Raw genomic sequence first — 143,791 nt, 5'->3', positions numbered from 1 at the left:
GGCTTTCCACATAGGCTATAGTTTGTGTAGATAACTAATGGATATTCATAATTCCATTTTCCACTGTCTACGCTGCAACCCTGCTAATAATAATTCAACTGCAATTATGATAAAATGGCTTCATGTGCTTAAAAATGCCTTGTTGATATGCACAGTAATGAGCCTCTGCATTTATGGAGAAGAATTGATAATAGCTGTTTTTGGTCAGCGTCAGAGGCAAAGGTACGTGGAGATTTTCAGGGGCAGTGGAAGCATAATTCAAATCATAAACCTGATGCAAGGGCCAATTACCATACCCAACCATCAAATTACAAATAGCGTTAGCATCCTGTCTACTTCTCCTTTGTTATTCTGTTGCCATTGTGCAGTCTCCACAGTATACCTTGTAATTATTTATATTAAACTTTGTTGCAACTTGGCTCAGAAGGTACAAAAGACTGAATCGGGACCCCGAAGTAAGATTATGTGGTATTTGGATACCTCCTGTTTCGTAGAGATTGTCATCAAAGCAAATGAGCTCAGCATGTGGACTCATGTGTTAAAAGATACTTGACACTGGTGGTTTCTGGCTTTTTAACTATAAAAGGTCGTAAGTGTTTGAAGGAAAGTGCAGTTTTTTGCTCTTTGATTCTTTTGATCCTGCACGGTTGTTGGTTTTGCTTGCTATAACGCTAATATGTGGAAAGATTTCAGTCTATTTTAGTTCACTTAATAATTAAAGAAACTTTAAAAGAAACTCAATTACGAAGTGTTAAAGGGTTTTGAATCGTGGCCAAACTTTTTTCCAGGGTGCATACAGCTGTGAGAGATCGAAAAGGAAAACCATTCAGACTGAGGCTAAAGCTACTTAGATTATATTGCCCTTAAACTGAATAAAGTGGTCATTACAAAGATTCTATTACAGGATTTCTAGTGTCTCCCAACTTCCTGACTAACTACAATGGTCCCTAATGTGAATTTAACATTTGATTATCAAGATAAGGACAGGCTGTGGGCGAAAGCTGTAGGTTATGAAGTGAAAAAGAAGAGCGATTGAAAAAAGAGGTGGTGGATGCAGAGCAGTGAGCACTAACTGCAGTATTGTTTTACCGTTCAAACACCACCGGAGCATGATAAAAAGATTTCTTCTATTTTAGGATGGTGGTGTCCTCATGAAAGGAAGTATCTCCCAAGTTGGGGATTTATCTTTATCACACCAAAGGTTAACATCACAAAGTTAATTTCCTGAGGGCAAAGAAGTAGATTTGCTACAACAATGACATGAGTTTTATAAAGGTGTGTGCGTGTGTGTGTGTAATCACTGTAATGAAAATATTAAATGGGAATGACATAAGGTCTAAGACTGCAGGCTCTGATGCTTCTGACTCACCCATGCAGACCAGGGCTCTTACTCCCTGCAGCTATTTTGGTTTCTCAAAGTAGAAAGTTTAGGAATCAACCACTTTTTTCCTCTTTAGATTTTCATTTGTGCATTAAAGCTCAAACGTGGTCTTAAACTGTAGCTTTTTGCTGCAACTTGAAGAATAAAAGCAGAGCTGCAAGTTTAAAATTTAGAAAGTTTTCATTTATTTTTTTCTCTTAAATTATGCATAATATACTTGCTATATTTGGTTCCCTCTCACGCAGCAATTTACTCTAATTGCTACCCCCCGAACAACTGCAGAATCAAAAAGTAGTTAATAAGTGATAATAATGTCAAAAGAAATGGCATTTCAGTCGAGCAACAACCGATATACAACAGAACATGCGACCTCAGTATCCATGATGAGCAATAATATTGGGGAATAACAAGGGTGGTGATGTGGAGAAAATTGTTTTATCTCTGCTACACGGTGGCATTGTTTTTCCAGGTAATATTATAAGTTTCAGTATTAGCTCACCACTGTGGGATATTTAGTCAGGTGATAATTACTGCCGCAGTCACCAAGCGACACATGTGGGAATTAAAAGCAAGCCAGGACAAAAAAAAAAAAAAAAAATCATAAATTTGTAGTCTAGTTCTGCACTGATGTCAGGTGCTTTATTTGAGCACAGTGGAGCCATGAATTTAAATTTTATGAATATTAACTTCAAGAGACCTCACTGACAGCACGCTGATCAAAGTAAAGACATGAATATTAAGTCAAAGGAACACAAAATGGTTCTGGTGGTTCTGCGCCGTGATGGGGAAGCTTCTTGAGCCTTATGGAGAATTATTCATCACTTCTGGAAATCATCCACATTTTTCTGAGCAATCCAATCTATAACCATTAGTGGTTTGATTTGCGATGACGACAACCATTTCTACACATTTCTCACCCAGCAGATAGTAAGGCAATAAAGTGGTATGCAACATACTGCACGTACAGCAACTATAATCCTGGAAGTGGACTTAAAGGGAAGTCATAATTCTAGGTTTTACACTGAATTGAATTTGCAGAATCAATATCTAACTGAGATAAGGATTGACTTTGCACTGCAGGTGATGACCAGGCCATAAGTCATACCAGAAAGGAGCTAAACAAATATTGTGCTATTCTATATGTATTGTGCTCTATGTCGTAGCATGAAACCTAATCTTACAGTTTAGGCTTTGTGTGAGAGGCCTTGAGATTGCTGTGATTTCATCTTTTCCCTGCACAAAACAGTACAATGCGAATGCTGAGACAAGGATGAATGACCTAATCTCATTTTATTTTAAAAGGTTAGCCTTTTCTCCATCTCTTGGGCCCCTGGCCAGCTCTGGACCACCAGGTGTCCCAGCTCCCCTTTCAAAGACAGGCAATGTGGCCTATTTTGCAAGACATTTAGAAATGTCACAGTCATTAACAGCAGAAAACCCTAACCTAACCTATCTTCTTTGGGGTGGGGAAAGAGAGGCTGGCATGCATGAAGTGATATTATAGCTTTTATGGTACATTATTCAACAAATTCTTAATCTAGAATCCTGTAATTCATCTATAACAACCATTATAAGCCATCTTTACACAGCATAAGCCATCAAATCTAGCTTGGATAACACTATAATTTGGCACAAGCAAGATTTACTTAGTGTTTTGGCAGAGGGCCAGTCTCAACCTATTTTTTGCAGGAGAATTCAATTTGGAATTATGCCACTTGTGAACACTGCCTGTGATTTACTGTGTCCTTCCCTGAGGTGCATGTATGAACACGGTGATTTATACCTGCAAATGGTTTGCTGGTGACACATTTCTGACTGTGATTTTGTGCGATAATGCTTATGTCTCAGTTTGCTTTTGAAAGGTAAACAAAAATATTGGCCAACAACTACATTGTCTCTAGGTGGTAAAACTGCTATTTAGGTAGGGTGACAAAACCATCAAGCTTAACATGTGACAGTGTTTTACTTAAGGTAGTTAGGATATAATTTCATGCTTCAGGATGCAAGTATTATGTGTGGTGTGAGGCATGTATGCATTCAGGTCATAGCTACGACAAACGGACCGAAGTGACATATCCATTATGTCTGTCTGAGGCAGGGAAATGACCTTTGAAATCCATTCTGTTTCTGCACACGGATTAGAAGAGGGATCATAAACTCATCCTTTTATCACAAATGGCCCTTTTTTTGAGGTCTCAAAAACATAAGTAATTAGCAAAAAAAGCAAAATTTGCATTGCAATATGCCCATTATCATGCCTCAGATAACTACTTTTGCCAGTGACTGTTTTCCATTTCATAGATATGCATGGGTCTAAATCACATTCTATTCAGAGGAATGTGAGGGACAATTCAGACCTAATGTGCATGCCGGGAAGAATAAAACCGATCAAAGTGAAACAGTCAAATCTCTGCATGAGGCTGCAGCGTGCATATGCTAAATCAAATAAATGTAAGTGAAATGTTGTGTAGCCCTGAAAATAGTTGAACTTTTTCATTTGCAACCTCAAATTCACCATTTAACAGCCAGAGTTTCTTGATAAATTAGATCCCTGGTGAGGTTTAAATATGGAGCATATTAAAAGGGAATTTCAACAATAATATTTTGTATGTGAACTTGGCTTGAGGTTTCACCACCAATTAAGAGGGGAAAAAAAGAATAAGCCAATGCAGGGATTTGCTGCATTTAATCAGATGATTTGAAGAGCTGGTTGTTTTGAGTCACAGCAGCAAAGCAAAGAGGTAATTTGACTAGACACACATAGGGCATACTAATGACTGCCTGCGCTTCATTACACCAGCCAGGGACTACAGTGTTGAAAAGGGTATTACTGAACAGATCTTTCCATCATTCTACCTTTTGTGTGACTTGAGCTCCCTCCTGCATTGACTTTCTCTTAAGTTTGGTGTGTAATATTGCTTTCAAATACCTGAAGCCATGCAAATCTGATTCCTCAATTCTGAGAATGCCATTTCAATGTCATTACTACTGCCTTCCCATTTCATTTACCAAGCCCTGAGTCGACAGTGATACGCTGGAACGAGAGTCCCTGCCGCTGAAGAGATGGAGATAACAGGATGATTCATAGTCTTTCAAAAGAGGTCACAGCTTCCTGTGCTTTTACGACAGGAATTTGGGATTCCCTCTGTGCACACAGTGGAGGGCAGCAAGCCACACATCCCAGTTGGCATACTCAATTAGTTGTGGTGTGGATAAGAAGCAAACACCTCACAACTCATTTTGATGAACTCTTTTAAAGTGTTTATATATTTTTTAAATCTTTTAAATGCTCAGAGATCAATAACCTATAATATTAGATGTGTATTAATAGTGAGAACACCAAATATTAGTAAATGCTTTTAACACAAATCTTTCTTGTGTCTATATTAAGAAGGACCTGAAGCAGATAAAAGCAGTAAAAAAAGACATGAGTGTGAAGGCGTACTGCCCAAATAGAAGTGGAAATTCACTTCCTATGAAACAAGGAGATGTGAAGGTTAAATGCAAGCTCTTTCCTCCATCCTCCCTGTTTCTAATTACTGAGCAAGAGCGTGAGAGGGCCGCACTACTGATTGCAGCTGCCTGGTGACTGCAGCAGACACCAAATCTTCTCAGCTGTCTATTATAATGAAAGTGACCAGGCCCTCTGGCACTCAGTATTTCTGAAGGAAGAATAGGGCTTTGTGGTGGCTCTAAGTTTAGACTGAATTAAACACTGTCTTGATTCTTAGATCACAGCCGAAGCCATCCAGGTGTATTGTCATGTTGACAGTGTGTAAATGTGTAGGAGTTGGATGTGGCTGTGCTTATGCGCTTCATGACACTCGTGATAAAAAGACAGTGTTGTTAATTAAAGGTCTGCTTTAATGAGACCATCACTGCTTGCAGCCTACGCAGTCATGTACTAGATAAATAGCGTGATCTCTAAAGTCCTCACCAATGAAAGTTTCCAGCCATCCATCCATTTTCTTTAGCTTATCCAATTCAGGGTCATGGCTGGAGTTACATTAAAGAAAATGTGTTTTTATTGGTTTGTCACTGAAGAGCAGTGATACTTTACACCACACATGTCATACCTTGCTGTGCTGTAACAGAGGGCCACTGATGATACTGAGAAATGTAGTTTTTTTTTTTTTTTTTGATTGAGAGGAGAACTATACACTTTTGAAACTTCTTTAATATCTTTGTGATTAAACTCGCATTTTTAATCACACTATCAAAGCAAATCAACCCAACAGAGCCACTTCATATATTTCCCTGTCTTCAAATACACAAAACTATTCTTAAAGGAGGAATTTCAAAGGCAATTCCTGATAAAAGCTTGAAGATACAGATATCAATCTGATGTGTTAAAACTCAATCAGATAAACTGATGCACAAAGTTTTTCAATAGATGTAATCAGTCCCTAACTCTTCAAATTTTCACTACATTAAGTCTGCTTGGGATACTGTGACACCACACACAGTTTACTTCGAAGCACTGGGTATCTGTACGCCATGGGAAATGTGACTTTTTCTTTGAAGTGTTCCTTGAATTATGAAACGCGTGATTCATAATTCACCGTTTTCATGTTCACTCCTTGTTTTAAGCCTCTCATTTTTGTTTAATTTAACTATTTAATTGAAAAATATTAAAGGACTATTAAAGGATAACACCTTGCAACGTAGGTCATTGCCTTTCCTTTGAGCTTCAGGCACTCCTGGATTCATATCAGTGCTAAATAGGGTCTATCATATTAACAATCCTCCCTTCACTGCATTATTAGATCACTTTCAATAGTTCATTTGTGGCATCTGGACCTGGCACTTTGCAATAAGCTCAACTAGCATATATACTGCCTCCATCACCATATTAGACATTTTCACACAGTCCAACAAATGGTTTACTTTAGAGCAAGCTTTCTTGTGAATTAGACCAAGTATCTTTCTGTAGGGATGTTTTATTTCCAAGTCCCTCTTCAAACAGCATAGCACCACGTTGGCATGTGCACAAGTGGTTAGTTGTGGTTCTCGCCACGCAACAAATTTATCCACCTTCCGCCAACTCACAGATTTTGTCATCTTCCATGGAATCATTCAGTGCATTTGATGTGTAACGCGGAAATAATTCCAGCCATCTGGCAGCTAACTGTAACAGTTTTTTTTGTTTTTTTCTTGAGGTATAGACTTTGTATTGGTTGCAGCTGTATATTCAAATACTAAGACATGGATGACAAAAATCACAAGGCACACCTGGACCTTGCTGACAGCACATCATTAAGGAATTATTTCTTTGAATCATATAAGAACTCACTTCCTTTTGGTAAAAACTGTTATAATAATAAAAGCGGTACCACTTTACAATAAGTCTCCCCTTATAGATGGCTAATAAATAGTTTATAGCTATGTTATTAATTAATCTGTAAATGCTTTATAAACCATTGTTAATGGTTTATGATGCATTAGTTAAGGGTGAGAAAGAGAAAACCTGACCGGGTTTCTGCCAAATAGTGAGCCAAATGTGTTCACCTATATATTTCATCTAGAGTTGCTATATTAAACATTTCAGACTAAGTTACTATCTTGTAAGCACAATCAGCATTTGTAAACATATTTTTTAGTATATAATATTGTACTTCATAAATGCATTATAAATATCCACAACTATAAATCAGAGCTTTGTTGTAAAGTGTAAAGTATAAAACCACTTATTAATGACTAATAAACATTTATAAATGCCAGATGGGAGCCTTATTGTAAAGTGTAAAGCACAAACCCATTTATTAATGACTAATGAACATGTATAAATGCTAGATGGGAGCCTTATTGTAAAGTGTAAAGCATAACACCATTTATTAATGACTAATGAACATGTATAAATGCTAGATGGGAGCCTTATTGTAAAGTGTAAAGCGTAAACCCATTTATTAATGACTACTAAACATTTATAAAATGGTAAATGGCCTGTATTTATCGAACCGGCAACCTTCCGATTGCAAGGCGAACTCCCAACTCTTGAGCCACGATCGCCCGCACAAACAAATAAACACAAAAGAGAGCCTTGTTGTAAAGTTTAAAACATGTCAACATTTATTTATGACCAACAAACATTTGTAAGTATTACTGGGCCTTACTATAAAAAGCATAAAGCACCAACAGTTATTTAACATTGCTAAATTTATATACAAGCCTTTTAAAGATAGCTAAAACTATATTAAGGAAACAAATCCCATCCCTAAATTCACCACTGGCATAGGAAAATTATAATAATTATAATATAATAAATTAATATACCTTAACTGAAACTGCACAGCTGTATTATTTACTCTACACACATTTATACAAATCAAAACATAAAAAAAAACAATAAAATAAACTAACCTAACAGGTAAATCTCTTAGTTGTGTGGAAACTCAACACATACATGAACAGATCTTTGAAAAACGGTTGGTTTTGCACATCTTTTCTTCAGTTCAATATGCTCAAAACAAACAAAATCACTTAGAACAAATTAGGGTTTCAGACAGATTTCCCTCTTCGAATTGAAGCAAAGTACCAGCGGCCTTCATACTTTCTATTTTGTTTTTTACTTCATCACTGCCTTGAATTGCAGCCTCACATCGCTTAGCAAAAGCTAGTACCGTCTCTCCACTAGACCTGTTGGACAATAGCTCCTGGTAAACATTGGGGACCGCAATAGCAAGCTCTCCAACTGATGAAGTGGACACAACAGTGTTCCTGTCGAGCCCATGCTTCTGAGAAGCTTTGGTCATGGTCTTCGTCCTTGGAAATGTCTTGAGGGGGGATTTGTATCGCTGCACAATGTCATTTGGCGTTTGAACTAAAAATGAAAACAAAGCAAATAATTAGAAAAGCAAATGCTCAAAGCATAGACAGATAGATAGATATGTATATATGACGTAGCAAACACAGAGTAGTTTTTAGAAAAAATTAAAATCATAATACTATGTTTTATGTCACATTTATAGTATCCTCTTCTGTACAATCTTCTCTTCCAAAATCTTTTGCTCACCATGCTGCCGGAGCTTCTTCTGCTCCTTCTTGGGTTTCTTGGCTCTTGAATGCTTTTTCTTGTATTTCTGCTTTCGCTTCTTTGGGAATGAAGATGAGGATGACCACACAGACGATACAGATGAAAATGTGGAAGATGAATCTGAGTTTTCAGAAGCCTTCAAGGAAAATGGATCATTGAATGGTTGGTCTTTAGGTTGCTCTGCAGGATGCAAACAACAAAATGGCTGGTTTTAGAAACAAGATATTTGACACCACTCAGATTACACTGAGTGACAAAGATGTGCAGAGTAGCTGCTACTTCAAAGTCCCCCTGTTTTTCAATTACACAACTGATGATTTAGTCAGCTTGTGTGCTTAAAGAGAATGCGGATGCTGTTAAAGAAAATCGTCATGTGAATAGAGTATATCTCTCTCTCTCTCTCGCTCTCTCTCTATGTGTATATATATATATATATATATATATACACACACACACACACACACACATATATATATATATATATACATACATACATACATACATATACACACACACACACACACGCGTATAAAACGTATATTAATTCTGATTTTAAGGCTGTTACATTACTAGTTCAAGTTGGAGCTATGATCTTATGAACTATGAAAATGAATCAATCAAGTTAGACCTGGCTGAACTGAATTTGGAACTAGATCTCTTTAGAAATGAACTGGCTCAATACTTAAAGTTAACTGACTAAAATATTTTAATCAACACAATGACATTAAGGGAACTTCACTGGGATTTATAAATTATCTAATGTTTATCTGAAGACTTTAAAATAAAAATAATGCTTATGGAACAAGTCTAATTTCATACTTGTAAAGGATGAAAGCTGTCTTCGTAGGAAATCTCTCTCTCCTTCCAGTTCTTCAATTCTCATCTTTTGCCACTCCAGTTTCTCCTTAAGAAAAGTCACTTCCTCTTGCTCCTTGTTAAGAAGTGCAGTTGCAGTAGGGGCAAGATTAGAAGAAGAAGTATCTATAAAACAAACAATTATTAAATTACAATACTAAAATAATTTCTAATCTAAACTTGGGAAACTCAAATAAAATCTTGATTAAAAATGGTTACAACTTGAAATTATAAAAAGCCACTTTGTGAAAAAGTTTTGATATATCTACCTATGGTGATTTAGACATTTCTAAAGCAAGGCAAATAATCCTTATGTGTACTACCTTACTGGGGTGTTTAATATAAATCTATTGATGCACATAAACAAAATATTAAAAACTAAAAATATACAACAGAGTGATATCAAACGTTTGGAATAATCAATAGTATTAGAGCTATTCACGTGTTACCCGATGTTAATTAGCCACTGTAGCTAGCAGCCAAATGGCTCGGGAGCTAGCATTACAACGTTACTCACCGTCATGTTTAACTGCTGACGCCGTTAGCTTAGTGCAATCTAGCCCATCCAGTCTGTGCTCTTTGTATCTCTTCGAACGTGTGCTGACTGTGTAGGTTGCAGAGGCACACAAAGTTTTATCTTCTGCTCCATCCATGGCGCAGCAACTTCCACGAACGACTTCAGTGTGTCTGTTCGTGCCCCTTGACCTGGTGGCCGAGCTCTGATAGGAGGGACTTTCCTAACTGTGATTGGATGTTTATATGAGCTCCTCCGCGTTTAAATTACGTTTGTTTTTCCTCCCTTTGGAGCCAGAACATTTTTCTTTTACCATGAATCGAGCGGGTAGATCTTCATAACAGAGTCGGAGATACATTATAACAGGTGAGAAAATCCTCTTTTTTTGTGTGGGACTCTTTTTGGTTATAGGGCTTGTTTTATATGGCATATGAAGTTCTTTAACTCTGAACCGAGTTGCACTAGATTCCCGTAAACTATTTTACGGTGTTTCGAGGTGATAATGAAATAAATTACTCATTTTTTTCCACCAGAATGTCCTTGGGAATGAGTGCACACCCCAATAGAAGGAAAACAAATGAATTATAGGGCACTGCGGCTCATTAAATGGCTACAGAAGAAACACCTGCTAAAGAAGAAGCTTAGATGCCCTGTTTGTCACCATAAGATGAAAATGATTGCCGTGGTGAAGAAAGACCAATATATGTGGTATGTATAATGCATGATAATGTAGTGCATGTAGTAAATATAACAAAAATATTTCTATGTTATCAATGCAAGAGGGAGCATTAACCCCTTTTCATTATTATTGTCTTCATACTGAATTTTGTGATTATCTTATCAATTAATATGCATGTTTTAGGGTCCATTTCTTTACTTAACTCATTGGTATGTTCTCAGGTGCTGCAAAAGAGCAAGTCATAGGAACATTTCCAGAACAATCAGAACTTGCTCCCTCTTTGAAAAATCAAAATCATCTCTTTTCAGTTGGATCAAGTTAATTTGCAGGTATGTATAGATGTAGACATAAATAGCAATCCACCTTTCATAACTGAACACCAATACAAGACATTTGAAATACATTTAGAGCCTCAGTAAGTAATAATTGTCTCAATTTATGCCACAGATTTATTCTCAAGCGCTCAGGCTCAGACAAATAGATATGATCGATGATGAAGTGGCTGGCAGCTCCAGAACACTAAGTAGCATGGCAAGGCACATTTGACATGTTTGTATACGTGCAATTAAAAGCAAACAACTTTTTGAATGTTTCTTTCTATATATTCTGTGTAATTATATTCTTTTTGTTTTCAGTATGCACATGGATGCTTTGGAAATGCATGGAAAAGGAAGAAATGGGTATTTGGACTGATGGGAATTAAAGAGAAAAGGCGAAGGCTCATGTTAAAACTTGTTGAAAAACAATCAAGGCGCCACCTTGTTCTTCTGATCAGACAACATGTTAATTTAGGTAGTGCCATTACCAGTGATGAGTGGAGAGCCTACAAGAATGCCTACACTGTAAATCACAGCAGGTGGTTTGTAGATTGTCAATCTGGCAGTCATACACAACATATCGAAAGAGCTTGGATGACCATCAAAGGACATGTCCGTAGACTAAGAGGAAATCGTACTGAGAAGTTGCTGGAGGAACACCTCATGGTTCTTGAATGGTCATCTTGGCTTGGTTCACAACACCCTGATGGACAACTGGAACGTTTGTTCAAGGATGTACAAAAAATATTTCCAGTCTGAACCAGTCTGGCATGAACTTTTTTTGGAGGGGGTGACTGTTTGGTGTTTTAAATAACACATTTAATGTTACATGTGGTACTATTACAATACATTGCCATTTTTGACAGTAGTTAAATGTTATTTCAAGCTCTGATTGTAATTTAGGTCCAAGTGTAATAAATGGTGACGTGATACATTTAAGTCTCACTTTTGCCATTTATAAATGTTTATTACTCATTAATAAATGGTGTTATGCTTTACACTTTACAATAAGGCTCCCCTTTGGCATTTATACATGTTTATTATTCATTAATAAATGTTGTTATGCTTTACACTTTACAATAAGGCTCCCCTTTGGCATTTATACATGTTTATTATTCATTAATAAATGTTGTTATGCTTTACACTTTACAATAAGGCTCCCATTTGGTATTTATAAATGTTTATTATTCATTAATAAATGTTATGCTTTACACTTTACAATAAGGCTCCCCTTTGGCATTTATACATGTTTATTATTCATTAATAAATGTTGTTATGCTTTACACTTTACAATAAGGCTCCCCTTTGGCATTTATAAATGTTTATTATTCATTAATAAATGTTGTTATGCTTTACACTTTACAATAAGGCTCCCATCTGGCATTTATAAATGTTTATTATTCATTAATAAATGTTGTTATGCTTTACACTTTACAATAAGGCTCCCATCTAGCATTTATAAATGTTTATTATTCATTAATAAATGTTGTTATGCTTTACACTTTACAATAAGGCTCCCCTTTGGCATTTATAAATGTTTATTATTCATTAATAAATGGTGTTATGCTTTACACTTTACAATAAGGCTCCCATCTGGCATTTATAAATGTTTATTAGTCATTAATAAGTGGTTTTATGCTTTACACTTTACAACAAAGCTCCGATTTATAGTTGTGGATATTTATAATGCATTTATGAAGTACAATATTATATGCTAAAAAATATGTTTACAAATGCTGATTGTGCTTACAAGATAGTAACTTAGTCTGAAATGTTTAATATAGCAACTCTAGATGAAATATATAGGTGAACACATTTGGCTCACTATTTGGCAAGAAACCGGTCAAGTTTTTCTCTTTCTCACCCTTAACTAATGCATCATAAACCATTAATAATGGTTTATAAAGCATTTACAGATTAATTAATAACATAGCTATAAACTATTTATTAGCCATCTATAAGGGGAGACTTATTGTAAAGTGGTACCATAAAAGCTGTCTAGAGATCTGCGTACAACATGTATTCAAAACATTTTTAAACAGAAAAATGCATGAAATCTTTACAAAAGCCAATCAAATGTCCTTGAACATTCATTTTCCTTTCAGATAAGAATATATCCTTCTCATTAAATCCCCAATGAAACAATTGCAAGATGCAAAGAATCACTTATGAAGCTGCAACAAGCAAACATTCAAACATATATCTCTGTTGAGCACTTTTAAACCATTCAAACCACTGGATGACAGTGTTGGTGGGACACTACAACATGCAAATTCTGCACAAGAGGTCAAAGATAAGCAGCAAACATGCCTTGAGGCAGCTAAATATTGAGTCACACTGCCACTATCCCATTAAATGCTACCTTTTATCTGAAAACACCCTGTCCCCATAATTATCTGCAGTTTGGGGCCCAGAGACAACAGTATTAGGTGTTAGCAAACAAAACTCAATGGGACAGAGTCTGTTAGCATATTTGACTACTTAAATGATAAGCTACTGATGTTCTGAGAAATATTCCCAGCATATTATCTGCAACTTTTAGCCTATTTAAACGTTAAATGTGGGTAATTTTTTGTACAAACAATGATGATGATGATGATGATGATGATTATTATTATTATTATTATTATTATTAATTAGGAGAGCCGTGAACATGAACACAGTAACCTAACCAAAATGCTATATGTAGAGTTTGCTTTGTATTGCACAAAAATCTACTCAATCATTTATTAGGTACAAAAATGCATAAACGTCCACTGTATTTTATCTCCATATTACTACTAAAGAGGATGTTGTGTTTTATAAACCCTTCACTCTCTGTCCAAGTCAGCCTGATCATGAAGGAAAGCTGACTAAAGACAACCCACACAATTTGTCATTCTTGTCTTATGACAACTCGAGATGAAAGAGGGCTCTTGGTTTCCCCCATAATTCCACATGACTTGCTTAATTCAGCCAACAACTGATTTCGAGCTTTGATATACCAAGGTGAAAAAAAACGTTTCTTTTTCCGTCTCTCACCCACACAAAAGGTCAATAAACTGAAGAAGGTGTCCATCAGCTGAACTGTTTTTCTTGGAGCTGATGGAAAAGGCGAATGGGTAATGCGCCTGATATCAATTTCAGAATATTTTTGTTGTCACGTCACAATATAGTAAATGCATGAAAATATCACAGAAAATAAACAGTCCTCAAAAACAGTTTGACTGATGTTCAGTGCAATGAGCTGTTTTCCACAGTGATGAGTTACATTGGATAAAAGCTCCCCTCTTTCTCTCTTTCGCTCCTATTTCCTTTTTTTCTTTCAGACACATCTTGAAATCCAACTCATTTAAATTCAAAGGATACGAGCAGTTTCTGTCTATAGCCACACCACACTCACAGTACAACTTTATTTTTCTAACTTCACAAAAATCCTTTAAGGACTCGAGCCTTAAACCTGAATGACCCTCAAAGAGCAACTCCTCTGATTGCAAAAGTCTGATTGCTTGGAAGTCAATGAGAAAAAAGCCCCACTAGATTTATCACCTTAGAAAAAAATTTTACAAGTCAGTTTAGGGCCTCAATTGCTAGTCTTAGATCTTCTTTAATATAGCATTGTGACTGACAACTCTTTACCACCTGGGCATGCATTACACATTGGTTCCAAGTCAGATCCATCCATACTGCAGCAGTTAAAATGCACAAATTGATGACTTCATAGCAGCTGTCCAACAACCAATATGTCACAGTGGCTACAACATGTTTTATATGTACTCTAGTGTAAGAGCCTGAAGTGGGATTCGCATTGCGCAGGAGACTAGAGCGCCATCTTCCTCTGAGATCTGTAGCTTTCTTTTCCATCATCTACTGAGACGCAAGCGATGTGCATTGAGAAAAATCCAAACTGTTCTGTACATCAGCATGCAAAAAGCTCTTTCAGTGCTGTGGGAGTGCAGTGGTTGGAATCACCCATCTACAGATTCACCTTTACTGTCTAATAAAGCATTTCTGGTCTGGGTGTAGAGATTCCAAACAATGTCAAGATAGTTTATGAAACCATTTTTATTCATAGGGCACACAATATTTTCTACATAGTTCTGGAAGAATTTCAATACAATTCAATTCAATTTTATTCATATAGCGTCAAATCACAACAACAGTCGCCTCGAGGCGCTTTGTAAGGTAGACCCTACAATAATACATACATAGAAAAACCTACCAATCATGTGACCCCCTATGAGCAAGCACTTTGGCAACAGTGGGAAGGAAAAACTCCCTTTTAACAGGAAGAACCAGGCTCAGGGAGGGGCGGCCATCTGCCGCAACCATTGAGGGTGAGAGAAGGAAGACAGGATAAAAGACATGCTTCACATCTGGACAACTTTCACACTTCACACATTTGAAAACATCAGCGACAGCATTCCTCAGTTGATTGATGGTGGTCTGTCGGAGATTTTTAAAGTGACACCTTGACTTCAGATATCCCCCGATACCCTAAACTAGTCTACCAAGAGCTTGAGAAAAAGACAGTAAACTGGGAAGCATTGCCATCTGACTTTCTCAGTCCTGTTAACTCACTTGACAGTTTTTAGTTGTCAAAAATAAAATTTTGCTGTCATCTTCCTCCATGCTAGGGTAGCTTTTCCTGCTAGCAGCTGGTGGCAATATGTGAAGAAATAAACACAGAACTGAATATATTAAATTTGCTCCAAAGATCCAGCCACTGTCACAGATACCCAGCCAACCTTTATGAATTAAGACTGGATGTACAATCACACAATTCAAGTCATACAATTCCAACAAAATACAGCTTGTTAAAAAAAAAATCCAGTGAAAAAAGTCCCATTATTAGAACACAGAAATCCTTTGGAAAGATATACATGGAGGTCACCTGGAGGTCAGATACAAATTGCCCGGGGAATTTTGACTATATACTTATGCACTCATGCTTTCGTGATAAAATGTGTGCCTGCCTCACTAATTTGGTGAAATCAAAAGCAGCACAAAGTGTACGACCAGTAAGATAATATTCTCAAAAACACATTAAAAATATTTTGCAAATCAACTATTCCAAAAAGAAAAACCTAAAAATTCAAAAAGAAGAGATGTATAGATGTGATAGAAAAATACATGCATTGGTACCCCCATCCATCCACACAAATGTGGAACTATTTCAGCTTCCTAACTACAGGATATTCTAAAGATTTCCTGCTAGTTACCAGTGGCTTGCACAGTGTGCTGACTTTGCTTTAATTCTGCTCTTGAGGGCAGGATTTCCAACATATGTGCAGCAGAGTATCATTCAGTCTTTTATGATTGGGTCTTGCCATGGTTGAGTAGAGCATGCAAATGAATTTCTAGTCTTCTCAGCAGGTAAACCATTTCTCAGACCAATTTATATTTGAATATATTTCAATATGGATTTTCATAAGCAGACAATGGGCACATTTTCTCTCAGCATGCCACTGGGCAGGCAACACCTTGATCACTGTTCTCTCTCATGTCTCCATTTAATTTCAAAAAGAACTGTTGTAAAACTAACTTATAGTGAACTAATATTTATCACTTAAATAAATGGCCTAAATGCTGATACACTGCCCTACTTTTAGATACAACTGACTGCTGTGAGGAAAAATCCTTTGATGCAGTTGCTCTGCAATTGTTAGAAAGGCAATTCAATGTGCAAAAATAATGCTATAATGAACAAAAGATGAAGTCATGGACTGCATAAAGCTGCATGTTACATCTTATCTAATCAGCATGGGTATAACAGAAACATACACTACAAGTATACACACACCAGACACCTTATTAGGTATTCATTGCTATACTGCGTTGAACACTTTTTTGCCTTCACAACTGCTTTAATTCTTTATGGCACAGATTCAACAAGGTGCTGGAAACATTCCTCTGAGATTTTGGTCCATGTTAACATGATGCGACTCTCCTTTTCCACCACATCCCAAAGGTGCTTTTTTGGACTGAGATCTGGTGACTGTTGATGGCATTTGAGTACACTGAACTCACTGTCACGTTCAAGAAACCAGTGTGAGATCATTTAAGCTTTGTGACACGGCACATTATCCTGCTGGCAGCAGCCATACAAAGACAGGTACACTGTGGCCGTGACAGGATAGATGTGGTCAGCAGCTATTCTAAGGTAGGTTATGGCTTTTAAATGATGGTCAGTTGGTACAAAAAGAGTCCAGATTTTGCCAACAAAATATCCCCTACACCTGTTACAGCACCACCTGCCTGAACCATGGATGCAAGACAGGATGGATGGATCTATGGTGTTTATTCCAAAAATCTGAGCTTATCCTCTGAACACCACAGGAGAACTCGAGACTCATCAGACAAGGCAATACTTTTCTGATCTTCTATTGTCCAGTATTGTTTAGTCCATGCAAACTGTAACCTCAGTTTCCCGTTCTTGGCTGACAGAAGTTGCAGCATATGTGGTCTTCTAAAGTTCTACCCTATTTGCTTCAAGGTTCAATATGTTGTAAGTTCAGAAATCGACTTCTGCATACCTTGGTTTTAACAAGTAGTTATTTGAGTTACTGTTACCTGCTCAAAGCAGTGTGACCTATCTGATATCAAAAGTTATTTTCACCCACAGAACTGCCTTTCAATGGATATTTTCTCTTTTTCAGACTATTCTCTGTAAACCCCAGATGTGAACACTGGTTTTGTGGAAAAATCCCAGTAATCCCACCAGTTTCTGAGATACTCAGTCTATCTAGCACCAACAACCAGGCCACATTTAAAGTTACTTAAATCACCTTTCTTCCACCTTCTGATGCTCAATTTGAATTTATCGAGCATCAGGTTATCTTGACCACGTCTACATGATTGAATGTAAATGCCAAGTGAGTGCAGAGGATCATACCATGATTGTTCCCTCACTGACAAAAAAAGGAGCCTTAATCAAAACCTTACTCTTTAGCTGAATGCTGTCAAGTCAACTCAAGTTACAAGTGTCAGCTGAGGAATTTGTTTAAATAATTTAAAATGGTTCATAAAGTAATTACAGTCATTCAAATGTGTTTACCGAACATGAGGCATGAGTTCCTCAAACCTGGAATATTGCTGGGAGATAATAGGATCAGTTTTAAACAATGTCTACCACTTTTGGGAGATGAGTCCTTTTTGAACAGCAAAACCTCTTAATCTTGAATACCAGGCAACAGGGGGCTAAGTTATTAATGTGTAAAGCCAACTTCTTAAATCGGCAGACATACTGACCTATGTCTGACCCGACTTTTTAAATACAGGCTGTCAACTCCCAAGTCTGCCACCATCATCATTTTTTGGTAAGAAATCAAATTAAATAAAAACTAGACAGGCTCACATTTCTAATAGAGGATAAAATGCAGATTTCAACTTGTCACTTCATATTTACTGCTATCTTTTACGTGATCTTGCACAGTCTGGATGTGGTGTTTGTAAAAGCTGTAGGGTAAATTGCAGTTTCCTCCTGATACTCTGATATTAAAGTCAATGCCTTGAGATAGAGTTGATATTTTCTACATTCCTGAGACAGCCTCAGCTCAACAATAGCTTTTCCTAAAACATACAATCTCCAGCACATGCCAAACCTTCAGGCACATAGCCACATCTTGCCATATATAAGATATAGAAATGCAGTGGAAATTTAAGAAACTGCTTTTATTTCGGCTTGCTGTACAAGCCTGCTGATCCAAAATCCACGTTTAAACAGGTGATGATAACAAGGCAAGCTGTGACAGCGATTCTATACTACAATAGTAATGTTAACAAAAAATGCACAGTTTTCATCTTTGTGCACATAACTGTGCAAACATAATAAACGTTTTGTGCAAGGAAAATTTGTTCCCACTGGTTATGTCTGACCACAGAAGCATGCAGCCCCTTCCTCCACACACGGAACAAGAAAAGGCAGCTGGACTGGACACATGGCGTGCCAGATGTGCTATCATGCCAAGCAACAATGTGATCAGATCTGCCTTCCTTTGCTTACACACCTACTCCACATGAAACACTGCACCACCCATCTCCATCAGTCTTGGCAATTCGTAATAACAGTTGCCTATTTTAATTTTTAGTCCAAGTAATCATAAAATGTTGCAATCCTGGGCGTCACAAATAAATCAGCCGCTTTCTAATTCTTGCAAAGCAGACTGTAATCTAAAATGGAAAACTACTATTAAATAACAAAGGTACACAGCCTTGGATGCACTTAAGGAAAATGTGAGGGGAGCTATTATTTTCCATTGTACAGCCAGGAAAAAAGGAGCCACTTAAGGAACAACCTCATTTCGGAGTGGGTAAATGTATAGTCAGCAATTTTTTCCCCCTTAAAATACTCTGAGAGAAACTTTAGTAGAAATGATGAACAGACCTCTATGAACATTCACCTCAAACATGAACTCTAGAAAAAGCTTTTTTGTAAAGTCTAATTGTTCCATCAGTTGGTGGACTATGAGATCTTGTGAGCTTGAGATCATAGGAGCAATAATCTTCCCACAGAGAGAAAACACTCTTTGACCTTTGTTATGTATTTAAGTTTTATTTGATCAGGTATTAAAAATGTCCCCCTCATTCGCTTAATCGAAATCAAAATATCCTTACTCCTTAAATCACAAACAGTTAACGACCATAGGTCCATATGGCTGTCGAGGATAGCTTAAGCAACATGACCACATGGTTAAATAATGTAGCATATCCCTGCAAATACATCTTACTGAGGCTATTTCTTAACCTACATTTACACAGAGCTGGTTACACCAATTCAGAAATGTGCTGTTTCTATCACAACATAGGAAGGAGAACCTGCAACATGATCCAGTGAATTTCTGTGTCATGGATTTGGTCTTGGTGTTATCAGTAAGTAACTAACCGATATTACTAATAATAATGACCCTGGGATAAAGTAATGGCAGCCATTTATACAATGACATCCACATGTAGATTAACAAATTCATTTGACCACCTGTCAAAAACAAAGAAAGACAAATATTTTTTTTAATCTGTCTAAAACTCGTTTAAAACTAAAAATTAAATTGGTATTTATTAGACAAAAAAAATTAACAAACAACACAACAAAAACAACCTAATTTCCCATTTTTACATCCAGATATCAGAGAAGTAAGAAATTAATCAAGCATAACATTTAACCAGTAAAACTAATTTTTCCATTCGGGAATTCAAGTAAATGATATTTAGATGAATGAAATATGAATCTATTTGGCTTCTTAATCAAAAAATAATATTGTGCTTAACTATTTTTTCAGCTTTTTTTGTAAGAAATTACATTTGAAAATTCACAGAAAACAACAATAATTATATTTTAGCATAACAATCAGATTTTGATTAAAGAGCGTGGTAGATTAACCTTAACAGAAACATGAAAAACTAATTTAGCAATTACCAATATTGTTTATTTAGTGTTAATTTACGGTAGCTGTGGGATAAGACTTACATTGGCTGGTAAAATTGTTAAGCACTGCGTATATAGCAGCCTTTGATTTGTATCTAACATAATGTACTCACATGCTTTTTCCCATTTTACTGACCACTTAAAGATGGAAGATGATGAATTCATTTTCATATTCCTTTTCCAGATGTTAACTTGTCATACTTTAGTAATACGTGAACATCTGATATAGTTACATGTTTTCATATAATATATAACATCAGTTTGTTTTAAGTGTTTTTCTTCTGCGTTGTCTGGAATATAACGTGTTATGTTGATAATGCACAATGAAAGGTGCCGCACAGCTAAGTGGCATGATTCATTATTGAAAAATCTCATAAACAGTTTAAAGAAGTTTTCTTATCAGCTTTTGACATTTTCCATTAAACGGTTTTCAAATTTAACTTAACATTTGAATGTTTCTTAGTTTTAGACTAGTTGGTTAGTCTAGTTTTTTTTTTTTTTCCTCTCATTTGGTCGACTAAGAAATGAATTGCCAGGAACATCCTTACTGTGCAGATGTTTTAGGCAGTGCTAATAAGAATGGTTAATGTTACCAACACCAGTTTCGGCTGAGGGTTGTTTTTTTTTTAATCTGAGTGAAGGCTTGTCATTGAGAAACTGATACTGCCACCCCTAGGCAGAGGTGGGAAGTAACAAAGTACAAATACACCATTACAGTGCTTAAGTTGACTTTTCAGGTACCTGAGTAGTCATTTTTCTGACAACATTCTGAAAATGGGCTTGTTACTTTTGCTTTAAGACATTTGAGGGAAGTTATTATTACTTCGTCACTACGGGCCATTAAACATCAAACCAATTTGATCCTAAACAGTAACACAGGAAAGGCAGTCATGTTCGCCTATTAATCACCACCACGTGATTAATAGGCAGTGTGCGATGGTCAGGGGTTAAAGTGGACCGGTGTTTTTATTCATTTATTTATTGTGGAACGGCTGCAGGTCGTGGTTGCAGTACTTCAGCATCTAGCTAGCCCTACACAAGATGAGCGAGCATAAAGTGAGTAATATTTTTTAACTTATCGATTGTTTCTGCCTTTTGCTACAAAAGGACCTGCGCCCAGGTGTGAAAGCACCCAATTTAACTCCCACATTCCACACTGTGCTTTTGTTCAATATACTTTAAATCTGGGACATCACTCCTCACATCCATGGCCATGTCATCCTGGTGATAATTCACAGACATAAAGTGAGTAATATTTTTAACCTGTCTTTTTGACTGCAGAAGGAAGCCTGGATTCACATAGAGGTCATCGGTAGGCCCACCTGTCTTTGACAGAAGGCAATACATGTAAACTGTAAACATGGAAAGGCCACAGCCAGTGTTTGAACCGTTGCTATGATGCCACAGCATTATCCACTTCACCATCATGCCACACTTTATCCAGGATGATGTTTATTTGGAAACCAGAGGAATCCTTACCAGCCATATCTGCTTTTGGTTTGCATATCACTGCAATGATATGCAAGAAATTTAGAAAAAATCAATAGATCTGCCAGTTGGGTTTAATCTCCCTGACCTCCCCTTCGCTGTTCTACATCAACGTCCCCTTACTTAGAAGAAAATATATTGGAGACCATTTAAGAAAAAGTTCTAATGATCGAAAGCACTTGACAGTGTCAAGAAGAAGAATCCTCATGATCCTCTACTTGCCAATTTTAAGGATTGGTAGAAAAGACTTGATATCTATTAATCTAACTGCTGTATTCAAAGATGTTGCCTATAAATCCAGAGTAAGACACCAAAGGAAATTTTTCATTTTTTTTAATCTGGCAAGGGGAAAAAACAGATTGAGTATGAAAACCTTCCAGCTGCTCAGCTATGAACAGGTTTACTGCTGTCTAAAAGCAGAAGATGCACTTGAGTCATAGGGGTCTGTTCCCATTTGCCTAATGGGAAGCTCGCAGGCAGAAAGAAATCACACCTTAATTTGGTAAACAACTCAATACTTCATAACTGTCAAGGTCTTCCCACCTGGTAGTAACAGTGCTGTTTTGTGCTTGTAAATTCAAAATTTCTTTAAAAAGAAAAAAACTTATCAAACTTGGCATTCAATACATGCAGGACTTGGCTCTCCATGCATTTTAAACACATATTTTTTATTATTTTGGGGGGGGGGTATTTTTTCTGTAAAATGAATTTTTAAAAAGTCAGCGCAACTAAACTGAACCCAGCAGATCACATTTGTGTATGAGATGTAACGCGACAGCCAAATTTCCATTTAAAATGTGTTAATGCTTGGGAAATTCTTAATTTGTTAAAGCATCTGATGTAAAAACCAAGTCAAGTACTATAAGCTCCTGAACAAAATGGGTCTATCATAAACCTACTAAAAGAGAGTATAGGGAAACAGCTTTTTTCTTCCCAATGAAAAGACCTAGTGCTTTGTTAAAAGGAGATCATAAAAGCTCAAAGGCACCATGGAGAATTTTAAAAAGCTTTAAGGACTATTTCCTTATCACTACCAAGAATTTACAGAATTTAATACATTTGTTTTATTCTTACCTGAAATACAATAAACCCTGCACTTGCCCACCCGTGGTTAGTATTATAATTTTACCTCATGGAAAAAAAAAACTGACTGAATGAACTTTCTCTCTAAACAGAATTCAAAGAAGCCATTACAGCTGTGGTCACGCCTGCACTCAACCCCAGTGCTTTGAATTGAGTGAGGTAGAGAACACTAAAACCAAGTAGAGGCAGTAAAAAGCCTCTAAAGATTTGCTCTGTCAATAAACAAAGAGCTTATTTGGTCTTCTAAACACTGCACTGAAATCCACGCTCTAGAACTTTTTTATCAGCTGCAAATATTGAGTGATGCCTATCTAGAAAAATGTACGAAGAAACACATCCAGTTATTACAGCTTCACTGTCCTAAATTATGTGCTTGACCCTTTACTACACAATTCCAAACCTCATTTAGCTTTTATTACTACACTGGCTTGTGTCAGTGAATTATCAGTTTTTTTAGTTAAAACATGCCTAACAGAGTCTGACAAGAAATGATCATACTGAATAAATTAACTGAATTCTGTCAACTCAGAAGCAACAAAAGAATGAAAATGTTGCTGTAATGCTTAAGAAAAATGAAAACAACACAAAAAACACCTGGCAGAACATCTCACAGCTAATCAGGTTAATTAGCAACATGATTGGATGTAAAAAGACAAGAGACGGAGAGGGAAGTAAAGATAGGGAGCGGTTCATCGCTCTGTGAAAATGCAAATTGGGTTTTTCTTAATGAAAAATAGAATTTTTGAATTTCAACATCTACTGCATATCTTATCATTACTCATAATTATATAACAACTGACAAGTCCAGTGTGCCTTGAGTCTGCAATCCAGTCTGCTTTTACAAACATTTGTGGAAGAAGGGGTCTTATTAACCGGCGTTATTGCAAAGTGGAAGCATTTAGGAACCACAGCAATCAGTGTGAGACAACGTACAGTTACAGGGCGCAGTCACTTAGTGCTGAGGTGCATAGTTCATAAAGGTCACTGGCGCTCTGCTGACTCAGTAACTGCAGAGTTCCAAAACTCCTCTTACATTAACATCAGCACAGTAGCTGTGCACCAGGAGCTTCATGGCAGGAGTTTCCTGCAGTTCTTCTGTGTTGGTGGCCCAGTACTTATATTCTATTGTCCTTATATTGCATTTCACATCATGCTATGCCCACTGAAAAAAATAATAACTGAAAGTATTCTTAGCTACATGTGATATTCATGTCATTGTATTTGTGGAAAAACATCTGTTTTATTGTTCTTTTCCTACATGACGTTATGTTGCTGTGTTTTGGTAGGAAGTAAAAATAGCTGAGATGTTAAAATAAATGAAAACCCAGTATCAGTATTATGATAGGACCATCAGGTATCCATCTACAAGGTTTACTGAGCAAAGCAGTTCCTGTTCATCTGCAGTGTTTTTCACTGTAGTCAAACTGAAATTCACTGAGTTGGCAAATTCACCTCTCGAATCTGTTTACTCATCACATGGCATTTTGGACTGTGTTTTTTACAGGTCTGATTAAATGAGCTTGAGAATATATTAATTGGAACACAGTGGAACTCAGAGGTGTTAAAAACCTCCGAGTTGCATGTGATACAAAAAAAAATCAATCACCAAAATGAAAAACAACTCAAAATGTTATGTCAGCTGTTAGGATACAGTTTGGTCAAAAGTGAAGTAAATAACTTTTTTGTTAACTTTCCAGCTCCCCTACAGTTGGTCAAACTCATTTCCTTACAAGTGCCAATCATTTTGACGAGGCCTCCACTGGCACTGAAGAAGCAGATAGGCAATAGAAGCATAATTTAAAAGAGCTGCTATTTTTGTGATAGTCATGTCTGCTGTATGGCACCAGAGAAGCCATTAAAAGGGGTCTAATGACTTTATTATTCAGTGTTTTGTTTTGTTTTTTTTGCAAAAATTGCTTTATGGAGAAAAGGCATTTTTACATATTGGAATGAAAGTTGAGCTTTGTCTGTGATAAGAGCTTAATTTTACACATTTTTGGCAGGCGTACACAGCTCAGTACACGTATAAGGCAGGTATTTTATCAACTAAAACGGATCCCAAACAATAATCAGGCAAAGTGAACTCAAGCCGCTGTTCAGCAATCAATAACCACAACTACAATGCTGAGCAACAAACCAGAACAAGTGGCTGCAGATGCTGCAGACAGCACAGTAGGACGCTGCATAGTTATTAGAGGAGAACATCATACGGCCAAGCTAACTTTCACTCCAGCTCAGCAATGCAATATACATTATCGGAAAAAACATTACTTACTTTTGTCTGAGAATCCTGCACGCATATTACCAAAAGGACTCCAGGCTGATCTAAGTGGGCTCCTGTTCATCTGATTTCATACAACCCACCTTCTTTAGAGTATCATTATTTTAAATTGTCCATTATTGTCCATAATGCTTTTCAGCATCGTGAGCACTTGCTTGTGCTTATATTTTTTTTTCTTGAGAACTATAACTATATAGGTTTGACTCCTAAAGCCTGAAAATTGAATCCATTGGATGAGCAAACATGCAGGGACAAAGCTCGTGTGCCACATCTACCTGCTCCAAAGTTGGTTCTAATGCTCTTATCCTGCTTATAGCTTATTGCAACATGTGTTAGTTTTTTTCCTTCAATAAAAAAAGTTAAAAAAATAAAATAAAATAAAATGTTGTTGATGCCTCTGTGTTTTTTAGCAGCACTATTTATGCCTCTCGTAGCTTCTGCTTGAGATATTTCTGGCACTTAATGGCACAGAGCATTGAGCATCTGTTTTTCACAATGATAATTAGCAAGCTCCAATTCAAAATTTCAAAACCCCAGTAGGGGTTTGACAACAGTTAGGTTACCACTGCGTTGAACACATTTCCAGACATCTCAAAGGGTCCCCTGTGGACTTTGTACAAAAACTCCCCGTGATGCATCTTATTTCTAACCAAAGAAAGATGGCAGCCGGAAGTGCCATATCAAGGCTCAGTGACCACATGTCTTGATCTGTCATTTATCAAAATCTGTCTCATTTTCAGGCCCATTTAGCAGTTAATGTGTCAAGTTCTTGTTTGATTAGCTTATGTCTAATTATTGGTCACAAGTCATATTTGCTGCATGATTACGGCGAACAAATTCAAACTGTAAAGCCAGGCACAGTTCATCCTCTGCTCTTATAAAATGCAACAGACAGAAGTGATGCATGTGGGTGAAATGGAAATATTTTTGAAGCCCTTTTTTTTCTCTTTTATAATATGTGGCTGATATGTAGGCTAGATCCCTTGTGATAAATAAAACCATATTGCAGCTACAGGCAGAAGGTCAAACAGTACTCAATTAAGCAAGAAAGTAGATGAACTGAACGAATACATTAACAAAGAGTAATGATGCCTGAACTGTACATAGCTGCTTTTCTTATTCTAGTACTCTATGCAATGATATTAAGAGCAGAGCATGCCAGAACTCAAGTAAATTTGATTTAGTAATACTTTTATCAGAAAAATTTGTAATACTTTCAACAGATGTCTTTTCTAACATACAGTGTATTTAGAGTTATGCTGGACAGCAACCAAATGCAGGACAATTAAAGTCTTAATAGCCAATGAAGACGTACAACAGGGGACACACCCCACAGCATTTAAAGCAGTAAAAGTGGAAATATAAAAGTTATGGAATAGACAAAGGAGCACAGGGAACAGGACAGAGAAACAAGAGCCAAACGGACAAAGTCAAAAGCCGGGGGAGGGGGTTGCAACAAGTAAAACCAAAACTAGAGGAACCATGACAGAGATAGAACCAGCAAATCAAACAGGGACCAAAACAAAACAAATATAAAAGACACTGACAAATGACTCATTCCTACAATGCATAATTAACATAAACTTACTTAGACATATTATATAAAATGAAAAAAAGATTCTTTAATAACTTTAGCACAGCAGTGTGGTGTTTATTAGTTTGAATGATTAGCATAAAGGCCATATACTTTAGGTTTCTGTCCTCCACAAATGTATTTTCCTGCAAATTAATCTTGTCCATTCACTGACAGTACATTAACAGGCTGGATATCACTGGGTCCAAAAGGAGCCTGATGTGAGAAATGACTTTGAAAAAAATAAAATAACAACCAGCTACTGAGGTCTACACATTCCTTTTATCGCTTGAACTTGTTCTACTGGTCATTGCAGCCACTGTGCAACAGCATAATTAGTCACAGAGCAGGTGTTATGCAATGTAATGTATCATTTATGCAATTATAATTTTTTCTCTACGTTCTATCAATGATGCATGGGCCTTTTCACAGTGATTGTGAAGGCTTATTGTAATTAACCATCTTCTCAGAACAAACAATGCTTATCTATAATTATATTTGCCTTATCTCTGTGTCAATTACAGTTTGTACAAACACATTATGATACACATTACAACTATATTTTGATGCTAAATTAAATAATATGTTAATTTACGAGCTGTCGATTAAAACTTCGGAATGTCCTTAGAACGTGCCAGGGTGTTAGATATCAGCTCCACAGGTTGGGGGCTGGGATGTAGACTGTCATGTGTCACTTACCCTGCAATCTCATCAATCTGTGTAGTATCTCTCTGGGCTTAGTCGTAGAATGCCCTACACCCCTATTATTCCATCAACAATCTGACAGTGCAAAGGAGAGTAAAAACGGCAAGAGACTGAGCAGTAGGAACACAAACAGGTCTAAATTAGAATATTGATGTTTTTCTGCAGCAAAGGCCTCACAAGAGTTCCAATACACGCATGAGAGAAGCAGGAGTGCATTTGGATTTTAAATAAGTAGGAAAGAAAATAATGTGCTGTCAAAGGTTTGCTTCCAGGGAAACAAACATCAAATGTACGCATGTCACTGCGTGACAATGTACCTCCTGAGGGGGAATTGCAAGACTTTTAAGAACTGAAACTTTAATAACTCACGAATTACTTACTTGGTTTTGACAAGAAGCGCTATCTTTGAAAAGGTGGTGCGCTTCAAAATAGAAAGGAATGTACTGATTCATGTTCAAGGTTGAGATTCAGCTGGATTCGTTTACTGACCAAAAATAACTCTCGCAACCGCGGTGTTTCTCAGTCACAGAAATATATTCTTCCTCTCTGGGTGGATAAGGAGAATCATGTCTAGCTGTTTGCATCTTGCAAGAATTCCAAATCAGTTTGATACGCCCTCCCCTGAATTAATGGCGCAGATCACGCCGCATCTCATGGTAGTTGAGTTTTAAATCTATGGGTTTACATACTGCACGCTAAAACAAACACATCAAAAACAACCCCTGGAACCTAAGGTTGCTACAGATTTTTAGCTGAATAAGCCAAGTCTGTGCCATGTCAAGCTCTTTTTTGAGCTTTTGTTAGATTATGACCGGCAGATTATTTGGGAAAGTAATTGTCCCCAGGTGTTATGAACATCCCAAGCTTATTCTCCACCCTCGTGATTCTCAACTGTAGAGATTAGGCTCAGAGGAAAACGGGTCCAAACAGGCACAAACACACTAAGTATGTGTAGCCAATGAGCTTTCTGATTTGCTTGAGCATCCAATCCCTCTGGGCCTCATGATCCAGGGAAAGAAAAGTCCTCTTTTTACCCCAGGACCTGTAATACCTGCATGATGAGTGCCACCGTGCTGCCAGTTGAAAGAAAAAAAAAAAAAACCCGAACTCAATCCCTCCATCTCAATGCACCACACACAAATCACACGGTACTGAGAGGAGCCAGGGGGTAACACACTGAAGCTCTTTACAGCCACCTGCTGTGCTTGCAGTAATACAGCATTTTGAACTAACTGAAATTATCTTTGGTATTTTTTTTCTTTAATAGCAATTATAAAATAAAATGGAAACTCTTTATTTTGCAGGTCTGTAATTTCCTAATAATCCCTACATAGAATTATTGCATTTACTGGGTAAATAGAGAACTTGCTTAGCTGTATTTAAAGACAACTAAATGGTATCGCATTGATAACTTACAAATTCAAACAATGCATGCTGAATTGTATGCTTGCCTGTAAACAAATTTTAAAAGTTTAGCATCTTTAGCTGATCTGCTCTGCTGGAAACTCATTGTAAATGCTGACTGAAAGGGTGCCAGCATAAGTAATAATTAGCAAGCTGTTAAAAACTGCTTTCCAGGAATGCATATATGAATTTGGTTACAGTTCTTTATAGCTATGCAAATATATGGGAATATATTGCACAAAAAAACATCTTATTACTGGATTATTTCTCCCATGAATACCTGATTGCAGAGTCTTGCATACCGGTGGAAGATGCACAAACCTCGAGCTGTTCAGGGACTCAAATTGCTGGTGTAGCCCACACTTGTGTATGCATGACAGGTCAAATGTCTTCCATCACTCATTTTATTGTTGAGTTTTTATGGTGACTTAATTAAGTACACAAAGGTCAAAGGCTCTGACTTCGCATTTTGAATGCAGACTTTAATGGTGCATTGGAACTGCTGCTTAAATAATAGCAGCCTCATTATTGGATGAGTGCTTGTCATGGATGATTTACATTCTGCATGTCAAATGAGCCATCTCAAGGAGAAAACAACATCACAGTGGCTCAGAGGACAAACTAGGTCCCATCTCCATGGTTTCCCATTAACACTGGGATGGTTGGCTTTTGTGACTACCATTACTTAGTGCACACAACAATTAGCAGTGGGGGTGTCTCTTCTGTGTATTCATTAATACAAAATGCTGTTCACACATAGGAGTGAATGACTCCCCTGCAGGGGTAAAAATTTGGAATTGCTCTCAAAATAAGTCATAAATATGTCACTGACCACGTAAGTCTGACCTGCGTGAAATGCTTCAGTCTTTCTGTGTTGCTATGGTAATTGGAAGTTTAAACACGCAAATGTGTAAACACTTCATTTGCGAGATTTGCAGTGCTCATATGCAAACTCAGGACAGAATTATACATAAATGTGTTTATTTTAGTCAGGTAATATTAATAAAATAGATATTACGGATTGTGTATGTTCAACTCAACACACATAAAGCAAGATTTTACAGTCTAATGAGAAGACAGTACATTTTTTGGTGATGTATTATGTTTAAACTTCAGTGTTTCTGAGCATTCATCACAGACACATCACATAGCATTATATTTTATGTATTACACTATAGCTTTTACGACCCTACTCTTCCCAAACATGTAGATTTACACACTGTAAGCTGTTCCCTTTTTCAGCACCTTAAGGGTTTTAGTTTAGGACTGATTTTTCTTTGCAGAGCTTTTAGAGCGTACTGATTTTTGTCTTGGTAACTGACTTCACATCAGCCCAGAAAAAAGCTCAAATTCATTCCATCTCCCATCATTCTCCCTGTTAATTAAGATTCACCAGTGCTACTTCATTATGGTAATTTTGTCATTGAACTGCTGGAATGGAAGATTAGTGTGGAGACACCCTACCTCTTTCAAATATACCCAGCAGGAAGTATAGCAACAAGATCAATTTTCTCCTTTCACATCACAATTAGATGCATAGGGGAAAAATGTATAAAACAGATTAAACTTCTGGACTTATTGAAATGCACAAAAGTCAAGAGTTTGGGCAAAATAAGGTACATAAACCACAGGGCTTTATAATTACATTCTAATCACAATGCGGCTGACAGGTTCATGCAAGCCACATGTAATCCTGACTAAACTAATGAAGACTGCCGGCACTGGCTGCAGCAATTTAACTATACGGGAAACCAACAGTTTAGGATTGAAGCTGAAAGGTTTCGAATCTGAGCATAAGACTTGCACACTTTAATGAACGTGGAAAGAAAAAAAAATTTAAAAAAAAAAAATCACACTGTGCTAAAGAAAGGTGTAAAAGAGAATGGAGTGTTTTACTCCACTCCCTGGGAGAAGGACATTTTCAAATCAGTTTCACCTCCTACCGGGTCCAGTGTCTCCACTAGAAGCACCGGGAGCCACACCCACCAGCGATAACATACTTGTACATCACTGCAGCAAAGACAGGACTGATACCACGGGATGTTAGTTAGTCTTTAATTGCAGTTAAAAGTAAAAATTAAACTAAAAACTAATGTGAGCACATTATCAAATCCAGTGAGTGACAAGCCTTTGCATTTTTAATAGGACCACGTAGCATATGCACCTAACTGTCATCCCTTATGATCAGCCCTGGGCTATGTAGGAAATGATGATTAATACCACAGACATGCTGTACTTCAGCACCTCACTTACAAGAAAGAAACCTTGTCAGTGCGTGTTTCACCTTCTCAGCACGTGACTGATGAACAACTTGATTATAATCATCTCCTTTCACTCTAGGACTCTTCCCCCCCCACCGTTAGATAATTAAGCTGATTTAGTCACACTTGAAAACACAGATGATATGTGAGGATAGCTGTGAACAACACACATCTAAATAAGTCTGTTTAATTTGAGGATAAAGAACTGAGTGTGCAAGAACAGTGAGATTACATATTGCCTCATCAGTGTTGTTTAGTACAATTTGTTAAGACCTGTACAGCAGGAATATAATAAATAAGTACAGTGTGGTGTAGGTTAATACAGCCAAACGGAGTGAAGAATAAGACTCACTTCTCAGTTCAGTTTAGTGAGACTTGCATTAAAAATGTATTTGGAAGTTTCTCTAAGTCAGTGTTTTGTTGTTTTTCATTCCCACCAGGTATCCATTCTCCGTACACGTACTCTTTGTTTATAGTGGTATTCTTTCAGGTGCTTTTTTAAAGCATTTGGAATGGGAAGCATATTAATGCCATCATAGGTGGTGCAGCTGCTAATGACCGCTCGACAGATGTGCTGCAAGCTGAAGGGCTGTGTGCGGTGGATGGGGTTGGACAGGAGGGGCTCGAAGAACATGCAGGAGTTGGGATCCTTATAATGCTCCAGCAGTCCTGTAACTGTAGGCGCGTGGAAGACACTGGGGTCATGAACATCAAAGCTAAAGTTGTGATTCCACTGTTCAATACGTGCATGTAGTGAGCGGCCATAGCGGCGGAAGCTAACTGAAAAGAGGTAGTCTTCCTGGGCAGAGTCCCGCAGTAGAAAAGTGCCTTCAGGCTTTCCCTCCAACAATGTCTCTGCCTCGTAGCGGTCCATGACTCCCCAGTAACATGGGAGGTTTGTGATCTGCAGCAGGTCTGGAACTAAACAGTGAATGTAATCAATCTGAGTGTGAATGCGGTAGCTATCGTGAGATTTGTGATGCTCAGTCTGAGGAAGAATTGCTCTAGAGGTCATGCTGGTCGCAGTTATGTCTGGGTCAACCAAAGCGTCGGAGACGGCGTCGCAGGTGTGAACGGAGGCTGATGCAGAGGCTGAGGCTGCAACTTCATCCAGAGTGTCCAAACAGCTCTGTAAGAGGAGTTGGTGTTGCTGCTGTCTTTGGAGAAGAAGCTGCTGTTGCTGATGGATGGAGGATCTGTCAGTCTCAGCTAAGTCGTTCATACCATGAGCCAGCTTTGGGCCGTGCTTGTAGAGAGGGTTAATTTGGGCTGTAACCTCAAATGTGTGGATCTCTGCATTGGGAGGTGGCTCAACCCCTTGTTCAATGCTGATGCGCCTGCGCTCTCGTAATCGGTCATCCACATCCTCCACTGCAGCTGCCATGGTTGAAGTCGGGGCAGTGCACACTACTGTAGAATCTAGCAGGGGAGGCTGGGTAATGGGGGCCGTGTGTTGTTTAATGAGATACCACTTCTGAGCCAGCTCTGATCCTACAGGGAAAGGGCAGTCATCCAACATCAACTCACTGAGATGGATCTTGCGCCTTGAAGAGCCACAGGCACTTGATGATGAAAGAGCCTGCGGCGGTGGAGCTGGTGCCGCTGCAGTGTGTGTCTTTATTGGGAAACACTGCCCCATTGCATCTTGGATTTTTTGCCTGAGAGTGCGACTGCTGCTCGACCCTCTCCCCTCACCTTCACTAGATGTGGGTAACTCTGCAGCAGAGCCAGTCGCTCCCAGAGTTGGTTTTGCTGTTACTCGTTCCTGTCCTAGTAATGAGGCAGCTACTTCAAAGCCCTGCCACCTCCAACTATCCCTCAGAGGCGAAGGGGAAGATTGGTCCCTGGTCTCCAGTTCACTCAACAGCTCACCATACTCAAAGCCATCACTGACAGGTCGCTCAGCCGCAGCGTCGTGGGAGGAAAGGCCTTTTTTCTTCCCCTTTCCACCTTTCCTTCCACCGCCTGCATCTCGTCTCTCCTCTGACCGGCTCTGTCTCACCTTGGGACGAGCCCCCCTCTCTCGATCTTTTCCTCGGTTCCCTGAGTCCTTTGGTAATGACATGACGGAATATGTGGAGACAGCTAATTACAGTTATCTTTTAGCAAATGATTTCCATCCACATCCTGACATATCACTCTCACCATCCAAGTATAGTGGCCATACAGACTTTACAATGCCTGAAAAACAAAAAAGAAAACTGTTCAAAGCTCAGCTTCAACCTTATGGAATATTTATAGATAACATAATGTCAAAATTCTGGTGACGCACACTTTGTTGCCAGTTTATTTCAAATGCTCATATAAAACTGATGCAATCCAACACAATAGCACTTCTCAGAATTTCACTGCGTTGAAATCTAAGGTTTATTTTTGTTTAAATTGTTTTAGAAAGGTGTCGACTCTAGAGCCGAGACTGACATTTTCATTGTTGATTAATCTACAGTTCTTTTTTTCTTTTTTTTAACTCAGACTTGAATCTTAGGTACAGAAAAGAGGAGGAAAAACTATACAGGCCAAATTTTGGTTCATGGTATTGTTAGACTGCACAAGAGAGTCTTTTTAACATTAAGAAATCTTGAGTTTCTATGACATCAGATGAGTACACAGAGGTGTGTGTACCTTTACAGAACATAGTGGAGAAAGAGATGCCTGAAGGTAAGCTAGAAATTATTTTGTTATGCAGTTTGTACAGCAACACAAGGCAAAATCCACTGCATTGTTTCCAGTAACAGAGTTGAAGCAATTCTTAAGACTTTGAGTGGTCAACAAGGTGAAAAATATCACACAAACCTAAAGTTATTTAATTATTTATTTTGTTTGTTGCTAACAGCTTCGAGCAAAATTCAATGCGGGTAGCTTTTTTGCTATAAATCCAAAGGCAATAATAATATACTTCTTTTTTTTTCTTTTTTCTTTTTTTAATTACAGGGCTTGCGATATTAAGATTGTTTTGACATCTGAAGTGGGGCAGAAAAAGTTCAAGTTTGTTGGCCACGGTTAGCAATGCTTTCCAGGGTCTTTGTGAATGTGCTTCTGTGGCTGTCCAGCTATGTACAGCATAGACAAGATAAATTAAACAAAGGATAACAGATAATTCATTTTATTAATATTAGCGATTATTTCGGATTGTAATTCATGCTTTCATTTTTACACCCAAACATTTAGATATTACATTTTACATGAAGGTTGACTAATGGTAAAACCACCCACTTTCTCTTTCCTGCATTAGGCTTCCTTTTATTTGATTAGGTGTCTTGTAAAGCACTTCCTTGAAAAGCACTCTGTGACACAACTTCTGAAAATGTTTTATGAATAAAGCTTTATACCATTCTTAAACAGCAATAAACTTTTTTTTAACGTTAGTGTCTCAGCAACTTATAGAAATGTTAAAACTGTGTCAGTTTTAACAAACCTACCAGGGGCAGCAGTATTATCTGGGACTGAGCTCTGTCCTCACAAATCACACCACCCGCTATTATCGAGACACCGGGGACGATCGACTTAAAAGTAAAGATTTACGAACTTTTAACTCTACAGCTGAGCCGACCTCAATCGTCGTTAAAGATGTAAATTTACCAGCCAAATTAAGTACTTATTCATTTACACAGCGTGAAATTTACTAAGCAAGAACTAACAAGCTAACATCGTTAGCCGACAGCTGTTCAGTGTTGATACATGCTAAGATAGCACAGCTAGCCATCCGCTAACTCTACTTTTCTGCGGTAGGAAGGGCTTTGCCTTGCCTACAGATATTTACATCTGGCTTACAGGGCCACAACACACATGTTGAACATACCTAAGAAGTTGCAACCAAGTTCCTAGACCAAACAGACGTTGTTTCTTCTTATTTAAACTAAAGCCGTTACTAACAGCGAGATGACTAGCTCACATTAGCTTGATGAACTGCGAGAACCGCGCAACCCGGAAGTAAAAACTATCTCTGCGGCATCAATACGGCCACTCTTTCAACACAAGAGCATCTTAAAAGCGACTTACGAGTTTCCCGCAGCCTCATTTAGAAACAAAAAATAGACACAAACACAGACCACAAGTTAATTTGCAAAAGAACTGAACCTCTTTATTTGGACTGTCAATGATCCGATGGATGTTGCATTTCAGACCATTCACATATGAGTGACAGTAAAAAAGTAGAGTGTAAGCATGTGATGCAAAAAGGTTCATAAAACATTAGAAAAAGTTGGGGGAGAGTTTTAGAATTAAATATAACTGGTACAAGATAGATATATGCAGCTGGTGGGCTACATTAATTCAATAATAAAGCCATGCTGGGACACGAGCATGGTCTCAGGACCACTTGGTAGACGTCTCCATGCAACACAGGCTCTGTACCTCCTTAGTGGGTGCGTGGCATGTTAAAATACACCAGTCTGAAACTAATACATGCACTTCCCAACTAACATCACGGATCTTGGAATGTAAACATGGAGTAAACATATTCCTTGGCCAGTTATTAGTGTTCAGTTTACTCATAATCACATCATGATTATGTGGCTCAGAAAAGCATTGTCACCCCCCTGCTGCATCATCTTTATAAACACACACGCACACACACACGCACACACACTCTTGTAGAAATCTGCCGCACTGTACCTCTGTGTCTATTTGAAGTAACAAGTAGGCTGTCCAAAGCAACAGAGGCCATGAGAAGGATAATCTGAGCCATCTGCAACAACATAGTTGGTATACAGGATAGTGAAGAGTTAAAAATAAAAGACAGAAGTCTTAAAGCCAGCATTGCTAACTCACTGAAGTCCTTTGCGGGCATGAGTGTGATGCTTTTAACAAGTCAGATAATCCCAAGAGCCTGCTCTGAAGAAATCTATGACTAGAATGCTTCTCATGACCATTATTAAAACAAAAGCTGAGGATGCTGGAGCGAGAATTTCAGGCACCACATGAACAGTTTATGAGAACATGACAGCTAAACAGTTTAATCACAAGGTCTGAGAAACAATTCTTTCTCACCACCACATGACCAAAAACAAAAAAAGGAGCCGTTAAGTGCCTCATATAGTTATACCTTTGAAAACAAACAAAAAAACAAACAAACAAACAAACAAACAAAAAAAACACTACTGCAACTCATATGGAGTCCACGGATTAGGGGGGGTAGAAGACTCGCTTTTGGGATCTACCCAGCCTGCTCAGGTGTGAGAAGGCTTCAGTTCTTTAATGTGTTAGATTGTGAGACAATGGATTATGCATGACATCACATAACATGAATCTGGCATCATCCCAGAGAGATGTAAACAGTGACATTTAGGCGATATAAACATACAACATTAGTTGCAAGATTTCTGTTCTCCGGTGACACTGGGCACCATCAACCACCATGCCCTCTATCTACAACAGTGTGGTATTAGTGTGGCAAAACATGCGATTATAGAAAATAAGCATAAGTTATCAATATCAAGGGAGAGTAAAAAATACAATTGGAAAAAAAAAAGATATCTGTAAATAACCATCTTTACTAGACAGACCTATTTTTGATGAAATAATAATTTGAATGGTTATCCCTGCCTTATGTTGCAACCAAAAGTGATCCAAAAGTTAAGACCATATTACACGTACATGCACCTCCGGCTCTGCCACATTCACAGACAGAGGCTGTATAAGACAGTTTTTGATTCAACACTGATACCACATGATAATGTTAGGGTTCTGAGACTGAAACACACTGAGACACAAACAGAAAAAAAGATGAACATCGTCAAGCACCTTGAAAAGTATGATTCATCAAATCATCACATTGGCCATTTGAGGAAGAGGGCACTGCGAGGGTGAGGCGCTGTGCTCCATAGCATTTATTATGAGATCAAGCTTCATTTTCCAAAGCCAATCATAAGGGGGCCAGAGGGCTGAGATGGGTTTCATTTAGTTTTCTCGCCCGGCATTAGACTGTAAATTGAAAACACTCTGCGCTCCTTGCTTTTATCAATTCAATATCAAATCAGCTCTCACACAGTACAAACCTCACAGCCCTTACTCACCCCTCTGGGGATTCCTCGGCACAAAATGAGATTCATCATCATTTATGTAGTAGGGCATAAAATAACAGAGACAAATTGCAGCTGGCATAAATTCTTTAAACCGCTGTTCTTTTTTAAAAAATAGTATACCATTTCACTATAAATGTCTTTCTCAAATTGACAGTCACACAACCCTTCTCTTTGGCTTGGTAGAAGTTTAGAGGAGGAGAGTCACTTCTATTTTGACTACATGTTCAAGGGAAAAACAACCAAGACAAAGGATAAACCTGTGGTTCAATTACAAGCTGTTCTTCAAGCCTTTTGGTCATCTCTCTCCTTCCTTTGACACAAAAACATGCTCGTTAGAGACGACAAAAAGAACCAAGGAAAGCTGACCAAGTTTCAACCAACAAAAGCCCCAACTATCACAGGTTAAAGAACAATTACGGTGGCTAGAAAGCATACTGGTGTCTGTATATCAGCACCTGATTACAAGGGGAACCTCAGTAAGTGTGTAATTGAGCCAAATACCATTTAGTGCCTAATATCAAAGTTCATTTATTAAAAGTGCCTTAACTCTGGCTGGAAATCTTCAGAATCTACACATTATATGGTGCAGAGGCTGTTGCTGTCAGTGTGTTTTGGATAGAAAGCCTTGTTCCAAGGCAGAAGGAAAAGAAGAATAACTCATAGGGCGGAACCCTTTATGAAAGCACCAATCTACTGTTTTTCTCTCACAACGGCAAACTGAGCCTCTGCACATCATGCCACAGTCCTGCAGGTGACACGGAGCAGATTGCACAGTTAACCTTTTTTTTTTTCTCTGTCCTGCAATATAATAATCATCTGTATTCCATTTTTAATAAACTTAGTTGTATATAATAACGTACAAAAATATTAGAGAACATATACACAGTTTTTTTGTCATTTTGTAGTGACTGCTTTGCCTGGTTTTCTGAAGCATACGTTTATCTTTGTGCTGGGTGATGAGGAACTGAATAGGCCTCAAATGAAGTGTATTTTTCCTTTCTTCTTTTCATATTGTTGAAGTCCGGTCTGTTCCATCTGAGGGGGAGAACGGAGACACGTTAAGGTACATTACATTTATAATCACAATGTGATGAGCATGGCATCGCTGAAGGGGTATGTCACTGTCCTGCTGCTAAACTTACTGTTAGATACATATATTAGTCACATTAAGAAAATTAACAACACCAAATCCTATGAAATTTAAATTGGCTTCTGTCTTGCAGTGTCACTGATTTAACACATACTATCCAGTGCTGCTTCTGGCTCTCTACCTGTATGCATCCTTGTTTTAAGATATACAAAGACAAAACAGAACATAACTTTAGCCGCATCAGTTAAAGGAATGAAAATATTATAACATTTTCCAAAATTCATCCATCTCATAAATTATTTACAACCACAATACTGGACAATTATACAGAGATACTGATGTTGAAACACAGGTGCAACCTCCAGAGCTTAAAAATTAAGCCAACATAGAAGTGGCAGTGCAGTTCCTTTAATTGCTACTCGAGTTTCTCTTCCAAATAGAGCACTGCACAGACCCCCATGTTCAAATATCAAACAGAATTAATATCCATAAAACAATCTGACTTTGATCCCACTCTAAATGGGGTGAATTCTTTTGTAACTCATCCACTTGAATAACTGAGTCAGGGGTGTGGCCACTCTGACAGACAGGTGTCCTGGAACAGGCAGCTGGAGCTGATCAAGTCTGCTAGGCCTCATCCACTACTTTGACTCATTAAACTGTTCACTGTGTCTATGCTGTTGGAGCCTTTTCAATGGATTATCTGACTAATGTTATGGCTTCTTTTGTTTCAATTTTGGTGAGTGAAATTCTAGTATTTTATTAGTCTTACTTGGCACTAATTACCTCAAATGTGTGTCTGAGTTGCACCCATACAGTTTATAGATGCAGCATTCTAATCAAGCCTGCTAGCATTAGCTGATAAAGTAAAACTTGACCCTATCAAGCATGTAAGGTAGCTTGTGGCTGAAAAAAAAAATAGTAAAAACTTCTCTGGGTATATCCATTTTTTTTTACACTGTCTTTCGTTTAAACAGCTCTTTTTCTCCCATTTAACTAGTTCTTGGGTCAGCAACCTTCAATGTCAAAAGATCTATTTAAGCTCCTCCTGCCAAACAATGGAAGAAAAAAGCTGCACATTAAGAAGAATTACAGGATTACATCTTTTTTTGTTTTATTTTGTTTTTCAAAGCTTGCGGGAGTCACAGTTAAGGAGATCGTGGGCTGTCCACCCCTGCTCTAGCTGAAAACTGTGTACAAGTTTGCCAACCAGTGTCCCATTTAAAGTTGCTGACACTTACCCCCTAAGGCATGCTCTGTCATACTGAGGCACAGTGATTCCAGCGTAGGGTTGATCTCCAGGTCAGCACCTGGAACTTGGCATTCTGAGGAAATGAATGAAACTATTAGTCCACAGGAACATTAGGAAATGACATACTGTCACCACACCAAATTTAAAAACAAAAAAACACATTTATATATAAAATCTGCATTAATCTGCCTGATTCACTTTTAGATTACATTATTGAAACACAATGTGCTCCATGTGGCTACTGTGTGCAAAAGAATAATCATCACAATGTTGCTAATGCTCAGCTCACCTTGGTGTTGTAATCTAAAATTGAAGTGAGTAATACTAATAAAGGGAGTAGTTCTGTTTTCTAAACAAACAAGTCATATCTACAGATAGTCAGTCAGGTTCAACCAAATTAAACAGTATTACATTACGAAAACTGGAGGTAACTGGCACAAAAATTTGTATAAATGGTTTAAAAGTCTAAAGTTTAACATCATCTTACTGTATTTTTAAAAGTGTTTAATGAAATGTAATTTATACTTACAAACAGTTTGTTTTTTTAAATCAAGACTGAGATATAGGTCTGCCTTTGCAATCCTCTTTTCTTTCTTACACCAGTTAGCATTTCACTTACTTAAAAAAAGCAGACTGTGATCACACGTGGGTCACTCAAGAAAAGCTTTAGATGTATTCTGAGGTAAGGTGTAAATTTCAATCGGTTTCAAGAGAATAAAGACATGATCGATAGTACAATACTGGTCTGAGAAGAGAGAGTAAAACGGAGCTTGAAAGTTGAACTTCCACAAAGGCATTTAGGTGTTTGGCTGACAGTGATGTCTAGACAGCTTTATAAGGAATCCTCTGGGATACTCAAAGAAAATATTATGCTACAATAGTTTTGTTTTGCCTCTGTACTGAGGAACAAAACTTCCAAAAGAATAAAAAGGGTTATACCTGAGAGAAAAACAAGGTGTATGATGTATGGATGCAAGGCATGTTGTTACACTAAATGAAGTGTAGGAAGAGCGTGCAACAAAAACAACATGCAATAAGAGAAAAGTCAGAGGCAGATGACTGTAGATGCCACTATATTAAAAATACAGATTTAAGCATTGAATCGCAAACATAACAAGGTCAGCAGTTCAGGAACACTTCTGTTCATAAGCAGTAAGCTGCCTGAAGCGCAGTAAATTAGGAGACATGGTCTGTTGTGCAGGACCAAGCTTTAGTTTGCAATTAAATATTTCCAACATTTATTCAATCGATCATTTAAAAAATGCAACACAATTTTAAAGCCAGTATTCAGATTTGTACAGAGTCAATTAGAAATGCTGTATTTTTCAGGTTTTTGGTTCTTTGTGTTATTAAGAATACAAGAATATGAAACTGCCTGAGTGTAGACACTGAAACTACAACCATACTGAGTTCATGTCTGTGTAACTATACATTTCTGGCTTTCACATACTCCTTTATGGAAATATCCGAAGCTGACTCTGCTAAAACACGACAGATCCATTACAGGTAAATTTGCAATGCTCACGTCTGGCATCTGGCACACAAGACAAGGCAACCAAAAGGTTATGTATACTATACAAGGCGACAGATTGTTTTCTGCAACATGCTGCTAAGCAGTCTTGTTAGTTTGTCCTTGGCACAGAGGGAGAGACACTCTCCATTCTGGCATCTGACCAATTCATAGCTTTTTGTTTTTTTTAAATTTTACAGAGGTTGTGTAGCTTGTTCTACTTGCAAAACTCAGACTGAGACCCAGAGCTTTCAAATATTCCAATAGCCATTTTCAGTTAGGCATTTAAAAAAAATTATTTTCAGAACATATAGGTAAAGCTAGGTGTTATAAAGTGTAAACAGGAATCCCAAGATGTCAGGAAGGTTGTGCTTACATGTTGGCACAGAATGTGGTACATTAAACAAGCACTATGACAGTTTGTGGGTTAGTGCATATATATATATATATATACCTTGCTGCTGGAACATGAGCATGGTTTGTGGGGAAGTGTGGACAGGGAGCGAGTGGGTCCGCTGCACAGAGCTGCGACTCTGACTTGGCATGCTGTTACTGCCTCCAGGGTTGGCAAACCACAGGCTCTATATATTGGAAAACACAAGTTCTCCTTACACAAACATCACTTATCCAGGAAAACTGGCAAAGTTTCTTAAACCTACAGCTAGGTCCTCAAATAAAAACACTCAAATTATATAAAACTATGAAACCAGTTTTACTGTCAAATGTGTACTGATTAAACCTCTTTTTTGGGGGAGTTTTTTTGCTTTCAGAACAAAGCTGTATTATGACCGTTTTAACGTGCTTCATACTGGCCAATACCTTCACACAAAACTACTGAAGGAGACCAAAATAAAAGAACACTGCTGAAAATAATCTTGCTTTGAAATATACCTTTACATTTAATCATCCTAAAGGTCATATTTTAGCATGTAAAAAAGTCTAAGAACTACTAACTTTGAAGTATGAACAAATTCAAAATCCACAAAAGAAGAGTTGTAATCCCCAAAGAACTCCATAAGTTTTATCAATCAGTAACTACAAAACAAATTGTCCAAGTTCAATTTTAGCTTATGCTCAACAGTACTGGCAATTCTTGTATTTCCGTCTTTTATTCAAATTTACCCTACACAGGGTTCATATTAATTGAACTTTGTTCCATTAATTCTTTCTGGGTCATTTCTACCCCACTTACCTCACTATTTGTCACCAGTGGGGTTTACAGTTTGAGAACAACTGGTTTTAAGTCATTAAATCTTTTAATATTTGACTTTTTCGTAGGCCATCTAATCTGTATAGAAGTTAAAATTAGTAATGCATGTTACAACTTGATGTCATAATATAATTATAACATTTAAAATACTGACTTGTCTACCCTGTCCTGTCAGCGCAGGACTAGTGAGAGTGTGCCGTGGAGAAGCTCCCCCAATACCAGCAGGGAGACACATGCGTCCAGCTGGAAGTCCACGAGGGGTCATCTGGAACTGCCTTTGGCCGCGCCGCCCTACACCTCCACTTACAGAACCTGCTGTGGGGAGGGAGTTGGACCCATAGGTCCAGCTGGAGTAGCAAAACAAACACCAGAGAAACATGCCTTAGAAATTTTAAGGATTGTTGAACTAATACAGCCATTTCATAAGAAATGACAGCAGCAATTTCAATTAGGAAAAGGGGAAACTAATAAGAAGGGAAAGAAAATAAAGCTAACAGATAACAGAGACGAATGCAGAATTACAATAAACTGGTGTGACAGCTCTTCTGCTAAAGAGGAAGATCAAAGGTAAAAGAAGGACAGCACTCTCACCCTTTCTGACGGTACCCAGGCATGTCCAGCATAGCTTTCCGAGGGAACAGGCGGAGCAGTTTGAGGACCTGCTGCTTCCAGGAGACCAGCCTTTTCTTGTGAGTTTCTGTGAAAGCCTGTCAAAACAAGACAACAAAAAGGAGTGAAATAATGAACGAAGTATTAGCAGGATTTCTGGAAATACATTTAGAATCTTTTTTTTTTTTTTAAGAAAGAAAAATGCAAGTTCAAGAAAGAAAAAGGCAAGATTTTTTAAAAATATATTTTTAAAGGCATTATATTTGTGTTTCAAGGTTGTCACAAGTTCCATTTACAACTACATCCACACATATCTGAGCAAACAGAGAAAAAGCCTCATCTTCCGTTTCTTACCTCATGTGCCAGACACTTCTCAATTAGCTGAAGGTAACAGCTGATATTTTCTTCATCTGGCCTTGACACCAGCAACTGGGTGCAAACTGAAGGGGGAAAAAGGCACAGTACCCTTCAGTGTGAGTGACACCTGCTGATCTCTGTTAATAGGGGTTGGTGAAAATGGATTATTTTAAGTATTTTTGTTTTATACAATATCCTGACTTGGGTATGAAATCTAAATTCATAGCTTTTGTAAGAAAGTTGTAAGAGAGATTCCAATAAGAACTTGGCCACCAATCTACTTTCCAACCTTCATCTACTCAGTAAAACCTCTACTGTATTCTTACCTTTACCCATAACACGAGTGAACTGTCCAGCAATGTCACCATCTGAGATGGGTGCACCTGAGGAATCTCCATCACAGGGAGGTGGATTGTTGGATTGGAAGCCCTCTGGGGCCGGCTCTTTATCCGTTCCTGTTTTTGTAGAATCTGAAGGTGAGGTGGTGGTGTCTGAAGCAGGCTGTGCTGCAGTGGGTGGACTGTAGGCCTTAATAGGTGTGATGATGATCTGCTGCAGCTCCTGGAGGGCATTACGTAGGTTTCCCCCTTCCAAAATATCCTGACAAGAGATGACAACGTCACTGTCATATGATAGCTTAAGTTTTACGGGTGCTGTTGTGAGCGGAAAGATTGATTTCCAAGTCAGAAATCCAGATTTAGGCTGTAGCAAAGCAAACATTTGCTCCACTGAAATGTCTTACAGGAAGACACTGAATTCCTACCAGCCCTCCTCCATGTTTCTATGCCAACAAGCAGACTGGGAATTTCCCAATGGAGCTAAATCACATGATTGTCACCAAGTACATACTCAAGTGCAATTTTGATCAGTGCAATTGAAAATTCATCAAGACAAAGCACCACTGCTATTTTGTTTTTAGCTTGAGAAAAATATTATCCAATTTGAATTACCTTTTCTAAAGACTTGAGCACACTCTGCCTCTCTCGCAGTTTTTGGATACTCAAGGCAATCTTATGTCGTGCTCCTTTAGTGACGTTCTAAAAAGGAGAGAGAGAAAATAGCAAGATGGCATGAGAAGCAGGAAAGTCATTTCTTGAGGGAACACTGGGCAATTTATACAGTTACTAAATAACAGACCTAATCACCATCTGTTTCATTAAAGCCAAGGGGCAGAGGCAAAATCGCACCATTTGTATGTGCGACTGGGTCGATATAACTGTAGGGTGCGTTGTTTAATTTCATGCCTCATTGAGAGCTGATGTATCATCAGGTTTGAGGACAATAATGTTCACAATTGATAAGGAGTGTAGAATAATCAAAGCCTGGCGCCAGCGTATGCAAAAAGGAGGCTTAAAAACCTGTGACTCCAGGTGCTGCTCTGTGAGAATCATCATCTCCTCATAGGTCATCTGGGAGAAAAGTGATGCATATTTATGAAGGCGGAGACTCTTCAACCATGCAGGAACATCTAGAACAAAAAGGGGGGGGAAAAAAAGTTACAAAAAAAGTCGCATTATATTTTGGCTTAAAATCACCCAGGCTGTTGGCTGTGCATGGCTTTTACCAGAGCTGGGAGTGCTTTTGGCCTGGTTAGGTTAGGTAAAGAACTCTGACCTTTCATGCCACTACCATCCTCCTGGAAGGTGTTGCGAACAGAGCCTTGTTCTTCTGTCTGCTCACTGCCTGAAGAAGCTACGCTGCTCTGGGGTGAAAGGGGTGCGTGATCTGTCGGAATAAAGTTCTGCCGGCCCAATGCGTCGTCCTGGCTAACCCACTCAGACCCACAAGCCTGGGGACTGGAAGAAATAATGGACATGGACTTCTTCTGAGGGCTGGGCTGCATCTGCCCACCAAGGCCTGGCAAGGGAAACATTTCAGATATGAGCAACAACAACAACAAAAAAAAAACTGTTTGTAAAACATAGTCGATATGCTCATGACTGACATCTCGTGCTTTTACTAAACCACTTCTTTTTTATGTTTTCCCAAAAGATGAAAAATGAGAGTTGAACAACAAATATTACCTGTATTATTGCTGTTAATAGGTGAGGACATCCCGCCTGGGAATGACATGTGTCCGTTCTGGCCTGCTGAAGGTGTGCTGGATGAAGGAGACTTGTCGTGCCAAACAAGGCCGGGGTCCAGAGACTCTGCAGAACTGGGCCACTCATCTGAGCCTTGGCGTGGGTGGTAGGGGCTGGATGGAGCACGTGGTGTATACCCACTGGAAAGGTGCTCCTCCAGGTGGTTCAGCCACATGGCGAGAGATGTGCGGTCATCCAGTGTGGTGGCAGGGTGGATGAGGGCATAAGATAGCAGCTGCCTGCTTTCTTCCACAAACAGGCTACTCTCAATAGTGTGACTCAAAACCTTCTGCAGCAGCTTCATGTACTCACATTTGGCCTCACTATTACGTGGTTGCAGCAGAGGCAGATGGGACAACAGCAAGGAGACCACTTTCTCTTTTGGTTCCTGGTGCCATTGGCTGACAATTGCTAACGACAAAAAGATTGTTTTATTTTTTCATTTTAGAAAAACAATTAACATGGCTCTGTAATTATAAAGTAATTAATAATAAATGACACTTAAGCTCTCAGCTACCTGCATTGTTGGCCTCAGCTTCAAGGATGTGGATGTCAGTGCAGTCTGCCAGCCAGTGTTCAAGGCAGATGTGTAGAAAGCGAGCCTGGGTGCGGGATGCCCTCTTCAGGAGGGACAGCAGCGCCACTGTCTGTTCACACTCATTCCAGCCTTTGAACCAATCTGTGAGAATACCTACCTGGTCTCGGAACATCATGGCGCGTCTCCTTGGTAAGGAGAAAAAGAATGTGCCAACAGGGAGCGGGCTACCGGAAAGGCTGCTCTCTCAGACACAGATGGGTTGAGTCCAGCCCCGCACAGCGGGGTTGTATTTTCAACAGTCCTGGGATTCCCCTCAGACTGGACCGAGGGACCCTCACATGGTTCACATGCAGGAGAAACTTCAGCGAGGGATGTGGCGTGGATTTTTCACAGGATGTCTTTAGGCTGAAAGTGTCAACTGTAGTGGCTAATCACACAAACAGGAAAATATTTTTTTCATTCCGGCGTGTTCTGGATCATCTGTGCCCTATTACAAAACAAACACAGAAAGCAAACCACATTGCATACATAAACTAGACATTCGGTGCACTGTCACATTAATTCTAAAATCATATACAAGGAAAAACTTCTTAAATGTAACATCACTGCAAGGGAGCAGCCAGAAGTATCTTATGTTAAAATAAGGCAGTAGAGTAATCTATTGCCTCAACCTTCCAAACAATGTAACAGTAATGACTCTGTTAAATCATGCCAATGGATCATCAACCACAGGGAGAGGAAAAAATTAACTGACAATGAGGGTCTAATCTTATATCATGATCATTAATCAGAGATTATGGCACAAAGTGCAAATAAAACAGACTACTGCTATATCATATGCATTGTAAAGACCTCTCCCAGTTCTATGCTTCTTAAGTCATAGCATCATGATACAGACGAGCCAGTCATAAAAGGTGTGTCAACACCGTTATCAATAAGAGACTGGGTCAGTAAAACGTAGAGCAAAAGAAGTCTGCTATTCAAAGAACATAAGTGAACAATGCCTCTTTTTTTACAGAAACTAATACTGCTTTCTCTTACAGAGAAAATGAATCGCAGACATGTAATCACTAACGAGCAAGGGTAACTTCAGTTACATGTCAAAACTGCTAACTCCCAGCACTGCAAACGGTATCACCTGTAACAGTATGAGCTATAATGCTGGTTTTATGAACAAAGCTGGGTGCTCGGCTGAAAGCTCCGGTTCTCACATTGCTGCGAGGGTTTCTTAGACTAAAATAGACGAATATTACACCCAGCAGCTAAGCATTAGACAGCGGTTAGCTGGAGTTAGCTCGGTTGGCCTAGTCTGTGATGAGGGATCGAGATTTGTATTGTTTTTCGTTGACGCTGTTGCTGCCCCTTTTCTCCGCCTCGTACTTCAGTCTTAGCGGTAAAAACGACAATGTTAAAACGCTATTCTGATCGGCCAGAGGTTTTAGCCAGATAGCAAGATTAAGTTACTCAAGTGACGATTTAAACTGAAGAGACTCAAAAGATTTGTTGTTTACCTTTGTCAGTTGTCACTGGTTAGCGGGCTAGGCTAATAGTAATGCATAGCTAGCTCGACGGTAGCGTTAGCTTCTTAGCTAGCAAGTTTTGCTAAAAGATGCAGCAACGTTAGCTTAGCTGAGAAGCGTAGCTTTCGATCCCATGCGTGGTACTCCTTATGGAGGTTCCTGTACAGTGGTGAGCCTCTGTGGCTTTAAGCATACTATATTAAAGAATTTATGTACAAAAATGTTAGTTACAATACAGAAATAAGGAGTGTACGCCTGGAGAAATCTACTTCGATTTTAAGTTGACGTAAGACGTGGGCACAACGTCATACGTCTACACGACGCACGTAATATTAATGTCCGCCCACAATCTCATAAATATGAAGAAGACCCTGGCTGAGGTGGATTATCTATCTGATACATATATAAATTTTCTTACGTTTTCTCTGCGAGGGGAATGCTGCTTATCCCAGAACGTCCTGAACAGGTCTGTAGTCGATCACAGAGAAAGACAACCTCACACCACACTCGCCCACACAGCCCACTCCCCACATTTGTGTCAGTTATTAAAGACAGAAGAAAAGAAAAGGTACTTTTTAATGGCATAACTTATTAAACTTATTAATTCAACTTAGTTTTATTCTATATTTAGCTTCTGGTCGTTCAAATCCCACTTGCTGTGGCTCTATGTCCCATCAGTGGGGCCAGCACCAGAGTTTAAGAACCATTAAATTAACCTAACGTGCTTGTTCGATGAGCCTTTCTAAGCTCCTGTATTGCCCTAATGTGTGTGGCCGCTGTAATCAGTTTTGTCATCAACATAAATGTCAATACCAAATGTTTCCCAGCAGAACACTGAATATTAACAAAATGACTAATGATATTCTTTCACTCGCCACTGTTTCTAATGTCGTGGCTGAGTAGTGTATGCTATTCTGTCATCTTCTCTCACTGTAGTTATACAGATAAAGCCAAATTTTATTGTTATATCACCTGTATGCAAAGAGACAAAATTGTGAAGCTCAGGTTCCACAGTGTGCACATATACATAGTCCACACATTGTGCTTCGACATAGAGAACAGTGGAAATACAAAATACAAAAATGCCCCAAAGTAGGCAGTTTTCTGGCAAAATTAAACTAAGCTATAAATTTAATATTTAAAGAGAACATATGATCATGCTTGAATTGACCCACAATCCTGAGTGTATGGAACGAGTACTGTGTAAGATATAAATGGCAGGTGCTAGACAGTTAAACATGTGCAATAGACAAGAAACAGCAACTTAACCTGAATATAAAATACAGTAGATATAGACTCAATTTTCACATCTCTCCAGTGTCATTTCACTGATGCCTCACAACAATATAAAACTTTCTTTCATCTCTTTATCAGCATCATTTTCCATTCTATTTTTATATGTGCTGTCATCTAACCTTTTTTAAAGAAAGCAAACTTTCATCCTTCTGTTCTTACATATTTAAGACCAATTTCTAAAGTTCAATTTTTATCAAAGGTTTTTTTTTTAAGTTGTTTCCACTAACCTTTTAGCTTTTATTTTGCCTCCTCAGTGTAACCAGTCCACAGAGGAGACTTTGAAGTCTTCTAGACATGTTAGAGTTTCATGAGGTTCGACAGATCCTTAGATGATGATCCTTTAGATCATCTTAAAAAATGTTTTCAGTCCAATTAAGCTTTATTTATATAGTACCAAATTAGAATAACATAGGCCTTAGAACACCTTAAGATAAGATAAGATAACCTAAGGTAGAAAACCCCTTCACTATTCTGGGGAAAACCCAACAATCATACAAACCCCTATGAGCAAGCATTTTGCAAGGGAGGGAAAGAAATACTCCCTTTTAACAGGAAGAAACTAACAGAATCAGGCTCAGGGAGGGGCAGCTATCTGCCACAACTGGTTGGGAGGTGAGGGGAAAGAGAAAAGAAGAAAGAGAAGAGAAAAGCAAACCAGAGCATAAGGACATAGGACAGAACATAGACTAAGGTAGAGAGAAGACAAAAATTTAATGGCATGCTGCAGTGGTACATAAACACGTAATGAGTGAAAAGAGGTGGGTGAAGAGGAAGTGCTTAACCCACCACAGTGTATCACAGGAAGTCCTGCAGCAGTAACAGGCAAGGTTCAAGTTCACTTGTGCCAGTCCCAACTAATTTATAAACTTTATCGCGAAGGAAAGTTCTGAGTTTAATCTTAAAACTAGAGAGGGTGTATGTCTCCTAAATCCAAGTTGGTAGCTGATCCCACAATAGAGGGGCTTTCTAACTAAAGGCTCTGCACCACATTCTACTTTTAAATACCCTGTACACAAGAAAACCACAAGAAAGCCTACAGCCTGAAAAAAAAGTGAAGTGCTCTGTTATAATTGGAGTATAGTTGGTATTTAGGAGAAGATGGTTATGGGACATCCAGGCCTTTATGTCTTTAAGACATGCCTGTAGTTTAACTAATTGGGTCTTCTGTCTTCAAGGATAAATATAATGACCTATCATCTTCATATTAATGAAAATGTATGTGATCTTTTCTTTTCTGGCAATTCTTTGGCCGTATCTCTTATTTTTTTGTGTAACCCTTTGTTTCATGTATAGCATGTTTGTCAACTTTGTTGTTTTTAAATGTGCTTTATGAATAAATTTGGACTGCATTTGGAAGGAAAGGGTGTATAATGTAAAATTAAGGGTTTTATCGAGGATACTGCAGTTGATTGTTGCATTCTTGTCTTTTAGAAAGAAGTTTGTTGGTCACCATAGATACAGTGGCCCAGAGACCTAGTTAATGCTGTGATAGTGATGCTAAATATTAGAAGACGCCACATTTTCTTCCACTTTATAGATAAGAATAAAAATTGTTATTGTTCCATCCCACAAACGGCATGAATAGTGATTAGAGTTCTCTTGGCTCTTTTTTTACAAATATAAAGAGATACGGGAGTTTCAGCTTATTCAGCTTTGGGTTGTCCAGTTCTCCAGTCTTGCTTCCTTGAAATAAAAAGCAACCCCAGAATAAAACCAGTATCCTCATAGTCAGACGTGAAAGAAGTCCTCCACACATGCATACTAATAAGCCCCAACTACTGCAATTTATTCTCTTTGATATATATGAAAAGTCACTCTTCCACCTTCAGCTAGTTTAGAACATAGCAGAAAGCCTTTTTCAATGGTTTTAGTAGACTTTATCACATCACCATAATCATGGCATCTCTCCACTGGCTTCCTGTATATTTTAGAATTGATTTCAAACTAACCACAGTTAAATTAACGCTGGCTCTAGTTACATATCGGAAACATTGACCATATTGCTCAGTTCATACCCTTACATCCTAGGATGTGACCCTTCTGCCCTTTCAAAGTAGAGACTACATCTAAAGGTGGCTTTTGCCATCAAAGTCACTCAACTTTGAAGTGTGGAGAACATAAGGCTTGCAGACTCTGTAGCATCCTTTTAAAATTCACTTTTTAAAACACAAGACTAAAAGATTTTATCCACTAAATTAAACTGCATATGGTAGCTTTTACTGTCTGGGTATTGTCTTTCAGTTGTCTTGCTCATTGTTAATGTTCCTTTGCTGTTACGATTTCATTGGTATTTATTATTCATTACTTCCTTTCCATTATTTTATTAATACCAGTTTTGAATCATGAAGAACACAATTGGTACTAATCAGTACAGATTAAAAAAGGGAATTGCACCTAATTATTTTTATTTAAAACTAAATAGTCTAGGAAACAGCAAAGTGTGTCTGGCCAGAGGTGCAACATGCCTACAATTTCTACCAGTAGAGAGCAGCATGGCAATAAATTTCTTTCCTATCAGATACACAGTTAATTTGCACTTCTAATTTGACAATATTCCTGAGCACTGGGGTAGGTTGCCGTGTAAGTGTAATGTAATTTATTCATAAAGAAAGGAAACTGATTTCTTTCAGGCTGCAGATTCTTAAATGCATGGCAGTCGTGCAGAGTGTGAGATCTGACTTAAGCCTTTTAGTTTCAGGCGTGGTGGGAAAAGGCCCTATAAGGCGACACAGAGCATATGTAAGTCACATGACCAGTGCCTTACAAATTCCACTATTGACCAAAAAATCCAGTATCAACTCTAATATTACAATGTGCTTTCACTTGTGATTTATAGGTTGCCCTTCCATAATATAACCAGAATGTAAAACAGTAAGAATTTTTTAAAATAAAGTATTCTTCCCCCACTTTTGACTGCTTAAACATAATAGCTTTCTTATTTTTTTTTATTATTATGACTTAAACGGTATAAATAAAATACTTCAGCTCCTAAACAACATTCTGTTTTGCTATTGTTTAAATATATGAAGACGTTTTCTACATCTGCAAGTTTCACTTTGATATTCACATTCGCATTATAAAGGGAAGTGATACTAAGTGACAGTAAAAGACAACGCAAAATGATTAAACTGATCATCTTCAGGTTTAAATGGCCTAAAATTATTCAATTTCAAGTCCAGCTTCTTCTGCTACAGTAAAATGTGTGAGTTTAGTGTGTGATTGTTCTCCGTAATTTCTCCCCTATGCAATAAAAGACTGAGATACGTTGCTCCACTTCAACACTGCTGTCATGTTTTCCTGCTGAAAGGAGGAAGCATGCTGAGAGGCAATCTAGCATTGCGTCTGCCCTCCCCTGCTGTCTTCAACAGTTTGAAAGTAACTGTCAGTCTATCGCAAACAGTTTAAGCAAGGCGGTGTTACCCTCAGGACTTAAAAGCAGAAAAGGATCCTTTGAGAATGGTAGGTGAAACTGATGCAATTTCTTGAAAGACTTTTCAATTGAAGTTCACTGCATTCGATGAACCGTAATTCTATGTATTTGTGTGTGCGCATAAAGATATTTGTTCTACTTAACCATTGCGACCATCCCCCTTGCTCTATAAAACAGGAAACTACAATCTTGCATATTGCTGCAACACATTTCCTGCCCTCAAAATGTCAAAGAGTGTCATGAATGTTTAATGTACTCATGCAAGGTGGATAGAGCCCTTTACAGATCTAGTAGATGTCCTTCACCCCGTTTTTGTTTTGTTTCTATTTTTGGTCTGTAGACCAGCCCACTTAACTATTTATCACAGTTTTATCTGGAGATATTGAACATTTAATAGAGTGACACAAATTAACTAATGTTTTCATGGCCTGTTTTTACAGTCAAGCTCTTTAGTCGTGTGTGAAGTGGATGAAAGTCTGAAAGATAAACTGAAAAAGTTTAGATTTCGAAAAGAGACCAGCAATGCTGCCATACTAAGTAAGTAGCGTTTATCCGTTCCTTACACACGTACTTCACATTTGTAAAACCATTATCAAAAATGTTCATCGCATATAAATATCTGCAGACCAACTAATATAAAATAAAATCAAAGCACAAAAGATTTTTCTTTGAAATTTCTTAGTGAAAATAGACATGGAGAAACAGCTCGTTATTCTTGAGGAGGAATATGACGTAAGTCAATTTTTTCTTTCTCTCTCTATTTAATCTCTTGTTTGTTTTGATTTAAAAAGTCACTCACACTCTCTCTTGTCTTCTAGGACATCTCAATGGATGACTTAAGGAATGAACTTCCAGAGCGGCAGCCCAGATATCCTTACGTCATATCATGAATTGCAAAATTATTCATTAAAAAAATAGTCTTTTTGCAAAGTCAGGTGATCTTCTGTTGGCTGCTCCCCTTAGGGGTCACCAGAGTTCATCATCAGCCTCCATCTTATTCTAACCTATTATCCTCTTCTGTCACACCAACCCTCTGCATGCCCTTTTTCACAGCAGCCATGAATCTCCTCTGTGGTCCTCTTTTCCTCCTGCCTGATTGCGCCATATTCAAAGTCCTATGTCCAGTGTAGCCACTATGCCCCTTCTGCACACGTCCAAACAGTCTCAGGCTTGCCACTATAATTTTGTCTCAACCTGAGCTGTCCCTCTGTTGTCTTCATCTCTAATCCTGTCAATCCAATTAAAGAATATTAACATATTCAACTCTGCCACCTCCAGCTTTGCTTCCTGTTTTTTTGCCAGTGTCATGGTCTCCAAACCATACATCATAGGAGGTCTCATTGCTATCTTGTAAACCCTTTCACTCTAGCTGCTATCAGTCATAAATCATCCCTGATACTTTTTTCCACCCACTCTACCCTGGCTGCACTCTTGTGCACTGGATTGGTTGACCCCAGGTATTTAAACTCATCCACCTTTTCTGCCACTACTCTTCCAGCATTACCTTTACATCTGTCTCCTTCTTATTCACACGTATGTATTATGTCTTGCTTTTACTGACTTTCATTCCTCTTTTCTCCAATCCACACCTCCACCTCTTCAGACTCCTTTCTGCTTGCTCCCTGTTCAGATTCTACTGATATGGTTATATAAACAGAAAAGTTCCTTGACCAAAACGTACATTCATTGTCTACAGCTACAAATATGTCCATGATGATGGCAGAGTGTCTTACCCGCTGTGTTTCATATTCTCCAGTCCCGTGGGTAAGCAGTTACAGCAATCTAGATTCCTAAAGCATTGTAGCAACAATGGCAAAGTAAACTAATTTAAAATACACTTTTAAATGTTTTTATGGTGATGAAGGTTGAATTAGAATTCTAAAGATATGTTTGGGCGAGTATTAAATTTACCCCCCAAAATTCGTCACTTTCATTTTAATAGGGTGCAAGCCAGAGCAGCAGATGATGTATGCAGGAAGCAAGAATCGACTGGTCCAAACTGCAGAGCTCACAAAGGTAATTATCACAAAATTATGAGTTTATAATATACAGTGGTATGTTGAGTAGATATACTAGTATTTAATGTAACAAGGTATAATATTTCTTTTTATTCAGAGAAATTGAAAATCTGTAAATTTGTAGATTTTAATTGAAAGTCTCAGATTGACTTTTTTGTGAAATCTCAGTTGTTTTTAGTTATGTAGTTGACAGACATAAACTAGATCATTATTGAATCTAGACCAAAGCCCATTCATATTCATATTTTAATGTAATCCTTTCTTATAAACATGTTTTCTTACATGTTAACTCTCCTGTGTATGAGCTGTTGCTCACTTTATAATTTCTTTGCTTTACTCTCTAAGGTGTTTGAAACAAGAAACCCTGACGACTTGACAGAAGAATGGCTGAAGAGCCACCTGTCATTTTTTCGCTGAATGTACATCTTCTGCATCTCCAAAAGGTTCCTTTATGAAACAAGGCTGTCAGTTTAATGTCCATCTGGTGTGTATGGAATTGTTAATAAACATTTTAATCAAAACAGCTTTGTCAGTTCTGCATTTAAATCAGTCATTTTAGATATTTTTTTTCAGATAAACAAATCCAATACTATAAGATCAGCTGTACTAATTACAGCACATACAGGTTAAATTCATGAAAATACTCAAGAGGTTCCCAAATCAGAAAAAGACGCAGAAAAAGAACAAAGTCTGGTCAGAGTTTTTTTTTGTTTTTTTTTTATAGAAAATGTCATCTACAATGTATTACCTGCTTTGAGAGCCCACATGCTTTACACTATTCCCACTCCAAAGGCATTTCAAGAGTGGAAATCATTTAAGAGTGGAAAACGTTTTGGGGTTTTTTTGTTTTTTTTTTTTTAACATGATCCTGTAATGACCATCTGGCAAACAATATAGAGGAATGGCATACAAATAGCAACTAGAGTTAAATCTACAAATAAAAACTGGAGTAAACAGAGTTGTATCCAGGTGAAAGATTATCAGCATTTCATAAACAATTTGTAATCAGCAAGAAACTTCAACCCCACATCAGGCCAATATTATACTCAATGACAGTGTAAGAGCGCCAGCGTTTGCAGCTCAATATATAGATAAGACAGGTCACCGGCTCACTGGTCTTATTCACTGTCGCTGGCGTCGCTTGAATCTGAGCCCCTGTCACTTCCACTTCCACTCTGAGCCCGAGTCTCTGAATGGTCGCTGCTGCGGTCGCTGCCTGCAGGAGAGGCGCTGCGACTCCGGCTGCCTCTTCTGTTCCCTCCTTCATCCTCACTGTCGCTGCCCTCCTCCCCGCTGCTCCTGGCTGAATTCTTTGGCTCATTGTCGTCGCTGTCGTCATCACTGCCAAAGATCTCTTCCTCATCTCGCATTTCTCTGGTCCTCTCCTCGCCGCTCTCGCTACCACTGCCGCTTGCCTTCCTCCTCCTCTTCCCTCTGTCCTCATCCTCATCGTCATCTTCTCCCCTTTGTTCCTGGTCTTCATCGTCTCTCTCAGATTCACTGCCAGAGTTTTCTGCCTCGCTGCCGCTGCCCTTCTCTTTCTCATCACCTGGAGAAAATAAGTGCGTTGATTTAGCAGAGTTACTGACAATCGCTCAAACTCATTTTACATCGAGGGCACATACAGAAAAATGAAATAGCACTTTAAAGACATTTCACTACACATTTAATCCCCAAAATATTAATTAGATTTAGATAATAAAGCGCAATAAGTGCTCAGGTAGAGTAGAAAAGCACTATATAAGAACCTTTCCATTTCCCAGATATCTTAATATAAGCTAAAGAAGTGCAATTTCAACAGCACATGACAGTTTTTCTACATCATAAATGTGCAAAATTACAGAAAATGCTTTGGTAGCTGACTGCCCAGGCTATCACGTATTTCTAAAACAAAGTTTATGTTGATTAACTAAAAAAAAATATCAAAAAAAAAATAAAAAATCATCAGAGTCTTTCCCCAGCCAATTCTGGACAGAGGGTAGAAAAGTCAGTAAAAATTATATATCAACAACTGACCAGAATCTTGCATCTCTTTGTCCATGTCCATATCTTCTTCCTCATCTTCTGGCTCATGGTTCTCCAACTGAGCTTTACGTGCCTCCTGAAAAATCACAGTGAAGGCAGTCAGTTATAAATACAGAGTAACAGAGGAATGATAAAAATCAAACCATCATTGACCCTGTTAGTTTTTTTTTTGTTGTTGCTTAAAGCAATAAAAAGCCACCTCCCATACCAGCACTTCTTTTGTATAGCAACTACTTTGTTTATCAAATGTGTGGCAGCAGAACTACTTCTATTAGAGCAATCATACAGTTCTAAACTTCTAGTTTTCTTTAAATGTCTTTAAAGACATTGTATTAATCCCAATCTTCTTCCAAGAAAAACAAAAAAAAAATAAATAAATAAAAAAATCAGTAACAACAACGTATGTTTCTAACTTTATCAGCAAACTATAGGATGGAAAGCTAAACCCATGATTAAAAGCTCTGAAAAACAATAAAATACACTCACCTGAGCTTCAAGCTCCTTCTCATTCATGTCTCTGTGCTTACACACCAGCACAGCGTTTGTTGTAGACTGTGCTCCAGCCTTGGCTCTTCTCTTGCTCAAGCGCACCCTACAGGCCAGAATAACAGTTGTAAAAGGTCTTGGCCAGCCAGTTATTTGTCATGATGGTTTGTGCAACAACATCAATACCACCAACACCAAAACTTGTGCAACAAAACCAACATGTACAATGCTGAAGTACCGGTAGTTAAAAATATTTTCCACCAAAGTGTCAACATATACAAATAATTTCTAAGGTGTCACCTTGTCTCCAGCTCATTGTAGTAAACACCATCTCCATCTCTGAAGATAAAGAAGTAGTTCTCTTCATAGCCTTTGCTGGCTTTGTTCTTAACGTTCCAGTTGTACTCCCTCGCTATCTTGTAATCATAGCTGAAACATACCATACAAAATTCCATTATACTTGTATACAGTACACTTTCACCAAACACACTCACGAAAAAATAAATAAATAAATAAAAATTTAAAAAAATAACACCCAATTAATGTTTATTTAATGCAGTAAATTCCACAGATACATGTTTGTGATGCATTATTTTACTTACAGATCATCAGGCATGTAATCGATCCCCTCTTCAAAGTCTCTCTTGCGCTTTCGGAGCGTTTCCTCATTGGGCAGGAAGTAGGCCACAAACTGATTTCCTTCCTCATCCATCATACCTCTATATTTCACAAACAACAAGTGACATTTACAAAAAAAAAAAAAAAAAAAAAGCTGTTGAAGAAGAGAACAGACAAAACACATCTGATCATACCTGATCATGGCCTGAGACATCATTTCCACAGCTGCTGGTCCAGACATGTCTTTAGGTGCAGGATCAGAGTCAAATATGACTTGAGCACATGGATTGATCCACATCTGGGGCAAAGAGAAAGTGTATTTATTATTTTTAACTAAAAGCGCAACAAGAGTGGATTTCTTTTGTTGTTGTTGTATGCATAAGGTTCCATAGGTTAATACAAATAAATTCAGTTAAGGAATTAGCTCACCTTAAAGTCAGGGAACACAGGTAGTACCTCCACAGGAGTAACTCTGGGTTTGCTGTAATGCTGTGTAATCTGGAGATAAAGAACAACTCAATTTTAGCTAGTTTGTAGCTTACCAACACAAACAAACAAGAACATAAAAAAACATAAAAAAAAAAAAAAAAATAAATTGCCGGAACAGGAGTTGCACATCCAATACAAGGTTTAAATTGAACTCATTTCTTTTACATATTACATCATTTTGTTGGTGTAAGAAGAGAAGGATTTGAGCAGCATATTAATATGCTCACTCACAGATTTCTGTGCATCCTCAAACGTCTTCTCAATAGCAGAAATCTGACTGTCTCGGTCCTTGTAGATCTCTTCTTCTGTAAACTGTTGTTTGACAGACACTCCAATTCTAAACGCAAAAACAAAATCGTCTCGATTACGTGAACACCTAGAACATGCATCTGTACATGTGTGAAATGTAAAGGCGAGTCCACTGATCCAACTTACTTGACTTCCACTTTCTCATTGGAAACACCGTATCGGTTAAACTCTGTGGAAATGTATTCGGTTTTCCTCATCCATGGGACAACTTTGGCATGCTGCTGCGACCTTATAGGGAAGAGGAAAAATTGCTTAAAATAAAATATTGCTGAATACATAACACAAAGCAGCCCATTTAGCAGTCATACCTCTTTGAACTGGATGGAGCCTGGATGTCCTCCTCCAACAGTTTTTCATCAGCGGGATCCAACAGAACTGAAAATGTGAAAGATTAACTTAGTCTGTGCAGACATTTAAATAATTCACAAGGTAAATTAAGAACAGGATCGACCTTGATGGAGACTTACTGTTGGGGTCTATGCGGTACGTGTCTGGGTTGATAAGATCAATGGTGACCCCGAGGTCTGGTTCAGTCAGGAGTTCATGCTTGTGCTGCTTCTCAAGAGAAGTGGCTTTATACTGTACAAACCTGCCAATAAAGAAAACCACAGGTTATATATGTGTGTGTGTGTTTAAACATGTTTACTTGATGGGAAGTGAATACTTGTATTCACTCAATTCAGCGGAGTGAAAAATGAATACCTGTGCTGATCAAATGGATAAGTGATGAATTTAGGATCAAAGGGTATGTCAGGCAAGGTGTTGCAGTATTTCACTCTGCAGACAACTCCAGACCTGTCAAGAGCACCAAAGTAAAGAATACACCAACGGTAAGCCAGCAATCTTCACATACAGAAGCAGTTTCTGTACATGACAGAAACTATGTACATACAAATATGTTTTGAATCTACTGACCTCTCTGGGACGGTTCTGTGAGAGGATGGCCTGCTGGAAGAAAAAACAGCCACTGGTTAGTAGTAAAGAGTGCACAATGCACAATCCCTTTACTACAAAATTTAATTTTATATTAAGAATCCAAATGTCTTCAACTTGGAAAACAGAGAACCTCTCCTTTTGGGCAAAAATAGGGTATTCCTTATGTTGTCTATACATACTTTTCACTGTGGTCTGAAATGTACAGCTTAAACCAATTACAAGCTAACTCTCATTTTATTTGTTTTATTTTATTTTGCAGTATTACAAACAAAGGACAAAAAATTCAAAACAAATATTGGCAATGGCAACACTGGAAGGGGTGTTTGTGTGTTAACATGTTTAAAAGGAACATAAAAAGCTACCCTACACATATCGCAAACTTAAAACCACAATTTTTTAGTACTTAATAACTAATCTTTCAGGCGCCTTTTTTCCGCCACATTGTTGTTAGCATTCTTGTAGCCAACATAAAGTCAGCTTTTGATTTACCTCAACTTTACATTAGTGCTGCTAAAAAAAAAAAAGTAATAAATTGTTGACTGGCACAAACTACTGACACTAAGCTTATGGAAATCACTACGCTGATTTCTGTAAGATTATCGTAAATTAGCCGAACGTTAAGCTTGATTGTTTGTTTGCTACACAACACTTCCGACTAATGCTACACACATCAGAAAAGCACCCTGGGACCCGCTGATCACTTGTTACTGCATTACACTTAACTCTGTGTCGTAAACTGACACAAAACGTGCAGATACCACTCAGGTAAGCGAACTTGTTAAGGCACTGTTGAACGTACCTGTGGCCGTCTTCTCGTTGAGATTGCGTCTGAATCGTTGGAGCCATGTTTATGAAAAAACGCTTAAAAATTACAAACAAAACCGTTTGTTTGCACAAATAACCAGCACAAATACGCCCGATGTCAACAAAAAACATTAACTCCTATCGAGTTCATGGCCTGAGTGCGTTTTCATCTTTTATTAGCAGGATGGGATGATGACCCGGTAGTGTATCCACATCTCCGGTTCTTAAGTGGACTTTCTTTATTGTGAGCGCCTCCTAGTGTTCTGGAATTTGAAGTACTTGAACAACCCGTTGTCCTTTATTAAAATGTTTTTTTCACAGGAAAAGGGGACATGGGCGATTTTTGAAACCCAGTATTTGGTATGACCACCTTTATTCTTCAACACAACCTAAACTCTGTTAGGCAAGCTTTCCTATAAGTAGTTTTCAGAAATCGGCTTCAGGTTTCTAAGGACAAAGTTCTTTGAATGTTGACTGGCTTTTTTTATGTTCTTTGTTGAAATGATCCAGCACTGTTTGAATAGCATTAAGGTGTATGCTCTGGGGAGGCCAGTCCATGACTAATAATGTTCTGGGGTTTTTTTTTTAATGCTTTTTACTGTGATGTGTTTGGGATCATTGGCATGCTGAAAAATGAAGCCTCTGCCAGATGGCATTGCATGGTGGATCAAAATCTGATACTGTAATGATGTCGGTAAGTCACACTACTGACTTAGACTCCATGTTTTACAGCTGATGTAGACATTGACTGTTGTGCCTCTCCTGACCTCATCCATACATATTAGTGATGATTTGGATAAATTACTGTATAAGACTTGTTGCCACTGATATTTCATCCAGTTCTCCCGGAATTTGGCATACCTCAGCCTTTTCTCCCAGTTTACCTTGCTTAATAGATTCAAACAGGTGTAACAGAGACCCCTCCTATGACACCATTTCTGATGAGGCTGAAGTGAGCATCGACGGTAGATGGATCAACTGCAGCTCCCGTATCAGGTCTTTGCTGGATTCCAACTTCTTAAGCACATGGCTTTCACACACTGCTCATCTGCTGTAGGTCTACTACTTCTTGTCCTCACCTTGACCCAATATAAGCTTTCATTTAATAGATCTTTGGGAATCACCTTGTTGGTGCAAAAACAGAACAAAAAACCCAACACTAGTTTCTGTCAAACTGTTATCTTTGGCATTTTTCATCTATTTGACTAAAGAAATACATTTTCCAATAAAAATTGAAAGACCCTCAGAAAGCTCTTCAGAAAACTTGTAGAACTATTGTTTAAGACCAGTTTAAAAATGACAACCACATTTGGCTCACTGTGAGAAAAATGTATTGAAACGAAGAAAACCAAATATGCTGTTTGTTTCAGGGGAAACCATTTAATTAACAGACACCTAAAGATAACACAAAAATGTCTTGCAGACAAGTAATCTCACAGGCTAGCTGAGACTAATATGTTTGAAAAGTGGACTTTTCCTTTTATGCACTGGATATATCTATATATTTAAAAAAAAAAAAAAAGAAGTTGCTTTATACACTTGCTACCATTCCCCCGATACATTCCTTGATCCTCTTTTACAAATGAATACGTTTCCCTTGCCATCTTCTGACCTGGTATAAGATTTTATAAGAGTGGTAATACAGTTAATCAAAATCAGATAAAGGCTGAAATTTGTAATACTAGATACTTCCTTCAAGCTCAAATAATGCTTTATCTACTGTAGGTGAAACGTTTAGTGTTAAGTGTATAAAAATATTTGATCAAATTATTAATTACCTATTCTACACTCATCACATGTGTTTCATCAAATCCAACATTCAAAAGTAGCTCATTGTTAAAAGCTGTAGCATCAAACATACAAACCTCTGATAATTGATTGGAACAAATAATAAAAAGAAAAAGATAATAAAAAAAATAAATCTGGTAACAGATTTACAGTAATCAGCTTTCTGAAAGCATGAATATAGCTGTAAAAAGCAACAAATGTAGTTGCATAGAATCACATGATCAAAACACTATCTCAACATTTCAAAAAAAAAAAAAGTTTAAAATGAAATGGTAGAAAAAAAAAGAAAAAAAAAGCATAGTCTTTTCTGAATCAACAGTTCCTTTACATTCATTCTGTTTCACCAAAATTTGAAAGTAAAAATCATAAATGTTGCACACCCCCCTCTGCATCTCAACTTGGCCCTTCACTCATGCTGTACCTCTCTACCATCTATTATTGAAAGTGGACTGTGCACAAGGGTGCGCCAGGCAGGACAAAAAAGATAATTAAAAAAAAAAAAAAAAAAAAAAAAGGCTCCTGCCTTTTATCATATTCTTCAGTCACATTACTTCAGCTCTCCATTCAGAGTCTTTAGTGGACTTCTTGTTTTCTTTTGTTTTGTTTTCTCCATCTCAGGTTTGCGTCTCTGTCTGGGCATCAGCGCTGTGGAAAGGGACAAGAGATCAGATTTGCATACAGGTATAAACAAACACCTCATATTTTTAAAAACCAAACAAAAACCCACAACACACTGAATCAAGACATAATTCATACCGGCTTAACATGTAGATCATCTGTCCAGGATCATCTGCAAACATCCTACAATGACAAGCGAATGGCTTTAAAATATTTTTTCCATCTACTGGTTCAGAACAGGGCTTGAGGGCTAAGATCAAATAACAGCCATAGTTTAAATGGTGACATCTTTACTTTCAACCCTTGTGAGTCTACGGTCTCTTTTTTCCACAAACTTTGTCCAAGTTAGTTCAAAGACATTTCAGTGAGCAAAACATCATGAGTCATGTGAAGTCAAACTTGTTTATAATTATGGGTGTCAGTACAAATGCAGCAATCTGACTTAGTAACAACACACTGACACATGCTTAACTGCCCTTGAAAAACTCAAATTCAATTGCTGGAAATTTGAAAGAGCATTGAATTTGCTCAGCACAACTGTGCCATCTTGCACACATAACAGACCTAACTGTTCCCAGATAGGTCTGTTATCGATGTGTGTTGAATCAAAACATTATATGCAGCAGAAGAAACTGTAGCTGGGTTTTATTTGCATAGAAAACTGAGGAATTTCTGAACAAGTGTTTGTTCCAAAGCAATGCATTCAATGTAGTCCTGATAGGTTAGTTGCTCTTGACACGAAGCTCTCAATGACAGAGACACAACTTTAAATAAATAGCAGCAGTTGTCTATGGATCCTAGCTAATAAGGAGACAAGAGGATGGCCCAGCCTTAAACCAATTCAATGGGAAAAGCAGTAAAATAAATCAGGTACTTAGGTGAAGAATGACTACATTTAATTCAGATATTGTGAGAACATGTAGATACAACTTAATCACTCAAGAAATAAAAATATTTAAGACACCATAGAACAATCTCTTACCCATCCCCCCAGTGGTAAAATGCTCGATCTTGGAAGAACATGGACAGAAACAACCACAGGCTTATCAACTCCAGCCAGAAGATAACAAACAGGAGCCATAGCGATGTGAGCAGGATTTCACACAACATCCTGGAGCTCTGTGAGGATGACACACATGCATCATATATAAGTGATGATTTCAGTTTTATGAAGGTAGTGGGCACCATGTTGTTGCTAAATAACAATTAAATTATGTCTGTAGCACATACAACATACAGTCCAAAAGTCTTGAGCCTCTCCTCAAGGTATTAGATTTTGTACTCAGACTTTTTGGTAACTTTTTAAAAGTGGTCTTGAGCAATAGTTCCTCAGCCTTTCTGAAGGTCTTTCAGTGTTTTCGTTTGGACAGTGGCTGCTTTTTCACCAGTTTTTAAATTCGGTCATTGTACCTGACCATTTTCATAGGAATGTTTCTTTGTCTGTTAACCACTTCAGGCTGACCAAGAAATAATTCAAGCACCCAAGTTAAAGGATTATTAGTGTTTTATCGACACACAAGTGACACCTTGACAAAGAAGTGATTTTAAACTGTATCTTTAGGCACTTTGTTATTAGTAGCATGTCACTAAATACATAATTTGCTTCCATTTCTGCAGTCGATTCTATGGAAAATGCCCAACAATACAGTTTGAAGGTTTTTCAACTTTTTCCTCTGGAAACTGGTTGCTTTTCAACCAGTTTCTGTGAATGTATAGGATGGGGGGGGGACAAAACAAAAAACACAGACTCATGATTGGCCTTTCCAGAGCTCAGGCCTCAACATTACTGAAGCAGGGGCACCTGCACAATTTTTTCATAAGGGTGGCCAAATGTGGGCCACTAAAATATTTGGGGTGGCACACCAAAAACAGATAAGGTTGAGGAACATACAAAGTGAGACAATACGAATGACACACACACACACACACACACACACACACACACACACAAAGAGTAAAAAATGGATATGCAGGAATAAAGGACAAGTTAATTTTTCAACTGATTCTAGGGCGTCTTCCTCTCTCGTGCTCACCTTTATTATTTATTTATTACCAGCATAGGACAGTCTTGACAGGGGGAAGAGGGAGCCCACTGGGGGACCGGCAAATTTTGGGGTTTAGCCAAATATTGACCTTCAGGTTCATTAATATTGTATAGCCTGTGTGTTTTGCCCTATACATTTCATTTCCATGCATGTTTCACGTTTAATTAATTGGTTGTGGAATAGAATGTTTGACAGCCATTGACAACAAGAAGAAAAACGCATTAACTGATGTTAAATATCTGGTGCGGCTAATCTTTCATCTTTTAGAAAGCGTACGTTAAAAATAATCATTAATTATGAACAATGAAATCAAAGCTAGTTTTGCCAAACTCATCGACACTGACCGCACAAAACCTGCGCAGAGTCACATTTATTTAATGTCCACGATTATCGGTCAGCGTGACACAGACACAGATAGAGTAGCTAGCTAGCGTGGCATCTAATGTCAAGCTATAAACAGTCCCGCTAGCCATCTACCTAGACACTTTCAAGCATTTAGAGTGCATGGGTGCTTAAGCTAACCATTGCATTTGACTTTTACCTTAATGATAACGTTAGAGTAATGAGCTGTTTACGCGAGTTTCGGTGCAGAAATCGAGTTATGTTAGCTACAAGACAGGGGAAAACTAGAGCCACTGGCTTTTAGCTAACGTTTCATTTGCCACACACACCCATAGTGTTAACAGGAAAGCGTATCTATCTAAATAGGGGAATTCGTGTTTTAGGCCTCTTACCTTACTCAAGGAAAAGACTCTTGAGACAGCATTCCTTCTTTTCTAGGCTAGGGAAACATTTACCATACTTTTGTTTACAATGCTCGTCACATTACGCGTCAAGAGCAGTTCCGCTTTCAGAACCAATTACAACATCGGTTCATTAATATTGCGAAGCCGTGGTCCGCGGACGCTGATAGGTCCTGTCAGGCCTCCAAATTAAACTACATGCCGTATTTTTCTCATATTCTATTCTGGATAATGTAATTCAATTGTAAAATCATCAATACCACTAGCTTCTATATGAAGAGACAATGTTTTTTTAATTTGGGGGAAAAAACGACATATTCTGCTGTAGTGTCATTTTCGGTTTATATTTTTCATACATAAAACAGAATCATAAAATATTCCCGAAATTATTTTCTTCCACCAATTTAAAATGTACTTTAATTAACTTTAAAGGTTTTGCCAATTAATTTAACAATAGAATAAAAATAAAAACAAAAACAACAACTGACCAGCCACTTTATTAGTTACACCTGTTCAACTGCTCAAGGTAAATTTCTAATCAACCAATCACACAGCAACTACTCATACGTATTGACTTGGTCAAGCTTGCCTAAAGGTCAAATTGAGGATCAGAACGAGTAAGGAAGGTGATTTTGAACATTGTGAGGTGGCAGACAGGCTGGTCTGTTTCAAAAATTGATGGTCTCCTGGGATTTTGCTACACAACCATGTCTAGGGTTCACAAAGAACGGTCTGGAAAAGAGTTCATATTCAGTGAGGGACAAAATTTGGTACAAACAACATGACATTGGGGATCCACCCTGCCTTGTATCACATTGGTGCTGGTGGTGTAATGATGTCAGAAACGTTTTCTTGTCACACTTTGGGCCCTTTAATGGAACAATGAGTATTATTGGTGACCATCTCCATCTCTTTATGGCAAGTGAATCCATTTTCTAATAGCTTCTGCTAGCAAGATAATGTTCCATGTCAAAAATCTGGATCAATGACCATTACAAAGGGATTACTGTACTCATATGACCTCCAGCCAAACACAATCAGGGCACCTTTGCGATGTGACGGAACAGGAGACTTGCATCACGGATGTGTGTAGTCGACAAATCAGAGGCAACTTTGTGATGCTATCAAGACCAAAATCTCTGAGGAATGTTTCCAGCACCTTGTTGAATCTTTGGTTCAATTAATGCAGTCAACAGGGTTCCAACCTGGGTACTTTTAAACAGTTTCTGTTCATGGAATCAGCCTTATTCATTTCCACTTGATCATGGCTTTTTAAAAATAAATAAATAAATGTGTTTAATGTGATCATTGAAGCAAAATACATTAAAAAAAAGACACAACCACAAAGTAAGCCATACTAAAATTACTTTATTACAGCTGATTTCTGTTCAATATCCCTCTGCCCACACAATAGTAAATACAATACAAACAATATAGTAAATTTGATCTTATTTTTAATTCTGCTTATCAATATTTGTACACAATTTAAATCCACTTTTTGTACTTTACCATATCTTATGTAGTATCTTCATAATCTCTCTGACATTCAATAACAAGTTCCACCATCTATACATTTTATTATAGGTTATAAGTTGTAGTGGTAATGTGGCAAACAATACTGACATCTTCAAAGAAATGCAATATCTTTTTCAGAATTTGCCTGTCACCCCATCATCTTTTCAAGCCTTTTTACTTTGGCCACTAGACCAGAACCTTGTTGTTTTGTTTCATACATTACATGTGGTCAGCCCAATGATAGGTTACAACCATGGAGATGAAACAAATGCAGTGGTATCTGGGCTTGGCAACTAAGGTATGGCACAGTGTTGGACCATAAAAAGGATCGCTATTTTCTGTCGCTGATTCTCATTCAGTATCCTACATGCTTTCAGTCAGTAGGAGAAATATCTGAAAGTTAAAGTCAAACAAATAAAACAAAACAAAATCAAATCCAGGCTGGTGGAGAAGTCTTTCGACTGATAACAAAATCCAGGTTCCCTCACACAAAACTATCACACAAAAGTGAACAAAATGTGTCTGCATAAACAAAGTTGGCATCTATGTGAGGTCTGATTGACCTAACATTCAAACTCTTGGCTGTGGCCTATGAATATAGTAACAATCCAATAAAGATAAATACATTCTCATCTTCTTTACAACATGAATAACTCAAAAAAAAAAAAAAAAAAAAAAAAAAAAAAAAAAAAAGATGACTACAACCTGTTTTGTTACAGTAGCTGGAACTAATCAGTTGGCATAACAGAAAAAAAAAGTTTCAGGACCAAACCATATGTAACTTGATACAATGCATACTTTCTAGGCAGAATATATACATAATGAAAGTTAAAATCCCACCTAGAAAGAAAAATATCCCAGCATTTTTGTGTGTCCTCAAATATGATAGGAATAGAGCAACAAACAACATTCAGAAAGAGCCAGCATCTGAAAGGGTGGCTCTGAATCAGAGTGGAATGGAGACAAATGGTCAAATGTGTGCAGTGACAGAGAACTAACTCCGCAGTGGCAATACTCAGAGATGGTGACTAAACGAGTGGTATTTAAAGATGATAGTAAAGGCAATTTGTCAGTGTACACAAACCAAGCGTAACATTGAGATATGTCCACACAACTTAACACCTAAACTCTGAGCGTGAAAGGTTTACACATGTCACTGTAGTCTGTCAGTTTTTAGAAATTATTTTCTTAAAATGTGGCTTTACATTTAAAATTCCTGCAATTAAAAAAAAAAAAAACCATACACACGCATACACACACATAAATTCCAGCTTTGTGAGGAGGAGCAGTCACTTTTGCCAACTCCAGAGAATTATCTTTAAAGTGTTTTATATTCTCAGTGTCAAAATGCCAAGTCTCACTTGAATGGAGAGGCTGTTAAAAGGTAAAATGGGAACATACTTCTCCAGCGATACCTCATTAACTACGAACTGGAGAGAGAGAAAGAGAGGAAGAATGCAGACATGGACATAATTCAGAGGAGGAAAGGAAGTGTTTTTTGCCACATATATTTCGCACTTGGCTTGTGTTTTTTGTGCAACTGTGCACTGACCAAGTTTTACATGCTACAACGTCAAAATGCAAGCGTGTGCTCGATTCAGTCACCCAAGTTTTGGGGTTCAATGACTTGGTGTAACATTATTAACTTAGCACCTTTTAAATTATTAGTGTTGCTTACTTGGGCCCAGTGTTTTCATATTTAGTTGTGCCAAGCCTGCTGTTATGGTCATGACAATTAACCCTAACTTCCTGCCTGCCATAATAAACTCTCCAGTTTACTCACATCACTTCATAGAAACTCTAGTCAAAACATACGCACACACAACAAAAAAGCACCATCCTCACATATTCTATTCACTTGGAATTTAACATAAACACAACTGTGAGCAACAACAGCCATAGCTTCACTGACTGGCAATCTCCTTAGTTACAATTGTATTGGGTGTAGTTGTACTCTGTACTTGGGAAATTGCTCTAAAGAAAAAAAGAAAATGGATCACAGCACATCTAAGTCTGACTCCTAAACTTAACATGCGTACCAATGATCACTCACCAGGTGCTTTGTGAAAAGAAGTCAACTATTAAATTTCACACACATTTAGTTATATAAAGTGCTTTGAACAAGGCAGCAGTTTTAAAAGGCACTAATAAAAATAAACAGATGTATATTAGGATTCTTTATGAAGGCCAATAAGTCACAATTCCTTCTGAGAACATGTACAGTGACACTCTCTGTAACGCAGGGGTTTCCCCCTCAAGTACCATGTGAAGGCATGAAAACTGGTTGCAGATATGCACCAGTAATGTTCTGTTTCTCGACATACATAGGACTTAAACCAACTGTACTGAATCTGAGGAAAATGTCTGAAAACCTGCTAAAATAGGCTAAACAAAAGAAGCTAACACTGATAAGAAATGGATGAAGGAAACTTAAACTATAAAGATCTGAGACTAATTTCAGTTATCATAGGTTAAAAAGGCACTGTAGGATAGTTGTAGCATATGTGTGAAACAGTTAAGACTAGATTATTTGGCTCTGAATCTGTAATGTTTCATTTTGGTAGAGGAAATAAAACTAAGATAAGAGGAATCGAAGTCATCATGATGACCATTACAGCAGGCTGGCATCACAAGCATCTTCCACTCTGCTGCGTTTGTAACCACCATCAAACAATTGCCCAGTGTATATCTGAATACGAATGGGGAGAGTGAAGGGAGGTCCTGAATAAAATCAGTTCTGTGATTGTTTGATACATTTAAAAAAGGACAAAGTTAACACATGTCAAAGGCTTTTAACAGTGTTTCATGTGCAAAATGAGAGCAATGGCTGTGAGTAGCACAAACTTATGTTTTTTTTTGTTTGTTTATTTATTTATTTTTTTAAATCCTCCTTAGGAGAGAACTGTAACTAACACAAATGAAAGTAACATATTGACACTCAAACTGCTTATGTAACATAAATTTTAAGGATCTGTATGTGTGCCGATAAACTGCCGTGAGGGCGGGCTGTGCTTTTTCCAGCCCTTTTGACCTGAGCAACATTTATTTCATCACACATCCACATCTGTACATGGGAGAAATGGTAAATGGTGGGGTAGTGTCTGAGAGAGACAGAGCAGTAGAGCTCTGCCTTGATGTGTTTTTAGATTCCCCGCAATTGGATTCTTGACTCCATGGCTGATGAGGGATCTATGTGTAGGAGAGGTGGGACCCGTTAGATATTTGAGAGGTCACACTGGTGCTCCTGCTCATTCCCTGCTCACTGTGCCCTCCCGAGGGTGTCCTTCCCATCCCCTGGGGGCTGTTCTGAATACCACTAGTGCGTGCGCCCAGAACTCCAGCTGATGGGTGGCCCCATGGTGTCGAATCCCCTCCTCCCTGTATGCCCTGTCCCCAGCCATGCTGCATAGATGCCCCTCCTGGACTAGAGTGATATCGATGGTAACTGCCTTGGTGACTGAACCCTGCACCTGAGCTGCTGCTGCCCCAGTGTGCACCTTGAGAGCTTCCAGATGGGTGCTGCTGCTGATGTTGACACCAACTTACTTGAGCCCCGGGAAAGTTATTGCCCATGGCCTCTGGAGAGATGTTTGATAGCACCATGTTGCTAAAGCCCAGGCGCATACTCTCAGAGTCAAAAGCCTCAACTTCTCTGGCTTGGCGTTCCAGCACGCTCTGGATTCGCTCTGAGCATTCATTCTGCAAGGACTGCATCTCTTCCTCAATCTATAGAAGAAAAGGAGGAAAAAATGAAATTCATATTAAACTGGTCACAATATTGTTATGGCTTAAAAACATAACAACTAAAGTAATGTTCAGGACTCTTAAAATACCAGGACACTCTCTACTATACCATAGTTCCCCCCCTTTTTTAACCTGTTTAAAAGGTATATAGTAAACATGTACACAGTGGACATTATTGGTTTCCCTTTCTTTCATTTTAATCATGTTGCAGCTCGTATGGCTGGACAAATGAACTCTTTTATCATTATAATGACGAGAAGGCCACTGACCTCATGTAAATCCCATCACTACTTCACCCACATTGCATGTAAATCAAACTGGAATAACTGAAGGTAGGAGCATTTTGTCCCTTTACATCCAAACTCTGAGACTAAGTAGCTTAAGAAAATATAAATGTAAATCTTAACGTGAACATAATTTATGGTGGAGAACCTTTGTTTCCAGCAGGGCCCTTCGGAGTGACACCCTCTGCTCCAGATCTTTCTTTTCACGCTCATGTTGGGCATCTGTCTGCATCTTGATCTTGCTCTGGTAGGCGTTGAGAAGCTCCAGCTCTTGCTGTAGCTGCATTCGTAGGGCTTGGCACTGAGCCTCCTGAGTCTCGTCCAGACGAAGCTAACACCAGAGAGGAGATCACATTCAGGATCCAAGCAGTAAAACATATACTCAACTATTACTGATGTGGCCATATCCTCTACAGGTAAGAGACTAACAGTCTTACAGTTTTACCAGACTCACCGCCTGAGTAGAAAGCATTTCATTGATAGAGTGGTCATACTGCTCGGCCAAAATGGCAAGTTTGCGGTGCTGCTCTTGCTTCAGCCGTTTAAGGACAGCTTTGTGCTCTGACTTTGGTGTCGTCTCCAGCAGATGGTTCCTCAGTGCTTTGTACTGCCTAGTCTGGATCTTGCATGTGTCCTGGAACTGCTTCTTGATCTGTAGCTCTTTGGACTAGATTGTAGAGAAAGGAGTAAATACTTTATGCACTATACTTCACAACTAAAAAAACCCCATTAATATATACATTAAGTCTACAGATAACAGGTAGCATGCTTTAAAGTGAGGAAGTTCAACCTGAAAACAAAGCGCTACATTAAAGTAACTCTGGGTTACGGTCTATTCAGTTTGTTTTTTTTAAATTAAAAAGGTATATCAAGAAGTATAAGCTGGGCACTCCTGATTCTGAGGCTGACATTTTATTCCAGAATCTGTGCATCTGTTTTTCAGCTAGTCCTGACCCAAGCATGATGAAGTATAATTCAAATAGTGCCTAGACAAGCACTTTTACTAAAGTCAGTGTCTGAATATTTAATATACACCCATGCTCAGAAACTTTTCCTGACCTTGAGACTCTTGGGTTGCTGGCGAACCTCCATAGCATGTTTGCGTCTGAGTTCTCTCTCCCTTCGCTTGTTGTACTCCTGCTGATTGGTAAGCTCCGTCTGGTGCTGTAGTCGGATCAGCTCAGCCCTCGTCTTTTGGATATTGTTAAGCTGGCGGAACTCCAACTCTTGCATGGACTCATGGTGCCGGAGAAGCATAGCATGTTCCAAGTCCTTCTGGGTTTGACGCTTGCTTAGCTCCTAATGATGTCCAAATAGAGATAAACAACAGTGACAAGATAAAATTACTTCCAGAACAACAGACCAATTTTAGTTTGTGGATTACTTAATATTTGTAACATGCTGTTCAACAGTATAGTGGTAGAGAAAGGTACAGACCTCTCGCAATAGATCCTTTTCGATTCTGTGGCGAGTAGTCAAAATCCTCCTTTTGAACCTGCGGCATTCTAGTTCCAGATACTGCCTCTGTCTGCGCTGTAAATTGGCCTCTTCTTCTGCTTGATAGTTTTGGAAGTTCTCCTTCTGTTTTGACAACCACTCCTGCTTTTCTTTCTTGGGAGTTGACTGGTTTTCATTCAATTCCTAAAGTAATAATAGATTGAAGGTCACTACCAAAACTTAATTTATACTAATTAATGTTTACTAACTGCTAGTTTAAAAAGCAAAAAGAAATCTATATGTATTTGTGCGTCTGTAACATCAACGGCACCATAACAATAAAATGTAAATAAATCTGCCTGCCTCTTTAAGTTGCTCCTTGCGAAGTTTGTATTCCCGTTTCTGGTTTTCAAGAAAACTGTTGAGCTCTTTTTTCTGTTGACTCTGGATGTGTTGCTGAAACTTCTTTTCATCATTGCTAAAGGTTTTTGCCTGATAAAGAAACAAATATAATCAGTTTTCTCTATGCACAATAACAGTGAGTGAATGGTAACATTTAATGATCAATTAGAAGCTGAAAGCATACATCTTTCTCCATGGATGCCTGGTGTTTCTTTATCAGTTTCTCCATCTCTTGGGCGAAGCTATTCCTCTGATTCTCCAGCTCCTTGTCCAGACGGAGTCTGTTCTCATCCATTTCAGTCTTCAGCTTGTTTTCCAGAGCCATCAGCTGTTTTTGATGCTGTCGCCTCATGCGCTTGTAGCCTAATATCTGCTCCCTTAACTCAGAATCTTGCTCATGCTCCTTAATCTGGCGAGTGAGCTAGCAAACACAAGACAAAATACTTATCATTAGACATGAAGTTTATAAAGCACACAAGTATTGCGAATAGATTTAATTGCAAGCGTGTTCAAAACACTTCTGATGATTACATGAAAAAATATATTGCTAGCCTTAAGGTAAAAGTTTCTAATAATCACAAGGACACTGGGTGAAAATATTTTTGCCTTTTTACAATCACAGAAACACCCAGCAGGTATATGCATGGTTATCTGAGATATTAAACAGTTCTTTAACAATGATGTACAAATGAAATGACAGCATCATTACCACTGAAGCTGTGCGTATTGTGGCAAAGTGTTCACGGTTTCTTCTTGGCCGTGGCGTGTGTGGAGGAGGGGACTGCCGCTCAGTTGGCTGGTTGTGAGTCTGTAAATCTTGGTTACATGTCTCTTCTCCCTAAAAGGTGCACAACAACACAGACATTGCAGGCTATTTAGAACCAATCTAAACAATACCTCCAGTGAGAATAATACTAAAAACACTCAATAATGAAAAGTGAAAAAAAGATGTCTTACTTGTTTGACATGTATGACAGAGCTGTTGGACATTACTGTGTGGTCCCCTTCAATGTCTGCCTCACTTTTGTCATCACCTGCATCTGTTAAACTATTAACAGAGCTGCTCTGCGAACTGGCACTGATTGACATACTGGGGATGGATTGGTTGCTCCCCACACTGTTCACTGTACCCGTCCTACTCACACTTGGTTCTGGCTCCTAAAAGTAAAATAAAGTAGAAAGTAACAAGATTACAACACGTCTTGTGTCAGAGGACACAATAGTATGAAAGGCAGAGAGGCAAGCAAGGAGGGGTTAACACAATTTCAAACAGACCTCCTCTTCATCTTGTGTTGTTGGGCCATTGTGGACTTCCTGAAACAAGATCTTCTTCATCTTGCGATACTGCAGATTGTCTAGCTCCCGTACTGCATCCTTTGTCCGGTTTATCAAGTCTATTAAAACCGATTCAGGTCGTTCACGCTGGACAAATGCATGCTAGAAGAGCAACAGAAAAGCCATCTTGCATTAAATTCATGAATTTTAATGTGTCTATAAGGATTCATCACAACGAATAAACAATCGGTCACAATTGTTTTTGATTGATTACCTTTAGGAGCTCCTCAGAGTTTGGCCTATCCTGGGGTAATTTCTGAAGGCAAGAATCTACAAAGTTTCGGAAATAATCCGTCCTACAGTTGTGAGAAAGAACAAAGTTTAGAATATAGAAGAACAAAATAAATAATAAATAGACATTATTCAATTTGAAAAGCAAAATATGGATCCAATTCTAAACTCACCATTCACTAGACTGCAGTGTGGGGCTGTCATTCTGTGCTATATGGTATAAGGCACTCATTGCATTCATGTTAAAGAGTGGCGGCTTCCTCTCAGCTATGAACCAAGAAACAGGTTACATTAAGAAATGCATACAAGGAAAGTGAGGGTGAAAGAAGAAAAAGCCACATTAGTCAGTAATTGAATGAACCTAATGGTGTGAGAAAAACTGCTGCTGACTGTGAGCAGTTAATTAAAGTATAAAAACAGATGTGTGAATTCTAACAATGCAACAGCAAAGGAGCTAGGACATACCTAATTCAATGCAGGTTATACCCATAGACCAAATATCCACCTTTCCGTCATATTGACCTTCATCCATAGCTAAAATTACTTCTGGGGCCATCCTGAAAAAAAAGAAAAAAGAAAAAGAAAAGAAGGCATCACAGTCACAATGCTAACTTGTAAATGATGGTTTAATATACTATATAAAAAAAATATGCAGGTGGTTTGACAAACACATTTATCCTGTGGTAACACTGGCAGTAAAAAAAACAAAACAACAACAACAACAACGACAAAAACCCCCACTTGGCTACAGTTCATTTTCCAGTGGAAGGCAGTGATGGGAAGCTGCAAATGGGCACCTGACAGCCGTCGCTGTGTGAGGGATCTGAATCTCAACAAGTAAAAATTGAGTTGGCCTCAACTTTGTTCAGGTCGACGCAGCGACACTTTATCCAGGATGTGGTGACAATATCGCTGGCCATGATTGGCCACTGGTAACTTGGCTGGTCGCAGTGTGAAAGTAGCATTAACATTAGTCTGGCAGCATTTCTTTCCATATTTAGTGAAAACTTGAATAAAACCACAGATACAAATTTTCGGGAACTCCAAGTTACATATATGCATATTGAATGGGAGATGTGAAACAAATGCAAACTGAGAAAACAGCATTGCATTTGCAGAGGACTTTCGATAAATACGAAACTCAAAAGAATTGGGATTTAGTTTTTTTTCACATATAGATGTTAATTATGTTTAATATGTGACAATGTTCTTGTAAAGAGATTGGCCATCTATTAAGAAGGAGATAGGGTATATGCAGACATATATACATAAATGATTATAGTAAGATGTTTTGAAACTTACCAATATGGAGTCCCAACAAAGGAGTTTGCAGGACAGGCGATGGAAGCAGAGCCAAAATCTGCTAGTTTTACCTGCCCTGGCTCTGTCAGCAAGATGTTTCCTGCCTTGATATCTCTGTCAAACACATGAGAGGAAATGGTTATAGCAAGATGTAGAAGACACAGTGCTTGAGGGCAAAAGCAATCTGTGCACAGCATACTCCTAAAAAACTTGAAACACTCACCGGTGAATCATGTTTTGGGAGTGAAGATAAGCCAAACCTTGAAGAGCACCATGTGTAATTGCAGCTATTTCAACTTCCTGCAGAGGTTTCTTGTGAACTGAAGAAGATGTGTCATAGGTGATCAACAAAAAGGGTGATGGGGATAAAATGGCAAATACAGGAATGTAATTTTTTCCAAAGTTTTCAACTCACCTTCTAACAAATCGGAAGCAGAGCCAAGGCAATACTCCATTACCAGCTGTAAGGAAATCAGAAGTGCTTTGTGTGAATTTATATTTGGCCCTTAAATAATTAATAAATATTAGTCTTACATCAAGATCATCATCATTAACACAATGTTGTAGAACCTCACCCATGCAGTGTGCTCTCGTAGGTAGCATCCTTTGTACTCTATGGTGTTTGGGTGTTGTATTCGTTGCAGGAATTTCACTTCTTTGATTATGTCTTGCCATTTCTGGAACAACAGTAAAACCACAAAAGGACTGTTACAGCAAGAACAAGTAGCATTCATGAGTAAACAGTTTATTAACTTAATATAGAACAGTTGAGGTTATCATACCTCACTGGATTGCTTCCCACTATATGACATCTTCTTGATGGCCACCACATCATTTGTCTGCACGTCCCGTGCCTGAATAATAAACACATTACATAAAACTGATTGTCAAGATTTTTGTGATTTAAGCTACGATGACATAAATAAGGCAATATAATAAAGGTCCTACTTGAATATAGCTTTGTTAATTAACTTTGCATTATGAAACTGTAAAGATTAAATTATATCTTTGTGCTTTGAAAAATTAACATTAAAAAGCCCCATTGTGATATTATGATACCTGAGCCAATCTGTATTAAGTCACATGCGCAACAGCTACAAGCAGACATGTTGGGGCAACATGGGAACAACATTATGGTAATCCGTTCTCTCTAAGCTGACTAACATAAGCAAAGTTTAGGCGTAATATCTGTGCAATATATGCTGTATTAAAACCTTTAAATCCATTACACGCATCTAATTGACTTGTGGGTAGGTCTGTATGCATGTGTTGTTAAATACTCACAAAATATACAGCACCAAAGCTGCCATGTCCAATTTCATGAAGATCCGTAAAGAGCTTTTCCGGGTCCTCCTTGAAGAAGAGTTCAGCAATTTCGGGGTCCTTGAGGTTCCCCGCCCGACTGTTATTGGGCATAATTAGGGGTCGGGGGCAATGCCGCTGCCGCCAGGAACTATCTGGGTCTGCGACAGCGACGTGAAAGCCCCCACTGATGACTCATCTGCAGGACAGTGGTTTCATATGTGTTCAGAACTGAAAATACAAGAAAAAAACAAGAGTAAACACACTAGCAGAGATGTATACATGCATTGCTATTCTAAATTAGAAAGCTACAGCAACACTGTATGGACAGCAGTGAAGCACAGCACACTACAAGAAAAGGAAATGTGGATGTTGTGAAGTAAGATTCACATAAACGCTACATTACTAATAATACTGAATAACACTGATTATATCATATTAGAAGGCTATATAAGAAAGAAAGCTTTTAGTTGTTCAGATGAGCAACAGACACGCCTAATATAGTGGGCATGAGAAGGCTAAACAAAGCATGAACTTAACCATGATGTCAGAAATCCTGAGGTAGCAAGAGATAAGTCTCCTGTTTCCATAGTAACCACAGCAATGAAATCAGTGGGCCATGTCCCAACAAAACTGGCCTCACACCTTCAGTGACTGGTGTGTACACAAAAAGATGTGAGGAGGATACAAAGAAGTGCCTGAGAGCTGCCTATCTCCAGCCTGAAAGTGGAAGAGAAATTGAGCACTTTCACAGTGTTAATAACTGAAGGAAAACTCAGCATTCCAGTGACGGGACGACTGGTTAAACCTGCAGGTACTTGGAAAACACATCCTCAAATGCAGCAAACAGTGTACATGCATCTTCCTAAAAGTGATTAAAGGGTTTGTTCAGCAAAAAAAAAAGTTTATTCAAAGGTTATATTTATTAGTTTATTAAAAGTATTGTTTAAAACCACTTATTCAAAGTGGTGTCATACCACACTAATGGCTTGGTTTTCCTTTGCCCTGACTTTGGAATATCCACAACAGAAACATTCATTACAATTAAAATAAATTATTTGTTGTGATTCACACCATGTGGAAAAATGACATCTGAAAAGCAGTGTGCCTTTTCATAAGTGGTCTCTTACTGGAAGCAGTCAAGTGCACCGCCTTCTCGTGAATGTAAACAAATTAAACAAACAAATAAATAGATCAAAACAACCAAAAAATAATCACAGTAGGGTGTGTAGATTAACATAATATATCAAAAGCTCAGTATAATTTTACTGGGGTTATGAGGGTTAACATGTTTAGCTTTTCATGATGCCAGCAACCAATACCAATACCAAAACTATGAAAAAAAAAACCAAGTTATTTTGTCAGTTCGTTTTTTTTAGTACGTCACCATAATTGCTCCATCATGTAGTAACACATTCACCAAAAGATACCTGGTTTGAAACCGAGTGGAGACACTAAACTTAGTTTCAGGAGTCACAAGCTAGTATAAGCCAAGCAAAGATAAATGGAGAGGTTGTGTCAGGAAGGTAATTTGGTGTAAAATTTGTGCCAAAACAAACATACCGATCCGTCTACTGTGGCGACCCCTTAAGAAATAATGGAGCAGCCAAAAGTCGCTGGCAGAGTATGTAGCGACTCTTCTGGAAGTGATGGGGGCAACAAACACCTACAAGTGTTCCAGGCTATCTTTACATGATGAAGGAGGAGGAGGATGCCCATGAGCCCAGGAAAAACTACACATGGAAGATGGCTACAACTATAGCTGCCACAATAGCGCAGGCTCTACTCACTGATATAAAAGGCAGTATGAGTATCGTGTGGAACTACTTTGTGTTATTATCCTAAATTACATTAACTTCTTCTTTTTAGAGACACCTGGCACTGCCATTGTGAAATCACTCATGCACCAAAATGTTTGCAGTGGCTAACCATCAATAAAATGTTAAAATTTTAAATAATGTTTTCCACCACCATGACAGTGATTTAAAATGACTTTATGCTATTAAAAGGTATTTTATGTCCAAGTACATCAAATTGGGTATTGAGACTCATGCAGTTCTACTGGTATTGATATCAACTACTAAATTTCAGGTTATCATGATGTCTGTGCCTTTTAAAAATACAGAAATTAATAAAAGATTATACTAAGCTCACAATGCCACGGTCAAGACTTTACTTTTCATTATCACTTTGAAACAGCTTCACTACTGTAATACTAATGTAGACTGTAAAAGATCACCGAGAAAAGTTTACTGAGTCCACTCGGCTCAGATGATCAGTTGCAAACAGATGCAGGGCTGACGCTAGAGTCACAAGACTTCTTTCCCAGCCTGGGAGAAACAGCCCCCAGTTCCAAGCAGACATCTTTTGTCTCGTAACAACACTGAACAACTCACTATACTACACAGTTGTAGCCACAGCTCTGAAATAAAGCCCCATTACCATGTGGGACTGTGCCTCTTTATTGCCATTGTTCTTCACTACATTGTTTCTCATGAATGAGCTTTGTTGTCATATCTCATGATAGCATTTTCAACTTGTGAACATGTGAGCACAAAAATGAATGATGATAACTGATACTTTCATTTAAAAAAAAAAGAAAACAAACAAACACAAACAACAAGATCAACAACAATATAAATACCCTGGTGTTCCAACTTGCACAAATGCATGCACAAGAATGCAGCAGGACAGGACAACAGAGCTGGAGGGCTGGAATTCCCAATGTATGCCCTCACTGCGCTGCATTTCCTGTTCGTGCAGCTATAGGGAGGTAGGAATGGGCCCTGTTGAGCATTTTCACTAGAGCATTTTCACTAGTGATTATCATGTTTCTTCCATGTCCTAGAAGTATTGCAGAATATGGCACGCTTTGAAGAATCCATTAAACAAATTTAAAAGTAATGGAGGTCATTTACGGGTCTTTCTGTGTGGAGTTTGCAATTTAATGTTGCCGCAAGTAAAATTCAGGCCGGGGTCTGTGTTTTCTTTTCCATGTCCCTCCGAAGTAACTTCCTCCCACCGAAAAGACACAGCTTGAGGGGATAGGTTCAATCCCAATTGTCATTGTGACTTTGAAGAATCCATTAAACAAACCTGTCCAGGGTGTACCCCGCCTAAAAGCTGGGATATGGAAAGTCATTGGATGGATGGATGGAGGTCATTTAAAACACCTCCGTTTGGCACGCCAGTCTATGGCACAACATAACACAGGGTTTACGTCTGTTTCACCCAAAAACAAACAGAAACGGCACTGTAACATTGTAGCCAGTGTATCTTTATGCCTTCAAGTATATTAAGTTAGTTGGCAACTAGGCACCAGTTACCCAAGAGGAATCAGGGCGATAGATCTGAAAACCTTTAAAATATCAAACGTTTGCCCAAACCAAGATTGGCGAGGCAAACAGCAGCGCAGCATTACCTGCTGCGTTTTTACCTGTCTCCTCCTCCTAGAGTTTCAAAACAACCGGAATTTCACAGATTATTTGGTTGGGTTTCATTAAAAGTTACCACTTTCCCACAGCAGTTTTAAGCGTTATGTTAAAAAAAAAAAAAAAACACATCAAAAAGACGGAAATATAAAGAGACAGCAGCTTGGGAGTGATTCTGCCTTGGGAGTGTGATGTCAGCTACACACACCAAACTTAACGTTAGCCAAGTTACGTGTCATATGGCGAAACAGTCCAAGCATAATTGGCGTCGTGTTTACGACGTAAACAGCTGAACATAAACACGGATAATGTGGAATTAAGCGATCTGTAAGAACTCGCTTATCAGAAAAAGCTAAATTAGCAGGCTAACATTTGTTATGTTTGCTAAGTTAGCTTAGCCAGTTAGCTGAAACTCACCCTCTTTTGACAGGCCAGGCTTCAGCGCTGTGGAGAATGTCGCTAATTCAAAACAGTTTGGGATTTGAAAAGTATCCCCTCCGTTTCATCACCAGTGAGATAACTTCGTGCGCCAAATCCTTGTGGTTCTTCACGCTGTCAGTCGATTATAACGCGCACATTTGTGAATTGTTACAGGTTAAAATCCCCACCCTTCAAGTAACTGGGGTGCCAGAGCAGTCAGATCCCACTCCCAGACAGGTCCAAAGATGGCTGCCGAGCGATCCGCTGCCGCCTCCCTTCGTGGAAATGCGTCGGGGGAAATGTGAGGGAAGTTCAAACACCTCCAGAACAGCATTAAACAAGCCGCGATAATGTCCGCCTTATCGTTGGGAAAAAAAACCTCGGGATTTAACCTCTCACGCTGGCAGACTAACCGTAGCCGTTTAGACGTGTGTATGTGCCAGGCTGTCCGTGCTCCTCATTGCAAACAGCAGTTCCGCCCTGCCTGTTGAATTTGCTGTAAACTCTCCCTGACCCATGTACATCCAGAGGCGGAGACACTGGAACATCATTAACGAACACTGGACCTGCGATCACGTTCATATTTTTATCGAAGTTACTTTTAATAATTGCACTTTTGATATTTCTGGCGTAAGATGTGAGTAGGGGGGGACTTTATAAATTTAATATGTATTTTAAATGAAAGGACTTGGTTATCGATTATGAGGAAATACAAGAACATTATAGAACTGAGACAGACTGTTAGAGAGCCCAAAGGTGGACAGTAGCTGTATTTCACAGTAGTACTGTATATTCTTGGGGCAGTGTAACAGGTTTTCCTTATTACACATTTGCCTAACAAGGGAAAGCTGTTTCGATTCCGGGAGGAGACACAACTCTCTTGGGAATTGCGTCAGGAAGGGCATCCGGCGTTAAACTCCGGCAATTCAAATATGCAAAGCTACCCGCTGTGGCGACCCCTTGTGAGTAAGGAAAGCATTGTATGCAGTTTACTGTATATTAAATTTATCTATTTGTTCATCCATTCAGAAGTGGAATACTTCTTTCCTAATAGAGGCACCATTGTTAACTTTCTGTAAGCAACAATCCATTGCTCCACATCACTTTTTGTTGCTTTTGTTTTGTTTTCTTAAATAATAAGAAAATGAAAACTAACAGAAAAATACAATAAATGAATGGATACACAAAGCCACCCAGGGGGAATGTTAACACAGACATGTAAGATAGGTTGTAGCAGTTTATCTATCACAAACGCAAGTTAACAGACAACAAGTGATCTCAAGGTAATTTCAGTAGATTGTACAATGCAACAGAGGGTCTCTATCTAACAGCAATCACATAACCACACTGCAGCCATGAGCAGCCACATGACTACAGTGGGGAGGAAAAACTCCCTTTTAACAGGAAGAGACATTTGGCAGAACCAAGCTCAAGGAGGAGCAGCCACATGCTACACCTGGAGTTAATGACATGCATTTGTAAATGTATTGGGTGCGACAAGAAGGAAATAGAGAAGGAATGCTCATTGTATCATAGGAAATCCCCCACAAGCCTGAGGCTATAGCACAATAGCTAAGGGACATGATCCAGCCCAGCTTTCTTAAAAAGGAAAGATTCATATGCTCATTTCTAATCCTTGCCACTCCATCCTGCTCACTCTTGTTAAAAATCTTAATATCTCCAGCTCGGCCACTTCCAGCTTGGCCTCCTGTCTTTTTGTTAGTGCCACTCTCTCCAGACCATACATCATAGCAGATCTCAATACCATCTTGTAAACCTTCCCTCTCTTGCTGCTATCCTTCTGTCACAAATCACCCCTGACATTGCCTGCACTCACTTTTTCACCACTCTCTGTGGACCATCTGTTGCTTTTGGTGGTTGATCCCAGATATTTAAACTTATTCACCTTCATGACATCTATTTCTTGCACTTTCACTGTTACACCCGTCTCCCCCTCATTCCTCATTCCACATGTACTCTGTCTTGCTTCTACCTTTCATTCCACTTCTCTTCAGAGCATACCTCCACCTCTTAGGCTGTCTTTCTCCTCCTCACTACTCTCACAAGAGATCACAACATCATCTGTAAACACTGCAGCCCACAGAAACACCTGCCTGACCTCATTTATCAACCTGTCCATCACCACTGCAAACAAGAAGGTGCTCAGAGCCTGATGTAATCCCACGCTGCACTCATTTGTAGCTCTGCGGTGGTGAAGTGTGGTACTGCACCACTGGCTGAGTCTGATCTCGTGACAGTCATTGCGCTGGCCTTATACATGTCATGCATCAGCCTCACATATTTCTCTGTCACTCTGACTCCCTCATACAGTACCGCAGTTCCCCCTCTTGGAACCCTGTCATATGCTTTCTTCCATCCACCGAGGCATAGAGCAGCTCCTTTTGACACCTCTTCATCAACACTGTCAAAGCAAGTTCAAATATTGCTTATCCAAGCTTTTATTTTGAAGAAAAGCTTTCCGGAAGACACGTCCCTATCGTGACGTTGCTGCAAGTGCGGAAGTAAGTTAGCTGACCTACCCACATGGTAGAAATGGCTGCTGATGGGGAAAAACAACAGGGCCACAGACCCGGCATATACAAACAAAAAAATAAAGGACACAAACATGGCAAGCACCGGACGAAAGGAGAAATTGAAAGAGAAAACAAAGGCAAGTCGCGTCCAGCTGCACAGCGTTAAACCTGGGGTGTACATGTGTGTTGTTAGCATGTAGCGGTTGCTTCTGCAAGTACACGTGTTTGGCTTTAAGTGCTCAATCCTTTCAGTACAGTATCTTATATCGTAGGACCTTTCTTTATAAGGTATTTAGTGAAAGTCTGTATTCGCTTGCGAGCCTCGTTTGGTGTTTAACTGGAGTTTGCCAATGAGCTTCAGCCATTTAAACGTGGTCCGGGGGTCTTCCAGATACCCAGTTACTGGAAAATCAGAGCACTTAACAGTTAACACCGAGAAAGTTTATCATTAAAAACAGTTTTGTTCTATTTAAATTTAAGCTCATATTCCGACTTGTGGATGTTTTATACGTGATTTGAATGATCGTCAGATAGTAATACTACATGTCAAGCAGTACAGGAATGATAGTTCATGCTATAATTTAATGTTACTTTAATTTCATTCAGCGTAAAGCCGTACACACACACACACATTTTGACACCTTGTAGCTTAAAAAATATATTCAGGCAAAAGTCTTATATCTGTAAACAAAATTAATTTTGTCGGCACTTTACATTTATTCTGAAATACAAAGTAAAGTGGACACTTTAATAAAAATAATTTGAGCACACGTGATTAACATACAGCCAGATGACCCAATCGTGCCCCAAAGAGTACACACAATAACCCCCACTGATCAATAAAAGTCAGCGTTATAGTCAGGAATGTTGATTTAAATGATTGTAAAGTGTCTCCACTGTAGTTAAACTGGATTCCAACAGAGGGCGCTCCACTAATGTGTGAGAATAAATGTTTTTCTACGATAAGCTTAAAGACCTTATGTATTATGGCTGATGGATAATCATCCAGCCGGCTTGTGCTGTTATTCAACATCATATATGCAGTCAGACTTGGGCAGTGTTGTAAAGAGAGATGAATATTCAAAGTGTGTCATTCATCAATATATCATGTATAAATAAACCCCAGTCTCAGACTGAAAAAAAAAAAAAAAAAAAATTCACATATAAGGCAGTGCAGTAGTTAAAAACAACAAAGGAATGTTAGTCTCATTGTTGTTCATTGATGCTTGTATGTACTGCAGTGGTATCAGAGTTGGTTAGTAAAAATAGTTTAACATGAACAGAACAACATAATGGAAAATTATTTCAGTTAATTGATATTTATGATTATTATGAGTATGGATTTGTTCATAATTAGTGTCTTCTGTATATAATTATATTCATTCACTGATGCACACATTTATACTAATACTAAATGGTAAATGTCAGTTATTGTACAGTTCATCTTCAGTCTGTATTGTAATATGTTTTATCAGTTACATCTGCAGTAACGCATATTTGACAGATGGCAATTGGCTTTAAAAGCTAAACAAGAATTTAAGTGGACTGTTTAATGTAAGTAATCATTTTATTGGATTATCAGAGTATAGCACTACAGTCTTGTCTGCAGACTTTAGCCAGCGGGGACAACAGCAATTTTCTGGGGGCTCCTGGTAAAACCAGCATATCAGTTTCAACTACAAGTGGGATACAAATGAAAACCAGAAAACTCTTGGAACAAAAATGACTGTTTCTTGTCTATAGTCTGCTTTATCTCTTGTTATATAAAGTTTGACACATAGCTGTAAAAAAGAAAATGTTCTAACAAAGCATAGTGCCATTTCTACTGAATTCATTGACTATGAAACAAATCAGTACCATGCATATAAAATTTAGTTCAGTTGTCTAATGTGCGGTCTTTTGCTTACTTTATTTATATCAGCATGACCCTCTGGGGGCGGGGAAGCTTTGTCTGCTGCAACAGCTGCGCTGTTGTGTTGACTTGAACTTCATTCTGCAGGTGTTTTTGATTGGTTGCCTTGCCAGCATATGTTTTAAAGCAGCAAAGATATTGTAAAAATCAAACGGCCGATGTTCACACACTGTTCATGTATCTGCTGAGATTTACTGACATCTTAGACTTCAGCTGCTTTAACATTGTGCAGCAGAGTGGAGCATGATCCATATGTGTGTGTTAGAATAGAAGTTCTTTCTAAGCAGCAAGGTTGTGGGTTGTAGTAAGGCCTATATTAAAATAATACTATACACATTGTATAAATTAATAAATAACTTGTGGTACAATGTCTCACAGGCAGAGTGTCGGTGACAGTCCTTACCAAAAAACAGAGGAAGGAGCAAAAGAAGATGGACAGAAGGCACAAAGCCAACCAGCTGCGCAAGAATAAGAAAGACTTGGTAATTTAAAATATCACACGATGGATCGCTGTTCTTAAATTCTTAATGCAGCGAATCTGGAGTTAATTGAGTGTCTTTCTTTCTTCCCAGGTCCTGACAGAAAAGCGACGTCTTGGCAGCAGGGATGGTCCTCCTCATTTGGTTGTTGTGGTGTCCCTACATGCTCAAGCCGATTCTGGAGCCATCACTAAGCTGCTTCGTGGAGAAGGTGCTGGGGGCATTGTGCATCATGACCGGTGCATCAGTGGTGTCAGTGACAGTTTTGGGCTGATTCTGCCTCGCTTTAAACAGAGGTTCACCTTTCTAAGCCAGAGTACAGGTAAGCATTAGAAAAGAGATTTCCTTTGGGGAAAAAAAAAAGTGAGCCAGGTAGTTAAAGGTTATCAAGTGCACAAATAGTGTTGTTTCTGTGACATCTATTGATGTAATTGACATTACAATTTGAGAATTTTGTTCATAGAATAAGTAAACATCCCTGGTATTGATGTAATTGATGTAACAGATATTTTTTTAGAAGGATTTTTTTCATAGAATAAGTAATTCCACATCAGGCCCTGGTGTGTGGAGTTTGCATGTTCTCCCGTGTTTGCATGGGTTCCCTCCGACATACTGTAAAGAATACCATCTTGTGAAGAAGAAGTTAATTGATAATTCAAATTGCCACTAGGTGTGAATGTGCGAGTGAATGTGAGTGCGAATGGTTGTTGTCTGTCCCTGTGTTTCCTGCGTTGGCCATCTACCTGTCCAGGGTGTATTTGACAGCTGTTCCAGCGCCCCGCGAAAAAGGATTGATGTGGATGGATGGATTTTTTTTTAATCTATTTATATTTTGTTGTAAAATTGATGTTGTGTTCACTAAATGACATCCTAAAACAAACATTTTAAGGATGTATACTCTTTTTGTGTGTCTTTAACACTTCTGTAATCTCTTTTTATAGCTGACATGCACTCCCTGCTGGATGTGACAAAGATTGCAGATAGCCTTGTATTTGTGTTGGATTCTACTGAAGGCTGGGACACCTATGGAGACTATTGTCTCTCTTGCCTCTTTGCTCAGGGTCTCCCCAGCTATGGTAATTATAAATCTTTCTTTCTTTCTTTTTTTTAAATTTAATTGACTTCGTTTCTGATGTGCCTCTACTGAGCCCTTTTCTCTCTCCCATATTCAACCTACATAGCACTGGTGTGTCAGGGTGTGTCCGAGCTCCCTGTGAAGAAGAGGGTTGAGTCCAGAAGAGCTTTGTCAAAGATCACAGAGGCCCGTTTTCCTGATGCTCGTCTCTTCCCTCTGGACTCCGAACAAGATGCCACACTACTTCTCAGACACCTGGGGACTCAAAGACAGAGAAAGTTGGGTTTCCGCTCCAAACGGTCACATCTCCTTGCTCAACATGTCACTTTTACACCCAACAACCCTGTTGATAGTACAAGTGGACTCACTGGCCTGGGCACACTCTGTGTGTCCGGGTATGTCCGTGGCCGCCCTCTGCGGGTTGACAGTCTGGTACACATCAGTGGTCATGGAGATTTTCAGCTCAGCCAGATTGATGCCCCAGTAGACCCTCTTCCTCTGAACTTAACAGTGTCCAGACCACTGAAGCCTAGCAAAGGAGGAGATGTTGACATGCTGGTAGGTGTTGCTGCTTTTTTTTAGTACTTTAACTTGGCAAATGTACACGCAGACCTGATAGCGTATACTTTATTAAACAAATGATATAAATGACTTCATTTATTGCTCTACTGCATCATCATAATTTAAAAAATATTTTTGGAATTTTACCTAGCTTTGGACTTCTTTGATAAGTTGTATAGTGGATATTTGTTTCTCACTTGTGGACTCAGGCATGTATTTTCCACACTCTATACAAAGTATAGCTCCAAACTTGAAGCATGGAAACCTGTTTAAGTTAGGTAATCCATTACAACTGTCAGCATCTGTTTTTATCAATGTAATATTACCGTTGCATAAGAATTGGAATGCACCCCTGCTAAAAATATGTGCATTTTCTCATGCTGCTTTTAACCATTAAAACTAATTCGAAGTGAATATAATGAATGGTGGTCAGTAGGTTTAAATGCAAAGTGAGACTTTAACACCTTTAATTGTTTTGGAGTGTTAGTGCATCTAGTTTAGTTGATATGGGTCACATTTACCTGCTCATTTGCATTTCTCACAGGATGGAGGTGAAAATGAGGCCCCCGTGAGGGTGCTCATGAAAGCGGACCCATCCAACAGGGAGAGTCTGCAGGCAGAGGCTGAGGTGGATCCCATGGACGGAGAGCAGACATGGCCAACAGAATCAGAACTGCTGGAAGCTGAAGGTGAAGAAAGAGAATTTATAGATAATCCTCTCAGAAAATGAAGATGATGATTTAGTAGAAGATTGAGGCTTCACTTGTGTTAGATCAGTTACACTTGATTTGAAGTTACAACTATATCACTTTATACTTTCAAGTAGTGTGAAACTGTCTTACTGATGAAAATATATAAAACTTAATTTGCACAAATGGTTTGTGATGTGACAGTTTAATCGACACAACAAACTAGTTAAACAAAGACTTTGCTATAATGTTACTGATGCACAGTAAAAATTTGGATGGTTACACATAGCTGAAATAACTCAGTCATTTCTACTAAATAGAAATGAGTAATGTGTTTTTCTTGATTCAAGAGTTTATCCGGTTAGAAAAACACAGGACTCAAAGGTTTTTGATGTTTCTCTCTTTAGAGGCCAGGAAGAAAAAACGTGTAATGAAGGTCCCTAAAGGAACATCAGACTATCAGGCCACGTGGATTGTTGATGAAGGTGAGGAGGAGAATGGCGACATAGATGAAGAAAGTAGTGATGATGACGACAATGATGATGATGACATGATGGATGAAGCCATGGATAAAGAGGATGGGGAGACTGACTCTCAGGTACACATTTAAAGTAATTTTGACTTAAGTCTTTAATGACACAGTGAAACAGAAGATAAATAAAATGCAAGTATCAGTTTAAATTTTCCTTTTTTAAAACTTTACACAAAAAAGACAGGTATAAAGTTTATGATGATGCGACAGCCTAGCCTTGCAAAATGTGATACACTGAAAAATGGGAATTAATTTAAATGGACATTAATAGCATTTTTTTTCTTTTTTCTTTTTTTTAAATAAAGCTCAGGTCAGGATATAATCGAAGCAGAGATGCTTAGACATCTCTTTGTTTAGCCAGCTCGTCTGTCTAGCCAGATCTTGAGGTCTACTGCTTTGTTAACGAGGCGTTCCCAAGCCAGCCAAGATGTAGTCTGTCTACCTTGGTCTCTTCCTGGGTTGGACATTCAACTCACCTAGGAAGCATGCAGGAGATATCCTAGGCTCATGCCCTCACCATGTCAACTAGCTCTTTTCAATGGAGGGGAGAAGCAGCACGACTGTGAATGATTTTGCTTTTCACCCTATCTTTAAGGCTGAGACCCCCTTTGGAGGAAACTAATTTCCCGTGCCTGTATCCCTGAACTTACTGTTTCAGTAACTACAGCTTTGCCTTCCTGCTTAGCTCTCTTCGTAACAGCAGTCTGTTTCAGTGCAGATGCGGCACTAATCATCTTTCAACCATGCTCAAATCTTCCCTGACTTGTGAGCAAGATTTGAAGATAGTTGAACGGCTCTCATTGGGGCAGGTTCCTAACTTGGGGTGGACAAGCAATTCTTGAAGAAGTGCAATGTTTCAAGCCATGAGGCCTGAGTAGGCTCAGACTGGGAAAAAACCACATGAGCCTGCCTACCTGTGGGCGCACCTCCAAAAATTAAAGCTGGATAATTTACCACTGTGGTAATAATCAAGCATGCTTGCATGCTAAAATTGAATAATTCAGAGAAGCCCTAAGGCCATAGCATCATATTTTATAAAAATTTTAACAGCATTTTACTGCAAAACAAAGTACAGTAAGATACCAAGTACTTGGATAACAACGCTTTCCATGGAAAACACCAGAGACTCACTACAGGAAGGCAGATGACTTTCTTACGACAGGTTTTTCATTATAGTATGGATGATGTGGGGGATTCGTGTGTCAGTGATTGTACAAATATTGTTATATTTGGAATTTTTCTTTCATTTTTCATTTAGTAGTTTGACCAGAAGTTCAGCCAGAACATACCTTTTATGGTTATTTTGTTGCGTGGGGTCGTGTTGTCATAGCAACAGTGTAGCTGAGGTCAGGCGGTGCAGTCCTGTGGAGGATGATGAGGATGGTAATTTGTGAAGAAGCAATAAAGCGTTGGCGTGTCCGGGGCTGAAGCGGTGCATACGTGACCCACAGGCAGTGCACCTCACTGCTGAGAGGCACTGTTTATTTTCTCAGTGTCTGACTCTGGCGTGTAGTGCCAGGCTGCTCACCACAACAATAGTGTTTGGAGCAGGAATCCCAAGAGAAGCCTCCGGTCTTCCTGTCTTGTGAACAGAACTTCCTGTCTGGACGAAGGGAGGGGTTGGCCATTTATTTATTTCCCGCTCCGCTTGAAAAGAAGTCGGGGAAACTTTCTTTATGCAACGGGTTCATTACGATCTGTGATTGTTATTAGCATGCATTTGATGTCAAGGTTAGCACACAGGTATACGTATCTAGACGAAGGTAACAATAGTGGAAAGGGTACTTCAAATGATAATGATTATTATTACTATTGCAGCAAGGATGTTGGAAAGGTTGTGAATCAGCCGCATGCTGAGAGCTTTCCGCTCTTGCATCTGGCTTCTCCTGTAATTTGCCAGCCAAGGGAGCACAGCAAAGCTTGTCTTCTTTGATGATTCATTTCCTTATGCAAATATGTTGCCCTTGGATGCTCAGTTTCTAGATATTGTTTTAAGAGTGGATGTCTTGCACTGGAGAGTGTCGTTACGTAACTCACTGAATTCAAATGTATGCAAAGCAGGGATTCCCATAGTTTGAATTCGGGCAATTACTTATCCCATTGACACATACAAGGCCCCTCAGTGCTGTTTGTTTATTGTGCCAGAGTTGTTGGTTATGTTACATAAATATTTTCTATAATTAGGATCGTTTTGATGTTATTTATTTTCCTGCCATTTGTGTCTGGTTATTGTTAATACTGGCAGCAACTAACAAAGTAAGTGTTTTGTAATAGTAGGGTGCAACAACAATATTGTACATTACAGCAAGAGAACGTTATCCAGGAGTAAGGCTGGGCGATTTTTTTTGGCTGTATCATGATATATGATATATATCACGATATGTTTAACTAGCCTCCCAAAACAAATGTTATTTTCAATCATATCATGCCTAAGATTGGGCATTCATACGGTCACCGTCTGTGGTCAACACAGACCTTTTTTTTTTTTTTTTTTTTTTTTTTTTTTTGCAAACGAAGACGCCAGTGTAATCTGCTTCATGGCTGGTTTATTTAAAGTTTTCTGTGGTGTGTGGGGAGATGTTGACATGCGGACTTTAAAACATTCTTCATTATGCAATGGATGATTTTTCAGGTGGTGGAAAAAATTTGTGGTGCTGCGACCTTTTGTGGCAATGGTTTTATGCCATGTTTTACAAATTATGGCATTTTGTTTGACATGCTCCTTTTAAAAACCAAACCACTGCCAGTAAATGTTTCTCTTTGGAACTAGCTCGTCTGACTTGTCTTCAGTTACAGTCTCATTCCCTTCCTCGTGTGAAACTCCGGCTGTCACCATATTTTTCCCTATCAGGTAGAATATAAACACGCATGCTCATTGCAGTGTGCCAGGCAGAAAACTTTCTGCTTTGGAGGGAGGATTAGTGATGCATTCGCTCAAAAAAACTCTTAAAAGCTTAATATTGCCAAGGCAGTTTATACTCAATGGTTCTGATAGACCTATTTTAACCATCGTACGTGGAAAAACTTTTGATACATGAAGTATATTCAGTATATCGCCCATCCCTGCCAAGGGCACCTGTTTAACTCAGTATGTTTGGGTTAGAAGCTCAGGGTTTTAAAAAGAGGGAGCCAGACTCATAGCTGGTAAAAGGTTATTTAAAAATGTTTTCAGTGGTCTTGTAATTTGAAAATATAGTAATAAAATAAAATCTAATTTGGCCTTGGCACAGAAAATTCCATATAAAATTTTGTTTGGGTGGCAAAAATGTCAAGGCCAACCCAGCTAAAACTACTGTGAGGCTAGCCTTATTCCCCTTGTGGCCCATGACCTTCCTTCCTTCCTTGAATTAACCAATAGTGTTATCTCTCACTGCATTTGCTGTTAGTAAATGCCAAAACTTCAAAGCTTCTTCAGTGATCACTAAAAATGAGTACAATGATTGTTGTGTTTATGGTCAGAGAGCAGCTTGCATTCTTTGTTCAAACCTCTTGTACTAAATTTGTCCTGTGTCCTCTCTGCCCAGGACCCCGGTTCATGCTGTGATTCAGAAGAGGAGGAGGAGGAGGAAGAGGTGTGCTCCACAGAGCGAGCGGGCGCAGACCAGCGCTATGATGAACATATGGATGAAGCTGCTGAGGAAGAAGGCCTAAAACGCTACCGTGAGGCTCGAGCCAATGAAATGTTCCCCGATGAGGTGGACACGCCCCTCGACGCTCCAGCTAGAATCAGGTCGGTAGCGTTTCTTTTATGTTTTTTGTTTTTTTTACATTTCCTTTTGGGATGGAATATTTATTGTTTCCTGTTTGTTTGGGTTGCCGTCCTGTTATCGCAGGTTCCAGCGCTACAGGGGGTTAAAAAGTTTCCGCTCGTCACCCTGGGACCCCATGGAAAACTTGCCCCTCGACTATTCGCGTATATTCCAGTTCCAGAGCTTTGAGCGCACTCGCCGCCGCATATTGGCTGAGGCTGCAGCTGAGGAGGATGGAGCCATGGTAAAGTAGACAACAGTAGTTGTCTTCAGCTGTAAATGCTCTCATGTTTAACCATGATTTTTGGCTTCACTCACTCTGCTGTCCTCCTGGTTTCAGGATGGCTGGTATGTGACCCTGCACATCATTGATGTGCCTTTTTCTGTGATGGAGAGTGTCCAGTCAGGCAAACCTCTGGTTCTCGTGTCTCTCTTGCCCCACGAACAGAAGGTATTCACATCTGAAAATGTTTCCTTTTTGTAAGCAAAGCTGCACCAGCTACACAGAATAAATTTTGCTGACCTCATTTTTTTTTTTCTTCTGTGCATAGATGTCAGTCATGCATGTTTTGGTGCAGAGACACCCCAGCAACACAGAGCCGATCAAATCTAAAGAGGAGCTTGTGTTCCACTGTGGATTTCGGAGATTCCGAGCTTCTCCCATCTTCTCTCAGCACACATCAGGTAGAAAACCTACTAAATTCATCCAGTACATTTATCAGAACAAATGGCAGCAGTGATCCTGCATAAACAAACTTAAATCAAACGCATTGCCAGAGATGTATCAAGCCAAGGGCTTGTAACGTCCAACTTCCTGCATTCTCGACTGACCGGTAACTGACTGATCCGTCTAACTAACATATCGTTTAGCGCTTGGCTTTAGCTATCAAGAAGAGATAAAGCTTGCCAAAGTAAGTCACAAACCGCGATAATGTTTGTAACAACAAACCAAATCAAACAGTTAAATCGCCCTCACCGAGCTGAACATGGGCATTTTAAATAAGCTAACAAAGTAACGTGGTTAAAGCGAAAACTATCCAGAGTTTAGAGCTAGCCGCAAGCTAGCAGCCTCGGTATGAGCAAAAGATCCGACCAGTTATGACGAAAATTATTGAGATGAGAGAAAAGGATATCCTGTTATCTGGTGAGTTTATAAACACTTGAAAATTATACAAGAACCTGACATTTTCTTTGTTATATAAATCTGTTCTACTTGCTTCTGTTTGGCAAGGTAAAATATGTCAGATAAGGGTGGATGTACAGCAGCTCGTTTTGAGTCACTTACTTATATTTGCCTCTTTCCAAAAGCAGAGCACTTTATTTTCACTTGTTTCACTGAGAGAAGAACCTGTAACTTACTGCAGTTGAGGGCAAAAATCAGTAAAAAACATAAATAAATCAGATATCATAACCAGCCAAGATGCAGACTAAACACAGTGTTTTAACATCTGGTTCATATTACAAGTAAATCTTGTAATATTGAAACACACCTGGTGCTAATCTAGGATCTATTATTCCACGAATTTAGTGATGATGGGTCACCTGGAACTCGGTGGGTTCATTGTACCACTTGATTTTTTTTTTCTTTCTGATGTTGAGACGGTGTCCTTATACAGAACCACCTCTATGCATTTGCATTACAGCAGTGCTATTACTGTAATATTTGTTGTTATAATGCTAAGCGGTGTTCTTTTGGAAAAAAAATATAATAAGGTATGATCCAGTAAAAAACATAAACTTAACCTTTTTAAATTATTGACATTTTAATTAAGATGTCTCGATCTTAAGCTGAAAAAGTCAGAAACTGAAAAATGTCTTTCCACCATGTAAGGTCGACTTTCGGTTCTTTACAAAACAAGAACTGTTAATCAAGTTACTTTATTAGTATAATGATCTTAAAAGCTACTTCTGGAAACAAGATATCTGTTGGATATATTATTATTATTATTATTATTATTATTATTTTTTTTTTTTTTTCCCACCTTTTTTTTTTTTTTTTTTTAGCTGACAAGCATAAGATGGAGCGCTTCCTCAGACCAGATGCCCCCACTGTAGTGTCACTGTATGCCCCCATCACCTTCCCCCCTGCAGGAGTCCTGCTTTTTAAGCAAAGGAATGATGGTGAGATGGAAAGTCCTGTTTACTTCAACACAAGTAAATTTAATTAGTGGCCTGGCTGCCCCCAAGTTAAACTTTAGACCATTCATCCTGTTGGTGGTTTTGATTAATTATCCACTTAAGCAAATTCTGTACTGGGCTTTGAGCACGTGTTCTTCTTACTGTGTCTTTCTAGGCATCCAGGACCTTGTGGCTACAGGCACTCTGCTCAGTTGTGACCCTCAGCGTGTTGTGCTAAAGAGGATTGTTCTGAGTGGACACCCATTCAAAATTAACAGGCGCTCTGCTGTTGTTCGTTACATGTTCTTTAACAGGGGTGAGAGGACGTTCTCATACTATTATTACTGTAACTGCAGACATAATTCATAATTTTTCATTTATATTTTCTTGACTTTCTTTTACAGATGATATCATGTGGTTCAAGCCAGTGGAGCTGCGAACAAAATGGGGTCGGAGAGGTCACATCAAGGAGGCCTTGGGTGAGAAAATTTAAGAATAAAACCCTGTGTCTGTGTCTCTGTGCCTTTTTTGCTGTGGATTCTCACTGCAATTTCTTATTTTTCAGGAACACACGGTCACATGAAATGCGTGTTTGACAATCAGCTACGCTCTCAAGACACTGTGCTGATGAATTTGTACAAGAGAGTGTATCCTCGGTGGACGTATGACCCCTATGTGCCCGCGCCTTTAACTTGGGTGAAGAAAGAAGGCACTGTGGAAATGGAAGACTTGGATATGGAGTAGTGAAGGGACAAACTGACAAGACATGTAATAACAAAACATCCATGTGGTTTCAGGACACTTTCAAAAAGTGGAATGTGTATTAAATAAACCTATTTTGATCCAAAGTTAAGCTATCTTGTTCCATTTTGCATCCAAGCCTCAAACATGCTGCAGAGTTTGTTTTGACCACTAGATGGCAGGAATGGATAAGTATTAATAAAGCTTCCTCAGTGTTTGTAGAGCATCTCACTTTTTCTTTTTTCCTAAATGGGTAAAAAATATTTGAGTCACTGCCTCTAAACAAATAGTTGAGTGCACTGAGTGCTTTATGATTAAACAAATCTGAGAGCTGGTACCACGACGACTGGGTGAGTTCAGTAATTTAACATTAGGCATGTATCGAACTCATTACATGGGCAACACTTTGAAGTCATGCATGTGTGGCTTAATGCCTACGCACATTAAAATGTAGAAAGCTAGGACGAAATTATGTATCGATAATGGCCGAGATACGTGAGGAACTTTAATCATGGAAAGAGAACTCCCAAGTCGCACTTTTAAGGAAAAGTTCTTTTCTGTAATCGCTTAATGAAATGCTGTTTAAGATTTGGAAAAATCGCAGCTTCGAGCATTATTTATGTTATCTTTTATCATACACATGCCTCAGTATAGTTTACTTAAAAAATATAGGCTGAAGACCTAATAAATGACTTGAATTTTAGCACAGAATGAAACAACAATGGCGCAAAATAGAAGACGAAAACCATTTAAGCCATTTTGAAATGCATGGCATTGCCACTATTACATGAGTAAGAAGCCAAAAGGTTGAATACAAATTGATCTCGGCAAAATTCACTCTTGCTACACTTTCCTGTACATGATAATTCCCTGATGTAATTTACGAATCGAGTGCATGACATTGTATGAGCACTCAAAAATAAAAGCACTGATAAGACTTTGCCTCCTACCAGCAGCGTTTAGCCCCACACACACACACACACACACACACAGACTCTGGCAGTTTGGCTCTTCATGGTGGTCTTGCCCTGACCTGTAGCCTTCTTTTCAGTTCTAGTCAACACACACACTCAGATCATAACCCCCGTTAATTTGAAACTAAAGCTGAAATGCTCTACACTTTTGCGTCCTCCCCTGCGCCGTACTTTCTTTCTTCGGAGAACGCTGATTTATGAATTGCAATATTTATCGTAAAAACTGAGCCCATGCATGCCTGCAGCAACATGATTCATCTGCGGACTCTGTTGGGATTGCACCATAAAGGCATGCCAGTATGTCTGGGAAACCTGAAGGTGAAGTCTTTTGGATGAAGTGGAGAACATGATCCAAGAAAAGAAGACGGAGGGAGGCAAAAAGTTCACCCTGTGCATTTTTGTTTGAGAACAGTGGAAAAAAAATTACATAAATTGAAAAAAAAGACAATGCAAGAAAGACAAATGTCCCTGCTGTTTTTGGAGCCGGGGAAGGTGGGAGCACTGGACAGTTTTGAGGTAACACTTCATATATTTAGTACTTCGCTATGGATTCATACAGGGCCACAGCAACAGTGATGTGTTGAACACATCTTGTTCAGGCTGAGAGGCAGAGTATGCTCTGCCGCTAAAGGGGAGGGGGACTTCAATACCCCGATGATGGAGAATGCTCTTACACTAACACATACAAAAATGGAACTGTATTTAGATGCGTGCACTACATTTTTCCCTGACACTATCAATTTGAAACAGATAAACATTTAGCTGTTTGGGGACCAACTGCGACGTGGTAAGACTGAATCCAGCCCATAAGTGAAGTGTGTGTTTGGCAAAGGCCACCCTCTGAAGACTTGAATGCTGGTGACTTAGTGCTGTTTGGATCAGGAATGTCTTGTGGTTCCCAGTTCACTGCCACCACACTCAGTTGGCTCTCACAGAAGATATAATGGGTGAGAGATTTTTCCGTTGGATGTGGATAAAGAAACGGAAGGAGAGAAAAGGGGCAGCGAGGGAGTGAGAGATAAGGGAAGAACTAGTTGATGTTCTGCCTGAATAAAGCCAGAAGTGGTGGGAGGAAGCAGTCAAAGGAATGTAAAAAAAAAAAAAAAAGGGGATGCATAGAATTTGGAAATTAAAATAAAACATTAGTGGGTGAGAGAGAGAGAGAGAGAGAGAGTGAAATGGAGGAGTGTGAGAGTCTGAGGCGGTGTGGGCGAGGGAGTAAGGAGAGCGAGAGTGGCTGGCGTTTATGGATTGCAGATGTGGCGCTATGGGGTTTTGGCAGGGGCCATGCGCGCCTGAATCCTGCACCGGCTGGGTGGCACCGGGGTGAGAGCGAGGTCACTGCACCGCAGCACACAGCCCATAAAACACTGACTAGTGGGGGAAAGAGAGAAAGAGAAGATAGGCCTTAAACGCACACTAAGCCGGGACTGCATTGCAGAGTGGGCGAGCAGATTACATTTGGGGTGCAATCACACACAAGCGGACCCAAGCAAGAGTCAGGCTTGGGTCAAGTCATATGTTAATAAAGCTCAGAGCTGATGAGCTTATCTCAGCTACAAAAGATGAGTTTTCTGTAAACAAACTCTCCCTGCCCCGCCCATCAACTATGACAACTCACACCATCTCTTCTGTTGACAGAAAACTTTCCACTTCTGCACTTAATGCTAAATTTAGTTTATACAGTACAAAGGAGCAGCAAGCTAGCCAAGTGTAGACCAAAAGTGTTCAACTCGTGGTTTTTCTCATAGGCTCATCCTGTAAAGTTGGCCATTTCTCGTGCCATCCTCAGGCCAACCTCACTGGATCTGGTCCAAGCAAAAATGCTCATTAAAAAAATGCGAAACTGTACTTGTTTTATTTTATTTCTTTGCCAAACTCATTAGAGTTACAGTTCTGAGAATGAACAATATGACTGCAATAATTTGCCTCAAGTAGGCCTATTTAAGTTTTAATGGAGCAGAGAGTGTTGCTGACACACTCTGCGCACAGATATATTTGATTAGTAACCTTAGGTTTATCATACCTGTACAGTAATTGGCACGCATCTTTACATGACCTGTGTATACATATGGCACTATGTACACTCTGAACAGCACACAGTACATATGGTTTACTGCAAATTAAACTTTACTTGCAGCAAAATTCTAAAGGTGGGATATGAAGCAGTCATTAGCTGCCTTTGTGTGTTTACAGGAGAAAAATGTTCTGCAATCAAGTAGATATTGGCAAAAATTATTTTGGCACAAATTTCTAAGGCACTCCTTAGAAACAATGCTGCCTACGTGCTATGGACCTTGTTTGCTTGAGTAATAGTGAGATTTAGTATAAAGTTATCGTTATTATGTGTATTATCGCTCGCACATCTGAATATTTAAATTTGACTAATTATTTTATTTTTGCTTAAATATTTTCCATCCATCGATTTTTTCCTAACCCCTTGTCCAAATGCAGTTTGCAGGGAAGCTGAAGCATATCACAAGTGTTATAATTTTTATAAAGTATTAAGCACAAAAAATAAATAAATTGAAGCTCACTTACATGTGAAATGTAAATGAGTTTTCACGCATGCTTTTGCTGATCAAAAACACAATGCAGATGACTAAAAACGATTTAAAAAAATATTCCAGTAAAATGTTATTATGTTTTCAAAACACAAAAAAAGATTATCTGGCTTTTAAGTAATATTAATATTGTGTCAACTCAGAGCTGATTACGTTTTTGATGCATCGTAAAACCAAATGACAGCACCCGTATTAAATTAAAAAACAAACTTTATCAAGTGTTTTGGAAAAATTATGCTTTTTGTAACATTTTCATAAACGTTTGACGAACATCTCACGTGCTCCCCTGTTTTTGTAGGTGCTGCCTGACAATACTTGCATATTAGGTCAGCTCTGTTTTTCTCTTTCTTTTGTGTTACCCTTTCTTCCCTCTGTTGTTCCCCTTTTTCTCCCTCTTAGCCTGGTCCTGACTCCCTGGTTCCTGGGGCTTGGCCAAGGCTCGTGTCCCCAGAGGAGCCAGAGAGGAGATGGAGAGGGGGCAGCAAGGGGGTGCTGAGACCGACTCCAAAACCACAGCTGCAGCAGCAGCCCCTTCTTTCCTTTCCTTTCCTTTCCTTTCCTTTCCTTTCCTTTCCTTTCCTTTCCTTTCCTTTCCTTTCCTTTCCTTTCCTTTCCTTTCCTTTCCCATCCTCTCGCCTGGCACACTCCCCAGCTCTGCCATTAATCAGAGGGGAAAGGGTATTTTAGTGCATGTGTGTTTGTGTGTGAAAGACAAAGATGCTGACTGTGTGAGTGTCTAACTGAGTGTTTATGTGTATCTATGTGTGTGTGTTGATAGAGAGCTGGATGGGTCCGGAGTGATGGTATGGAGACCAGGATCTCACAACAAAGCCGGAGAGTTCACCCAGAGAACAAAAGGAGGAGGAAGGGGGTTGACAGACATAAAGCCTGGTGAGCAGATTGGGACTGCCAGCGACGAAAAGGAAGAGGTAGACAGATGATCTGCAGAAGTTTTAAGGATAACAGGATGAGTCCAAAGCATCTAAAGATGGTCCAAACCTAGTTTGTAACAATCTGAAATCCCTCTGATCCAGATTGTTTGGGGCATTTTTTAACAAAAGCGCTGCAGCAACACCTGCACACCAATCTATAATAGGCTCACAAGGCCAACAATCCATGACCTCAGATGTTAACAAATGTCATCAATATTCCCTTTAAGGTGCATGCTGCCTCTCTACTTTCCTTCCTTCACCCTCTGATTATCCAGGTGGGAGTGAAATCTTTAAAAAAAGAAAAGAATAAATTCCAACCTGCTCTGCTTTCACCCCCCAACGGGCCTCCAAGAGTGCTTTTCTGCTGATATCACTGCACAGAGACCTGGCAAGCCAATCTCTCCCCAGCTCTATCATTCCCTTCTCCCTGCTTCCTGCCCTGATGATGTCACACACCATATGGTTTTCGGCAGTATCAAGCCGGAAAAGAGATTTAGTCAGTGGAGGGGAGAAGGAGAAAAAAGGAGGAGGGCTGGAGCTGCGCACAGGTTGGACACAAAAAACAAAAGGTCTGCTCTTCCCCCTGTGTGCACTGTGAGTAGAAGGTAGAGAGAGAAAGCGAGAGAGGAGGGGTGGCGGAGTGGGAGGGAAGGGGAATGTTTGCATTGTGTGAGGCTAATGAGGAGAGACCAGGGAGCAGAGACCATGCATCGGACAGCCATGTGCTGCACAGGCGCCCGTTGGATTGGCCTACACACATGTGCGCACACATAGATACACAGATTTTAACATAGTTACTGATACCCACACTGCAGTTCAGGGGGAGGCCAGATATGTGTTGCACTACTTACTCAGTTTCAGTATCAGTCGAAAAAATATGTTCCCATTTCAATCTCCCCTTAACACCGGATCACATAACTGTCTGGCAGTCATACGCGGGCAGAAAATTACCACCTAAATGCAGTTAATCTGCTTTAAAGAGCATTTTAGCATCTTTCAGCTCATGATTTTGGATTTTTCTTTTCTGCCACAACTTTACTGTCCTGAAGGCAAATGTTCATTAAAAAAAAGAGAAAAAACCAACTGCATGCCTGCTCAGCCTCAAACTGTAGAAAAAGTTGGCAACTATCTGGTGATAATAGAGCATTTAACTGCTAAAGTGCTAGATACATATGCATCTCTGAGGAGGCGGTGGAAACCCAACCGCAGCTAAATGGAGAGTGAGCACTGGATGTATGCCATATCAGTGTCAGTATTATGTTTATTTCACATGATTTTTCTTGATTCTTCCAGTGTAAGAAAATGGAAATTTGAATTATAATTACATAAACAACAGGATAAACTCCCTCAGCTGAGGGAGAGTCACTGGGCTCAGCTTAAAGCTCAGAAGTAGACCTTAAATGAACATTTTGAAATTGTGCTTTTACCTCTATGGTAGCTCAAAGAATGTTTCCTTGCACCTTTAAAACACAATTTCACTGCAATATCTAATACAATCAAAAAAGATTTCACCATGTTAGCTGCCTTGCTTCCATTATAAAGGTTTAAATGAATTCTATTTACCATACAGAATTAATACTATTTATTTAAGGCTCTTATCTCAGTGATTGCAAGAATAGGTGAAAAATCCAGCTTCCTAAAATGCTAAATAAATATTGTTTATTATTATTATTTTTTAAGCGGCTCCAATATTTTTGTATATTTTAATTTAATTTATATTGATTGACTTGATACATTAACAAACTGTGAAGGTCAAATAGTCGAAAATGTTTAAAGAATAAAATATGCTATGGTGTGAGTATTCTCAACCCAGTAACTATCTTGCATTTATTCATCCCCCCACACCACTCTTGCCTTTCAAGTATTTCTTATCTGGCACTAATCATGGCAAGATAATTGTGCATCACCATCAGATGGGCAACCCAGAATAGAGGCCAAACGCACACAACAACTCTGCTTATTCAGATGACATGCCTTGCACGCCTATGCACTAAAGCTGTCGCGCAACTGCTCATTACAATGAATTAAGAGAGGTCTGTGTGTAAATGTTGAGCCTACCATTCAATTTTTGGTGGTGAAGGGAATCTGAAGCTGGAGGGGTGTGCGTCTGGTATGGTGAGGCGGCCACAGCCAGCATCTGGAGATATGTGTGGCCATGTCCACTGGAAGGAAGGAAGGAAAGAAAGTAAGAACGGACGGAGAGATGATTGATGAGAATGAAAGACAGAAAAGAGAGCGAGCAAAAGACCTGATGTTAGTAGTTGAGAAAAGTGTGGAAGATTACACTCAGATAGTCTGTTTCAAAGTGTTAAAATTACTTTGAGACTGTCCTGTCTATTGTCCAGACCTGCTTTGTCTCTGCTGGCAGACAGAAATGGAGCAATAATAAGGTGATTGCAATATTCGTCACTCAAATTCTTAATTGAAACAAGGTGGACTGGGCCTTAGAGACACGATGACCCTGCAACATATCTGATCACAGATGTCTGAAGAAGTTGGCTGCAGTCGTTCACACTATTCAACGCCTCACTGTGTTTCCATATCCACCAACCATCGGTGAGATATGTCACATGTACAACTTGCAATGCTCACACTTGGAGAAACTGTGGGAAAGGTGTGTGATTTAGAGAGTGACAGCAAAATGTTAAGGGATTTAACTGTTCAACCTGCCTTATCTCCAGCTCTGGTTCCTGACCAAGTGTTGGTCTTTGGGAAAGTAGTCAGGCACAGGCTTTGGGATGTGCTCCCTGGGCTGTGTCTGGGGTTTTGCGCTTGCAACTTTAATTGAATCATTGCTTACAACCAGCAATTTGGAGGCCTTTTCAGTTCATTAAAAGTTCAGCCATTCAGGTTTGCTGTGCTCCAGATTACGGCATGTTAAATTGTGTTTTGACAGGCTGGAGTTTAATGTCCAGCACAGGCCTCAGGAGGCTGATTGATTAAAGAGATAACGGCTGTCTGGGAAGACAATAGTTGTACCTAGAGACACACAAAACAACTGAAATTAAGAAACTTTTATGTAGTTTTATATTTGGGAAAAATGGTTTATTTGTGGCATATTTGCTTTTATTGGACAGTCAGCAACAAAGAGGCATAAAACACAGAGGGAAAGACAGGGGATGACAAGCAACACAAGTCCCTAGCTACATATGAAATCGTGACCGCGGAGTCATGTGATGACTCTTTCCTCAGAGCCTGAGCACATGCCACTGTTGTTCATATCAAAACCACTGTATTTGCCTTTAATCTCATCTGTCCAAGCTTTTCTGGTGCGCTCACTATTAGACAGCGTATCGATATGTTTGCAAGCAACAAACGCGATCATGCTTGGGTGGTACTCCTCCTTAAGTGTTGTTATAGCGCTCTCAGAAACATGTGATATAAAAAAAATGATATTAATTGGTTATGATGCATCAGTAAACTGGTCAAACCCTGGGCTTTGAAGACAGACTTCTAGTTTGGCTTGAATAAAACCAGTCTTCAAAGGCTGATTGAATGCATATTGTTGGAACTATTCAAGTTCTTGTATTATTTATTGGTTATGAAACTACATTACACATTTACTGCAAATTATAGTTACTCTTCCCACCCTCCCCTGTCCTTAAATGACTAGTTTTGAGTATTGCACATAGTGAATGATAGGCTGCTTAATGCTACTAAGATTAAAAGGTTGTGTCTCTTTTTATATCAATTTTGCAAAACAGATATAGTCGCAGTCTACTTGTGATTAGACCATTAAAAAAAAATAGTTTACATTTTAAGGCATCAATTAGATTGTTCTTTATTCATTGTTCTTTACAGATGTGTCATAACTCCTTAATAAAAAAATCATATAGCAACTGAAAATTTCTAGGCAAAAGTAAAGCCTACATATGTCTAATCTGTCATATTAAATGCTTTCTGCAAACAAATAATTGGAATTAATAAAAATCCGAGACAGCTATCGTGTAAATATTGAGACTATTAGGATTTAAGTGGGTAAAAATGCTGCCAGCCCTATACTCCTTTTTAAATCTGTGTTAATTAACGAGAAAGAAATCTACGTATAGCCTATCTGACAAAATGACATCACAACAATGTTTCCTTTGGTGGAAACTATTTTGGACTATGAATTGAAACACTGTCATATCCTTGATAGAAGATATTTATCTCCACCTACAGAAAACTGTCTCTCTCTGTCTGTGAGGTTATCATCAGTTCATCAAGGGAACATGGAAGTCAGAGACAATACCTTCCCCAACTTCACCAGGCACTAAGTTTTGAAGCAGAGCATTTCAGTGAAAGACCAGCACCTTGAGGTTGGATAATTTAAAGAGGAAGAGGCCCTGTGTGCTTTATGACATTGTCAGCTGCTGCTGCTGTGATCAAAACAAACATGAATCGGCCTCAGTTTGGTAAGTGTTTCACCGAATCACATTGGCTGTCTCTCTCAATATGATGGCAAAATAATCTGTTTCATCAATTTCAGTCTGCGGTCTTAAAAAAAAGCCTTTGGATGGTTATAGAAAGGCTTGAGGCCTGAATAACATAATCCATCCAAATGCAGTTAAAGGTGATGATTCCTGCTTGTTATAGTTTGCAGACAGAATCAAAATGTACTTTTTCAAAGGTACTGAAACTAATTAGGAGCCATAAACACACACAGCATTTTTGTGCACATGTTTTGTTTGATTTGTAATGACAGCTCAGAGTGCAACTGATACAAAGGGAGTCTAAGGCTTTTTATTAGTCTACAGCTAATGTTCACTAATGCTCAGCTCAACTACTCTGCGTGAAAAGATACTAAGGTACAGCGTTTACTTAAACGTTTACTGCTACTTTAACCTTCTCCCGAGAGACATACTGTACTTGTACTCAGCTACATTTGGCAACTGCAGTCGCTTCTTAAATTAAGAATTAGTACACCACACATATAAATACCCTGCTATGCAGCATATAAAGCACTTCAAATCGACTCAAATGCGACTCATTACATCATTAAAGACCTTTTAACGTGTTAATGACTCAACAAGATAATCATATAATGTAATATAGTTGTTAGAAGTAAAAGTACCTAAAGCTATTTGTTGTAATTTTTAAATGGAAGCTGCTGGGGGGGTGTTTGTACTTCTGAATGATTCTTACATAACTACGCATTTTATCGTGAAAATGAACGATGACTATGGCACTCTCTCTGTGCTTACCCTTAATATGCAGCCGTCTCTCGTTGACATTCTGGCGAACGACGTGGCTGACTATCTTATCTTATCAATATAACTGGTTTATAAGTTACTGTACGTTTGTCATATGGCGTTCACAAATTAGAGGCCAGCGCTTTCCGACCTTTTCATCCCCCAACATCACTGCAACCCGCGTCCCACTCTTGATAAGGCCTTTGGGACTCACTGCCATTGGGTGTCGCTGTGCGCGTAAAGTCTCAGCCGGCAGGTTTGGTCCGACCGGACCTCAACACAGTCTGAAGTGTCAGACAGTCTTGTTAACACGTGAGAAATTCAGTGTGTGGAAGAAGGTGAAAGAGGGGGAGACGGGAGAGAGGGGGCTGCAAATTTACGCGGAAGAGAAGTTTTCGACAGAGAGCTGGACACTGAGGGAACCGCGGAGATCTTATTGAGGGAATGCCGAAAAGGGGAGAAGACATACGGCCAGAGCACCAGACATGAGTCCGAGGTAAGATTGAGAAACGGGCAGAAAGGCGGGGATGGCATACAGGCAGACGTGTCAGAATGAGCAGTTTTATTGAATTACAGAGATGAGTTGATCCAATTACTGTATGTTTCCCCAGGTCTTTTCCTTTTGAACAGATTGATGTAACCCGTACTGACAGAGACGGTAACATCTGGATTATAGCACCACCGCTCATTTGATATACAATATTTCAGACTTAGGTTTTCTGTTGATATTTTGCAAACAACATGCAAGTTATTCAACTAAACTGGAAATGGTGTGAAAAAAACGTTGTGCTGGCACAGAATAGGAAACTGTAATATAACAGATATTAGATAAAGTTTCACGTAATTAATTTCAATACTTTATAGAGCAACTGCAAAGGACTTCTTCAGAAAAGGGAAATACCATTTCTGTTTATCTAAAAACCGTCTTCATGGCACTACAGGCGAGGGCGCACAGCTTTGACTTCATTACTTATCTTACAAAATATGACATCAGAGGAAGAGCTTGATTATTTTTAAGTAGCCAAGAAAAGGCCCTCGTGTCATCGAGTTGCTAGTTTCCCTTTGTATCCCAAAATCATACTGGTGTTTGGTTCAGTCTCCAATCCGGGTCATGATCGAGGGCTTTAACTGCGCAACAGGTGTTTTACCTGAGCTAGTGAGGGAGAGCGCGCGCGCGCGAGAGAGAATTTTAAGGTGCCCAAAGTTGATCTAACCTGCGTTAACTTTCCCTCTAACGCAGGCTAATTGTTTTCTTTAAGGCTCGTATTATGGCAGGTTTTTGTCAGGGGAGTTCTGGAGAAAAGGACACAGACACTTTTATTTTAACCGTTTTATTGATTTATTCAATGAAACGGCTTCAATTATAGAATATCAATACATGTATTCCCTCAATGATTTGTGATTGAACTTGATTGAATTTTGAGCTGAGTTTTGAAGAAAAATAAAATAAAATCAGCGTCGTTATGGAAGAAGTCTGACTGCTTTAAGCTCCTGACATGTTATTGATTCGCTGCAAGCTATTTCCGTCATTACGCTTCTGTCTAAAATTAAGGTGGGCTACCTAAGGATCATAGGTATAACACACACATATGTATACAATTGCTGCCTGTCTCTTTAAGACGATGTGTCGAGAAGTTCAAGTCGGGGTCACATGAAGTTCCTGCCCTCGATTTTACCTTTTAGTTTTATTATAGACTGACATCACACGGGGCGCTAAAACACTTAGGGCGCATAGAGGGTCCATTATCATCCCTGTGCGCGTTATTGCTCCGACTCCAAAATAGCTAAAGAAATTACTTGAAAAAAAGGGAGGAAAATGATGCTGTACTAAGCACGTATTTTTTTTATAGGAGGGGACGAGAAAGAGGGGAGAGGAGGGACAGAGAGACAGAGGGAGAGGGAGGAAAGTGGGTGGGAGGACGGACCTAAGGAGCGAAAAGAAATTCATATCAATTAATAATCATAAAAAAAAAAGAGCTGGCAGACGAGCTCGGAAAACTGGCATGGTTTTTTGGAGGCTGGCAGTTCAAAGCTGAAACGTCAGATATGACTCCCAGAGACTGCTGAGATGATCATTAAGGGAGACTTAGATCGGATGGCAGAAGACATCGGGCATGCAGGTAAGAGCTGATTTGTCGTACAGAGGCAAGAAGAGGGGAAGGATGACATTTCTATTTATAATGACTGAACTCTGTGCGTGCTTTCAGAAAGAAACTTCCTGGAGTCGATGAGATATTAGTGGAACTTGTTTTAAAGCATATGGCGTCTTTCTATGTTTTTTAAATCCTGTTTTAATTCGGACACGGAACATTGCACATGTTCTTTATAGCGCCTTTAATTCGCGTTGGTTGAAACATAAAATTGTTTAATTCCTTGTTCCTTACGTTAAAAAAAAATTGTCCCGTAAAGAGGAAGCTGTTAATTTGTATATTTGTTCAAGATCACGCCGATGTAACCGGCGGTTGGCAAATAAAAATAATCTGACATGCTTCGAGTACAAAACAAGAAAAAAAATCCCTCTGTAAAATCAGATTTTAACGTGTTTTATATTGACTGACATTAAAGTGTATTTTAAAAAACTTTAAAAAATATAAATAAATTTTTAAAAAGCTGTGTTTAGTAAAATAAATGTCTTATAAATTTGTCAGGGATGCTGCAACAACATCCTTGAAGTCCTCACTATGGATCTGTCTTTATGTGTAACAACGGCAGTGCGGAGCTTAGGTGAGGACAGAAGCGCAGGAGATCGTTATATGAATTTTTTTTTTTTTTTCGTGGGGGGTGATTTGCAGTGTATAAATTTCTGGTTTCCTCTGTACAAGTGGAGACTTTACACAGCTGCCTGGAAAGAGATGCTCTCTCAATGCTGCTGACAGGTCTGAAAAGGGAAAAAAGAGTTGCTATAAGAAACAGCTGTGTGATACACCTCGTAGCGCAATGAGGTGAAAACGGCCTGTTTCTGGAGATGATTTCATTTCTTTTTCTTCTTCTTCTTCTTTGGCGGAGATAAGGAGAAGCAGAGGGTAGATGAGGCGCTGCAGCGCAGAGGAGATGCATTCACTCGTGACTCGGTTTACTGCTCAGTGTGTGAAGGGCAAATTAAAACATTAGAAACCGAGAGGTCGGGTCCTCCCGGCGACTCACGAAGCCAGGACACGACTTTTTGCTTTGCGACATGTAGTTTTCCGATATATATATTTTTTAACAGTGAAATCAAACCCAACACCGAAGTTAAGAATTTACTACTTAATAATCGCACAGGGAAATAATAATAATAATAACTGTATCCAAGCAAGCTGCAGATATTATTATCATACATATTGTCTTTGATAATTGCTAAGGGAAAAAAAAAATCGAAATTAAAAAAGGAACGACTTGCTTTGAAAACTTTAGTATATCATTTTAAAAAAAAGCAAACAGGTACCTCCGTTATACTAGCATAGTAGTTTGGAATATTATAATGTCATGTTTAATATGACCATCTCGTTATCTCATTGTTAACTCAGTTACAATCTAGATGAAGAAGATGTCACTCTCATGTCTTTATCAGTAGTCTATTTCTAAATGTGTGATGACTTTTAGGATTATAGAAATATAGAAATCAAACAGGAAAATGATTAACTGTCCATCCTGTTTACTGATGTGACGAAAAAAACCAAAACTGTCAAATATAATCACTAATCATCACTGCAAACACCCAGTCTATTCATCTTTTTTCCAAACTTCAAACTCTAAAACAGTTCGCCTCCGTTGAGTCACAAAAATGACAAAATAAATTAGGTGGGCTGAAGTCGTAAAAAAGTACAGTAAAAGTCTTTGCGAAAAATTTACACTGACTTTGTATTTATTCTAAAATAAACAAGGCTATAGGAATATGGGTCCCAAATTGAAAAGAAAGAAAATAAAACATCAGCACAACGTTTTAAGCAGATGTGTGGCGTGTTTATATGACTGAGGCTGTATGCAGAGGTAGGAAGTTTAGTCTTGCTTCACCCTAAACCACAAAAGTGACAAAACAGACAAAACTTAGGAACAATGACTATTAATCTAATGCAAAAAGGTGAATGTCATTGCCATGAACTACATAACAATCATAAGAGATTTTCTAGCCTGTTGAGGGGTCTTTAAAAAGAAAGCTATCAATCTTCGAGGGAGCTGTAAGCTTCCCTCAGGAAACAGCACTGTATGTGCAGTCTTGAAGAATAACATTACAGCGCATGTTTAACATAACAAAATAAGCTGCTTTTGTGGCATATTATAGGCTTAAAATGTGTTTTCAAGCTCACGGCATGTAGCAGGTTCTCTTTAAGATGTGTTCTCTGACTAAATATTGCAATCATCGATAGCTTCCTAACAGGATGCAGTCAGCTTACACATGGCCTCAAGATCAAGCGTTTTATATTACATCTTTTACTGTAATGTTTCACTTTTTGTCAGGGGCTATAGTAAGTCGGGAGTTTAGGCTATTTAAAGGGCAAGTTGTAGCCTGTCAAACAACTCAAAGAGCAAAAGCAAAGAGATTTTTGTTGTCTTGATAGTAAACTTGCAAACACTTTGCCTGTTGTTATCACAAAACATTATTAAAAAAAAAATTGTTAGGCTGTATCCACAGGACATTGCAGGTGCACATAGATGTTGTACTATGTCAATTAAGAAAAAGATTTTTATGTACTGTGAAGAAGTATTTAATCGGAAGTCAGGATACAAAGAAGGCTTAGTTTTCTGCCAGGCTTTCTGATGCAATTTTTAAATATGCACTTCAAACCACATACAGGAGAGAATGTACACAGAGTCTGTTAACATACAGCTCAGAGTAACTAGTTATCAGCTCAGTGCGATGAAGACTCTGCAACAGCTCAGCAAGTTATGGAAATTACTTGGTCAATTCTTCATATTTACTTAGATCTTAAACACGTTTGATCTCATGTAAATTTCTAGTAAATTTTGTCCGCTGATTAATCAAAGCCGAAAAGAAGAGAAGCCAGCGGTGGATGCACTTCACATGACAGCTGGAAACAGGATGGAGTGTGAGCCCACGTACTACCCTTACTAGAACTGGCTTTTTAAAAGATATACTTCTGATCATACAGTAGTTCAGCTGTACGTGTGGAAATGACGACAGAACCTTTCAAAAAAATTCAAAATGAATAATTTTGAAAAAAAAATGGCATTTGTTGTTAAAAACAGATATTTCCTTTCATATTTATCGCATGATGCTTATCACATGATCACTAGCTGGACTTAACTGTGACTTGTCATTTGCCATTTTGTGAGTGATGACATTTCTGTCTGATTTCGCAGCTCTAATGCTGAACAATCAGCATTTAAAAAAATGCTCAGTTTTAGCAGTGGAAGATTTTTGGAGGAAAAAATCGACACATTTTGCTTGGGAATTGTCATAATTCCTCAGTAACTCATTTGTCAGGGTTTTTTTTTTTTAACTCATACTTCTCCATTCTTATGCTGAGTGTGTACACTTAATGAAATAAACAAGAAGTGAATGAGCTGGTGTCAGGAAGACAGTGATCAGATGGATGACACGATATTTATTTAGTTGCTTGTTTCCCATCAGTGAGACTGAGCCCTTAGGGACAGTTTGAGACGTTTAATCTTGTAAGTAAACTAGGCTCAGATGCCACTGTTTGAACAATACGTGGGATTTCATTCATGCAGCCAATGTAGTTTATTTTAAGCTTGGTGGAACAATTGCTGTCGGTATTTGAGCGTGTACCTGTGTGTGTTTGTGCGCCTGTGTGTAGGCGCACACTGGATCTTTGAAACCTACCTCAACGCAAAGTATTGAAACACCTAATGTTGATTTACATCCCGTGCGCTCAGTGTTCCTTATATGACTGGGCAAGAAGGGGAGCTGAAAGCCTGATCTTTTTTTGGATGTGTCCTTCCCCCACAGGTTTATACCTGCTTTTCGTCATATTAGCAAAACATTCGTCCCTAAGCTTTGTTTAAAACTGTGTGCAGCACTTCTGGAATACTTTATCAGGAAGCCAGCAATTACAAAATATATATTTGTGGTTCTCTGTCTTGAGCTCTTTCTCTTTTTTTTGCTTGCTTCAGAGAAAGTGAATGCAAGAACTTGAATTTCTTATAATGAGAAAACCACTGCAACTGCTCACCTTTTGCAAAAGTTCACTTCTACCGAGTGGCCTTTCGGTGCACTTTCCACACATAAGTTATGCACTTTACTGTCAAGGCTGGTCGATCTGCTTAAATAGCTGTTACGCAAATAATAAGTGAATCATAAAAGCGTAACTGTGAGCTTCCATTAAGACATATTAAAGTATTGTTTATGTTTTAAAAGAAAATCTGACAGCAGTTAATTCATCTTAATAAGTGCATCCATATGCAAGGTCTTTTTTTTAATGGTTTACATTATTAGCCCATTTGCTGTTAAAGCTTTTGGCGCTCAAACTTCTGAAAATATACTCTGATTTAATGTAATGTGTTTATTGTAACTTTTGATAGATTGTGATTATGAAATGCATCAATAATATTTTTAGTGGTGCAGAAAATTGCACATTAATTGGCTTATTCTGACTTGAAATGATGACTGCTGCATGACATTTTACAGATATCTGTTGTTGCAGGTGGTGGACTGAAGACAATGCTGGATGCCATGGAAGTTCCAAGTCATGCTAGGGATCTCCTCCTGCAGCTCAACAGCCAACGCACCAAGGGCTTCCTGTGTGATGTTATCATCGTGGTGCAGAACGCCCTCTTCAGAGCTCACAAGAACATTCTGGCTGCCAGCAGCCTCTACTTGAAGTCTTTGGTGGTCCATGACAATCTCATCAACCTCGACCACGAGATGGTGAGTCCAGGGGTCTTCAGGGTAATTCTGGACTACATCTACACAGGCCGCCTTAGTGAGGGAGACCCCACTTCTCCAAATGAACCAAATCTAGGGGCTGTCTTGGCAGCAGCCAGCTACCTTCAACTGCTTGACTTAGTGGCTTTGTGCAAAAAGAAGCTAAGAAGAAATGGCAAGTACCCTCCCCGCCCAGGTCCAGCATTTCTACCCTACTCAAAGATGGGGCCAAATAGCATGGGTTTAGGGAGTGGCGGCAGGTATAGGGTTTCTACTCCTGTCATTCAATCCTGTCCTCCAGGCGGAATTTTGAACAGCCATGGACCCCGGGCACTACCACCAGAGGAGCTAGTTCCACATCGACTAGCTGTTCATACTGGAGAGTTGTATGCTCCCACCTCCACCCCGGGCTCTCAGGTGTTCCCCTCTCTGCAGTCACCTCTGCCTTCCCAGCTTGGGCGCGCAGCCCTCCCCGACAGGAACTGCTCACCCAGCTTCGGCCTTGATCTCTCTAAGAAAAGCCCCACCTCTCAGTCTCAGCTCACACCTTCTCAGACCCATCTGGGGAACACTCATAATGACGAGGAGCGAGATGGGACTCTGAGTGACCGCACAAGTCCTATCCAGGGGACGAACGGCAGAGCTTTCCCCTCAGAAAAAATGGAATCAACTGACCAGGGAGGCTCTCCCACTCCGCCGCCTTTTCCACCTCTCAACCAACCGATAGCCCCGCACCTCCCCCACCTGCATCGCTCAGGTTCCCAGGGGACAGATCGCTACCCATGCCCTCCAAGTCCGGACACCCCTACGGAAGGCGGAGAGGCAGGCAGAGAAATGGGCAACATCTACCGCTGGGTAAAACACGAACCGCTCTCATACACAGCTGAAGATGAAGATGAGGATGAAGATGAAGAAGAAGGGGGTGAAAATGGAGACCAGCATCATAACCATCACAAGACTGGGGAGGAGAGTGAAGGAGCAGATGACAAGAGCGGGTCAGGCACAGAAGAGACAGGCAGCAGTGAGGGTCGCCCGTCCCCGACTGGACCAATGGGGAGGTTCCACATGCCGTACGAGCCGGAGAGCTTCGGGGACAATCTGTATGTGTGCATTCCCTGTGACAAAGGCTTCCCAAGCTCAGAGCAGCTCAATGCACATGTGGAGACACACACGGAAGAGGAGCTGTACGGCAACTCAGGTGGGGACATAGGAAATGGCAATAACAGCAGCAGCAAAAACATGAGCAGTAACACAAACGGTTATGGAAGCCTCACCAGTGGCAACACTCTGAATAGTTTGTCACACCTGGAGACCAAGTCGAGCCAGCTGAATCCAGCGAGCATTGGGGAGATGATTCGACCCTACCGCTGTTCCACCTGTGACAAGTCTTACAAAGATCCAGCCACTTTGCGCCAACATGAGAAGACCCACTGGCTGACACGGCCTTACCCCTGCAGTATTTGTGGCAAGAAATTTACACAGCGCGGTACCATGACGCGCCACATGCGTAGCCACCTGGGCCTCAAACCTTTTGCCTGTGACTCCTGTGGCATGCGCTTCACCCGGCAGTACCGCCTCACTGAGCACATGCGCATTCACTCCGGGGAGAAGCCCTATGAATGTCAGGTGTGTGGGGGAAAGTTTGCTCAGCAGCGCAATCTCATCAGCCACATGAAGATGCACAGCAGTGGAGGGACTGCAGGGAGCCTGACCACAGATGGGAAACTGAAGCTGGACTTTGCAGAGGGCATTTATCCTCTGAGTAAATACACAGCAGAGCATCTTGGACTGAAACAAGAGAAGGCTAGTGAGCTTCTCATCCAAGCGCAGCAGCAACTGGTGGCTGATGCAAAGGCCATGGAGAGCCTGTATCCACTCTCCAAACTGGCCTCTGAACATCTGGGCCTCACCCACGACAAGATGGACATCCTGGGCCAACCACTGCCCCCACAGGCCCTCTCCGAAGCCCGAACCATCGACCGCTACTCACCAAGTTAAGACATGTGATATCACCTATAAGTCTGTGTGCACACACAATTTGCAGTATCCTTATTCCATTCACCTCAACTCAATATCTCCTCTGCACCTCAGACTCAGGCCATAAACATTTGGTCTGCTAATGCACACCAAAATGTGTAGACTGTAAGTGCCTTTCTATGCATCTAATGTATCCTAAAGACCTCCTTCATAAAGGAGCTTTGTGCTATTACGTGACCAAGGGACACTCACTTAAAAAAAAGTACAGTATTTATGTACAGTGTATGCAAAGAAACTTTTTTTTCTATGATTACAGCCATTGAGCCAAAGCAAAAAATTGAAAACCAAAATGAAAATTGTTTTATTTATTTTTTATTATGGTGGAATCCAAAGGAAAAAAAAACTGTCCCTGACCCTAAACCTGTGTACTATTCAACTTTGTAAAAAAAAAAAAAAGAAAGAAAGAAAGAAAGAAAAAGCACATAAGGACAAATTTCAGGGTTTGTCCAGAACTGAGCAGAACTTTTATAATATGAATAAGCCACTCACCTGGACTTTAAAGGAATGGAAATACATTTCGTCTGTTTTTTTTCTATCATTTCATTTTTTTATTTCCTGTTTTTGGGGTACTGGACAATTTATGTATCTTGCTCTCCAGCTTCTCACCATCTTGGGAAATGACTGAATGATAAGAGCATTTTGATAGTCGCCAGGGCAATATATTCCCCACCCACCATTTATTTTAAAGTAACACCACTCACCACTCTACATATTTGTGTGGATAAAAGGCTTGTACTATATGACAGCAGTTGAATCCACCTTATGCCCAGCTTTCAACCACTTATGAGCCGAAACTTCCTGTGCAGTTCGACAACCACCCCTTTGCGCTCAGTTGTTATTGAGATGCAGCAAGCACAGCCCTGTGATCTCATAACTGGGACATGATTGCACATACCCAGCTGATGACACACTAATCCCTGTTCACGGCAAGTGTAGCTTCATCTTATGGTGTACATGAAGCGTGGGTGTTGCCGCTGACATTGTGTAATTATTACAATTATGGATACAGTTGAGCATAGAGGCAGGGGTAAGGACGGGCTTAATGACACAGAAATCTGTCATTTACTGTCATCAGCAGTTAAACCATTCATTGTGGTCTGATGATTAATCGTGGAGCGGCAGTAGTCAGAGGCTTTGTTGGATGCTTCTCTGTTCCACTGTCCGGCCTCTCATTTGACCTCCCTCCCCTGTAGTCTGTTGTCTGGGAGCCCCGCTACTGTTGACAGGCCAAAGTGAGTGCTCTACTCAGCCCTTTGCCTTAGAAGCACTCCAAACACCGGATGCATATATGCTCCCCCTTCACACACAGCAAGCTGCTAATCTGTCAGTGATATGAACATAAGAAGGGGTTTGTGGGTCTTCCCTGGAAGCCAGCGGGTGAGTAGCACTCCCAGCTGCTGTGCTTCAGTAATCCCTGTGAAATCTCACTTTCTCCTGGACAATTCACACTGCTCGCTGGCGTGATGTCCCATTTCATGCCTGCCATCGTACCCCTCTGATCCACTTATTAACATTAGATCCCAGCCTAGCAAATGTGTCCTGGCCTTGCCTCCCGGCCCTGCTGGTATTAAATGCGGAAACAATGAATGACTGATTTCTGTGTTGGCTGAGCAGCCTGAAAACAAAAGAGCACTTAAAGATTGTGGGTTGAAGGCACATTTTTGTCTGTAAATCTTTATTCCAAAAAAAAAAGAAGTTGCATTTTTTTTCTTCTTTTTTGGGGTCTTTGTCCACTTTTACTAGTCCTCAATTCAGATTAGAAATGTTTGACCACTATAGTGCCAATGCCAACCTCAGAGGGTGAATGTGAAGATTAAAGCCATAAATACACTGTGATAGACGTAGTGAATCATAAAGGCTAAAAAAAAAAAAAAAAAAAAAAAAAAAATCATACAGTGTGCCTTACTTACTTCTTTGGAATTTCCTTTTTCTTTTTAAATGTAACGATAATTTAAGGGCTTATTTTCTGTAGCATATGATCATATCAAACATGTTGTTTCTTGTCACTTTTCTTTTTTCTTCATTTTAATTTGAACTGAAAGCAGCGCACGTGAAATTGGTGCTTACCTCAGGACTGAACCCAGCGTGGGGATGCTAATCTTTTGTAAACTAGAGATCAACAGTATCAACACACATACATGCACACACTCACCCACACACACCTTAGTATTTTTTTTTTTTATTAACAGGACAGTTGTCCTGTGTTAAACCTGTGGTTAATTCTTTGTTTATCCATTTGTTGTTACAGTTTTGTTGTGGAGAGATAAGGTGGTATTAACATTTTTTTTTTATAGTATGTGGTATACATTTTTTCTATTTTGTCTTCTTCAATGACATTTATGTCTGACCAGTTCCATTGTTGTAACATAAGGCAAAGCCATTTTTGCTTGTACCTTAAGTGCTTGTCGATATCTGAACCACAGTTTAGTAAGTATGAAGGCATTGAGATCAATATATTACAGTAAAGTTGAGCTGACAAGCTTTGTGTTGTGAAATATCTCCCTCTCTCTCTATCTCTCTCCCTCTCTTGCTCTCTCTGTGAAAGACATGATGCATCATCTGTACTTCCTTAAACAGACACGCAGTGGCTTTGCTGGTTGACTATGAAAGCTAGCCTCGTATTGTTTGGCCCCTTTTCCTCAGAGGTTAGTGAACTTTTGACAAGAGTCAGACGGAGGTCGCTCATGCACACAAGCACACAGGAAGCCAGCTTGTTTTGTTTGGTGCTCTGAAAAAAGAAAAGAACATAGCAGAAAAAATAAAAATAAAACCAGTAGAGGCTTCATCTACAAACATGTGTGTATGTGTTAAAAACCTAAAAAACAGACAGAGGCAGTCGTGAGAATTTCCACGCTCCCCTTCACTAGTTAGAATAACATACCGCTTCCACTGTCACACCAAATCTGTGTAAGAGGGAAGACCAAGATAATACCCGAGCATTTCTGTAGGAAGCGCACTGTTTGAAATTTGCTTAATTGCATTTATGTGCGAATGTTAGTGGAGGGGAGCGTTTCACGTCTTTAGAAAGGGGAAGCAGTTGCTTGTCTGTTTGTGTGTCCCTGTGCTATTTAAGCCCATGAAGGCCTGGTAATGCATGTCCTGGGAATAGAGTTGGTGTGAAGGAGAAGAGCTGAGGAGCAGGAAGTGAACTTTTGGCTGGTGTGTTGTGCTGAGCAGGATGTGCCGTGTGTTTCTACTCAGAAGCAGATAGAAAGACGGAGAACGGGGAGGGAGAGGAGCAGGGAGAGCACAGCAGGGTGGATGCGAGCCATTGTCCTAATATGAAAGCCTGTCCACACTTCTGAAACTCTCCATTCAGAAAACAAGTAGACTGTATCTTCTCTTTTCCTTCCCCTTGTTGCTTTTTGGGAATAAATCTCTGCTCAGTATCACGGTGATGTTATGTTGAAGGCTTTCTAGGGCTGCATGGTGAGACATTTAGATGCTTTTTTTTTTTTTTTTTTTTTTAAATTTGAGGCAAGACTAAATAATAGGAAGACCCCAGTGAGTGTATTGTAGAGCCGAATTGAAAAACTTGGCAGTGTTTCCTTTGCTCTGTGGTTGTTTCACTTAGTCTAATTAGAAGAGCCTTGTTTCAATTTACTGATGTAGCCACCCACCCCATGGGGTTTTATGCCCTTTGCCTTTGTTAATGTTATTTATATGACAAGTAAGCCCAGCAAAACTCTTATTGCCACCACAGTGGTTTTTGATGAAGATGTTTTGAGCGTAACATAATTAGGCATCTAAAGAGTTTATTAGTTAAATGAATTTTCAGAATCAAATGAGTGAATGCAAATATAAATGAATGCACTAACAAAAGCCGCAAAAAATTAGGTGTGGGTTGTTTTTTTTAATTTTACTTGCCATGTCATTTCCCTTTTTTAATTTCTTTTTTTTTTTTGGCAACCATCCCAGTCCTGTAACTTTTTGTAACACTAACATTAGAGAAGTAGAAAGGGCTCTGGATGATCTGCAGTAGCATCTTGTGGACCAAAAAAGGATTTGGCTTTAACGTTAAAAAATGCAAAGTATGCCTTTAAGCTTTCTTCCAGTCGCAGGAGGCCAAGGTCACCTCTGTGACTCTGACAGGCGGCACAGTCTGAAATCATACCACTGTTTGACATTTATTATATTTTGCAAGGTGTGCCAAAAAAGACTGAAGCTTTCAATAGACATCACAGATGCACAAAACTAAACTCAGCAACAAACGTTGAGGTTCGCATCGGTGAGCTTAGCTTGTAACCATCTTTACCTTGTTAGGAAACTCATTATCAGTGTGGGTAATCATGAGAACGCGAGCACAAGCTACTATGATCCTGTGTATAGTACATATTTTTCTATTTATGAGCACTTATGTTTAAATATAAGCTAGAGTCAGATATTGATATTCAAGCCTAAGTTTGTCCTTTAAATGAGAAAACTGACTCTGAAGTCAGCCAGTTCAAACGTGCCTTCGGTATAAAAAGTATGAAGTTATCCTGCAATAAATTGTACGACCGTGAGCATGGGGAGGTTTCTGATGTGGCTACTTAATGCACCTGCCCATCTACATGTCTGAATGCCTTTCCCACAGTGTAGCAGGGTGAAGTACAAGGGAGATATCTGACACTTTCGAGGCTCTTTATTACAAGCAGCTGCTTTAGATTTATTTCTCTGAACTGCACTTTTCTGGAAAAATCATTGTATTGTGATTTTTTATTACTCTTATGATCCCCTAGAAGTCCCACAATTGCCTTTCCTCTGGCACTTTGCTTCCTTTTCTTCCTCCCTCCAGTGCAGAGCTCGGCCACACTCGTTCACCGCCCTCGTACCCTCAAAGCACAGCTTCCCTCTTCACCTCTCTCTGTGCCTTCTCTCTTCTTACACTTAACACAAACCGCTGACCCACAGCACCCGCTGCCTCCCCTCCTCTCCCATGATCCACTTACTTCCAGCTGTTTTTCATGCTGAAGAAGACAGTTGTCTAAATGTTTATGTGAAGAGCTACTTTCTTTTTCTTTAAGCCCTGATCAATTTCCAAAATGAACTTTGTGGCATGTGTTAAAATACAACAGATGACGGGCCCAAAAAAAAAGCAAAAAACCCCATATCTGACATCGTTATTGTATTGTGATCTTCAAGCCAAGAAATGGCTTACAAAGGAGAGATTAAAGACATCTTATTGTTGTAGAGGAAATGCAGAATAATGTGAGAGGAAATGTTCAGGGAAAATATGCTCAGAAAGATGCCAGTAAAGTAAACATGTATGAAATTGCACAATTGAGTCGGGCCTCAGCTGCACCAGCCAAGTCATGCGCTGAGATGGAGAGAACAAACAGAGAGAGGGTTGAGGGGAAAAGAAGCAGAAACAGAGAGAAAAATAGCTTGTGCTTGATAGTCTTAACCTTCAGTAAATAACAAAGGAAAGCTGGCTGCGTTGTGTGTGTCTGCTCACCACTCTTTTTCCACCCGCTTCCAATTTAATCTTATGAGGACATGTTTTTTTTCCTTTTTTTTGATTACTGCAGGTCATTTTCAGGTTTTTAATTTTAACGTTCATGTCGGTGTGCCATCTGAAATGACACCCTCTTTCCAGGCCTAGCAATTATCACCAAATCAGCACATGACCTACAGTAGGCTCTTTGTAGCGAAATAGTGAAGGGGCTTCTGTCTGTCCGTATCCTCCTGCATCTGTTTTGCTTGGATCTCTTTTTCTCTCTACCTTGAACACATACAAAGTCCACTGAGTGGACCTTGGCTTTAATTGTTTAGTTTACAGTGCACAACTTCTGCTCCAGAAGTTTAAATCTGAAGACAAACAGAGAGCTAGGACAAAACAAGCAGGAATTTGGTGCAGTGAAAGTCAGCCGGGAAGAATATTCGATTGTATATCTCTCTAACACACTCCTGCTCGCGCACACATAAACACACAGCTGGATGGCAGACTGCTGCTCCAGATTAGGTCAGATTTAATTAGCTTGCTCTGCTCCGTTTGGAGTGTCGCTTCTTGTAGAAAAACCCATTTTTAAAGAAAGGCGATTCCACTGACGGCTTTCACCCGTCACACGCTGAAACATGTGCCAAAATGTTACAGAGCCTCAGGGTCCTCACACACACTTACGTACACAAAGACACACGCACAAGCATCTATTTTGGTTTTGGAAAAACGGTCAGGAGAAGTGTAGAAATGATGGATTATGATCTAATGAAGACCACTTTGACATTTTGAGGTGGTTGTGCCCGACTGTGGTTCAGGGACAAATATGTTATGCAGGAACACAGGCCGCCACGTAGACAGTAGTAGTTGTGAATAGATGGAAAAATGCATGGCAGAATACATGCATCACAAATTTACAATGGAAATTAGATTTTTTTTTTTTTTAGTAGACGACAGGATCATATTTCAGCAGGCATGAACCAGGCGTGCCAGAAACATCAGCAGCGTTCTGTGTTTTTGTTACGCGGTTTTACCTTTTATACCAAAAAGACAATTAAAAGCAATACACTTAAACCAAAACAGTATTTTCTTTTTGTGCATTCTGCATATTTCTGTGTCAATATTGATCTTACTTTGCTTTAGTGAAATGAATGTATTTATTGCATGTCAAAATGTTTTATAGGTAATTTTTTTTTGTGTAAATTCCTATTGTGGGTTTTTATCATTTTATTTGATTATGGTGTCTCGATAAAATGTTGATAAGGCTTTTATTTTTTTTAAAAGCCAATGTGAAAAATGTCTTTTCTTGTTTGTTTGTTACTATACTCGAAATCAACTTGGCAATAAAATGAATTGCATAACGGATTTACACGGACGTTTGTCAAGTTATTTAATTAATTTGCACATCCAAATCAAATAGTCCAGTAAATGATCACATTTATATTTTCATTATTTAATTACCCTTGATTACTGCAGTGCAAAATCTCTCATAATAAAACTTGTATTAGTTTTAGACCACTGCAATGATTTGTGTTTTTGGAAAATTTATTTTGCATGAAATGAGTTTTACATTAAAAGAAAGAATGGGACATAAGACCACAGCGGAGACCATTTCACAGCAATGATGACCGCAAAAATGAACGACTTCTGTTCATTTTCCTACAATACGTTGGCCTTCAGGTCTATATTCTCCCACATGGAGACATGTGAGTGCCTCATTTAAGACAGAGAATTTCAAATGAATCTCATACATCACACACAGTCCACATGCAACAATGAACAGATCCATTACTCTGTCAGCAGGAGCAAAGCCAGCCAGGGAGGCAGGCAGGCAGGCACACACACACACACACACACACACACACACACACACACACACACACACACACACACACACACACACACACACACACATCCTTTTCCACTGTGTGAAAATCACCTTATTATCACCAGCACATAAGAAATCATAGTGCCTTCCAGATGTTTGATATAATTCAAGCAACTTGCCACAAATTACTTCTTGACATTAAACAAATTAGCATTTCTTCTCTCAGGTGCATTAAATCAACATTCATGAGCTGGAGGTGCTTCCTGAGAGATCATATTCACCAGGTGTAATGACAGACATCATCCGCTCTATGCTGCTTGAACAGTGGGTGAAAACAAAAGGAACAGCGTGACATTTATCACAAGTCTCACACAATTCTGCTACCCAAACGTGGAACAGGAACGTTTTTCCTCTGATGGTAATCCCCTCACATTACAATGCACGTATTATTTAATCAGTTATGGTCATTGTATCTATGTTTAGCAAAAATATTAACAGAATTTCTAACTTAACAGCTTGCCCCTCCCCAGACATTTCCCAACTATAAGCTGTTAATATGCACTGAAACTCCTCAGTGAATTATTTAGATGTGTCATCAAATGGCCCTGCTACATGTAGGTCGTATGAGGCACAAACTTTCAGAACAGAAGTCATAAAGACGAGAGTTTAACCAGATTATCTAAACCGCTTTATTCGAGTGTAATTGTGTAAATAGAACAAACCTGCATTAAAAAAAAAAAAAAAAAAAAAAAACTACACGGTGTGATGGCTCGTTGCCTTAGATACTAAGACATGAAATATTTTCCAGGAAGTTCAACCTGTGTGATAGATTAGGACTTTTCAAAAACCTATCTGTGGCCAAAAATTTATGCATAGCAGATTAAACCTTTATGCAGAATAATACCAAAACTTTTTTTAATGAATAGTATATATTTAGCAGTGTTTGCATGCATGTTGGCTAATGAAGCAGCTGTGGTAATGAGGAACGGCAGAATTTGAGCTTGGTTCAGTCTGGCCCTGTGTTGGTGTCCTTGATAAATAAGTGAGATAGCCTCATTCAAAGCAATGATAGAGTTTGTGCTTTCAGCCTAAAATTGAAACACGGTTATGTTGGCATAACATCTACGTGGACACATATAGACAGAAAGCTATATGTGTCCACGAGAAAGAAGATAGGTGCACTAGGTCTAAAGTTGAAGGGCAGTTGCTAGAAGCCTTGGTACCCACTGCTCACTCTGAAAAACCAGGGTATTCCTGGCAGGTGGCCTACAGCCACTCTGGTCTCTTGCAACTCTTCCATTCGGAGACACTGCATATTAAATGGCAAAGGTCTGTGGTGTCTGGTTTCTCTCAGTGGGTGACAGAAGCTGGGTGCCAGGCTCTGGAAACCCCACCATCGCTTTGAGCTTTCAGTGCCCTCTGTGTCAGAGAAACTACCAGAAGCTCAGGGGCTGTAAACTGTACGCTAGTCTGTCTAGAGTTCACACCTTCTCCTTAAGTTTGCTTTGGTTTACTCCCACAAAACATAGTCAATGAAATTTTCGCAGACGTTAATAAAAAATGTGAGAGATTGTCAGTCCGTCTGTGTCGTCTGAGTGACGGAAATGTTACGGATGTTTGCCCTCCTTGGGGGGAAATGTATGCTGGAAGAAGTGCTAGACCTTTTTCACCCTGACCAGGGATAATTGTGGAAAAACAAATAGATAAGGTGGATGATCAGTAGGTTTCCAGTGGAAGTTTGCGTAACCTTCTCACAAACATTCTTCAGTAGGTGAGACATGAGAAGGGCAAAGGTATTGACTGCTGAGTCATTTAAACTGTCAGGGACTGTCTGCTGTGGGCACACTAAGGGACTTAATCATAACCGTAGTTGTGCTCCAGAAAGTAAGTATCTATACCATTACAGAGAAATGACTTAAGTTTAAATTAGGTGCATACACTTCTGCAGCTTCTCTTAAATTCCAGGAATTTGCTTGGGGACTCCTGATACGGTTTCCAACATTATGACACATTTTTTCATCTAAAGTTTGCTCTGGAGCTGTCAAAAGGTCAACAAAAGTTTCACTCCCGCTTTTATAGCAATATGCAGTCACTCAGAAACCAAAAAACTGAAATGAGATAGGATTATTCCTTGCTTCACTGACATCTGCTTTATTCCTCCTTCAAATTAAATTTTCATTCAATAGCTCCTGTCCTTTGAGCCCACAATCAGACAGGCATTCTCTTTTGTCAGTCACACCTCAGTGGAGCCAGCAATCAAACCAAAGCAAGATAGTTCAGTTGGTTGTTGTCCATATAATAAGTAATGAGTTTAAGATTGACATCTTTCTCTGATTTTTGTGTGTGTGTTCAAATAAAGAATGTCCCAGCAATATGAAGTACCTATTAGCTGTGAAGTGAATCTCCCAAACTTGAAACAAACCAGAGAACTAGCAAATGGGTTTAAATATTTATTTATTATGCATATACTATGCCCTTTCTATAAATGTAGCACAGAATTTTTTAAAAGACCTATGATATTTGTTTTACTCAGAACAGGATAACCAGATACTGATTATGAAAGTCCTGCCAGTAACTCCCTGTGACCTCTATATGCAGAGAGCATCAAATACAAGTGAGAGAAAACAAGCGAGACATTTATGTGCATGAGTAGGATGGTATGAAAACAGCGCTTAATGTTTATCAGGAGCTTTTGTTTAGCATGTTCTTTGCATGTTTAGTTACTAAAGTTTGCACAATAGTTATGTCTGACTCTTACTTGACCTCAGAAATGTGTCCACAATTTTTGAATTCACTCTTAGGTTAAAAACGCCATTTAACTGCTTTGCATTTTATAATTTTATTGTGGTTAGTTGATGCTTTTCATTTATCACTCAGAATGCTGTGTTTGTGTTGGTAATTGTACTTTTGCGGTAACTTATAGCTTTTAAACTGCTGCTGGAGTGGCATTTATTATCACCATATATACACGTCTGACTTAGGAAGCTTTAGTCTGCTGTAATAACTAAAACAAATGCTCCCCCGATCTCCTTTTGTGCTACTGTCTTTCACATTATTACATGAAGTGGATGAAGGAATTGTAAAGCAGTGCATTGTTTTCCCATATTACATAAAAAAGAAAACCCTCGTTCGCTCAAGGGCTGAGAATTTCAAACTCAAGATCCGAACTCTGAAATATGCTCCAATTTGGTTTCTGAGAAACATCGGGAAAAAGCAAAAAAGGAGACAAACAGATCACTTAAATAGCCCTCATCATGACCTTGACATGAAGTGTCTCACGTCATATTTTATTGTCTCTCTCCTCCTCATCCTCTTTTTCACTTCTTTCTTTGTCCGTCTATCCCACCCTTGCTACATTTCACCGCTTAAGACTCCCACTGAATGGAAAACAGCTGGGTCGGGGACTGCCCAGAGCACATTATGCCCAATTCTTCAATGAATTCCCATCTACCTCTCCCCGCTCCCTCTCTGTCCAGTGCGCTCCCCTGCTCCCTGTCCTCATTTAAGGTGGGGCTGTGCAGCTGAAACAAAAGAAAAACAGCCTGCATGAGAACATGTTTCTCACCCACATATGGTACACTTTCTCCCTCTCCTCCTTTCTGTGAATTTGTTTCCCAACCCTACTCCCTGGTGATACTCTGCTGTTATGGCTGGTTCTGCTTTTGACAAGCTGAAAAGCACCAAGATATAATGCAGCTGAGCTGAATGGCCAAGTATGCATACAGAGTAATGTGTCAGAATTATTAGTTTGCCCCGATACCCATAGTTCACCTGCTGTGGTAGACGACGAATCGTGTGAAGACAAACACTCATAAAACTCTGCTATGATTTCCCAAGAACAATAATATGTTTTAGGTTACACCAAACCGCACTGTAGACTAGTCGGATGCTTGGATGAAATGCATGTTAGCGCGTGTTGTTTCAAAGTATCAAAGTTTGTTTTGAAAAAAGTAAACGTGGCCATTGGTCTTTTGAACCACCATCCCTAGAAACCAATTTAGCATCTCCGATGTTATCGGTGTTACTTGTAATACTTCCAGTACTCACACTATAACCAATAAACATCAGGGACAGAAAAGGCATATTGTTAGTGATAGCCAGCTGATAACTGTGTCTGTCTGCTGTCGACAAAACATAATTCAGGATGGCAATTCAGTCTCAGGACGCGGTAACACAAAAAGTAGATGGGAAGTTGTTAACGTGAGCTTGTTATGATAGTATGGATGGGTGACAAATTATAGGAAAAACTTTGACCACTACTGTTGTGACAAGGAAAAACAGTGCCAAGGACAACTCTTGACTGTGTTGGTCATCTGAGGGATTTGTTTAACTGCGGAGGGCATTTTGAACCCCACTGAGAGAAAAGTGTCAAAGTGCAAAAATATTCTAGTTGACCTCTTCATCCTATGATGAATAATCCTGAAGCAGTCTAACACAGGGCAAAGGGGTGGGGTGTCTGATTGTCTGATTGTGTGTTGGCGGGGGGTTAACTGATTTAGAGAGTACAACTGCACAAAAACGGTGTGAATCATATTCTGAGGCCTTCGCAATCCTGAAATCTTTCAACATGTGAACCATTGTGTTACAGCGATCTCCACCATCGTCATCAAAACACCAAATGAGGAAATGTGTTTTGGAAGAACAACGTTTGTTCCTGCAAAACGCTAAATTGCACTGAAGGTGTTCTGGTGACAGGATGTGACCCGATGCCTTAGTGAGACAGTCTATGTTCATTTTTCTTTTAATTTGTCACACAACTTGGTGTTATCTGCTTATACATTTAGTCGAGTCAAGTTTATTTATGTAGCACATTTAAAAAAACTGCTCTTGACCAAAGTGACGTAATCACAAAAGATAAAAACATAGCAGAAAACAACAAAATGAGAAAAGCTGAGTACAACAACGCTAATAAAAGTACTCAGAACTCATTCTAAGCCAAAGAATAAAAATTGGTTCGTAAGTATCAATATAAAAATTGGCCACTATAGTTCCTATTGCCTTTTTAGCCCTGATAGTAATATCTGGCTCTTCAGTTGCTAAATGCTCCATTAAGCTGACCAGCTAGTCAGTTACTAACCTTTTGCTCTTTATTGCTGTGTAGACAGTGAAGAGAATGTTTTTAAACTTTCTTTATTAAAAGTAAATAAATATTTGCCTTTATGATTCTGTATTTGTCTGTATTTGTCTGTCTCTGTCTGACGCAGGATAACCTTAGGAAATAAAGGGAAATTTGAAGTGTTGTCACTCTGTCCCTACTGTCACTTCTACGGTGGCAGTAGTTAAAAACTTTACATGGTCTCTCTCTAAGGTGTTTACATCACAAAGATGAAATCAATTTTCTAGAGAACTGAAGACAGTGTTCGAAGCAGTGCAAGGTCAAGAGAAGTACAAGAAGGAAGTATTGCTTCAGCTGCTGTGGGGACCTGGGTGACAAATTGGGTGTATATTGTGGGCAATGTGTGTGTTTGTGTGTCTATGCCAGTGCAATTTCCTGCCTGCAGATTGACTAACATGTGGGCACCTGCCTTGACAAATCCACCCATCCTGTTTCTTTCAGCTCACAATGCATTGCTCTTTGCTGCTGTACATACATGCAGCCAGCACAAAGTACGCAAAAAAAACGAAGAAAAAAAAGATGTTTAAACCATACATAAAATTTGTGCATCTGGACCTCATATCATCTATTAGCAGATCTTGAGAATGAGATCAGTGTTTCTGAAACTTTGTGTTTCATACCAGCCCACTGAAAATATAAACTGGTACAAGAGGCTCATGCATTAGTCATTCACAGATGCTGGAAGCTACAGCGAGAAGCACACACATTAAACTAAACAGGAACTTTACATCATAAATTTTGCACATCTAGCACAGAGCGGTCCAGCGGGTAGACAAGCCAGGACAAAGTTGCCTGGCCTTGGGGGAGAGAGGCTGACGGCCAGCCTGGCTGGGTGATACACATATACATGCATATAAATAAAGGCAACCCAAACACTGAAGGCAATAATGAGATCCTTATCTATTAGTGGAAAAGTTAGAAAGAGCCTTTATAATGCAGGCCTGAAGGGAAACAAATTTAACAAACTAATGAGCTGGCATGCAAACAACTGCAGTTCAAGGTGAACTAGAAAGCGTGAGTGTTGCTGTAAGAGGCACATATAGGCTCTACGTGTTTGCCTGTACAGGCTTTGACCTTTGATTTATGGAGAATTACTTCATGTGAAAGCGTTGGCAGTGAGATGTGCTCTGTGTATCACACAAAGTGTGAAGGTGAGACTACCGGATCTGTTGCTGGAACTATGACGCTATTGTGTATGGTGACACGCTCTGGGGCCCAGCATGTGTGTGTTTGTGTGTGTGTTTGGGTGTGTGAGTGTGTGTGTGTGAGTGTGTGAGTATTTCCTTGTGTCACAGAACAGAGAAATTCACTGACCTGTTAAGAACAGAGTGTCCATTACCTTCTCAGCATGGAGTTACACACTTAAAAGCAGTCCATTACTATTCCATTCAGTTTGACAAGGGTAATAAATTATCAAGTGCCTCATCACTTTCACTTTGTGTATGTGTGTGCACAGTGTGTGTGTGCGCGCGCTTGAGTAAATGGGCGTAGATGGCAGAAAGGTGAGAAGATAGCAGAAGTGTTATTTCAGTTTGGCTCTGTATCACTTGTTCTTCACTTTAGTGCCGGCCTCTGTGAATCTGCTCATTTATGTGTGAACATCTTATCTTCAAATGTCACACTGATTGCCAGTTAACAAAAAGGTCTAAGGGGAATACTGCAGCTCTTGCAGGAGCTCAGTTGGGCTTGCTATTAATTGCAACTTTGGTGGTTTAATCTTTTGCTCTTCCTGCCATATGTTGGTAATAGCCTCAAGAAAGACACAAACCCCAGATTGTTTTCTGTGTGGGTGAAAAATGTAAGTTACTCTGGAAAAAGCATCTGCCAAATGAATGGAATGTAAATAACTTATTTTTAAAAAAAAAAAGCAGACCAGAAAAACATATAACGTCTCCACGCTGGGGTCATTGCATCCAGTAAAATGTATAAAAAGTACATTAAGAGTGAGAGTATGTGTAAATGCACATGTGGCACGGAGGGGTTACTCATCTGTCTGAGAAATGCAGAGGATGACATGTGTGTGTCATCCAGCTGTAGATTAGAACCCCATTAGCCTCAGTGGCTGGTCTGCTGTTTAGACTGAGTATAAACACAGAGGGAGGGATGGCTCGACGTCTTGTTTCTCCATCCTCAATCTCCTGATAACACTTGCAAACACACAACAACATGTCTGGGCAACCAGACTTTCCTTATTCACATAGTGAGTGTGTGTGGACTAAGAGGTCTCCAGTGAGACTGCTCTGTGGACTGCTCTCATGCCCTCCACTGGCATCATCCTCCTCACTTCCTGTACCAGCTGCAGCTCGTCTCCCCGCCTCGTTCTCCCTGTTGCTCTCTTCAGGGCAATCTGACTCTTCTTTCATTCCCACGATCACATAAAAAGTGTTTGTCAGCTGAGTCATGAGCACAATGCTCCTATCAGTTGTTGGTGGTTTAAAGTAGAAAAAAAAGTCACTGAATAGAATTAAAAATAACTGCATTTCTTGTAAGACACCTAAATATAGCAGTTATAGTAAATACTCAAAACATGTTGTTGTTGTCCAGTGAGGCTCTATTGATTTAAATTAGTCATGCATTAAAACAAAACAAAACATAAAGTGATAAAGCAAGGTTGGCCCGTGAGCCAACAGAATATTTACAGACTCTAAGCCTCTGGAGCTCTACAGATGGGAATAAACACTTTTCTTCTAAACAATATTGCTTAATTTGGTGTGTTGTTGAGCTCCCATAGGATTTTAGTTGCTCTGAGATCTGGTCATCGCAATTCACAAAGTTTTCATTCTTATCAAACTACTGAGGGATGTCTTGTTCCATCTGTTAAATCATCTACATTTTTTAAAAACTTTTTTTTCACTCTTTCTCTTTCTTTCTTTTTTTTTTGAGAAAAATGCATATTTGCGCTCTTGCCGACAGTTAGATGAGGAAGTCATTTGTGGGTCTGTGCAGTATCTGAGGCTGTACAGCTGGCAGCTGGTTTGCTGAACTTAGAATAAAGAGACTGGAAACTGGGGGAAACACCCACCTCAACACATTTAAAAGTATAAAAAAAAAACTGTGCCCTCAATGATTAACAGGATATATTTTGTTGGCTTAATCCATACTGAAAACAACGTTTTACAAACTACAGGTTGCGGTTTCAAGCCGGATCTAGTGTGAGCTACTGATAATTCAATTTTTATATTTGAGCTTTGCATGCAAAACAAAACATGGTCAGTTGTAAACTTTCATATTCTAGTCTTATTCTAAGGTCAGCAAACCAGTTGCCAGATTTGAGGAGCTGCTAGTTTTTTTTGTCTTATCTTTGCAAATCTGCTAAAATACCCATGGCCAATCTAAAGTAATGAATGGGCATACGAGTAAATGAGTGCAAAGTCTCTTCAAGAAATGTTTACCTTTGCATCATCCATCTGTCCATGAAAAGGCAGAAGTGAAGGTGCCAAATATAATTTGGTGTTAACCACATATCTATGTCTGTGTTGAGGTGTCTGCATGTATTCACTATGTCTCGGTGCTCATGGACACCACACCAAGTGAGTGCACATCTTCAGCCAGTTCTGCCCTAGTTTACTGGCAGCGGCCCCACTGTCTGTGCTAAAAGTCACGTCGCGAGGAGAGAGAGAGAGCGGGGTAGGAAGGAGGAGGGGGTGTAGGGGGCACAAGGAGCAGGACACAGGAAGTGGGGAAAGATGAAGAGCCGGGAGACAATGTGATGCACAGGGGTGCTGAACTGGAGGGGAGGAGAAGGAGGAAAAGCAAGCAGAGCAGAAAGAGGAGGGAGAGCACAGGGTGTGTGCATCTGGCACTGGGAGGCAGGGGAAGATAGCGTGGGCCAGGCTGGCCGGACGTGTGTGTTTGTGTTTGATTGAAGAGGGATGTGAGACAGAGACCCCTCACTGGCTCACTTATACTGGAATGCTGCCATGGAGAGATGGACACTGACTCACATGCTTTAGACGCAAACACGCGCACACAGAGACACGCACACGCGCGCACACATTTGCACAGTGAGTGCAGAACAAGGATAAAGAGAAAGTTACTGGAGAGTATGGGATGAGGGAAAGCAAGGCCGAAGAGTTCTGAGGAGCATCTTTCTTAAAAAAACCCAAGCAGCTGGCACAGTCATTAGGAAGCTCATGCAATAAAAGCATACAAAAGTTTATTTTATTTGCTTTATTCTGGGAGATATACTTTCCATAGATATCAACTATTTCAGAATTTCAGAAAGAAATGCAAAATGATGTCTGCAATGCAACATAGTTCATGTGCATTGTGCACATTTTGCATTTAATCAAATTACATCTGATGCAATAGAAATACGCAGAGCTGGTACAAATAATAATAGAAGCATACGAAGCAGAAATGGCAGTGGGAGTTGGCATATGGTTGGCTTGGAAGTTATCATATTAATATTCTGAACAGCTGAGGACCAGTTGACCATGACCCCAGTACTTGTCATGTTACTGAACAGTTAATGCAGTACTTTTGTTAACCTCTTTGAATTGAAGCTGAATGTCAGCATTTCTTGATTCTCATCTTGACTGTTTGACTTGAAATCCACTGTAGTCTGCTTGCCTTTTAAGACATTCTGTCACTGCCATTTCCTGCATTTTCCTAGATTTTCTTATCATATTGAACTTTTTTAGACATTATTCGAAACAAAATTATAATTATTGCTACTATCATTACTGTTATTATTACTATTTTTCAGTATTATAATTTAAATTGAATACTGGGATAATTTTGTACAGTAGTGAAAATGAAGGACAAGGTGAGCAGGGCTGCGGGACAAGGACAGAGATCTAAGGATAACATTTGCAAAGCCATACAATGGTAAGGAAAGATCCTGCTTTTAAATTTGAGCTTTCCTTCTTTCCCTCTGCAACAAGTTTTTTGCCTAACTTGGTCACATTCATTTCAGACAAGAGATACGAGGTGTAGGTTTCCATGCACCACATAGATAGCTGATGAAGTAGCAGGGAAAAAGTTCAAAGGAAGTCCTTTAGCTATGTTTAGTAACAGTAGCTAGCCCCTGATATGATAAACATTACAATGAGATATTAATTAGGTAATGTTATCTTTACTGAAATAAGACAATCCTGCCAGGGACTGCATTGTCTTCATGTGCCCTGGGTCAAACTCCGGGGCTGCTTGTAAGTCTCAGTCTGTCCAGGGAAACAGCTGGCCTGGCTCTGTCCAAGACAGTTCAACAACAATGGTAACATGCTCCATTTACGAAAACAGAAAAAGGTTTCTTATTCATACTAAACTCTGAAAATGTCATCTTGTGTGGTCATTCCAATTTTTCTTAGCTCGAAGCAGCCTTTTAGGCATTCAGGGAAATTTCTGGAAAGATGGCTAACCCAAAAAGACCAAACTGTGTCTTTTCACTTTTTTTTTTTAAAAAATTAAGCAAACAATATCTATAAATTAATTAATGAACAAAGTTTAAGGAAATGTTAGGCAGATTTGATCATTTAGACAGGTCACTTTTCTCTGTGCAGTTTTTATTTTCCCTAATTTTTTATTGTGTGTGTTTCCTGTGAGGAAATTTGGTTTCAGCAGTCTACAGATGTGCATGCTAGGAATTCTAATTGGATAAATTAAACTGTGTATGGATAAAGTACATACTATATATAATGCATGGGCAAATGTGGCTTGTAGTCTAAGGTGCTTTGAGTGGTCAGTAAGAAAAGAAAAAATGGAGGAGGAGAGTGGAGAAGAGAGGGAAAGAGAAAGAACCAAAAGGGAGGATGAACTAATGAGCTGCCAGCAAGGCTTCCTTTAAAATGGTTGATGATAACAAATGTCTGTTTTTACCAAGATACTCCAGGAAAAAAAAAAAAAAACTCTCAAGGTTGCACTCACTCTCCAAAACAGGATGAACCTTAGATCACGCCACCAACTCCTGTTTGTAGGCTACTGTGGACAACTATGCCCTTACAGAGTGGCAGCAGGATAAGACACAGATAGGCACTCCAAGCTGAAACTCAATACCTTTTTCATTTTCAGAGCGGTGCTTACATAACCTGATGAGTTAATAGGTCAATCAGAGTTGGACGGGACTTATGTAAACGTGTCTGCTGACAGGCAGAGAAATCCAGTCCAAAAATTTCATACTCTTGGTTCCAGTGACATATTTTGTGCTTCCGTTAGAGCTTACTGTCTGAGAATTTCTTCGCCCCTTAGAGTCACTTCCTGTCCGCCAAGGCATAGTGTCCCTATCGCCACGGAAACAACACTGCAAAGTGACTACAGGAGTTGCTAAGCAGTGTGCTCTTCCTTATGGGACTCCAGAGGCCAGATGGACTCCAAGTGCACACAGACACACACCTAAGTTGGGAGAGGCAGCATGTCCAATAATGGCACGCAGTGTTTGTGTGTGTGTGCATGTGTGTGTGTGTGTTTGGCGAGGGGGAGGATGGAGGAGGGACATTAGGGGGTCCATTGTTTCAAACTCGAAGGCAGAAGTGTTGGGAGGGGAGAGGGAAAGTCAAGGAGAGGCTAAATTTAGAGCACCTCCGCTCAAGTATTCCAAATATTCTTACGTATATTTGGTTGCTCACGTATACAGGTTGTTACTTCATCTGTTTCCAAGAATTACATCATTATGCCAGACCGGCATTAGTGATTTTAAAACTTCTGCTTGATTTATTCAGACGTTACCCTGCTTTACACAGTACATATGAGCTTCTAGATACAAAAAGAGACGTTTACTCAAAAACTGAAATCTCTGGTAATAATTATTGTTTGGATAAGAACCTCAGATTAAGAAGACATTAAGTACATACAGGGTTAAGTCTTAATGTGCATGTTTTCAGTCATTTCCTGGCTAGCTGTATAGCCTTGACCTGCTGGTGTGGACTGGGCCACACACACACAGACCCAGACAAGCACACACATCCACGTCTAGCACTGACCAATACACTTCCTGTCAGGCAGGGACACCCCTTTTGAGAGAGAGCGTGATATGTCTCCACTACATCCCCCGCAGAATCCTCTTATGCAGTTTTGTCCACCTCATTGTTCTTTTCACACTTGAATATGGTCACAAGGGACCGCTGAAAAGATGGCAGCCGCCTAAACAGGTGTTAGCTATAACACAAGTGTCAGAAAGTTTAAAAATAATACATGTCACCTCATTAATTTCCTGTGAGGATAACCTTGTCAGTGTAAAAAAATAACTCTAACGGACAATCATATAAATAACTAACACTAATAGCAATAAGTAAGTAAATAAATTATTTTAAACAAGAAAATAAACAAAACACAACCAAAGATATATTGAAATGTACCCTATTTGCTCATACCGCAAATTCCAAATAAAATGTAATATCTCCTTTCTTACAAAAATATTCAAGCAAAATGGTGGTTTTATGGACTTTTGAAACTGTGAACCTGAACATCCTATGTCTGAGTGTATGTCTTATTGGGGCAAAGTTCAAGGGGGGGTTGACAGTGTTACATGAACTGTCTGTTTCCAACATATTTTTCCATGTTCCTGTAGAAAAAGGCACCTGATGGTCTTTCAGAGATTATGGGGGAATCTGAAACAGTAAAGCAATATAGGAATGATCATACATGGTACACATAAGGAACCAATGTAAAAGGGTGGCTTGACACCCGACATAGCAAGCAGGTCTGGCCCAGATCTGGTATCAAGCCGGCACTGCTGGTTGACTTCTGGCATGATAAGACGTATGTCATCCAGATATGGGCCAGGCCTGGCATAGATGGCACTGTCTATGTGATGGCATGCCACATCTGGCCGGATTGTGGTTTGGTTTATGTGGCCCAGGCTCATAGAAAACAAGTCTGGCCCGGATCTGGCATCAAGCTGGCACTTCTGACTGACTGGTGTCATGGCAGGGTGTATGTCAACCAGATGTGGGCCAGGTCTGGCAATGATGCCACTGTTTATGTTCCTATTTTCCTGTGTTAGTTAGAAGACCCAAATGCCATGTTGCAATACTATACTGCTATAGTAGCCAATGTTCCAAATGCATATTTGACAGGTTTGTGAGTGTACACTTTATCCAAAACCTAGTGATGGTTTACTCATCTTTGCCACTGGGTGGCTGTAGCTCAGGCGGTAGAGAAGGTCACCTACTGATGTATGAATGTAGTTAGGAAGTACTCAGTCTAGAGAAAGTGTGTGATTGGGTGAATGTGGCATGTTGTATAGAGCACTTTGAGTAATCCAAGAGAGTAGAAAAGTGCTATATAAGAATCAGTCCATCCACTGCGAACAGAGTTTCGTCATGTTACTTTTGCACTATTATGTTCTGGCACATGTTGTTATTACATGGCTTGATTAAAGTACACATTAGGCTGACATCTGGGGCCAGAGCTGAAAGTATTCTGGGCCAGCACAGGGCCAGGAGTGTGTCTACAACTGGCCTGTGGCTGCACACACCTTACACATGGCCCACATACCGCAAAGAATGATGGCCCTTTGGTGGCCCAGATCAGGTTTGCCAGAGGTAATCCACACATGGGCCAGCACAGGACCACCAGTGTGTCTGCAACTGGCCTTGTGCTGGCCCATATGTGGGCCATCTCTGGCAAACCTGATCTGGGCCACCAAAGGGCCGTCATTCTTTGCGGTATGTGGGCCATGTGTAAGCACATTGGGTGGGCCAGATCGGGGCCATACCAATTTTGCTATGTGGGACAGACACAAGATCTGCACCTGCAAGCGGAAAAACCTGCAATGTAAATAAATCATCTAGAAATAAATCTATTAATTTACTTTGAATTAATTGAAGGAGTCACTAAGATTATAAGGGCACCTGAGTTGCCATTTCAGTGAGTGCAGAAAACACACGTGCAAGTCCCACACATGCAAGGTTACTATATAGATTACTTTGCAATAAGCATTATTTTTATTGTAAAAATGTTTATTTTTTCCTTTTTAAAAGTTTTAATTAGTGTTGATTTAGTTTTGATAATTATGGGATGGCAGTATAGCAGTGAGGATGGTCTTTAACAGTTGCAATGGTTGTGCATAGATGTAATATTTCCCAGCAATTCCAGGATGCTTTTGTCATTTTTACATTCAATAGCATATAATTTAGTCACTGTGGCTGTTATGTTTTGATGTCTAGGACATGATACTGTGTGAAAGTAGATGTTTTTCTCCATAAACAAATGCTATAAAACCTAAAAAAAATACACTGTTGTGGCTATGTGAAATATTAATTAAGCACTAATCATGCATTTATTGATATGAGACAGCCTATGTATAGATTTTAAATAGATTTATAGTTCAAACTTTGGAATAAATAGTTAGATGAGAGAAGAGGAGAGAAGGGTTAATTATTTACAACAGATTCTGTCCTTCCTCTTCTTCCTCTTTTCTCTGTAATGGTGATCTATTATGGTTTTTGTGTGTGCCTCTGCTATGCATGGGTGTGTTTGTCTTTGTGTGCATCTGGTTTACCAATCTCAGCTCCATTGTCATATCCTTGACCTGGTGAGGGGCACATCGATTCCCGGTGAAGCTACGTGTTTAATGTGTTTCCTTCCATTGCTGAGCTCTGATGTCACCCCGTAAGGTGATTCAGTCAAAGTGGAAACTAGTGGGCACTGTCTGTGATAACAAAGATGGGGAGAGAGTATGGAGAGGGACACATCTCACGTTGAGTTAGGAGACAGTGTATGTTTAAGAGGTAGGGGTGCTTGGGGAACACAGTTTTAACAAGGTTTTAATGACATGCTACAAATGGCCCGTGATCCAGAACAGAACAGACTACACTGGATCTCAGAGACCCCGTCTGGGTTTTCATACACTGGTCAGCTGTTAAAATCAGCATTTCATGCTGTAGATTAGTTCTGCACCACCCAGTCTCTCTTATTTCTACCTCTATTACATGCATCTCCTCATCGTATTGCACTCAAAGCCACCTCATGCTGTGGTCTGTGATTACAGCCAAGTGTTTACAATCCTCCCATATTAACACTTGTGTTAAACAGCATGGGGTACCATCCTGGACTAGCTTTTTTCAGACACACAGAATTGGGCTTAGAGTTGACACCATCAGCTTGATGGTACCTGCCAAGTTCTCGTATCTGCTTATGTGAGGCAAGACGAGCATGTCTAAATAAACTACCTCAGCCTATATTTATTTATTGCTTTAAACAGAGAAACCAGTGTTGTAAAGAGAAATGAAAACTGAGAAAATGGAGAAGTAGGACATTTTCAAAGTGGAGATTCAGAACCAATGAAATCCAGACTTTATTGGAGGAGAACACTGTTTATGCTTTTATATCATGAATTGGTTCAAATGTGCATCATAAATATTGTGTGGAAAGTTTGCTGCATTCTTTCTTAATGGGATGCTATTTTCTTTTTGCCGTTCCACTTCTAGATTTTATTGTTGCACCATGTATCCAGCACTACAGCTGCCAATGTCCAATTTCACAATACACAGGTAAATTAGAAATGGCACTGTGAGAAATTGCACAAGTCCGCATCTGCATAGCTGCGAGTGTGCTTATGTGTGCATGTATGAATGTGTGTGTGTGTGTGTGTTGGGTGTACATGTACATGTGTGTAATAAGAACCAAATGGTGGGGTGTGCGAGTGCATGGTTTCTCTCCCCCATCTCTAATCAGGCAGTCCCCAGGAGTACGGTGTGAGAGCGGACTCGGGGCTTAGAGTGCTGAGCTGCTTCATAAATCAGCTCTACCCATAGAGAGACCTTGATACATGCGGACTCCACTAACTCAGTGATGGAGCTGCAAAGTGTTATTCCTTTCTGGTGACTTTTCAAGGGGGTTTCAATCATGTTTCAGTCCTCGTGGTGATTAAAGCTGTGAAAGGAGGTGTGAAGCAGCAGAAATAATGAATTTGCCATTATTTGATGACCATGGTGTGGTCCTGGTAGGTGGTCTCTAATGACAAGGCCAGTCACTGTCTGAAGAGACAGAATTTATGCTTGCTCTCTCACATTAGATTCCCAGCTACGGTACTGCAACTTTTATACACACACACACACACACACACACACACACACACACACACACACACACATATATATATACTATTTTTTTCCTCTTCTTTTCTTCATCTCTTTCTTCTCCACTCTCTTTTTCAATCCTCATTCCCCGCAGGAGATGGCCTCTCCCTGTCCTCCATCTCTTCTTCTTCTCTTTCTTTCTCTTTCACATCTGGTCAGGCAGCTGTGGCTGGCCAGGTTTCAGTGGGGTGGGAAGGGAAGGTGTGGAGGGAAGAAGAGGAGTAGGAGAAGGGGAAGGGGAGGTGGTTTCGAGGAGGCTATCAATTGCAAAGCCCAGGGCACAGTAAAAGAAAAAAAAAGATTTGACACAAAAAGTGCACTGTGAAAAAAAAGAATTTAGTTTGAACTGAATTTCTTCTGTTTCTCTCAGTCTATCTATCACACTGTCTCCCTGTGCACTATTAAACTCTATTAAAGAGAGCAGCAGTGCAGAGAGAAGGGGTACGGGAGGCTGGGGGTTTGGGGAGAAGCAGGGGAAGAAGAGGGAGGATGGTGAGGGCAAAGATTTCAATATCTGATTTCCACATCTTAAATACATTAATTTATCTTACCCTGAGGCTCTTTTAAAGTCAAGAGAAAGGAAGGGAAGGGATGGGAGGAGGGAGAGGAAAAGGAGCGAGGGTACTTATGACATTTTCATTGTGGAATCTTGTTTCTATTGTTTCTATGGTCAACATATTGCCCAAAGATTCCACATGCCATCATGGCCACACAAGCTCCAAGCTGCTAAACGGTCACAGATGGTATTACACACTTTGTGCACATGCAGATGACTTGATTTCTGTCAGGCTTAGATGCTTTTTTTTCTGTAAAATGCCAATGTCAGCATGTGATTTACCGCTTATGAGTGTGTCATTGTGTTGCCACATTCCAGGATGTCGACTGTGCTACCTTTATGCCAACTAGCCTGTCTTTGTGGATCTCTGCCCTCAGTGCCAGTTCCCCCTGCACTCCAGCTGAAGTTCATGACCCCTCATAGTTCATGTTGGGACAGGGCCTTACTCAGGGAGAATGAACTCTTCGCTGCGGTCTCACGTGACTCTAGCATATGGTAAGTCACCCCGAGAGTGGAAAAACTCCACTTTTGCTTGCACTTCTTTCCAACTCATTTTATGGCCAGTTTCAGAGCGTGAGGAGCCAAACAAACAGAGAGGAATAAATGGTCAGGGAGAGCGATCTGAAACACAAAGACAGAGATGGGCCTTCTGTACCGCATTCAACAAGAGGGAGTAGGATGTGACAGAGCCATCAGGATTGACAGACAGTTTGCAGGTGTGGGTGCATGTACTTGCCTTTGTGCGTTGGTGTATATCAGATTTTCTGAAGGTGTGCCTGCATGTGTCTCTGTTTGTATATAAGTGTGTGGTGCTAGGGTACTGGGGAAGGTGAACTTATGCTACTCTCGGTACAGGAAGCCCCTGATTAGCACTAACGAGAATTGCAGACCATATTAATGCAGCCACACACCTCTCCCTCCCTCCCTCCTCCTTTTCTCTCTCACTCTTGCCATCTGCACTCTCTACATTCTCTGCCAGACATCATAAACCCACGGCAGAGCACTGAGACACACCAGACCACTGAGGGGGGCAGGCAGGGGGCTGCCATGCACTCAGGCCCCTCTTGTACATTCAGCCTCACAATATCACATTTTTCAAGCAAACACATATGGTGAAACATGCTGTAGATAGTGCACAGTGCACACACACACACACACACACACACACACACACACACACACACACACACACACACACACACACACACACACACACACACACACACACACACACACACACACACACACAGGAGAAAGCTTCTACCATATGACAGAGTTCATATCACAAACATTTATCCACCTAAACAAACACAGAAAGCACAGCGAAAAGTGAAACATTATACAGGTGCAAACATTCACAACTTTACCAAAACACACTTTCTTTCAATTTCCAGAAAAATTAGTTTGCATAGAAAAGAATTTGAGGTTGGAGATCAAAGATAACGAGAGTTTGAGACTGGAGAGATTAAGGAAGAGAGGGAGAGAGAGAGAGAGAGAGAGAAAGAGGGTGGAAAAAAAGGTCTGCTGGTGTGCAAGTCTTATTAAATGTTCCTGCAGATGGACAGACAGGGTGTTTTCATATTGAGACATGGATACCCTCTCCTCTATTCTCTTGACTCCCACCCACACATTAACATGTGTTTCACATTCAATGCGGAGATGTGCAAACCAACGGCCAACCACTCTGTGTGACTGGCAGCCTACTCTCTCACACTTACTCTCTCTCTCTTTGTGTAGTCATAGAAATGAACCTACAAAACAGGATCATGTCTTTGTGTTTGCATCTTTTATTACAAGAAAGGAGACCAACCGGCACACTTCTGTAACAAAAAGAGTGGACCGGTCTCAACTGATGAATATCGTGAATGTCAAGAAGTCAGACATTTAAAAAAAAAATCCTGTTGGTGATTTAAATGATTCAGTTCTGTTAAATAAGGAAGGTTTACAAGTAATTGGAAAAACTAACACAAATTTTAAATGTCAGTTTTGCTTTAAATACTTGGATGAAAATTCTTCGTAGTCAGTAACTGTCTGAACTGAAGTTTCCTTGAGATACTCTCCTTACCCTTTAATTCAGTTCACCTTCAGTTGCAACTTGTTTGTGGTTCTTTCTGCATTTAGTTCTGTCTTCAGTAACTGAAAAGCACACTGTGTTGGGCTGAGATCAGGTGACTGAGTTGGCCATTGAGGAACATTCAATTTCTTTGCCTTGAGAAACTCTTGGGTTGTTTTTGCAGTATGCTCTGGTCATTATCCATTTGTACAATGAAGTCCTGTCCAATCAGGTTTGGAGCATTTGGCTGAATCTGGGCAGAAAGTATCGCTCTGTATACTTCAGAATTCATCCTGCTACTTCTGTCAGTAGTCACATCATCAATAAACTTTAGCGACACAGTTCTGCTGGCGACCAAACATGGTGGAGGCAATGCCATAGCAATGCTTCCACCATGTTTGACAGATGATGTGGTACATTTTAGATCACAAGGTGTTTCTTCTTCTTCATACTTTTCTCTTCCCATTGTTCGGATGCAAGGTAATGTTGATTTCATCTGTCCAAAGAATGTTTTTCTTTTAGATCTGCCAAAGTCTAATCAGGTTTTCTTGTTCTCCAGTGTAACCAGTTGTGTGTGCACCTTGTTGTACACCACATTCATGAAAGTGTCTCTTGATTTTAGACTTTGACAATGAAACATCTACATCCTCAAGAGTGCTCTCGTCTTGGCTGGATTTTGTGAAAATGTGTTTCTTAACCAATGAAATCATTTGTGATCATTCTGTGTAGTTGTCTTCTCCAGTCTTCCAGGCTTTTTGGTCTTCTTGAGGTGGCAAGTGCATTCCTTATGTCTAAGAATGTACCAGATTGTTGATTTGGCCACTCCTAAAGTTTTTACTTTTGTTATCTTTTTGATAGCTTTATTTTAGTTTTTCAGGCTAATGACATAGAGTCCTCCTACACTTGTGCTGATATCTCTTTAGACCTCATATTGAGAATTGCAGTGAAAGACTATAAAACACGTCGAACTCTTGGAATCGGCTCCAAATCTTTTCTCTGCTTTATGTTTCATGGAATAATGAGGGAACAGACCTCACCAGGACACGAAACTGCTTGTCAGTAAATTGTACAATAAGCTCAAAGTCTCTGAATTAGAGTTTTAGTTGAATCGCCTATTTAAAATAGGCAAAATTTACTATATTGAAATTATGTCTGTGGCTGAAACAAAACAATATTAAGCATTAGTCCAGACAAGCTGTGGCATTTGAGCTGCTATACAGGGTCGTTGCTAGCCATTTGGGTGCCCTAAGCACAAATGCTTTATGGTGCCCCCCCGCCACTTAAAAAAAAAAAAAAAAAAAAATTAATACTTTTGAATTTCTCAGTGGAATTTGTTTAATTAAATAACAACAAACATGACAGTTAAACAAATAAATAAGGTTAAAGGAGGTTAAAATACTGTTACAAATAAATACTCAGGCCCCTTTGGAAAATTAAAATCAGAACTCCTTGGAATCAACACGATCAGCATCTAAATGTGAGCTTTTGTCTCTGTCACTTTCTGATAGTCTTATGTTTCATGGAATAATGAGGGTTGAACAGACCTCACCAGGACACTGGAATCTGTCTTGTCCTCCTTGAACAAATTGTACAATATTCAGCTCAAAGTCTCTGAAAACAGGTCGCATTATAAGCATAAAAAGTGTGTACATTTAAAATTGAATTAGAATTTTAGTTGAATCGCCTATTTAAAATAGGCAAAATTTACAAAAATAGTGTTGTTGTCCAAATACCTATGGACCTCACTGTAACACTGTGACATAACCACTTTCTTGAGTCTAGTCTTAAATGATGTCTGTGGCTGATTTTAATGGCTTTGCTTAAATCAGAACATTCAGCTCAGCAAACATCATGTGACCTTTTGCTTTTAGTTATTGTATTCATATCCATGTAAACAAACTACCCAACATGGCAACATTTGTTAATATAATGCACGTCATCACTCTGTTACAACAAAACAATATTAACTTTTTCATTAGTCCATTGACAAGCTGTGGCATTTGACTCTGCTATAGGCCAACTGCAGGTGTTTACTCTGAGGCATTATAGAACAGACCACTGGGAGTGGGGGCACCAGGAGGAGACTGGAGCTATTAATGCATATGATATTTTATTAATATGGTTTACTGCATTTTTGGTGCCCTACCGCCATTTGGCCCAACTGCTCTGCCTCTGCAAGCTGCTTTGCAGCCCAGCTCGACTGTAGTTCCTCCTTTTTATGCTCTGTCTGATTTAATCAGTGTCAGATCTGTCGTCACTGATGACAGCCCAGTTCTTCTTTCTTATAGGGGTCTCACGTTGGCTTTTCCCCTCTTCTGGGTTTCAACATATGCACAGTCATTTTTAGTGAAATATCTAAAATTAGTCACATTTGCTGGTAATACAGTTTACTCACTTTAGTAAACTAGCTAATATTTAATATTATCTTAAAATATTTGTGTCTGTAAGTTAGTCCACGAATTGTGTTGCCTTTTTTAAAAGGTGACTGCAAAGTTACTGAAGTGAATTCATTTACACATGAAGTTGTATACTTGTTTAATGGCTAGAGACTGGCTATCTACACTTGAAAATACAGGCTATGCAAAAATCATTAACTACATAAACTATATTTTTGTGTTTTACACTGTAATTAAAGAAAAGGGCAATGCCTTCATGTGTGCCTACATGTATGTCAGCAGGGAGTCAGTGCTGTTTGAACACATTCAATGGGGATGCAAGGTCAGAGTGAGCGGATGCAGAGCAGACACACACGTAAACATAAATACAGACACAAACTTAAAAGAGAGAGTGAGATAAAGGCGAGACAGCATGAGGAAACACATGGCATTATAGACAGGTGTAGGTCAGAGAGGAAAATAATGTCTGTGAACACAAACGTAATCACAGACACAAGCGGATTTGAAAAGGTGGCTGGCTGAAGACAAGAGAGATGAAGCTGGGGGATGAGTGGGTGGGACTTGTGGGAGGGGGTCTCTCTCTGTCTAATTTACCCAGCTGGAAGACAACAAGAGGATCCAAGACAGAGCCCTGATGTCACCTACTGTACCATACCCTCCCAATTCCCCTACTTCCTGTCCGTGCTGGAGTGATGTCACAGGCCAGCTGGAGATGTCACGTCCACACCCCCAGCTCCCCTCTGTCCGTCCCCTCTCTCCCCTTTCTCAATGCGGCTTCAATCACTGGAGTCCCACTGTGACCCAGGACAGTCAATGGAGCACGTACCAAACACAGACAAAAAGGCAACTATGCGGACACACCACATACGCGTACGTATTCTTAATCAAAGCTACATCATAGATATAAATCATTTCATTGTGTAATAAAGACAGAGCTAATGAATGAAATACTAAAGGGTACAGAAACAAAACCCATAGCACTGTATAAACATTTTATTGCTTTATGTAATTTATTTTTTCTCCACACAGTTTACATTAAAGAAAAAAAGGGGGGGAGGGATGTTTATAAGAAGCACAAGAAGAAAACTCTTCTTGGATCCAGTGACCTCACCACTTGGTAAAACTCTGCACCTCACTGCACAAAATATCCCAACCAACCACAACTGCTGATCTGATAATACCCTCTCACAACAACAAGAGTGGTTTAACTGAAAACATAAGAAAGTTAACCTGTGCTTGCTTATATCAGTCATCACTGCTTACAACGCCATTTGGATCATAAACTACTCATTTATAAGTCTTTTTAGGAAAAAATAGCCAGATTTCTGGTCAAGAGTTAGTCTATTAACAGTATTCAATACAGTCTTAAAAACAGTGTCACTACTGGGAGGAAGTAAATGACAGATTTATGGCCCAGTGTGGTCATAAAGTGGTCTCGAACATGTTCAACCTCTTTGGGCCACCTCAAACTAATAAAATTGCAGTGAATTGCTGATACAGAGGAACAGAGAGGCGAGCATCAGTTTCTTTCTTTTTTCAACATATAAAAGTGTCATGTTTTTTGTAACCTAACTTGGATATCATGTGTCATTCCTGTAATACTCTTTCTACCCAACATTTGACTCAAAGTGGAGAGTTATTAAAACTGACAAGTTTTTTAAACTCATTAGTGAGGTGTGGTTGTGAGCGGCTGACACTTCCTCCTCAGGGTTGGTGTTTGACCTGGAGATGTTTACTTTTTCTATCACACTCGCTAAAAAAAAGGGTCTGCAATAATGTTAAAGATCCATGAGTGGAAGTCAAGTATGTGAATGACAACATTTGCATAGCTATTTAACATCTTGATTAAAATTTGTGCTGTGAACTGATGCACCACCTCACTATGACGGCTAATTACAAGGTCAAGTTGAAGGTCAATATTAAACCATTCTGTCACAATAGCACTAAGATAACAATGACAGTCTTGTCCTTTACTGCCACTTCCAAAGGCATTCAAAAGTACCATTAGAGGGACATTTTCATTCTGCTCATTTTTTGTGAAACAGAGAACTCTGCTTCATTTAGCTGTTGTTTATGTGGGTGTGCACTTCTACAGTATAAGAGTAAACACTGTAGAGATATAAATCTTTCTAAACAGCCACATTATGGGGACCCATTTGTGTTTTGGGAACAAAAATATTCTCGATAACTCAATAACTTTTAGCATGAAGTCGTGGTCTGGGTTTGGAACAGAGAAATTATTAGAAGGCAAGTGTCCAGGAAATGAATGCAAGTCCATGCAATGTCCTCCGAAGTGATGGAAGCAAAACATGACTCCGTGTGTGTGCCTATGA

At 39.4% G+C, this 143,791-nt stretch overlaps 8 protein-coding genes and 1 long non-coding RNA gene across 15 annotated transcripts; 3 read left to right on the top strand and 6 right to left on the bottom strand.

Moving 5' to 3' along the window:
* Positions 1–7,456: 7,456 nt before the first annotated feature.
* LOC120443508 (coiled-coil domain-containing protein 106-like) lies at positions 7,457–9,922 on the bottom strand. Its single transcript, XM_039622342.1, has 4 exons — positions 9,787–9,922; positions 9,234–9,395; positions 8,394–8,594; positions 7,457–8,201 (listed from the first exon to the last, which is right to left on the bottom strand). Exons 1-4 carry the CDS (start codon positions 9,920–9,922, stop codon positions 7,858–7,860), a joined length of 843 nt encoding a protein of 280 aa, XP_039478276.1. The 3' UTR covers positions 7,457–7,857.
* Positions 9,923–30,757: 20,835 nt separating this feature from the next.
* socs9 (suppressor of cytokine signaling 9) lies at positions 30,758–34,899 on the bottom strand. The gene is made up of 2 exons (XM_031759868.2): positions 34,777–34,899; positions 30,758–33,158 (listed from the first exon to the last, which is right to left on the bottom strand). The coding sequence occupies exon 2, from the start codon at positions 33,040–33,042 to the stop codon at positions 31,405–31,407; it is 1,638 nt and encodes a 545-aa protein (XP_031615728.1). The 5' UTR covers positions 33,043–33,158; positions 34,777–34,899; the 3' UTR covers positions 30,758–31,404.
* A 133-nt stretch (positions 34,900–35,032) lies between these two features.
* LOC116336057 (protein Smaug homolog 2) lies at positions 35,033–47,706 on the bottom strand. Of its 3 annotated transcripts, none has more exons than XM_031759856.2 (13): positions 47,589–47,706; positions 45,630–46,137; positions 45,053–45,523; positions 44,643–44,885; positions 44,387–44,496; positions 43,979–44,065; positions 43,355–43,628; positions 43,026–43,111; positions 42,654–42,769; positions 42,217–42,409; positions 41,307–41,433; positions 39,332–39,415; positions 35,033–38,035 (listed from the first exon to the last, which is right to left on the bottom strand). In XM_031759856.2, exons 2-13 carry the CDS (start codon positions 45,823–45,825, stop codon positions 38,007–38,009), a joined length of 2,016 nt encoding a protein of 671 aa, XP_031615716.1. In that variant the 5' UTR covers positions 45,826–46,137; positions 47,589–47,706; the 3' UTR covers positions 35,033–38,006. The 3 variants fall into 3 exon arrangements, with proteins under 3 accessions (XP_031615716.1, XP_031615709.1, XP_039454273.1); XM_031759849.2 differs by lacking the exon at positions 47,589–47,706 and adding an exon at positions 47,162–47,524; XM_039598339.1 differs by lacking the exon at positions 47,589–47,706 and adding an exon at positions 47,162–47,524 and having other exon boundaries at positions 45,630–46,077.
* A 4,061-nt stretch (positions 47,707–51,767) lies between these two features.
* On the top strand, positions 51,768–54,859 carry gmfg (glia maturation factor, gamma). The gene is made up of 7 exons (XM_031759691.2): positions 51,768–51,925; positions 52,337–52,433; positions 52,579–52,628; positions 52,715–52,764; positions 53,578–53,660; positions 53,839–53,912; positions 54,260–54,859. Exons 1-7 carry the CDS (start codon positions 51,923–51,925, stop codon positions 54,329–54,331), a joined length of 429 nt encoding a protein of 142 aa, XP_031615551.1. The 5' UTR covers positions 51,768–51,922; the 3' UTR covers positions 54,332–54,859.
* paf1 (PAF1 homolog, Paf1/RNA polymerase II complex component) lies at positions 54,625–59,808 on the bottom strand. Of its 2 annotated transcripts, none has more exons than XM_031759839.2 (14): positions 59,577–59,808; positions 58,757–58,786; positions 58,544–58,636; positions 58,309–58,430; positions 58,150–58,216; positions 57,968–58,069; positions 57,764–57,869; positions 57,473–57,541; positions 57,238–57,341; positions 57,028–57,144; positions 56,726–56,854; positions 56,426–56,531; positions 55,931–56,015; positions 54,625–55,463 (listed from the first exon to the last, which is right to left on the bottom strand). In XM_031759839.2, the coding sequence occupies exons 1-14, from the start codon at positions 59,711–59,713 to the stop codon at positions 55,033–55,035; spliced, it is 1,698 nt and encodes a 565-aa protein (XP_031615699.2). In that variant the 5' UTR covers positions 59,714–59,808; the 3' UTR covers positions 54,625–55,032. The 2 variants fall into 2 exon arrangements, with proteins under 2 accessions (XP_031615699.2, XP_031615692.2); XM_031759832.2 differs by having other exon boundaries at positions 58,757–58,789; positions 59,577–59,807.
* A 1,128-nt stretch (positions 59,809–60,936) lies between these two features.
* LOC116335899 lies at positions 60,937–64,890 on the bottom strand. Its single transcript, XR_004200678.2, has 4 exons — positions 64,767–64,890; positions 62,970–63,106; positions 62,126–62,170; positions 60,937–62,014 (listed from the first exon to the last, which is right to left on the bottom strand). It is a non-coding gene; the product is annotated as an uncharacterized LOC116335899 (long non-coding RNA).
* A 1,233-nt stretch (positions 64,891–66,123) lies between these two features.
* Positions 66,124–80,686, bottom strand: taok1a (TAO kinase 1a). The gene is made up of 20 exons (XM_031759824.2): positions 80,176–80,686; positions 76,310–76,558; positions 75,808–75,879; positions 75,601–75,702; positions 75,441–75,486; positions 75,249–75,345; positions 75,026–75,139; positions 74,189–74,280; positions 73,897–73,990; positions 73,707–73,788; positions 73,433–73,594; positions 73,115–73,315; positions 72,867–72,995; positions 72,342–72,578; positions 72,119–72,247; positions 71,756–71,959; positions 71,378–71,617; positions 70,773–70,985; positions 70,467–70,649; positions 66,124–70,016 (listed from the first exon to the last, which is right to left on the bottom strand). Exons 2-20 carry the CDS (start codon positions 76,439–76,441, stop codon positions 69,480–69,482), a joined length of 3,066 nt encoding a protein of 1,021 aa, XP_031615684.2. The 5' UTR covers positions 76,442–76,558; positions 80,176–80,686; the 3' UTR covers positions 66,124–69,479.
* Positions 80,687–82,666: 1,980 nt separating this feature from the next.
* On the top strand, positions 82,667–94,789 carry tsr1 (TSR1 ribosome maturation factor). Its single transcript, XM_039598301.1, has 15 exons — positions 82,667–82,849; positions 85,003–85,106; positions 85,197–85,425; positions 86,045–86,179; positions 86,285–86,736; positions 87,284–87,428; positions 87,836–88,026; positions 91,485–91,690; positions 91,794–91,953; positions 92,050–92,160; positions 92,261–92,393; positions 93,714–93,830; positions 94,003–94,143; positions 94,232–94,306; positions 94,393–94,789. The coding sequence occupies exons 1-15, from the start codon at positions 82,723–82,725 to the stop codon at positions 94,569–94,571; spliced, it is 2,505 nt and encodes an 834-aa protein (XP_039454235.1). The 5' UTR covers positions 82,667–82,722; the 3' UTR covers positions 94,572–94,789.
* A 9,710-nt stretch (positions 94,790–104,499) lies between these two features.
* hic1 (hypermethylated in cancer 1) lies at positions 104,500–119,856 on the top strand. 4 transcript variants are annotated; one of them, XM_039622714.1, is made up of 2 exons: positions 104,500–104,705; positions 110,799–119,856. In XM_039622714.1, the coding sequence occupies exon 2, from the start codon at positions 110,832–110,834 to the stop codon at positions 113,031–113,033; it is 2,202 nt and encodes a 733-aa protein (XP_039478648.1). In that variant the 5' UTR covers positions 104,500–104,705; positions 110,799–110,831; the 3' UTR covers positions 113,034–119,856. The 4 variants fall into 4 exon arrangements, with proteins under 4 accessions (XP_039478648.1, XP_031615535.2, XP_039478647.1 ...); XM_031759675.2 differs by having other exon boundaries at positions 104,501–104,705; positions 110,815–119,856; XM_039622713.1 differs by lacking the exon at positions 104,500–104,705 and adding an exon at positions 105,785–106,329.
* Positions 119,857–143,791: the final 23,935 nt, after the last annotated feature.

Source organism: Oreochromis aureus, linkage group 14, assembly GCF_013358895.1.
Source record: "Oreochromis aureus strain Israel breed Guangdong linkage group 14, ZZ_aureus, whole genome shotgun sequence".
NCBI classification, from domain to species: Eukaryota; Metazoa; Chordata; class Actinopteri; order Cichliformes; family Cichlidae; genus Oreochromis; species Oreochromis aureus.
This window is presented reverse-complemented; position numbering and strand designations above follow the sequence as displayed.

Excerpts from the sequence above, each read along its gene's own strand:
- LOC120443508 (XM_039622342.1), bottom strand. The coding sequence starts at position 9,922 with ATGGATGGAGCAGAAGATAAAACTTTGTGTGCCTCTGCAACCTACACA. Across the intron at positions 8,595-9,233 it reads ACAGCTTTCATCCTTTACAA|AGCAACCTAAAGACCAACCA; the intron begins GTATGAAATTAG and ends TGCATCCTGCAG. Across the intron at positions 8,202-8,393 it reads GAAGAAGCTCCGGCAGCATG|TTCAAACGCCAAATGACATT; the intron begins GTGAGCAAAAGA and ends TTTCATTTTTAG.
- socs9 (XM_031759868.2), bottom strand. The coding sequence starts at position 33,042 with ATGTCATTACCAAAGGACTCAGGGAACCGAGGAAAAGATCGAGAGAGG.
- LOC116336057 (XM_031759856.2), bottom strand. The coding sequence starts at position 45,825 with ATGATGTTCCGAGACCAGGTAGGTATTCTCACAGATTGGTTCAAAGGC. Across the intron at positions 44,066-44,386 it reads AGCAGCACCTGGAGTCACAG|AACGTCACTAAAGGAGCACG; the intron begins GTTTTTAAGCCT and ends TCTCCTTTTTAG. Across the intron at positions 39,416-41,306 it reads GCTCATGTTCCAGCAGCAAG|AATGCCAAGTTCCAGGTGCT; the intron begins GTATATATATAT and ends TCATTTCCTCAG.
- gmfg (XM_031759691.2), top strand. Across the intron at positions 52,434-52,578 it reads CAGCAATGCTGCCATACTAA|TGAAAATAGACATGGAGAAA; the intron begins GTAAGTAGCGTT and ends GAAATTTCTTAG. Across the intron at positions 53,913-54,259 it reads AAACTGCAGAGCTCACAAAG|GTGTTTGAAACAAGAAACCC; the intron begins GTAATTATCACA and ends TTACTCTCTAAG.
- paf1 (XM_031759832.2), bottom strand. The coding sequence starts at position 59,713 with ATGTTTTTTGTTGACATCGGGCGTATTTGTGCTGGTTATTTGTGCAAA. Across the intron at positions 58,790-59,576 it reads CAACGAGAAGACGGCCACAG|CAGGCCATCCTCTCACAGAA; the intron begins GTACGTTCAACA and ends TTTTTCTTCCAG. Across the intron at positions 58,431-58,543 it reads TATCCATTTGATCAGCACAG|GTTTGTACAGTATAAAGCCA; the intron begins GTATTCATTTTT and ends CTTTATTGGCAG.
- taok1a (XM_031759824.2), bottom strand. The coding sequence starts at position 76,441 with ATGCCCAATAACAGTCGGGCGGGGAACCTCAAGGACCCCGAAATTGCT. Across the intron at positions 72,579-72,866 it reads CAATACGCACAGCTTCAGTG|CTCACTCGCCAGATTAAGGA; the intron begins GTAATGATGCTG and ends TGTGTTTGCTAG. Across the intron at positions 70,650-70,772 it reads AAATGCTTTCTACTCAGGCG|CTTCGTCTGGACGAGACTCA; the intron begins GTGAGTCTGGTA and ends CTCTGGTGTTAG.
- tsr1 (XM_039598301.1), top strand. The coding sequence starts at position 82,723 with ATGGTAGAAATGGCTGCTGATGGGGAAAAACAACAGGGCCACAGACCC. Across the intron at positions 86,737-87,283 it reads GAGGAGATGTTGACATGCTG|GATGGAGGTGAAAATGAGGC; the intron begins GTAGGTGTTGCT and ends CATTTCTCACAG. Across the intron at positions 88,027-91,484 it reads ATGGGGAGACTGACTCTCAG|GACCCCGGTTCATGCTGTGA; the intron begins GTACACATTTAA and ends CTCTCTGCCCAG.
- hic1 (XM_031759667.2), top strand. The coding sequence starts at position 106,278 with ATGATCATTAAGGGAGACTTAGATCGGATGGCAGAAGACATCGGGCAT. Across the intron at positions 106,330-110,814 it reads AGAAGACATCGGGCATGCAG|GTGGTGGACTGAAGACAATG; the intron begins GTAAGAGCTGAT and ends CTGTTGTTGCAG.